The sequence below is a fragment of the Rhineura floridana genome, chromosome 2 (genome assembly GCF_030035675.1).
Source record: "Rhineura floridana isolate rRhiFlo1 chromosome 2, rRhiFlo1.hap2, whole genome shotgun sequence".
Lineage (NCBI taxonomy): Eukaryota > Metazoa > Chordata > Lepidosauria > Squamata > Rhineuridae > Rhineura > Rhineura floridana.
The window spans coordinates 92,551,257-92,688,794 of NC_084481.1; the positions used below are offsets into that span (position 1 = coordinate 92,551,257).

At 45.3% G+C, this 137,538-nt stretch overlaps 1 protein-coding gene across 1 annotated transcript; it reads right to left on the reverse strand.

The window, feature by feature from the left end:
• Window positions 1-18,228: 18,228 nt before the first annotated feature.
• Window positions 18,229-110,469, reverse strand: WNT10A (Wnt family member 10A). Its single transcript, XM_061609339.1, has 4 exons — window positions 109,589-110,469; window positions 82,144-82,406; window positions 53,211-53,587; window positions 18,229-19,412 (listed from the first exon to the last, which is right to left on the reverse strand). The coding sequence occupies exons 1-4, from the start codon at window positions 109,648-109,650 to the stop codon at window positions 18,945-18,947; spliced, it is 1,170 nt and encodes a 389-aa protein (XP_061465323.1). The 5' UTR covers window positions 109,651-110,469; the 3' UTR covers window positions 18,229-18,944.
• Window positions 110,470-137,538: the final 27,069 nt, after the last annotated feature.

Consider the following 137,538-nt stretch of genomic DNA (forward strand, 5'->3'; position numbering starts at 1 on the left):
AAGAGCCCCCAGAAAGTCTGCTCACTCAAGACTTTCCTGACTGAGGATAGATTTTTCATGATCACAATCATCCTACAATTACTTAAGTGATCATTAAGAAAAAACCAGCCTGCATAGTAACATGACCCTTGAAGAGTTAAATATTAGAATGTTGTATTATGGGCTAGAGTTAGACTCCACCCATTTGACTTTTCTTTGCTCCTCTTTTCATTTTCATGTTCAGTTGTATTCTCTACCAAGGCAGCAATAAAGAAGCATGTTTGTTTGCCTGCAGTAGTAAGTAAGATCGTGCTTATTCTGCAGTTATTATAATGAGCAGAGCAGGATTGGGTGCTTATTGCTAAAGAGTGAAATAAATAGATAACTTAAAGTGATATGAGTCAAATGGCTACCCGTAAAGCACTCACTATACCCATAATCATAGTGGCTATTATTTTCTTCTTTTTCTTGATTACTCGATGGCAAAGGATGAAAACAGCTCCAGAGGAACTGAAACATTTCTGTGTATACTACAGATAGCTAGCTGGGTAGCTGGACATCTAATTTAAGTCAGGCCTAATTTCTGATTTTCCCAATATTTGCAGCTCAGCATGAGGCCTTTTGGGGATTTCAGGACAGAAAATTAAACCCAGCAACCAGGAAAAAAAATCCAATAGCTTTCCTCAATTAGTTTCCAATTGCTTAGTTAGTTCTTTATATAGCAGCCATTTAAAAAGCTTTCTCTTGATTGTCCAACAGGAAGGAAAATCTAAAGGCCAGGAAAAAGACTAGAAAGAGGGATTCTCAAGAAGTTAACAAAAATACCCTATAGTATTTATTTTCTCTCTGCCCTTCCCTAACCTTGTAGTATGGACAAGTTTATTTTTCAAGTGGAATCTAAAACTGAGATCATAGAATCATAGAACAGCAAAGTGGAAGGGGCCTATAAGGCCATCGAGTACAACCCCCTGCTCAGTACAGGAATCTAACTTAAAGCATACTCAACAGGTGGCTATCCAGCTGCCTCTTGAATGCTTCCAGTCAGTGTAGACATTGCTGAGATAGACGGATAGACCAAAGCTCTGATTAGTAAAAGGCAGCTTCCTATGTTCTTATGCAAAATAATGCCATTGGAGGTGGGATTATCTGTCTCTAGCCCATGTAAAGAAGATTCTTCAAGAAGATATGAATATACCAACTTTGGTGGGTCTCTCATGAGAAAGATGGAATCCTATATACTATTTACTTGTGAGTAGGCCCCATTCACTTCAGCCAGACTTGACTGCTTCATCTGGGCCATGTGGAAGGAGCATGTCCCAGGTGACCTGCAAACTTCCATATGTATGCAACATCTAACTGCTGTATTGTTTTTGCTGCTGCTGTGGATTTATTTTACCATGCTTCCTCCTAATCAGGAGCTGAAAGTGAGATATTTGGGCCCTGTCTGTCCCTAAACTCTAGCACTCTGTCAGAGAACCCTTGCTACATTAACTTGCCTGCCAAGGAACCCTTTGCCCATTGCAAAGGAGTCTGGGATGTGTGCTTGGTCACAGGCACAGTTCACTCAAAGGTTTAGCCAGGTCTGTTGGACCACACTGTCCCCACCCTATGACATGAGAGTGGTCACCAGAACACACCCGACCAGTGCAGCACAGAGGAAGATGGTTGATGGTGCACAGATGCAGCACTCAGGACTGAGATGTTTGAAAATGGGTCTTGGAGTTCTGCCCTTGATTCTTCCAAAGCTTGCTCTTTAGCTCTTGTTCAGTGAGTGCCCATATCTTGGTACCTCCTAGGTTGCATGGATGCACTGGGATGACATTCCATTTCATTATAGGCAGGCGGTGCTGTAAGGATCTCTGTGCCACGCCAGGCAAGCTGAGAAGCCCCAATTCCAGCCACTATAGAGCACCCCCACCAAATACCCAACCTCGCCTTTGCATACAAGCCAACCCTTGGGCTGTAATTAAGCTGCAGCTGGAAAGCCCCAGCACCCAAGACCTGGGGACAGGGCCGATCGCAGGCAGCTGCAGGCACCCACATGAGAGGGTGGATTAGAGGGTGAGGCCCCACCCAGTCCATTGATCTCCTCCATGGCGATCAGCAAGAGCAGGCAAAGGCGGTAGCTTTTGACACTCTGCCCCTCCTCAGCCCTAATTTCCATGGCAATCAACTACAAACACAGTGGCTTTGCTGCCCAGTCAGGCCCACAGACTTCTAGACAGAACTGTGGATGGGCAAGGCCTGATACAAACCAGCTGCACAGCTGGTTTGCAGCAACAGAACTTCAGCCTGATTCTGAAGCTGGGAGAGTGCATGGCGTGGGGCATTAATGCATCCACATCGGTATCTCCTGCTAAGGACAGGCAATGTCCTGATTCCTGCCAGTGACTTCTTCCAAAATCGCCACTCGTATGTTATACAGATACATGAGAAGAAGAGGAAGTGCACTACAACTCCCATCATCCACAGACATCATGGTCAATGGTCAGGGATGAAGGGAGTTGTAGTGCATCAACATCTGGGGACCTAGGGTTTAAAAAACACTGGGAGAGAGGGTAAGAAGAATACAAATTCATTTGTGTTTTTTTTAAAAAAACTGGTTTTAATTTAAATCAGATTTCTTTAATTAAAAATAACTATAAGTCCCTCCTTCAAACATGACCAGATTAAAAAAGCAACAACTCTGAATTTAATAGGAATATGAATGTTAAAGGCTAGGTATCAGCTCTTAAGGGAGCTGGTGTGGTGTAGTGGTTAAGGTGCTGGACTACGACCTGGGAGACCAGGGTTCGAATCCCCACACAGCCATGAAGCTCACTGGGTAACCTTGGGCCAGTCACTGCCTCTCAGTCTCAGAGGAAGGCAATGGTAAACCCTCTCTGAATACAGCTTACCATGAAAACCCTATTCATAGGGTCGCAATAAGTTGGAATCAACTTGAAGGCAATCCATTTCCTTTTTTCATCAGCTGTTAAAACTGAATCACAACCATATCAGATACTTTTGAGTTTAAAGCTGCTTTTCTCTGTAAAAGAGAGAACCAATTTTTTTTTGGGGGGGGCAACCTGTCTTTGAGGTTAAGCATGTTCAATTCATTTATTTGCCAGAAGAGTGAATCTTAGGAAAAAATCATAAGAGCACTTAAAGTAAAAGGCATTCTCACCTATATCTACTCAAAACTTAATCCGATGAAATTCAGTGGGGCTTACACCCAGGAAAGTGGGCACAGGACTGCAGCTGTAATGCCTCTGAAACTTGGACTTGGGATGTGTTGCATTAACGGTAACCAAATCAAACTCAGTTGCAGTCATAAATTGCAAATATGGAAAATCTCTAAATTATAAAGGGGAAAAAACGTGATGCAAGACTTGGATCAGCAGCTGGACAAGTTTGCATGAGAACCTGGCTAATATGATGAACGTTTTGGGTTAAAAGTTGCAACCTGCAGAAAGACATGAGATTCTGTTTTGAATGCTCCTCCTACTTTAAGCTATTTCCTCCAAGACTTCTGTATTCATTTTCTTTCCATATCTTTTTATTTTCCAGTGCGTCTCTCCTGCCATCTAGAACCTCCTTCGTTATCAAGAGCAGATTAATCATTATGCTAACTATGTTGTAGTGTAAACTGCTAAATTAGGGACCCTGCTATGATATCATCCAATATCTTCCAGTTACACAAAGCACAACTGCTCTACCCTTTTCACGGAGCTCTTTTAAAAATCCCTGATTAGGGTGACCGTTTTAGAGGTCTCTGGAGACAAGCACAGACATGGATTTTATTCACACTGGGCTGTTCTACAGGTACAAGGCCATGTCAATGATCTGAGAGGGAGACCATTCCCACCCCCTTTCCCTCTATATCCTATCCACAACTATATGGTGGACAGATCAAATTTGCTCCCCACTGCCCCTACGCTTTGCAGATTTATGACCTTCAAAATGGAAAGTAGAGTCAAAGACTTGAGATCAGGCTTGCAGGGTAAGAAGCAGAAGCTGAGGGTGGATAAAAATGAGATATTAGGAAGTAGGCGTATGGAACCACATGTTGGGAGGGCTTAGACCTAGAATATTGAAACTTTGTGAAGGGCCGACTCTGCTATTAGGCAGAGTGAGGCAGCCTCAGGCAGCTATTTTGCATGTCTTGGGTGAGCAGAAAATTGCTAGGTTTTCATTTATTGTACTTTTACTGCCTAGGAGACACATTTGTGGGATTTTCTGCCTTAGGTGCCAAAATAACGTGATCAGCCCTAGGTACTATGTAACTTGGCTTGGGACTGGGTTGCCATTTGTGCTCCCCCTTGGACAGCAAAATGTCTTGGGCTAACCCTGGCCTTGTGAAAAATAATGGAAGGTCTTTCTATGAGCTACTAATTTATAGCCGTTATTTTGGAAATGCTGCTTAGGTAGACTGAACAATAGAAAAGAAACTGTGTTTCCTGCATTATGAAAGAATTGGGGAAGAGGGGTCTTCTTCAGTGCTGCCTATAACCTCTGACACTAGGAGCAAAGTTAGCTGAGGTGCTGCTACGATCACTTCCCTTGTGGGCCCACCTTGCGTAGGATTCCTTTCGAGCAAGAATGGAATATGTCTGCAGCTGGGCGTTTCCTATGCATCGCCAGTGCCCCTGGGGGGAATATTTCTCTTCTGATGGGTGTTCTGAGCATGGAATAAATACCAAAAGCCTTACTCAGAGAGAGAGAGTGAGCGCTCGCAATCGCTCACTGCTTCCCTCCAGGAGACACAGCAATCTTCACAAAGGGAAAGTCCCAGTGTGATAAAATATTTGCTGATCAGTGCTGGAACTTTCCAGAAACTGAAAGGAATTTGGAGTTCAGGAAAACCAGACAATAAGAGTTTGGCTTTCAGTTTTGGGAAGCCAGCGCTAAGTTCTAACACTCAAAAAGATACCTGAAAAAAAACACGAACAGGTTAATTGAATAGGTTTACAAATAATGAAACACAGACCAAAAAAAAGTGTTTTTTTAAGTGTTTTTAAATTTGTATATTTGTTTTTAATGTTTTTAATTGTTGTAAACCACCCAGAGAGCTTTGGCTATGGGACGGTATACAAATGTAAATAATAATAATAATACACTGAAGCCCATAAGATCATGAGTTTTCAGCTTCTCCTTTGCGACTTGGAAGTCCACAAGAACATGCCTGCATAAATTAGCATGCCAAGATTTACATATCACATTTGCAGATGATACAAAATTGGGGGGCACAGCTAATACCGTGGAAGACCAAACAAATTTCAGAGGGACCTTGATCGGCAGGAGCATTGGGCTGAAAACAACAGAATGAAATTCAACAGGGATAAATGCAAAGTTCTACACTTAGGAAAAAGAAACCAAATGCACAGTTATAAGATGGGGGACACTCGGCTCAGCAAGACGACATGTGAGAAGGATCTTGGAATTGTCGTTGATCACAAGCTGAATATGAGCCAACAGTGTGATGTGGCTGCAAAAAAGGCAAATGCTGTATTAGGCTGCATTAACAGAAGTATAGTTTCCAAATCACGTGAAGTATTAGTTCCCCTCTATTCAGCACTGGTTAGGCCTCATCTTGAATACTGCGTCCAGTTCTGGTCTCCGCACTTCAAGAAGGATGCAGACAAACTGAAAAGGGTTATAAGGAGGGCAACAAGGATGATCGGGACTGGAAACAAAGCCTTATGAGTAGAGACTGAAAGAACTGGGCATGCTTAGCCTGGAGAAGAGAAGACTGAAGGAAGACACAATAGCCCTCTTCAAGTACATGAAAGGTTGTCACACACAGGAGGGCCAGGATCTCTTCTCGATAGTCCCAGAGTGCAGGACACGGAATAATGGGCTCAAGTTGCAGGAAGCCAGATTTCAACTGGTCATCAGGAAAAACTTCCTAACTGTTAGAGCCATACAACAATGGAACTAATTACCTAGAAAGGTAGTGGGCTCTCTGACACTGGAGGCGTTCAAGAGGCAGCTGGACAGCCATCTGTCAGGAATGCTTTGATTTGGATTCCTGCATTGAGCAGGGGGTTGGACTTGATGGCCTTATAGGCCCCTTCCAATTCTACTATTCTGATTCCCCAGTGGCTCATGAGAAGCTTGTGGTAGACAAGAGCCAATATACAGTACAATGACATTTCAGACAGTTAACAGGCTCACCCGTTGTCTAGTTTTCCAGGCTTTAAACAGAAGCACTGGGTATCTACACACCACTCCATCCCGTTCCTCTCAGGTTACTCTTAGGATGCCGTCTTTTTTTCTGACAAGGTTCAGGGCTTGGCAGAATCTGGTTAGAACAGGGATTGCCAACCTTTTTGGGCTTCTGGGCATACTTACAAACAGGAGAAACTTGTGGGCAACACATACACACCACAAACATTCTGTTGGCTACTTTCAAGCCTAATTTGAGCTAGGGGAGAGGAGGGGACATTGTAGGCACCAGGAAAGGCCTCTGCAGGCACATGTGGTGACCCCTGGGCAAGAGTGTCAGTCTAGATCTGAGGGCATCCAGGTTCAATTAGCCAATCGGCTATGACACTCACTGGGCTACCCCTCATCTTACAGGGCTTTCAGGGCTGTTGTGAAGATAAAAGAGGAGGGAGGAAATGAACCATGCACACCACCCTGAGCAACTTGGAGGAAGGGTGGGATATAAATATAATGTAAATAATAAATAAGGGTTAGATTTCTGCCAGGGCTGAACACTAGAATTTGTGTTCATTACCAGGAACGACGCCTGGGACATGTGAAGGAATAGTAACTAAAGTGTATCCAAGGATGTGAGCGTGCACAGAGTACCTTTCTCTTCATCTACTGGGCAATGACAGGCTGTTTCTACCCATTTAGTATTAAGGAACAGAGTTCCCAATTCAGATGGTACATATCTCACACAAGTGTTAGGGTTTTTTAAAAATAAAGAAATTAAACATTGACATGTTCTTTCAGCAGCTGCATAATGGGACAAATATTGGCAACAGACAGAGGTTTCTCCACCACTTCATGTTTCTGCGACACTGCTATTAAAAAAGGAGGCAGAGGTATGCTGTGCAGGACTGTGGAGTCGGAGTCAGAAGCAATTTTGGGTGGAGTTGGAGTCGGTAGAAATGTACCAACTCCGACTTCAAAATAAATTTTGATTGACAAAATTTTTAAAAATATAAACCATGGAACTAAGGGGGAAGAAAATAAAAATAGCCTATCTTTTTTTTATTGCAAAAAGCTGACATGGAAAATAGCATTATAAAGATTACAACGGATGAGGGGTTTCTGATTGGAAGAGAAAAGAAAAATCTTTTTGATTTATAAGACTTTTGTGTAATATATGTCTGGGACTATTTTTTCTGATCTACTTTTTTTTTTTGACGAATCTGCTCATTCTTTCTGCTACTAGTTATTCGGATGCTGTGAACTAAAGCTGTTTTTGCACTTCTGGGCATATAAGAGATAAGGGCTGTCTAGAGTGTGACGCTAGTTGGTTTGAAAGATTAACTCCTTTGTAACTGGATAAAGAAATAAACTGCTCTTTGCTTGGGACATTGAAAATTGAAGGAGTTTTGTTCCTTTGGCTTTAAGAATGACAATTAAGAAGATCATGGATGTACAAGAAGGGACTTTATCTTTAGACATGTTTCAGAAAATAATGAATGGGATTAAGTCAATAAAACAAGAACTGAGAAATAATAGTCAAGCGTGGAGAATTGAATTTGACGAAATGAGACAGGAGCTGAAAGAAATTCAGGATTCTATGAGAAAGGAGAATAAAGATAGATCTGGAAAACCAAAAAAGGATGAAAGAGAAATTAAAGGCAAGGTTCAAACTATGGAGATTGGATTAAATATGGACATGGAAAAAGATTTGGATTTCCTGGCTGTGATGGATCCTGGAAATAAATATTATGGTTTCGAACTCAGCGCTGTCCCTGAAGGAATTGAAGAGATTGGAGATAAAGATATTATCGGTTCAAAAAAATTCCTGGACTGGAAGTATTTGATGGAACTTGAAATGGAGAAAGTTAACAGAATTAATCCCTGTTTTGTGTCAATGGAAAAATCTTCAAGAGATGTGCTAGTGTATCATGTAAAAAAGAGGAACAGAGATACGGCTTTGCAACAATACTTCAGTGATACGTTCGGAATTGATGGCAAGAAAATATCTGTGATAAAGGAAATTCCTATCAGACTCTTATTATATGACTATGACAGCAAGATTATTGGGTGCGTAAAGATGGAAGATGGAAGATGGAACCAATACGGATAATGGAAGAAGAGCGATTTGAAATTACTGGACTTAGTAGACTTGATGAGTTGGATTAATTGATATGTTTATCTAGAAAAAAAAATGATGGTCATATATCTCAAGGATTGGAAACTTCTCTTTGACTTTTTGTGGAAGAATAAAATGATATGATGTTAATGAGATTTGAAACCAATTAAGATAACCGCTGGAGGAAGGTGATTTTATAATCTATTAGGAGACAGGCTTGTTATATATTATAGACTTATAGCTGAACTATGACAAATCGGAAGTCAATATTTTTATATTTTTTTTCTTTTCTTTTTTTATTGTATTAGTTATTGATTTGTGTTTTTTCTTTTTGTATTGTTTTGGTTTTGAAAATTTGAATAAAAAAATTAATTGGAAAAAAAAATAAATTCAAAATGTCAAAGAAGCTTCCCATGAAGTCAGCTGTAGCTGAGCATTTCACCATAACTCAAGATGGAAAACATTTTGTGTGTCAGTGTATGACACAGGACCCCGATGAAGACAAATGCTGTGATGCCAAGATCAGCGCATATTCAGGCAGCGATAAAAATGCTCCTACGAGAGCTTCCAATTTACAAAGACATTTACAGCCCTTTCCAGGGCTGTGGAGTTGGAAACAATTTTGGGTGGAGTCGGAGTTGGACAGTAGAAAAATAGAGGAGTCAGAGTTGAAGGTTTGGCATACCGACTCCACAGCCCTGATGCTGTGCACCAAACGTACTTCAAAACTACGCTTGGGTCAGCAGAATGAAAGGTTAAGAGGGAACTGAAATGAAGGGACAAGCAAAGGTGCATTTGCTGAATTCCTGCTTGTGTTGTCCTTTGAGACATAATTAGGAGCAGGTTATTAGGCAGCCGCAAAGCATTTTATTTACCTCCTCTTCAGTAAGAAGTTAAAATGTGGCACTAGCTATCTAGCTTGAAAGATTCTACAAAAGGCAGTGTTTTTTTAAGGATCCCATAGGAGAATCTCAGCAAAGTGCAGCTTGTCTCACTGCTGCAGTAGTAGACTGAGAGAACCTGCACCTCCTAAAATTCACCCTTCTAAACACGGCTACCAAAGGCACAGGATCCCTGGCCTGGATTGAATCTGAAATCATTGTTACATCTTACAGACCCTTACAGGTAAGGATGTGAGGGCATGCTGGCCATGGAGCCAGAGAAGAGAGGATGCCGGGATATGGCTATCAGTTGGTGAGCCAGCGTGCCCATCCAAAGCAGCTAAAATGCTAAGAGAAGCCCCAGCTCTTGCAATATCAACTAGAATTTGGTCCAACCATATGCAAGGGATTTACTCTTACCTCCACAGGGCAGCTGTCACACCGTAAGCTCACGTCCATGAAGCATGCATTGCCACTTTGGTGCTATCGGATGCAACCAGATGTGTGTTTGGTGTCCCCACACTGTTACCAATCTGACAGTGAGGCTTTTCTTCCAGGTCCTGGCAAATATTATGGCAAAGAGATCACAGTGTTGTATGCAAGGGCTTTCCATGCCATGCAATTATGCCAGTGTGTTTGGTGCAAGGTAGCTTAACATGATGCTTTGCTGTAAAACCTCTAATTTGCCCTTGCAGGAGAGGCAGAAGCAACATTTGGATTTAGCTTGTGATCAGTTCTGCTCCTAGGGCATGTGCCCACTCGTTTCCACAGATGGGTTTTGTTCATATCTGGGCTGACTGGTAAACAGGATCAAATGGGAAATGGCTTTCCTGGGAATAATGCAGAGTTATTCAAACACTCTCAGAAAGAAGCTGTGTTGTTAAGTTGCAACCTGGAGATGCCGCCTTTATCTTCCTGCGTTCTTTCACTTCCTTTCCTCCCCTTTCTCATTGTGGGACAATATTAGAATGCTACTTGCTTTGGCAAAAGGGAGGAAGAGGAGAAAGAGGTGGTGGCACAGGCCTTGGAAGGAGGTACAGTAGCAGCAACTTCTCCCACTGCATCAGGACTGCTAAAGGTAAAAGGAAGCTCTCCAGCTTACAACCCAGAAACTTTACTGATGACTTTTCTGTTGTACACATACATAGAGAAGCATACAAAGAACAGTGGGAGCTGGTTCATTAGGGAGAATGAGGCACTGCCTCACCAACCTCAGTCTGTCCTCTGCCAGCTCCCACCAGTCTGCAGTCATCGGGTTGCCAGGTCAAAAGCATCCCAAACCCTGTGATTTCAAGGGGTGGGCCCTAGTGATGTCAAAGGGGGCCTAGTGATGTCATTAAGCATGATACATTAAGCATTAATCAGGGCTGGCACCAGGCATGCTGGGGCCCTTAGGCAGCTTGCCCCGGGCCCCGGCATGTGCACACACACACACACACACACACGTGTGCACGCCCCACCTACCTGTCTCTCCTGTCTTTTGCAACTGTGTGCGCTGGACTGCCATAACCAAGATGGTGGCCAAGGTTTCCCTAATGGGCTGAAGCCTCTGCCGCCATCTTGGTTGATGGCACGCATGTGTGCTATCAACCAAGATGGCGGCAGGGGCATCAGCACCTTAGGGAAACCTCGGCCTCCATATTGGTTAATGGCAGCCCTGCACGCACAGCCCATGCAGCTGCAAAAGACAGGAGAGACAGGTAGGTGGAGCCAGTGAACGGGCAGGGAGGGGCTGGGAAATTTTCTCCCTGCAATCCACGGCAGTACTCTGCCACGGATTGTGGAAGGGGAGCACTACTCCTCCCCCCTATTGAGGGGCCCCTCAGCCAGGGCCCAACCTGGCCGCCCTTTAGTGCCTGCCCTGGCATCAACCACAGTTGCTTGAAGCATGCAATTCAAACAAAACCTTTTATCTGATTGGAGATTAAGATAGAAATCTTTGCTAAAAGATGGAGCCTGGGTACGGAACATTTTATCTAGCCTACTTGCTTCTGGCAAGAAGTGTTTAACAACCAGTCGGGGTGGATTTGCCTGCCATCGGTGCTGGCACCACCTGCTGCCTGTCTTCCTGCCTCCCCACCCCCAGTCCCAAGGGGCACCAGCAGCCACCACTGAAAAAGAAGATGTAACCCCAGCTTCTTACATCTTAACGTCTCCTACTCCTCTCCTCCCTTGGTCCTGTTGCCCACACATCATACCCACCTGCTGTAGGGCAAAATGAATGAAACTACCGGCGAGGATTCAGAAGAGGGGAAACCAGGAGGAATATGGGTTAATAAATCAGAGGGTAAAGACAAAAATTGCATCAGGCTTTAATTGTCTCTAGAAAGCTTTCATAAAGAAAAAGAAGATCTGCAGCTTAGAGCACTGAGAGAAGACAGGCAGCAAATTTTAGTCAGTGTGGTGTAGTGGTTAGAGTGTTGCACTGCAAGACTGGGGTTCAAATCCCCACTCAGCCATGAAGCTTGCTGGGTAATCTTGGCCTAGACACTGTCTCTCAGCCTAACCTACCTCACAGGGTTGCTGTGAGGCTAAAATCGGGAGGGGGAGAACCATGTACACCACTTTTAACTCCTTGGGAAAAAGAAGGGATATAAATGTAAAAGTAAATCAATAGAGCCATCTATTTTTTTCCTTCAAATCCCTCTTGCTTTTTACTGTGAAGCTTTTGGCTTAATAGTCCTCAGCCAAAATATTCTATGTGCACCCTTTAGTGAACTCCTTCTCTGAATGCCTATCCTTATGTAGCCAAACAGCATCACCCACGCACAAGAGGAAGGGATCAAAAGGCTCAGGGGAACCCCAAGGTTTGCAAAAATACAAAACTTATTTTGGGGGGACCCTAAAGGAGGGGGAACAAAAAACCACTCAATCAGGATTGAGCATGTTCAGTGGTCATGGAAAGTTGGGTAACTGTTGGAGGGTAAATAATGGAAATCCAGGGAAATGGAATGGAGTTACACAGAAGAGGAGGGCATGGCTGGCTGGAGTTCAGAACAAGCAACACTGCAACAGGTCCCACTGGTTTGCTGGGTGATTTTGGACCAGTCACTGTCTTTCACCCTGACCTACCGCACAGAGCTGTTAGGAGGATAAAATGAAGGGGGAACCCTGTATGCCACCTTGAGCTAATAGGAGGAGAAAGAAAAGTGGGATATAAATGGGAAGGAGAAGGAAGAGAAGAAGAAAAAATCACAATTGCAGTCATACAGATTTTAGTTAGATTGATATTTGGGGAAAGTTACTGACTTCGTTAAATAAGGTTGCAGAACTTACCTTTAAAGAAGAGGCATTTAAAGGACTGGCCTCTAGGAAGACTCCATTATAAAGAATTATTCTAGGCTGGGGTGGTATTGCAGTAGAAGGAGGTAGCCTTCAAGGTGCCTATGAAACTCTGAGGTTCTAGCAGTCCAATATGGCCTCACAAGAGAAGGGGCTTCACTACTGCCTCTCTTCCTAAGTGGGCCAGTTCAGATGCTTCCTGGCCAGGAATAGAATATTCCAATTAGAGTTTGGAATATTATGCTTACGAACTGATGTTACATGCTGTAAAACAGCCTTCTCCAACTTGGTGCCCTCCAGATGGTTTGAACTACAACACCCATTATTCCTTAGCATTGGCAATGCTAGCTGGGTAAGATGGGAGTTGTAGTTCAAAACATCTGGAAGGCACCAAGTTGCCATCAGAGGAGGGGAACAAGGATGAACAAGGGACTGGGAACAAAGCCTTATGAGGAGATACTGAAAGAACTGGGCATGTTTAGCCTTAAGAAGAGAAGACTGAGGGGAGACACGATAGCCCTCTTCAAGGACTTGAAAGGTTGTCACAGAGAAGAGGGCCAGGATCTCTTCTCGATCATCCCAGAATGCAGGACATGGAATAATGGGCTCAGGTAACAGCAAGCCAGATTTCAGCTCAGGAAACACTTTGTAACTGTTAGAGCGGTACAACAATGGACCTAATTACCTAACGAGGTGGTGGGCTCTCCAACACTGGAGGCATTCAAGAGGCAGCTGGACAGCCACCTGTTGGGTATGTTTTAAGTAGGATTCCTGCATTGAGCAGAGGGCTGGACTCGATGGCCCTACAGGCCACTTCCAACTCTACTAATCTATGTTTCTATGAAATACTCAGTCAATAGAGTCTGTTAAATTGTTTGCTTATTGTCATCTGCTTTTTCAATTCTTGAATCAGATCAGATCTAAAGAGCATACAGTACCAACAATGATGTGTTCACTGGCATGCAGAGCTGCTCCCAGAATGAAGTACTAGGAGATAGCTGGTCAGTTCCATGGCTTTTGGGCTGTGGGGTCCGACAAGTGTCCATTCTGTCTCCTGTGCTATTTAGGATCTATATAAAACTGTTGAGAGCTGGCATCTGGGGATTTGGAGCACAGAGTCATCAGTATGTCGATGACATGCTACTCCATCTATTCTGGCAAAATCAGGAGAGGCTGTGAAGGTGTTGGACAGGTGTCTGGAGGCAGTGATGGGCTGGATGGGGGCCAATAAACGGAGAAGGAATCCTCATAAGATGGAAGTGCTGTGGGTGGGCAGTTCCCATGTCTGGGAATTAGGTGACCTGTTCTGGGAAGGGCTTGTACGGTCCCTGAAGGAACAGGTTTGTAGTCTTCTGGTACTTGATTCACTTGTCATTAGATGCTTGTCACTAGATTCCAGCTTGTCCAGTGTAGGCTGATTCTCCAGCTACGGCCATTCCTGGACCGGGATTGCTTGGCTTCAGGTGTCCACACTCTGGTGACTTCCCATCTGGACTACTGTAATGTGTTGTATGTGGGACTACCCTTGAAGTTAGTCTAGAGGCTGCAGCTAGCGATGAACGCGGCTGCTGGACTGGTAAGTGGAGCAGACTGACCTTATGCCACTTGGCCCTTTGAGTGCTGCACTGGCTGCCAGTGAGCTACTGTTCCCCATTCAAGATAGTAGTACTAGCATATAAGGCCCTAAATGGCTTGGGATCCAAACACCTAAAAGAGCACCTTCTCCAGTAGCAAACATATTGAATTCTATGATCAGCAGGCGGGGCCTTGGTGGTGCTGCCACTGGGGGCTGCCTGGCTGGCATCATCCCGTGACAGAGCCTTTTCAATGGTGGCTCGATTGTTGAATGCCATGTGCACACACACACACTGGCGAAGTGCATCTGTCTCCATCATTATTGACTTTTAGGAGGAACTTGGAATCATTCCTGTTTACCCAGGTATTTGATGGCTGAAGGAGACTGTTACTGGCAACCTAGAGATCACTGGATGAAAGATTTTTAACTGTAATTGTGTTTTAGACTGTTTTAACAGTTTTTAGAATATTTTTTTTAGAAAAAAATTCTTCATTGATGTGTTTGCTGCCCTGGGCTCCTTCTGGACATAGGGCGGGATAGTAGTAGTAGTAGTAGTAGTAGTATTCTTTAAAACTAAATTCTTCAGAAGAAAGGGGGGGAAAGGCAGGCAGTTTTTCCAGGTTTGGTGGAAGGGACGGGATGAGATCAAATGGGAGATTTGATCAGTTTTGCAGCATTTATTTATATTTATTTTTCAAAGTGGAGTTCTGATGATTCAATAGATGAGCCTTTGGTCTGACCCAGCAAGACTCTTATGTTCAGCAGTGTTGACGCATGTCTGTGCATGCCTGTGCACGTCTGCTGCTGCCCCTCCTCACAGCTATATCAAGCAGACACTGCGGTGTGTTCCTTGCTGGACAGGTGAGCCCTGTGCAGCTGTTGCAGGGGGTGAGTGCAGCGGGATTAATAGCTAGAGCTAGGGGCAGGGCTGCTTTGGGAATGCGTATTATCATCAGCGGTGGCCCAGTGAGATCACACACTCCCAGCCAAACCCCCTTGCTTTGAGCTTGCCAACAGATGCTGAGTTCAAAGGGCTGAGGTGTGATTGATGTGTGAAGATCATTCTTCCTCCCTTTTCCCCCAGCAATACATACAACATTCCTCCTTTCCCCATCCTGCAAAGGGGTGGCTGGCTGTGGAGAATGCGGATGGAATGGAGGGATCCGACGTGGCTTTGGGAAGAGGCCAGAGCATTAAGGACTGGAACAGGCAGGATGTAATGAGGGTGCTGAGCTTAGACCTTACTATGAGGCAACTGGGCTATTTCAGCACTTCTAAAGAGCGGGGCGGGGATGAGGCAGATTTCGCCTCCCAAGGCCACCTTGGAGCTCACATTTCTGCTGCTCTGATACAGCAAATGAAAAGGACACATGGAAGGGCTGATGCTATAAGGAGGCAGATCCCAGCAATGCTGGGGGTCCAAGAGGCCTAGTCCTGTGAAGAAGGGGTAGGAGCAGGGACCACACACTGAGACCCAGGAGCCAGGACTCAATTTTAAGGACATGTCAAGGAGGGACAGCTGTCTGGCAGGGCCATGGGGAAAAGTTTGGGGTCTGTGTGTGTGCGTGTTGGGGGAGAGAGAGATAAACCAAAGGGCCAACAATGGCAGAGGATCTAGCCAGAGGTGCAAGGAAAACCCAGGAGACCTAGAGGCAGTGGCAGGGAGTGGGAGAGCCATCTTCATAAATTGCATAGAATACAAAATGCTTATAAAATCATTCCTGAACAGGATACTATAGACTCTATCAGATCAGAGGTAGGCCAGCAAAGGAAAGAGAATGAGGCAGAAGTGTTGCATTCCACATCTAACTCACAACCTGAGTGTAACATGGTCCAGGGGTCAGTATCTTCAGAAAGGATCACCATTACAGTTTCAAGCTTCAAAAGGGCATTCTCTGAACCCAGACAGACACCTTTGTGACTAGATTAGCTCTCACCCAGTGGTGGCTGGTCCATTAGGGTGAATGGGGCACTGGCCCACCAATCCCACTCTGCCTCAAGCCAGCCCCCACCTGCCTGCCTTCTTACTTACAACTGGCCCAGCGGGTGACCCTGCCTGTCAACTTCCTCCTCCTTAGTCTCAGTGTTGCCCCTGTAGAACTCCGCAGGGAAGAGGAGAAGGATGGGCACAATACTAGAATCAGTTGGCTCTGCCTGTCAATGGCTCTGGCTCCGCCTACTGTTGGGCTCCCTGCCTTCCACTCTACCAGTCCCTAATGGGCACCAGGCACCACCGTACAGACCCATAAGCAGAAAGCAGAAGGAACTGAAGAGGCACCATACCTGAGATCCTGGAGGCTAAAACAAAGCTCACAGAGCCCAAGCAAGAACTGCATACATAGACTCTGTAGACTAGAGGGGTTGTAGACACTATGCAGACGTGTGTACATGTACACGCAAGTGTGTTTCTTCTGCACAATGCAACAATGAGACCCATGTGAAGGCAAAGCCATTCCTGAGGCTGACCTTTCTTGAAAGAGGCTCTGGGCACTTCTACAAGGCAGTTTATTGTGAATGTGCTGCTCCTCGTGCATGCACGTTTTGTATAGCATCCACATGTTGTTCTCATAAAAATGCCATCCCATATCATTTCCCCATTTAATATGGATTTACTGTTTCTGCAGAAAATCAAATAATGGTAAATCTGGATTAGATGGTCAGGAAGCTCCAGTTCAACAGACACTTCTGCTCTTTGAGTTCCCTGTCTACTTTATTTCTCTACAGCTTCTAATCTAAAGGATGGGTTGGGGGAGGGATCAATTTCAAGAGGTGCCAACATTAGAAATGAGTCATGCAGGCTCCCCTCCCCCCGCCAACCCATCCATCTAGAGGCCCTACAGAAACTCATTTTGTGTGTCCCTTCAGTAATAGACAGGAAGGCCTTCCAGGTTATGAGATTCCTTCCCCAACCTTTGGCTGACTGCAAATCAAAAAGAAGCTGACAGCTCCAGAAAGTGAAACCAAGATACCCCCACCACCAGCAGCCTGCAAAGCCTTATGAAAGAAGGTTGCATGGAGCTCCTCCCTGGCTAGGCCTGTGCACCCTGCCCACTCTTTCCTTCCCTTCCTGTCTGGTGTTCCTTTTGCAGAGCCTCAGGGCCAAAATTATAGGCAGGGTGGGGACTTAACAGACAGCACAAGATACCAATAGGATGACTCATTGCTATCGAGTCCATTAACGGGCAAAGCAGGCAACCAACTCTGTTTAGGATGCAACTGCTTCCTTCTCACCAACACCATACAAATGTAGGCCCTGAATCCCATGCACACTCTGGCTGTGCACACACCATACATTTAAAGACATTCAAAGCACATGCTCGCCAAAGAATTCTGGGAACTGTAGTTTCTTAAGGGTGCTGGGAATTGTGCACCATGCAGGGTAAACTACAGTTCCCGGGATTCTTTGGAGGAAGCCATGTATGGTGAATACACACTTACTCTGTAAGTTGGGACCTAAGGCTGCCCCCCTGCAAGGGTTGTTGGCTATTCTTAACGAGCAGGCAGGAGCACCCAACCTCAAAGTCATTTCCGTTTTGGAAAGAGATAACTTGGGAATAGTTCCAGAGCCTTGCCATTGCTTGATGGATACATGGGAAGTCTTTCCCTTCCATTATAAATGGTTGTTTTGTTCCCCTCATGCTGTTCCTAATACGGGATTGTTAAGGATCTCCCCAGTGCCATCCCTGTTCCCCTTTCCTACATGCAGCAGATTCTTAGACAGGATTAGAGATGGTGCCAAAGTCACGATCCAACAAATATCCAATAAACATATTCTGGCTGCAGCTATAATCCTCAGAATGTGCAGGCATCATGGCAAACTTTGCACACAAATCAGCTCAGCAGTCCATGCACTTTGGGACCAGGAGCATAACGTCCCTGTTGTGAAGGCTGCACAAACCCCTTATGGGCCAACCATCGGAATTCATTTATTTATTTATTATTTGATTTATATCCCGCCCCTCCTCCCAGCAGGAGCCCAGGGCGGCAATGAATGAGTGTCGGTGTTGATCTCTTATGGCTCTAGTGATGGACCTTGACTGCTGAGCTTCAGATGGAGACACTTAGGATGCTTCCATCCACAGGGCCCACATGGAGCCCTCTTCCCCGTGGTTTCATTCTGCAACTTCTGATTAAATCAAAGCACCTACATGTGAGCTGTTGTGAGATGCTGTACAAAGCCAAGGAAACACATCACCCAAAAAATTATATGCCTCTAGCATTACACCTTCACACACACACTGCCATATCTGATTCACTTTTATTCTCACAATAATAAAATAACTTACCAGCCACAGTAACTGCCCTACTAAATGCCTATGGTGCCTGTATGGGACACTAGAGACAGAGACCTCTGTGCCCCCACCCTTCAGTCTCTTGTTAGAAACATTTCTTTGAAACAAACTCTGCATTTTACTTTTTTCTCCCCTGAAAAACAAATGTACTAATGGCAACCAAAAAAGGTCTTGAATTTGTCACAACGTGCAATGCAGCAGTTTCAACCCAGGGTTTTTTTTAAAAAAGCAGGTATTTTGTTTTGCAGGGTTTTCTGCCGCCAGGTGGGATCTGAAAGAAACATCATTGTGGTGGTGGTGCGGGAGGGGGCATGTGGAAGCTGAGTGAGCTTCTGCGTGAGGAACCTGCACAGGTGGCTCATGGACCTTAGAACCACAGCTGAAGATGCTAATGGTTGGAAGCAACTGGAGTTAATGTCAGAAATTCCAGCCAGCCCACCGGTGTGCAACTCTTTGTGCTTCAGAGGTGCAAGGCCCACATATCATGTCTGTACGATTGTACCCCTTGGAACTGATTGCTCATGCACAAGTCAGACAGGAGGAGTGGAAGTGCCAAGGAGATGTGAAACACCAATGTGCTATGCCGCCCAAACAATGCCTCCTGCTTTTGCAGGGCTCCATCCTGCAAAGCCAAAACTGTGGAGTTTCTGAAGTGTCTGGTGGGGTGACAGCTATCATTTGCAGACACTGACCCACTCTGTGAGCCGGCATTCCTCACAAGCCACAAAACAGCACCAGTGGAACTTGCAGTTGCAGCGTTCACTGCGTGTCTGCCGCAGGATGTTGTGTCCCCGTCCACAGCACAGGCTCTCACAGTTGTCCATGCCTGGGCTGGTCTTGTTGCATAAGCGCCCTTGTGTACCCATAGAGTCCAGGGCAGGTTCCTTCTCACAGAAGTCTGGTGATTTCTCAAAGTAGATGAGGTCACCAATGCCAGCCCGGCGCCTCTGGTGGGCATGACCCAGTTCCATTTGCCCCGTGTTCCTGTTGTGGGGCCGGATCAGCATGGCCCCATAGAAGCGCTCTTTCAGCAGTGAGCCAACCAGCCGGAACTCGGGTGTCACTTGCCAGCATGTCTTCAGCTGGCAACTCCCTGAGGTGCCATGGCACTTGCATTTCCTCCGCATGTTGTCCATCACCACCTGCGAGGGGCACAAGCAGACACTGGTTAGTAGAATTCAGCTAACACTTTCTATGGCTCTGCAACTGCAGCGGAGAGCCTAGCATTTCTTTCTAGTTCACCTTGCTTTGCCATCCTTTGGATGCACCTAATGCTACTGGGGCAAATGGCTCTTTGTGCAGTTCTGCCCAGCTGAAGCAAGTGGCTACACAAAGGGTTCTCCAGTGGCTTGTTCCTATTGCTGTGCAAAAAGGAGCCACTGCAGAGTTGAAACTGTCTGTTTTCTCCATGCACATTTTTTGAATGCAAAAGCAGTCCAATTTTCTGGGTTTAGAGAACAAGAGAGTAAGCACTTTCAACTCATGGAAGTACCCATATTCATTCATTCATTCATTCATTCATTCATTCATTCATTCATTCATTCATTCATGTATAAAATTTATAAACCTCTTGGTAAAAAAAAAATCTTCAACTGATGTACAAGTCCAATTATATGTAAAAAAATTAATAAAATGCATAAACCAATAAAAACAAATATACAAAACCAAAACCATAATTAAAGACAAAGATAAAATCAATACAACATTTAAAACAAATGTAATTAAATCATGTGTCTGGATATACTTGCTGAAACAGAAAAAATTTAAGCAGGCATCTAAAACAGCATAGTGAAGGCACCTTTTTAATATCAATAAGGCAAGGAGTCCCAGAGCATAGGCACTGCCATACTTAAGGATCGACTCTTTACATCTGTGGAATAAACATTGTGTGGTACTTGTAAAAGTGCATGGTCCACAGATTGAAACGATCAAATAGGCACATATGGCATAAGGCAATTCCTTAAGACAGGTGTGGGAAACCTTTGGCTCTCCAGATGTTGCTCAACTGCAACTCCCATCACCTCTGACCATTGGCCATGCTGGTTGGGTCCGATGGGAGCTGTACATCAGCAACATCTAGAGGGTCAAAAGTTCCCCACTCCTGCCTTAAGAAAACTGGACTCAAGCCACTACCAATCGAAACACCTGACTCGGTAACTAACTGGCAGCCAGTACAACTTTAAGCACAGGTGTACTACGCTGACATCCACATGTAATTCTAACCTAGCTTGGAACAAACACTAAAGCTGTTCTCAGTGATACTAGTGAACCAAGACAGGAGAATGTTACTGTGTTAATGTATACCTGGATTTCAATAAGAGAATAAAATCATCATCATCACCTATGATGGACAGAGGAGAGGTCATTGGGCCTCTCATGTGGGATATAGGTGTGTTGCACTTGCCCTTCCCAAGATTCCATACAAATAGATCCAAACTGTTCTCAGTTGGTATGGTGTTTATGAAAGGGTGGGATGAGGATAGCTTGTGCAACACTGTATGATTGCAGCAGTTGTACCTGGTTACATGAAGCAACCTGTGGACAGGGATAACATGGCTGCCAGCAGCTTGTCTGTAGGGTGAGGATGAAAGATGAAGCTGATGTTCCAAAAAGCATCAGTGCCTTACATTTAGAGATAATATTCATATCACGAGACCTGTTTGTTTCAAAAATGTTGCCTTTTATACCCCCCCCCCCTCTCCACTTGATCTTGGAGGCTGGCTGCAAAGGTCACAGTGTAGTAAGGTTTCTTTCTGCAACTACAAAGGCAAGAAGTATAAAAGCTGACTTTCATGATTTCTGCAGGAAAAAAACTAAAGCTAAAATACACATTTAAAAAAAAATTAAGCTGCAAATATGAACACCACAATGTGAAATCATTCCTCACCCCCCAAATGGAAAGGGTGTTGTTGTTACTTTTGAGTAGTCAGCAATTGCATTGACAAAGCCCACAGTAGAGGCTTTGGAGTTTGTTTTTAATTTTGGACTCCAGAATGCAAGTTTCCATATCCTGATTTGGTTACCCAAACCTTAACTTTTGCCACTGTGTTTATTCTGAGTTTCACTTGATCTGAAACTCTGTCTGGACTGAATGATTGTTGTTATTAAAACAGGCCCTATCCGCAGTTTATCATCTGCAAAACAAGACACATTAGGAAGGAAAATTAAGGGGGGAGAAAGAGAGAGAGACGTCAGGTGGAAGGGTATTCCAGTGATCAGGAAATGGGATGCATGAAGGGAATGGACAGCAGAAATTTAGGATTAATTAAAAGACTGGCACCTGTAGAAAGAAGAGTCTAGGGAGGTGTATACAGTATAGAGAAAAAAGAGAAGACTGATATAGTGGAGCAAGACCATGGAGCTATTTGAGAGTACATACAAGAGGCCTGAAGTGAGAGAAAACACAGTGAAGAGAATTGTGCAAATTTGAAATAGATAATATGATCTGGATAACCATCAGAAAATATCTCCCTCCAGTGCAAAGGAGCACAGCCTCCTTACTCCTCGAATATAGTCCACCCAGGGTCAGCCTAGCCTCTGCCCCCTCTAGGATCTGGAAGGAGGATCCATTTGCCCACCTGCCTGTTACCTGACCTGAGGCTTCAAAAGGTATTCCCTAAAAAAACCTTTCAGAAGTTGTGATTTATCAGAGGAAAATATCACCAGCTAAAACAGGGAAGGCCATGGTGGCAGGACTGATGAGAGTTGGAGTCCAATAATATATAGAGGATCATAGGCTCCCTATTCCTGAGCTAGAGTGTCTGGCCATAGTGTTGGCATGTCTCTTCCATCTTATGTTATGTATGGGAGCATCTAAGGTGGGTGGTTTGGCACTGGTCTGTAGAAGACTTGGGGCTGATATTATTATTAGTAGTAGTATTTATTGGATGTAATGAGCAACTAATACCCGAAGGTCTCCATGTGACTTACAGCACTTTTAAAAACAAAAACAAAAATATTAAACTATAAAAACAGAACTATCAAACAGCAACATCCCCCACACAGCCACAGGAAGCTTTGGCAGCATACTAATAACAGACATCATAATCTAAGTCTATCAAATTCCTGGGAAAAAAGGTAAGTCTTTACCTGGTGCTGAAAAGATGTCAATGAAGGCGCCAGGTGGACCTCACTGGGGAGTATATTCCACAGCTGGGGAGTGACAACTGATATGGCCCTCTCCTTTGTCACCACCCTCCAAGCCTCCCTCAGAGAGGGGACCTGGAGAGGAAGATCTAAGGGTCCTGGTAGGTTCATATTGGGAGAGGCATTCCAGAAGACATTGTGGTCCTGAGCTGTAAAGAGCTTTATAGGTCAAAACCTGCACTTTGAATCGGATTCAGAAGCATATAGGCAGCTGGTGTAACTAGAACAGGATTAGTATTGGTATTATATTATCTGTGCGCCTTGAACCTGACAGCAATCAGGCAGCCAGATTCTGCACTAATTGAAGCTTCCAAACCATTTTCAAAGGCAGCCCCACTTAAAGCGCATGACAATAATCCAACTTTGAGGTTACCATAGCATTGATTACTGTAGCCAGGTTATCCCTATCTAGATAGGGTTGCAGATAGGATAAGCCTAAGCTGATGGAAGGCACCAGTGCCTCAAGTGACGGCAATAGATCCAAGACAACCCCTAAACTACAAACCCCCTCCTTCAGCAGGAATGTGACCCCATCTAGAGCAGACCACTCATGTGGTCAGAGGAACCACCCACCAACAGCATCTCAGTCCTGTCTGGATTAAGCTTCAGTTTATTGGCCCTCATCCAGTCCACTATCACAACCAAGCACTGATTCACACATTTACTGCCTCACCTGCAGAAGATGGAAAGGAGAAATAGAGCCGTGTGTCATCAGCATACTGATAACAACAGACTCCAAAACTCCGTACAACTTCACTCAATGATTTCATGGAGATGTTAAACAACAGGGGGGACAGAATGGAGCTTCATGAGACCCGTTACTGGAGAACCCACAGAGCTCATCAATGTTCCCGAAGAACTACCTTCTGGAGCTGCCCAGCCAGAGAACTTAGGGTGTTGTGCAACACTTCAGAGGTTTCAGAGATTTGATTGGTATGCAGACTAGGGATGCCAGGCTCAAGGTCTGAAACTGATCCTATATCTTTAGGAGAAGAGAAAGTCAGTCAGGCCCAGCCTCCAAGAGGTCTTCTGTATCTTTAAAAGTTGTGCAGGGGGTAGAGAGAATTCCACCTTGTGGTTTTTCCCATTACAGTGTTGCAAGAACGCCTGCACTTGACTGACTTTCTCTTCTCCTAAAGATACAGGATCAGTCTCTGGCCCTGAACCTGGCAACCCTAATGCAGACTGATGCACTGAAGATTAAGTTAACTTTATTTGACCTTGTGTGTATCCTTGGAAGGTCTAGGTATATTGAAAGGAGAAGGGTTGAAAGAATACAAAGAGGGAAGAGGCTCAACAACAGCTATGGTATAAAGAGAGCCAAGTCAACACTAACCATAAAGATGAACTACTTGGGAACATAAGAACATAAGAAGAGACTGCTGGATCAGGCCAGTGGCCCATGTAGTCCAGCATCCTGTTCTCACAGTGGCCAACCAGGTGCCTGGGGGAAGCCCGCAAGCAGGACCCGAGTGCAAGAACACTCTCCCCTCCTGAGGCTTCCGGCAACTGGTTTTCAGAAGCATGCTGCCTCTAACTAGGGTGGCAGAGCACAGCCATCATGGCTAGTAGCCATTGATAGCCCTGTCCTCCATGAATTTGTCTAATCTTCTTTTAAAGCCGTCCAAGCTGGTGGCCATTACTGCATCTTGTGGGAGCAAATTCCATAGTTTAACTATGCGCTGAGTAAAGAAGTACTTCCTTTTGTCTGTCCTGAATCTTCCAACATTCAGCTTCTTTGAATGTCCACGAGTTCTAGTATTATGAGAGAGGGAGAAGAACTTTTCTCTATCCACTTTCTCAATGCCATGCATAATTTTATACACTTCTATCATGTCTCCTCTGACCCGCCTTTTCTCTAAACTAAAAAGCCCCAAATGCTGCAACCTTTCCTCGTAAGGGAGTCGCTCCATCCCCTTGATCATTCTGGTTGCCCTCTTCTGAACCTTTTCCAACTCTAGAATATCCTTTCTGAGATGAGGCGACCAGAACTGTTCACAGTATTCCAAATGCGGCCGCACCATAGATTTATACAACGGCATGATGATATCGGCTGTTTTATTTTCAATACCTTTCCTAATTATCGCTAGCATGGAATTTGCCTTTTTCACAGCTGCCGCACACTGGGTCGACATTTTCATCGTGCTGTCCACTACAACCCCAAGGTCTCTCTCCTGGTCGGTCACCGCCAGTTCAGACCCCATGAGCGTATATGTGAAATTAAGATTTTTTGCTCCAATATGCATAATTTTACACTTGTTTATATTGAATTGCATTTGCCATTTTTCCGCCCATTCACTCAGTTTGGAGAGGTCTTTTTGGAGCTCTTCGCAATCCCTTTTTGTTTTAACAACCCTGAACAATTTAGTGTCGTCAGCAAACTTGGCCACTTCACTGCTCACTCCTAATTCTAGGTCATTAATGAACAAGTTGAAAAGTACAGGTCCCAATACCGATCCTTGAGGGACTCCACTTTCTACAGCCCTCCATTGGGAGAACTGTCCGTTTATTCCTACTCTCTGCTTTCTGCTTCTTAACCAATTTCTTATCCACAAGAGGACCTCTCCTCTTATTCCATGACTGCTAAGCTTCCTCAGAAGCCTTTGGTGAGGTACCTTGTCAAACGCTTTTTGAAAGTCTAAGTACACTATGTCCACTGGATCACCTCTATCTATATGCTTGTTGACACTCTCAAAGAATTCTAATAGGTTACTGAGACAGGACTTTCCCTTGCAGAAGCCATGCTGGCTCTGCTTCAGCAAGGCTTGTTCTTCTATGTGCTTAGTTAAGCTAGCTTTAATCATACTTTCTACCAGTTTTCCAGGGACAGAAGTTAAGCTAACTGGCCTGTAATTTCCGGGATCCCCTCTGGATCCCTTTTTGAAGATTGGCGTTACATTTGCCACTTTCCAGTCGTCAGGCACGGAGGAGGACCCGAGGGACAAGTTACATATTTTAGTTAGCAGATCAGCAATTTCACCTTTGAGTTCTTTGAGAACTCTCGGGTGGATGCCATCCGGGCCCGGTGATTTGTCAGTTTTTATATTGTCCATTAAGCTTAGAACTTCCTCTCTCGTTACCACTATTTGTCTTAGTTCCTCAGAATCCCTTCCTGCAAATGTTAGTTCAGGTTCAGGGATCTGCCCTATATCTTCCACTGTGAAGACAGATGCAAAGAATTCATTTAGCTTCTCTGCAATCTCCTTACCGTTCTTTAGTACACCTTTGACTCCCTTATCATCCAAGGGTCCAATCGTCTCCCTAGATGGTCTCCTGCTTTGAATGTATTTATAGAATTTTTTGTTGTTGGTTTTTATGTTCTTAGCAATGTGCTCCTCAAATTCTTTTTTAGCATCCCTTATTGTCTTCTTGCATTTCTTTTGCCAGAGTTTGTGTTCATTTTATTTTCTTCATTTGGACAAGACTTCCATTTTCTGAAGGAAGACTTTTTGCCTCTAAGAGCTTCCTTGACTTTGCTCGTTAACCATGCTGGTATCTTCTTGGCCCTGGCAGTACCTTTTCTGATCTGCGGTATGCACTCCAGTTGAGCTTCTAATATAGTGTTTTTAAACAACTTCCAAGCATTTTCGAGTGATGTGACCCTCTGGACTTTGTTTTTCAGCTTTCTTTTTACCAATCCCCTCATTTTTGTGAAGTTTCCTCTTTTGAAGTCAAATGTGACCGTGTTGGATTTTCTTGGCAATTGGCCAGTTACATGTATGTTTAATTTAATAGCACTGTGGTCACTGCTCCCAATCGGTTCAACAACACTTACATCTCGCACCAGGTCCCGGTCCCCACTGAGGATTAAGTCCAGGGTTGCCGTCCCTCTGGTCGGTTCCATGACCAACTGATCTAGGGAATAGTCATTTAGAATATCTAGAAACTTTGCTTCTTTGTCATGACTGGAACACATATGCAGCCAGTCTATGTCCGGGTAGTTGGTCACCCATTACTACCACATTTCCTAGTTTGGATGCTTCCTCAATTTCATATCTCATCTCCAGGTCTCCCTGAGCATTTTGATCAGGGGGACGATAGATCGTTCCCAGTATTAAGTCCCTCCTGGGGCACGGTATCACCACCCACAACGATTCTGTGGAGGAGTCTGCCTCTTTTGGGGTTTCGAGCTTGCTGGATTCAATGCCTTCTTTCACGTATAGAGCGACTCCGCCACCAATACGTCCTTCCCTGTCCTTCCGATATAGTTTATATCCAGGGATAACCGTATCCCACTGGTTTTCTCCATTCCACCAGGTCTCCGTTATGCTCACTATATCAATGCTCTTCTCTAAGACCAAGCACTCCAGTTCTCCCATCTTGGTTCAGAGGCTCCTAGTATTAGCGTACAGGCACTTGTAAGCAGTGTCTCTCTTCAAGTGTCTTTAGCACTTGTGGTTAGGCCTGTGGTAATTTTGCTCTTCTGAATTTATATCCTGTGCCCCTGCTCTCACAATGCCTACTTCTAGGCCTACCCCTTTTAAAATTTCATCATTTCTTTGGTTTTTATCCCAGGCGGGAGGTTTATTCCAAACCGGACCTTTCTCAGCTCCTGTCGGGTTTCCCCCCTCAGTCAGTTTAAAAGCTGCTCTGCTACCTTTTTAATTTTAAGTGCCAGCAGTCTGGTTCCATTCTGGTTCAAGTGGAGCCCGTCCCTTTTGTACAGGCCCGGCTTGTCCCAAAATGTTCCCCAGTGCCTAATAAATCCGAACCCTTCCACCCGACACCATCGTCTCATCCACGCATTGAGACTGCGAAGCTGGGCCTGTCTGGCTGGTCCTGCGCGTGGAACTGGTAGCATTTCAGAGAAAGCCACCTTGGAGGTCCTGGCTTTCAGCATCCTACCTAGCAACCTAAATTTTGCTTCCAGGAACTCACGGCTGCATTTCCCCATGTTGTTGGTGCCAACGTGCACCACGACCACTGACTCCTTCCCAGCACTGTCTACCAAACTATCTAAACGACGGGCGATATCCGCAACCTTCGCACCAGGCAGGCAAAACACCTTGCGGTCTACACGCCCATCACACACCCCACTGTCTATGTTCCTAATGATCGAATCACCCACTACAAGGATCCCTCCACCCCCTGGAGATATATCCTCGGCACGAGAGGATGGCTGCTCATCCCCCAAGGAATGGGTCCCTTCTAAGGGATCGTTTCCCTCTTCCTCAGCTGGATGCTCTCCTTCCCCGAGACCATCGTTCTCCATGATAGCAGGAGAGCTATCATCCTTGGAGTGGGACACAGCTATAACGTCCCTGAAGGCCTCCTCCACACACCTCTCTGCCTCTCTCAGCTTTTCCAGGTCCGCCACCTTGGCCTCAAGGAAATGAAGTCGTTCCCGGAGAGCCAGGAGCTCATTGCACCGAGAGCACACCCACGACTTCTGTCCAACAGGCAGATAGTCGTACATGCTGCAGGCGGTGCAAAACACTGGAAAGCCCCCACACCCCTGCTGGCTTCTTACCTGCATAGTTTTGTTTAAGGTTTATTACGTCAGTGGGTTGGAGACTGCGGTTTAGTTGAGGTCAGGGAACAGACGGGGAGAGTGGGGGGCCCTGGCCTCCTCGCCCTGCTGCCGAACTCGCTCTGCTGCTTAACTCGCCTTGACGCTTCGTCAGCTGGGGCTCCCTCTAGCTCGTGGAGCAGCAATAAGCAATAAGCAATAAGGGAATAAGCACTCAAAGTGTGATTCCCTGCATGAGAACTGGTGAAGTACCGGATGACTGGAGGAGAGCTAATGTTGTCCCTATCTTCAAAAAGGGCAAGGAGGAGGAACCGGGGAACTACAGACCAGTCAGCCTAACATCAATCCCTGGAAAAACTCTGGAGCAGATTATAAAGCAGTCAATCTGTAAGCACCTTCAAAGCAATGCAGTGATTACTAGGAGCCAACATGGATTTATGAGGAACAAATCCTGCCAAACTAATCTTATCTCATTTTTTGATCAGGTAACCTCCCTTATAGACTGTGGGAATGCTGTGGACATAATATATCTCGACTTCAGCAAAAGCTTTTGACAAAGTGCCCCATGATATTCTCATTAGTAAGGTAGCTAAATGTGAGCTGGATGGAACAACTATCAGGTAGATCCACAGTTGGCTCCAGAATCGTACTCAAAGAGTGCTTATCAATGGTTCCTTCTTAAACTGGGCAGAAGTAACGAGTGGGGTACCGCGGGGCTCAGTCCTGGGCCCAGTGCTCTTCAACATTTTTATTAACGACTTGGATGAGGAGGTACAGAGCATGCTTATCAAATTTGCAGATGATACAAAATTGGGGGGCATAGCTACTGTGGAAGACAGAAACAAAATTCAATGGGACCTTGATAGGCTGGAACACTGGGCTGAAAACAACAGAATGAAATTCAATAGGGATAAATGCAAAGTTCTACACTTAGGAAAAAGAAACCAAATGCACAGTTATAAGATGGGGGATACTTGGCTCAGCAAGACGACATGTGAGAAAGATCTTGGAATTGTCGTTGATCATGAGCTGAATATGAGCCAACAGTGTGATGTGGCTGCAAAACAGGCAAATGCTATATTAAGCTGCATTAACAGAAGTATAGTTTCCAAATCGTGTGAAGTACTAGTTCCCCTCTATTCAGCACTGGTTAGGCCTCGTCTTCAATACTGCATCCAGTTCTGGTCTCTGCACTTCAAGAAGGATGCAGACAAACTGGAACAAGTTCAGAGGAGGGCAACAAGGATGATCAGGGGACTGGAAACAAAGCCCTATGAGGAGAGACAGAAAGAACTGGGCATATTTAGCCTGGAGAAGAGAAGACTGAGGGCACTCTTCAAGTACATGAAAGGTTGTCACATAGAGGAGGGCCGGGATCTCTTCTCGATCATCCCAGAGTGCAGGACACGGAATAATGGGCTCAATTTACAGGAAGCCGGATTTTGACTGGATATCAGGAAAAACTTCCTAACTGTTAGAGCCGTACGACAATGGAACCAATTACCTAGAGAGGTAGTGGGCTCTCCGACACTGGAGGCATTCAAGAGGCAGCTGGACAGCCATCTGTCGGGAATACTTTGATTTGGATTCCTGCATTGAGCAGGGGGTTGGACTTGATGGCCTTATAGGCCCCTTCCAACTCTAAGTGCTCTTGCATTGTTTCTGCCCGTGAAAAAGCCAGTGTGTGAACATGGTGGTTGGTGCTATGTGGAGACAGGAACAGTCCAATTTGGCATTCCCTTCTGGTATCCATGCACACACAACTACCTTCAACGCTAGAGAGAGAAACCCAATCATTGTTTGAATGTAGCTAGCCCAGAGCATGCCACCTCCCTCTAAGTTCTGGAGGGAGCATGATTTTGACCACCTGACCATTACTTGTACTGAGGCCTTTTAGCAGCAGTGAGTGTGCTTGTACCCTCCGAACCATCAGGCAAGCATGTTCCAACCAGGGGAGAGGTGACTGCCTCTAGTCTGGGAAACCCCATCTTCCTAATTGGTGGCCACAGGGTGGTAGTGTGGGAGAGCTGGGTCTAACTAAGTAAACTGATGCCACCTAGCCCAGACACCACCCTATGGTGGCCAGATGCAGAAGAGAACAAAATACCCTCTTCTACATAACTATTAAATGGGCAAGAGCCCTGCCCTCTCCGGCATCTGGAATATAGTCTTTGGGCCAGTTCCTAGAAATGGTGAGTCTACATCAGCTTTTTTGCCCTTAACTGGCGCATGATGACATGCAAAAACTCAGCTGCTCCTGATGAATTTATGTCCGCCTTGCAGCTGTTCCAAGCACAATGCCAGGAAAAACAGCGGCAATCCTACCTGTGTTTGTTCTTGAAATAATAGATGAGGGTGGATAAGATCCTGCATTTGGGAAGCCCAGCTGCAAACCTCTGCCCAGCTATGAAACCTACTTGGATGGGTGCTTGACAAGACACCATCTCTCAGCATGCCATACCTCAATGGGTGGCATAAGGGCATATAGAACAGCTCTTTTGCTACTGGCCTGTACTTATGGCCGCCTTTTCTGCTCTATTTGCAAGCAAAAAAGTGTTAATATCAGGGAGTGTGGGATGCATTTTAATGGGTTTCAGATTCTGCCATAACAGAAGTAGTATTAGAAAACTGTCAGGGTCTTTCCAACTTTATACCGTGCCTTGCAAAGTTCTCAGACCCCTCACCAACGCTCTCATATTACTGAATTACAAATGGTACATTGTAATTCTGTTCTGTATGTTATTTTATTTTGAAACACAAAATCAATTATTGTAAGGTGACATTGGTTTTATGTTGAGAAATGTTTGTAAGAAACATAAAAAACTGAAACATGTTGCTTGCGTAAGTATTCAACCCCACACATTAATATTTGGTAAAGCCACCTTTCACTGCAATAACAGCTTTAAGCCTTTTGGGGTAGGTATGTACTAACTTTGCACACAGTGTCAGAGGGATTTGGCCCATTCTTCTTTGCAGGTTTGCTCCAGGTTGTTCAGGTTGGTTGGATGTCGCTTACGGACCACAATTTTCAAAGAGAGCCACAGATTCTCAATGGGACTGAGATCAGGACTTTGACTGGGCCACTATAGGACATTCACCTTTTTGTTCTTGAGCTACTCCAGTTTTGGGATCGCTGTCCTGCTAGAAAGTGAATTTCCTCTCACGTTTCAGTTTTTTAGTGGACTGAAGCAGGTTCTCTTGCAGTATTTCCCTGTATTTTGCTCCATCCATTCTTCCTTCAATTTTAGTAAGATGCCCAGTCCCTGCTGATGAGAAGCATCCCCACAGTATGATGCTGCCACCACCATACTTCACAGTAGGGATGTGTATCTTGAGGCATGGGCAGTGTTAGGTTTGTGCCACACATAGCACTTTGCGTTTTGGCCAAAAAACTCTATCTTGGTCTCAGCTGGTGACAAAACCTTTTCCCATATCACAGCTGGGGCACTCTCATGCTGTCTGGCAAACTCCAGACATGCTTTCAGATGGTACTTCTTGAGTCACAGCTTCTTTCTTGCCACCCTCCCATACAGGCCAGTGTTATGCAGAGTTCTTGATATGGTTGACTGGTGCACGATTACTCCACTCCCAGCCACTGAACTCTGTAGCTCCTTCCAAGTGATTGTTGGCCTCTCTGTGGCTTCTCTCACAAGTCTCCTTGTTTGACCGTGAGTTTGGGGGGAAGGCCTTTTCTTGGCAGTGGCTGGGTTGTGTGATGCAGTTTCCACATCCTGATTATTGATCCAACTGTGCTCACTGGGATATCCAAACACTTGGATATTAACTTGTACCCTTTTCCTAATCTATGCATTTGTATTACATTATCTCTCACTTCTGTAGAATGCTCTGTGGTCTTCATTTTCCTTCAGATCCACAGCATGACTAATGAGCCTTCAACAGTGGGGTTCTTATCCTAACAATGTGACAGCAACTTTAATGGTTCATAGGTGGAGACAATGGTAAAGTAACTGTGTCCCAGATAGGGCAATTTCTTTCATCTGTGTAAACTGGGAGCTTCCATAGCACAGGAGTTGGAATACATATGCAAGCAACATGTTTCAGTTTTTTGTATTTCTTACAAACCTTTCCCAACATAAAATCAATATCACCTTACAATAATTGATTTTGAATTTCAGTCTTTCAAAATAAAATATCATACAGAACGAAATTACAATCTACCATTTGTAATTCAGTAATATGAGAGCATTGGTGAGGGGTCTGATTACTTTTGCAAGGCACTGTATATAAGGTTGGAACAATTTGGGACTCACCAAGCCAAACTCAGTCTACCTGCCAGTTACCTACCAGGTGTTTTGATAGCCACCCAGTTCTTGCAGGCAGGTGGCAAAAACAACTGTTATCAAGCTCCTAGCAGGCCATAGTACAGCTTTGATGGATTGTGTTGGGCTTGGCAGGTCACAAGTTGTGCAGTCCTGCTCCATGTATGTATATGCAGGCTGCTCTTGTGTGTAGGATATTATTACAGTACATTGTCAGGCAAGTACATGTACAGAGGGGGGAAAATGAGCCTTTGCTTATTCTGTATATTATTAGCCAATGTGCAGCTGTGCTTTTGGTACTAAAAGTCCTGTTTCCATTGGATACAACTTTCAGCAAATCAAACTGAGCTATCCTGACTTCTGTTCACACAAACAGCACAGAATCTACATTCATTCTCTTCTACTCCTAGACCAGACAACCAGCCATTTGCTGATTAGTGCTTTACTTCTTGTTTACTGTGAGTTGTTCCTAATATCCAGAACCAGCATTAAGTGCAGCCTGTAAAGTTTTCAGGCAATTGTCACTTTATATTACAGAAGGAGGAATCACACATTTACTTGAATGTTCTCCCATGTAAAAGCAAAAACAAAAAGCTTCCTGCAAACTGAAAGTTAGCATGTCAGGGAAAAGGGTTTCAGCCAATCCTACTCCATTCTGGTAGCTTAGTTTTCCATGTGTGGGGAGTAGTCGTGTGGTTTGGTTTTACTTTATTTACACAGGGGAACATTTAAACACACATCTCTCTTTTCCTCTCTCTCTCTCTGTCACACACATACAACATGACTACAGGGTCACCAGTGATTGCTGAATTGAGATTTCTCATTATTGCCCTGAACAAATCAGTGTCTTCAGTGTGTGTTCCAACACCACAACACTGATGTAGTGGTGCCTTTAAGGCAGTAGTCTAGGACCCCATTCAGCAGAATGAGCTGCAGGCCCCCAAAGTAGGGGTGGCTTGCCCTCAGAGTGGATTGATATAAATCAGAAAGAAAAAGATCCATTAAACCATTGATTTAAATCAAGCTTCCCACTGATATTTCTTCACATGTTCCTAAACAATGGTCCAACTAAGCCATGCTGATTTACAACTAAATAGGACTTTAAAAAATATTTACACTGTTTCTTCATCCTTACAACCAAGCCTTACATCTTTTAATCACACTTTATACATTTTACATGATTTCCCTATTTTACCTATACAGGAATATCTTTACACTCTTCCCATACAGGGTCTTTCTTATGACCAGCATCCATGACAGTCTGCAAGGTTAACAGCGCAATCCCTATTTACTCAGAAGTCTCCTTGCTTTCAGTGGCGATCTTTCTCAAGTGAGTGTAGGACCACTATGGTAATGTAGGAACCTAACCACTGCACCACCTTGTCTTCCACTTTTCTTTCCAGTGTTGCTCCTTTCTGCTTTACTGGGCCCACCCTTACCCTTACCCATACCCACACACACACACACACACACACAAGCAAGCAAAGAAAAACAAAGCACCTTTGATAGGTCAAAGCAGGGCTGACTGTTATTGCGGGAGGGAGACAACAGCATTTGATTTTCATCAGGTGAAGATGAAACATCTTTGATAGGTGGAGTGCAAATATTCATATCTGAGAAATTATCAGACTGGTTCTTCCTTTACACAGAAAAGCCTCCTTTATCTCAGGTTATCTGATCTCAGTAGAAGGCATTGATTCAATTTAGAGATTAACTGTAGGGCTAACACAGACTTACAAATAACTCCCCAAAGGCTACTGGCCTGTAAAATTAATGGCCCACTTGGTATTGGCAAAAGGAGGGACTGACAGCTGCATTTCTATGCTGGATACCAGCCCACTCAGTCATCTGCATGGAAATCCTGGTCTCCAATAGCTACCAGGCTACTTCTTAAATACAAGGGTGGACTAATATGCTTATATCCACATTACTTAATATTTAACCTGTTTATTATTTGAGATAAATTAAGGCTACGTACACATGGCATTTTATTCTACAATCAATGGAGACTGAGTACTTTTTTTCTATATAGTTCATACACAATCTAGATCTATTGCTTATTTTTGTCCCTGAAAAGGCTTCTTGAGAAACTGGTTTCATTCCAAAAATAAAAGCTCACTGCAGATTGATTCTGTGTTATCCCACAGTGTATCCATTTGAAAACAGATGTAGGTTGCCCCAGCAATGGGGTGTATCCACACCTGCCCAATGACATTGTGGGTGGGCGTATACCAAGATTGCAATCACCACTTCCTTCTCCATTCATCTGGAGCATGCACAGGGCAGAAAAAGTGTGCACAACCTATAATCAAGGGGAGGGTTTTCAAACATGTATCAAGTAATCACACCCACCCTTGTGGATAGGATGGAGAATCAGTCTAGATTGAAAGCAGCATGTTGAGAAGGAACATGAACAATTCCAGAGTGAGAAAAAGTACATTTATCTGCTGTAAGTGGGTTAGTGTGTACACAGCATTAGTACATAGTTTTTAAAAAACAAACACTGATTTAAATTTTAAAAATTGATTTAAAAAAAATAAATAACAGCCTATTATTATGCACTCTGTTTACCACATTTTGAAATAAGTGAAGTTATAGCACAGATTACCACCTAAAAGAGCCCCCTTTTAGTGTGATATTATTACGGCCAAAGTCTGAAATTATCTAACTGCACTAGTGCACAGATCCTTTGTTTTAAGTTTGCATAGTCTTCAGGGCTTTTGTCCACCCATCCTGACCTTGTTGCTGCTGGCTAATCATAGCAAACAGTTATTAGGGGAGGGCACAAGTCTGATGGGGGAAAGTGTGGGGCTGTACAATAGGTCACCTTCACTTATACCTAACAACCTGAGAAATCAGTGCTTTCAAAAATAGATTAACCAGAAGCTCCATGTTTAAGGGCAGTATGGCCCTGATGATCAGATGCTGGGAGCAAAGAACATGGGATGGCTTGGACCTTCAGAAGCTTTCCAGGGAGAACCTGGCTGGTGACAAAGGACTGGTCTAGATGGACCTTTGATCTTATCCAGCAAGGCAAGTTATGCCCTTAATGGGTGTTGCTCTAAACCTGGCAGCTGTGAGTTCTCCCAGTGCCACTGCCAGGTCAGCTGCCCCAAATCCATCCCTTGACCAAGCACAGCTGCAGCATGAGTTTCCTTTGCCAAGCAAGCTCCCTTGTGCCTCTTGTAGAAGCAAAAGGGGCCCAGCAGGCACATGGGTACCAGCCTGCAGAGTAAGCTGGTGCCACTTCGCTGACTGCTAGCCCTCCTGCTTGCACAGATTCAATGGCAAGATCAGCCACACACACCCCACACATACTGCAAGCACAAAGCACCATCCCCTGCAGTGTGGGAACACTGTAATAAAGGAAATTAGCACCAAATTACAGAGCACTAATAGGCTGGAGCCATTATCCCTTTGCAACCCACCTAGTGGTTTTGAAACCATTTCCTGTGTGCTCCAAGGGGGCTGGCTGCTGGGGAATGGTGCTGGGGAACAAAGGTCCCATCCTGTCCAAGGCAGAGCCTCCCAGGCAGGAGCTTCCCTAAGAAGCGGGTAGCAGGTCAGTGCTGTCACCCCTTGGAGAAGTCCTCCAGAACTGTTTCCCAAATCAGAGCTCCTGCAATGAACATAAGCTATTATGGTGTGGAGGGAATAACAAAAGGTCATTCACAGCAACCAGGCAGGGGCACGTCTTCCTCTCCCCCACCTCCTCTCACTCTCCAGCCCATTACACTGAGCTTGAAAGTACAACTGTTCAAAGGACACCTAATCTCAAAGAACAGCTGCACAGTACAACCCTATCGCATGCCTACTTGCATGACAATCCCACCAAGTTCAATGAAACTTACTTCCAAGTAAGCGTATATATAGGACTGCAGCTGTAGTGAATTTTTGTTTTTAAAGACCATGAAGAGTCTTTTCTCTGGCAAGGCATCTATCACAATTCTGTCAGCAAGGGATAGCTTCAGCAAGTGGGTGCAATCCCCACAGCGTGTTCCAGGAAAGACTTCACAGATGAAGCCAGAATGGAGGGCCTCCTTGAATGGAGCTGGTGGGAGCCAAAGCTTCCTTTCATCACTCTCTATATTCAGCCCTTCAAGTCCCATAGGGAGCATCCTGTGAAAAAATTGGCCCTGGGAGGGAGGGAGAGGGAGGAGGTCAAAATACTTTTAAGGGAGAAAAATACTCAGCATAGTAAGAAAGTGGGGACACTTCTCCTACTGTTACAATTGTTTCCAGACCAGTTCTAAGAAATCCTATTACGGCTGCTTTACCATATGCCTAGTTTGTTAATATTCAGGAGAATTACTGCTTTGTTAAATTAATTTGCATTTGATAGATATCCCAGGCTTCCCCCCATCCTCCCTCTCAGATCTCCAGTCCAAAACCTGCAACAGGAACAAACCTCTACCACTACCTTAAAAGACAGGCCACAGGTTTGAGGAGGCTCTCTGCAGAATGCCCTCTTGCCACTGAACCCCAGTAGGGTTACCTGCCAGTAGTGTGCTGGTAGAGACAGGCAGCAGAAACATTGATCAGATCTATGGGAGTGAATAGGCCTTGGTCGCCCTGATGAATGAACTCTGTTATTCTTACTTGATCTAAGTGGCTTTTGATATCCTTCTGGGCAGACATGATGAGATGGGTATAGGCAGCACTATTTTACAGTGGTTCTGATCCTATTTCCAGGGCAGTTTTCAGAAAACAGCATTGAGTGATTGTCTTTCTGCCCCGTGGCACTGTGGTGTTGCAGGGTACCACCTTGTGCCCAATGCTGTTTAACATTTATATGAAGCCCTTGAGAGTGCTCATCAGGAGATTTGGGGCAAGGTGTCAGCAGCAAGCTGATGACACCCAGCTCTATTTCACTGTAACATCTGAATTGAGAGAGGCTGTGCAACCCTTTGACCAGTGCCTGCACTTGGTGGTGGACTGGATGAGGGCCAATAAACTGAGTCTGAATCCTAGCAAGATGGAGGTGCGGCGGGTTGGTGGTTCCCAAGTTCAGATAATTGGTCAATTGCCTGCTTTGGATGAAACAGCAGGTTCATAGTCTGGGGGTGCTACTGGATCCATCCTTGTCGCTAGAGGCCCAGGCGACCTTGGTGGCTAGGAGTGTCTTTTACCAGCTTCGGCTGGTAAGACAGCTGTGGTCATTTCTGGACTGGAATAGCCTGACCACTGTGGTCTATGCACTGGTAACCTCCAGGCTGGATAACTTTAATGCGCTCTATGTGGGGCTGTCCTTGAGGTTGGTCCGGAAGCTGCAGCTGATGCAAAATGTGGCAGTGTAACTGCTCATGGGCAGGGTATCGCCAACATATCACCCAGCTGCCAAAAGAACTGCACTGGCTACCCATTAGCTACCGGGTCAAGTTCAAGGTTCTGGTTTTGGTGTACAAAGCCCTATACAGCTTGGGACCAGGATACCTAAAACATTCTCTTACCCCTTATATACCCAGTCGATCACTGCGCTCTGCAGGGGAGCTCCTCCTGCAGATACCATCTTATCAGGAGGTCTGTTCCACAGAACATACGAAGAGGATCTTTAGTGTTGTAGCACCTACACTTTGGAATTCCCTCCCCTTAAATATTAGACAGCCATCATCTGTGTTATCTTTTCAGTGTCTATTAAAGACCTTCCTCTTTCAACAAGCCTTTTAAGTAGAGACCTTATCCCAGTCTGCATCTGTGTTGGAATTGCTTTTTAAGATGTTTTTTAAGATATTTTGGTTTAAGATGTTTTGTTTTAAGATGTTTTAGAGTGCTTTTGGAGTGTTTGTTTGCCACTCTGGGCTCCTTCTGGGAGGAAGTGCAGGCTATAAAATAAATAAATAAGTGCCAGGCAGCTAGGTCTGAGACACCATTTTAATACCCTGTAATAATACTGCATCTAGGGCACTAGAGGAAATTTAAATGGCAGCTCAGTCCCAGCCACCAAGCGTGTGCATGTGGAGGGGAAGCAGGGTAGGTGTTAGTATAGTGATGGACTCAGCTGGGATCCCATCAGTTGCTGCCAGACCTGATCACCATTGTTAGATCCCTCTTTGACAGGGATTTTCATGGTGATGCTCCTGTGAAATATAGATCTTATTACGCTAACCCTGGCCAGTGGCCATGGCGTCATTACACACATATCAAACACGTTAAAATTATGCATACACAAACACACAGTTCTCCCCCCCCCGTTCCCTGCTTCAAAGCAGCTTTGAGGCTACATATATACTATACAAGCACAGGATTTCCCCAAAAGAATCCTGGGAACTGTAGTCTCTGTTATCTTTTTGGCACCTCTTGAAGACTTTCCTCTTTCAACAAGCCTTTTAAGTTAAGACCTATCCCAGTCTGTGTCTGTGTTGGAATTGCTTTAATATTTTTTTAAAAACCTCCCCTCCCAAACAATATGTTTCCTTTAACCCTTTTTATCTAAGATGTTTTAAAAGCTTTTTTAAAGAATGTTTTTAAAGTTGTTTTATTTTAATGTATTTCAAGGACTGTTTTTATTATGTTTTAAAGTGTTTTTACTGCTTTTGTTTGCCACCCTGGGCTCCTACTGGGAGGAAGGGCAGGATATCAATTAAATTATAAATAAATATATAAATAATAATAAATAAATAGTCTACACCTCACAAAGCTAGAAATTTCAGCATCCTTGAAAAAATACAGCTCCCAGGATTCTTTGGGGGAAATAATATGGTTTAAATGTGAAAGAGAGCCACACATTTTGGCTGGATAGAGCAGTCAACCATTGTTCTAGCAGCAAACAAGGTGAAATTTCCTGCTCCACAGAGTAAATAAGTGTGTTATATATACACATAACATGTGTGTGTTATGTGCCTTCAAGTCAATTACGACTTATGGTGACCCTATGAATCAGTGACTCCAATAGCATCTGTTGTAAACCACCCTGTTCAGATATTGTAAGTTCAAGTCTGTGACTTCCTTTATGGAATCAATCCATCTTTTGTTTGGCCTTCCTCTTTTTCTACTGCCTTTTGTTTTTCCCAGCATTTCTCCCAGTCTTTTTCCAAGTCTTTTCTAGTGAATCATGTCTTCTCATTATATGTCCAAAGTATGATAACCTCAATTTCATCATTTTAGCTTCTAGTGATAGTTCTGGTTTAGTTTGTTCTTGTTATTTGTCTTTTTCACAGTACATGGTATGGGCAAAGCTCTTCTCCAACACCACATTTCAAATGAGTGGATTCTTATCCACTTTTTTCACTGTCCAACTTTCACATCCGTACACAGAGATCGGGAATGCCATGGTCTGAATGATCCTGACTTTGGTGTTCAGTGATACATCTTTGCATTTGAGGACCTTTTCTAGTTCTTTCATAGCTGCCCTTCCTAGGCCTAGCCTTCTTCTGATTTCTTGACTATTGTCTCCAGTTTGGTTAATGACTGTGCCAAGGTATAATCCTTGACACGTTCAGTGTCCTCATTGTCAACATTAAAGTTACATAAATATTCTATTGTCATTACTTTAGTCTTCTTGATGTTCAGTTGTAGTTCTGCTTTTGCACTTTCCTCTTTAACTTTCATCAGCATTTGTTTCAGATAATTACCAGTTTCTGCTAGTAGTATAGTATCGTCTGCATATCTTAAATTATTGATATTCCTCCAGTTTTCACACCTCCTTCATCTTGATCCAAACCCGCTTTCCGTATGATATGTTCTGCGTATAGATTAAACAAATAGGGTGATAAAATACATCCCTGTCTCACACCCTTTTCTATTGGGAACCAATCAGTTTCTCCATATTCTGTCCTTACAGTAGCCTCTTGTCCAGAGTATAGGTTGCGTATCAGGACAATCAGATGCTGTGGCACCCCCATTTCTTTTAAAGCATTCCATAGTTTTTCGTGATCTACACGATCAAAGGCTTTGCTGTAATCTATAAAGCACAGGGTGATTTTCTTCTGAAATTCCTTGGTCCGTTCCACTATCCAACGTATGTTTGCGATATGATCTCTGGTACCTCTTCCCTTTCTAAATCCAGCTTGGACATCTAGCATTTCTCACTCCGTATATGGTAAGAGCCTTTGTTGTAGAATCTTGAGCATTACTTTATTTGCATGGGATATTAAGGCAATAGTTCATTAATTACTGCATTCCCTGGGATCCCCTTTCTTTGGAACTGGGATGTATATTGAACGCTTCCAGTCTGTGGGCCATTGTTTTCTTTTCCATATTTGTTGACAAATTTTCATCAAAATTTGGATAGATTCTGTCTCAGTAACTTGTAGCAACTCCATTGGTTTGCCATCTATTCCTGGTTATTTGTTTGTTCCAAGTATTTTAAGAGCAGCTTTGACCTCACATTCTAAAATTTCTGGTTCTTCTTCACTCAGTTTCTCCATGAATGAATCTGTCATCCTTGCACTCTCTTTTATATAATTCATATAATTCTTCAGTGTATTGCTTCCATCTTCTTTTTATTTTATCTCGGTCAGTCAGTGTGTTCCCCTGTTGATTATTTAACATCCCTACTCTTGGTTTAAATTTCCCTTTGATTTCTATCATCTTTTGGAATAGGGTTCTTGTTCTACCTTTTTTATTATCCTCTTCTATTCCTGTACAATAATTATTGTAGTAGTTCTCTTTGTCCCTATGTACTAGTTGCTGTATTGTTGCATTTAGGGTTCTAACTGTGTTTCTATCTTTTGCTTTTGCTTTCCTTCTCTCTTTAACCATTTTAAGAGTTTCTTCAGTCATCCACTGTGGTCTTTCTCTCTTTTTAACTAGAGGTATTGTCTTTTTGCATTCTTCCCTGATAATGTCTCTGACTTCATGGTTATTCTGGTTCTCTGTCAACTAAGTTTAAAGCCTCAAATTTGTTCCTTATTTGATCTTTACATTCTTCTGAGATGTTATTTAGATTGTATTTTGGCATTATGATTGCTTTGTTCTTCTTTTTTAGCTTTACTCTGATTTTTGATATGACCAGTTCATTATCTGTACCGCAATCAGCTCCTGGTCTTGTTTTCACAGAAAGTATGGAACTTCTCCATCTTCTGCTACCAATTATATAATCAATTTGATTCCTATATTGACCATTTGATGATGTCCACGTGTACAGTCGTCTTTTCGGTTGCTCAAAAAATGTGTTTGCAAGAAACAAATTATTGCCTTCACAGAATTCAATAAGTCTCTCTCCTGCTTCATTTCTATCTCCTAAGCCCCATTTTCCCACAATTTCTAGTTCTTCTCTGTTCTCTACTTTTGCATTCCAGTCTCCCACGATTATCAGAGCATTCTGTTTAATATAAATAGTAAACCAAGTACTTTGCTTTTTATCTGGTGCCTGTCAAAAAAGCTTCACAAAGTTAATAGCAATGGGCAAGGTGTATCTGTAGCAATCCCTCTCTTTCAACTCCTGACACTGATGTTGCATCCTAGTACAAGCCTCAGCCTGGCGTCATTTCGAAAGAGGCATTCTTTGACTCCTTGTGCAGCTAATGGTGTTTTGAAAAATTGTTACTTTCCCTGCTGGTCATTAGAATTGAACTTCTGGCTGCCACTAGCAATCTTGTGGATCCAGTGGAACATCTCCCTCAACCCCTTTCTTCACCGAGGCAGAACATCCTATATGTCAAGTATCCCACCCCCCACGCAATAGTTGTCCATTGTTTTGGAAGGCAATTTCATTATCATCCTGGACAGATTGTTCCATGTATCCAATACTTAAATATAATATCTGTCTCCCTACATTTCAAAAGCACTGATTCTTGTACTAACCTTGGTGGATTAGGTAGAACAATGGTTCCCCTGAAGAGCCACTGCACAGATACAAAGCACTGCCAGACTGGTCTGATGGATTAGGCAGACAGTACAGGGCTGCTTCTCCTTGTCAATGAGCCAGAAGGTCAGGCCTAGGGCAGGCTTGTTTAGAGGAGGAAGGCTTAACCTGTATTAGCAGTCATTAACCTGGATTAGATCCCCTGCATCAACAGTGCGAGGATCTTTCAAGTACTAATTTTACCATTCCATCTCAAAGGAATGATGGAAAGGAAAGGAAACACTTTAGGTCTATACATCACTATTGTAGGTGTGAATGAATTAATGAGTAGGGAAGGTCGACCTCAAAAGACCTTCTCTCTATCCCACCAGTCAAACAGCTAGACTGGTGAGGACTAGAGAAAGGGCTTTTTCAATTGTGGCCCCCACCCTATGGAACTCCCTTCCACATGATCTCCGCCAGGCTCCCTCTACAATAGGGTTGCCAGGTCTCCGGTTTTCTGCCAGAGTCTCCAGCAAAAGTGGGCCGTCTCCGGCCTCCGGCCATATTTGGTGTGAAGAGGCTGATCTCCGGCTTTTGGACGTCCCCCTCAGGCACGCATGCGTGATTGACACGCATGGCTGCTGGGTGGGAGGAGCGGCCGCGATGGGCATTTCTGGCTGCGGTTTGCATCGTGGCCGATAGAGCAGTTTGGAATCTCGTTTGGAAGCAGAAGGCTGCTGGGTTGCAGGAGCTGGAGCAGGTTGGACTGCGGCTGATTGCAGAGAGAGAGAGAGAGAGAGAGAGAGAGGCCTGAGAGAGGGGGGGGAGGCCTGAGAGAGAGAGAGAGAGAGGCCTGAGAGAGAGAGAGAGAGAGAGAGAGGCCTGAGAGAGAGAGAGAGGCCTGAGAGAAGAGAGGCCTGAGAGAGAGAGAGAGGCTTGAGAGGCCAGAGAGAGAGAGAGAGAGAGAGGCCTGAGAAGCCAGAGAGAGAGAGAGAGAGAGAGAGAGAGAGAGAGGCCTGAGAAGCCAGAGAGAGAGAGAGAGAGAGGCCTGAGAGGCCAGAGAGAGAGAGAGGCCAGAGAGAGAGAGAGAGGCCTGAGAGGCCAGAGAGAGAGAGAGAGGCCTGAGAGGCCAGAGAGAGAGAGAGAGAGAGAGAGGCCTGAGAGAAGAGAGCCCTGAGAGAGAGAGAGAGAGAGGCTTGAGAGGCCAGAGAGAGAGGCCAGAGAGAGAGAGAGAGAGAGAGGCCTGAGAGAAGAGAGCCCTGAGAGAGAGAGAGAGAGAGAGAGAGGCTTGAGAGGCCAGAGAGAGAGGCCAGAGAGAGAGAGAGAGGCCAGAGAGAGAGAGAGAGAGAGGCCTGAGAGAGAGAGCCCTGAGAGAAGAGAGCCCTGAGAGAGAGAGAGAGAGGCTTGAGAGGCCAGAGAGAGAGGCCAGAGAGAGAGAGAGAGAGAGAGAGAGAGGCCTGAGAGAGAGAGAGAGAGAGAGAGAGGCCTGAGAGAAGAGAGGCCAGAGAGAGAGAGAGGCTTGAGAGGCCAGAGAGAGAGAGAGGCTTGAGAGGCCTGAGAGAGAGGCCTGAGAGAGAGAGAGGCCTGAGAGAGAGAGAGAGAGAGGCCTGAGAGAGAGAGAGAGGCCTGAGAGAAGAGAGGCTTGAGAGGCCAGAGAGAGAGGCCTGAGAGAGAGAGAGAGAGGCCTGAGAGAGAGAGAGAGGCCTGAGAGAGAGAGAGAGGCTTGAGAGGCCAGAGAGAGAGGCCTGAGAGGCTTGAGAGGCCAGAGAGAGAGAGAGGCCTGAGAGGCCAGAGAGAGAGAGAGGCCTGAGAGAGAGAGAGAGGCCTGAGAGAGAGAGAGAGAGAGAGAGAGAGGCCTGAGAGAGAGAGAGAGAGAGGCCTGAGAGAGAGAGAGAGAGAGAGGCCTGAGATACAGAGAGAGAGAGAGGCCTGAGAGACAGGGAGAGAGAGAGGCCTGAGAGACAGAGGCTTGAGAGGCCAGAGAGAGAGGCCTGAGAGAGAGAGAGAGGCCTGAGAGAGAGAGAGAGAGAGAGGCTTGAGAGGCCAGAGAGAGAGGCCTGAGAGAGAGACAGAGAGGCCTGAGAGAGAGAGAGAGAGAGAGAGGCTTGAGAGGCCAGAGAGAGAGAGAGAGGCCAGAGAGAGAGAGAGAGGCCTGACAGATGGGGCTCAGCAGTCTCTGGCCATCACCACACCTTGGGGGAGGAAATTCCATCACACACACTCTCACACCCTGGGCCCCCCCTCTTCCTTTTCTGATTGTGGAAAGCTGGTGGTTTCATGTCTGCCACTGCTCCTTGGATTGTTGAAAACCAAATGTTTAAATAAGCAAAATGTATAGCAGGATGAGGTTGCCATGTGATTTTTCCAGCTGGGTTTGTGTGTGTATGGAACTTCAGCAGGTGAACAGGCCCGTCCCCTCATCTCTGTGACAATGAAAGTTCTACGTCTTGAATTTCTGGCTGCCACCCAAAGAAAGCTGGCAGCCCTGGGAACAGGTGGGTGCAGAGTGGGTCTTAAAATAAAGAAAGAATCTTGCAGATGGAAGGTAGGGAAAACCAGGCCAGGTTCCCCAGGAACAATGTCTGTTTCCTAATCCCTGTCCCTATAAATCACAGTTTCCATTTTAAGCATCACTTGTGTTGGAATTGTGGAAATGCAACTCGATTTGGGTGTTTCCACGTCTGCAGGGAGACAGAGAGGAGACCTCCAGGTTGCTAGGCTGTGCCTTTCCTTTGGTCATATGCTCATCTTCCTTCCTGAAAACTGATACCTCTTAGGAATGCTGACCACACCTTCCAACTCTCTCCTTCCTGCTTCTTCTCTGTCTCTTGAAGAGATGTCTTTGCTTTGTCTCTCTCACCTGCAGCATGAGGGCAAAGGCCATGTCAGGTCCATGAACCTCCAATGCAGGTAGTTTACTAGAACTAGAATCCCTTTCCTATCTATTGTGTATTTCCTTCAATGAAGCAAGCTGTTCCTTATTTTACTAAGTCTGAATCCTCAGTTATTGCTGCAGCGTAAACGTCTGCTACTTCACAGGAAAAGTCTCTCTCTCTCTCTCTCTCACACACACACACACACATCAGCGCTGGGTCTGCTCTTGATCCCAAACCTAACTCTGCTAACAAGTTTCTAGTCTTTTTTCAGCATTGAGTTGCCTCCACTCAAGACTCTGGAAGTTAAACCTCTCAGTGTGCGTGCAAAGCCCCCCGCAGCAGAGTAGGAAGCCTCTTTTTGTCTGTCAAGAGCCATTGACCACCAGCAGCCAAATCAACCTGAGGCCCCAGCTGGCTTTGTCTGTGGGTCAGTGGCCTGAGGAGATGCCTTGGGTCAGCTGCCAGCCTGCCCAATGTGCACTTTCAAAATTCTCCTCAAGCAGAGACTGCCCAGTGCTGAACACCCTCCCGCCTGAGAAGAGCCTGTGGAGCAGGTGATATTGGGGGACCTGCAGGCCAGAGCCCGTCCCCCCCTTTTAAATCAAGGGAAGATGGCCATAACTCAGTGGTAGAGAACATGGACAGTCGCTGCCAGTCGCTGTAGACAGTGCTGATGCTGAACCAGATGGACCAATGGCCTAACTCAGTATAAAGCAGCTCCCTGTTTAAATCACCCTTCATTCAGAACCATAAGGACTAGAAACTTTATTTTTAGGGAAACTGTTGCGCATGCAGAAGGGCCCAGGTTCAGTCCTCAGTGGCATCTCCAGGTAGGGCTGAGAGACACCCCTGCCTGAAGCCCTGAGAGCCGCTGCCAGTGCAGACAGCACTGGGCTAGAGAGCACCCATGGGTCTGCATCCAACATTCCTGGGTAAATGAAGCGGATCCTCGCATCTGGTCCAATCCTGCCTCAGGCCAGGGCTCGGAGTCTTAGTTTGCCTTGGCCACCCTGCTTCATCCGCCCGTGCTGGGAGCTGCACAGCAGGAGTTGGGCCCATCTATTCTCCTGGTACCTTTCAGTAGTTTTCAGGTTCCCTTAAGGACATAAGAACATCTAGTTCCTCACCCCAACCGTAATAGGAAGCCTGCAAACAGGACCCTTCTGGGAGGAAGGGCGGGATATCAGTTTAATAGATAAATAAAATAAATAAGCGCAACTGGCCTTCAGAGGCATATTGCCTCCAAATGTTAATGCAGCTTCAAATAGCATTTGCCTTTTTTGCAGCCACATCACACTGTTGGCTCATATTCAGTTTGTGATCAACAACAATCCCAAGATCCTTCTTGCATGTAGTATTGCTGAGCCAAGTATCCCCCATCTTAATAACTGCATTTGGTTTCTTTTTCCTAGGTGTAGAACTTTACACTTATCCCTGTTAAATTTCATTCTGCTGTTTTTAGCCCAATGCTCCAGCCTATTAAGATCCCTTTGAATTTTGTTTCTGTCTTCCAGGGAATTAGGTATTCCTCCCAATTTTGCATCATCTACAAGTTTGATAAGCATTCCCTGCCCCTCCTCATCCAAGTCATTAATAAAAATGTTGAAGAGCACTGGGTCTAAGACCAAGCCCTATAGTAGCCCGCTAGTTACCCCCCCCCCCCAGGTTGAGAAGAAACCATTGATTGGCACTCTGAATATGATTGTGTAGCCAACTGTGGATCCACCCAATAGCTGTTCCATCCAGTCCACATTCAGCTAGCTTGCTAATCAGAATATCATGTGGCATTTTGTCAAAAGCTTTGCTAAAGTTGAAATATATTGTGTCCACAGCATTCCCACAGTCTATCAGGGAGGTTTGTTGTTGTTGTTATGTGCCTTCAAGTTGATTATAACTTATAGCGACCCTATGAATCAGTGACCTCCAAGAGCATCTGTCATGAACCACCCTGTTCACATCATGTAAGTTCAGGTGTGTGGCTTCCTGTATGGAATCAATCCATCTCTTGTTTGGCCTTCCTCTTTTTCTATTTCCTTCTGTTTTTCGCAGCATTATTGTCTTTTCTAGTGAATCATGTCTTCTCATGATGTGTCCAAAGTATGATAACCTCAGTTTCATCATTTTAGCTTCTAGTGATAGTTCTGGTTTAATTTGTTCTGACACCCAATTATTTGTCTGTTTTGCCTAGAATGCCCTCCCTTGTCCTTAACATGGCTGCAACCATATCTACTCAGAAGTAAGTCCTATTGAGTTCTATGGGGCTTAGTTCCTTAATAAGCATGCTTACAGTTGCTGCCTTCAGGGGCATCTATCTGTGCTCCCATCTAACGTCTCTGCAACACTAAGCTCCTTTCTTCCAATAATGGCCTGGCCTGAGGGCACGTAAACCCTTCTTGCCAGAAGCAAGTAAACTAGATTAAATGTTCCCTAAAGGCATTGAACTGTGACCTGGCAGACCAGGGTTTGAATCCCCACACAGCCATGAAGCTCCCTGGGTGACCTTGGGCCAGTCACTGCCTCTCAGACTCAGAGGAAGGCAATAGTAAACCACCTCTGTCTGAGTACTGCTTACCATGAAGACCCTATCTGGGATCAACTTGAAGGCAGTCCATTTCCATTTTGCATCACCCTAAGCTTGTGAGAAAGAATGACCTTGTCACTTCAGATGGACCTAGGAACACCCTATTTTAGGTAAGATTTCTATTTTAATCTCCAGAGAATTTTTTTTGAATGGTATGCTCCAAGCAACTGTGGTTGATACAATGTATCATGTTTAATGATATCACTAGGGACCGCCCTGTGATGTCACTAGGGCCCACCCCCTGACATCACTAGGGACCGCCCCCATTTTCTCAGGTTTTTGGATGGTTCCGACCTGGCAACCCTACTCTACAATGAGTTTCCGTCGGGCTGTGAAGACCTGGCTCTTCAGGCAGGCCTTTGGGGTGGGCTATATTTTAACATCATTGCTTTTAGATTTTAATGTTATTGTACTGATGTGTCATTTTATGCTATTTTGCTTATTTTGTACGTCGCCCAGAGTGACTGGTTAGCCAGCCAGATGGGCGACTAAGAAATCCAATAAATAAATAAAACAAATGAAGGTGGAGGGAATATAAGCTTCCACAATTTAGAAAGCCTGGTCTGTATCCAGCCACTACTTTGAGTCAAGAGCGGGGAAAAGCCTCTGCCACAGTATCTAGATTCCCTGCCCACCCCGCTAGGCTACCAGCTAAACTTCTTCCCTTAACTCACGCATACACCAAGAATGCCTTATTATTGCCCTCACACACCAGAGGGCCTTTGTTGCACAGCTAATGGGTGGTTCAGGGTCCCCTTTCATCTTTGAATCATTCCTCTGATCAGGCAACAGCAAGGACTGCCCTTAAAGCCACATAAAGTACAACCCCTGCATATACACAATGAGAGAAATCAGGGGATTGGATGTTTGCCTTGAGGCCCACTTAGGCCTCAAGACTACAATAAGTGTTTTCTGCCCAAGCAAAGATCATCAGAGAAGTTAGGGGGCCACCACCACCTAATGTGCTGAGGGAACAGCAAAAACTATCTGTGACACTACTCTGCTTAGCTAGGAACTCATTTCTTTACTATCAAAGTCTCTGGATGATGCAGGGCAAAAATTTAGATTGGTATAATACAACAACCTACCTCATGGGATTGTTGTGAGGAGAAAATGGGGAAGGGGGAGAACCATGTATGCCACCTGGAGGGAGCTCCTTGGAGGAAAGATGGAATATAAATGTAGTAAAATCAAATAAAAAGTGTAAATTAAAACTGAGGCATCTCCCTTCGGATGTCGCCTCTTTCAGACCTGCTGCAGCTGTCGTTTTCAGTGGTGCTTCTGCTATGCTTGACACCACCATCCCACTGCCAGTCTTTCGCCTCTTCCTGCATCTCCGCTTTATGCAATTCTTACGTAGTTGCAGTTTCTAGGGATCATATCATGTCTACGTTGAGCACATAAGCCCACTGTTGATACTTAAGTGGCAGCAACCACAGAAGGAAAAAATAGCAACAGCAGCATCTGCTTTGATGTTGTTGGCCATTTCATTTTAAACCAAGAGAGGCTGCTGAATCGGCTTCCTAAGTCATTACAACACCATAACACTCTCTGTTACAATGAGCTTTATTTGTGGTTCATGCTGTATCTATCTTAATAGACTATATAAATAATTTTAAATGTCTGAGATAAGCCTCTCTAAGAAAACAGATATCGGAGGATGCCCCCACCCCACCCAAGGACTGGGCCACACATGCTCACAGAGAAACTTATGCATGCACACACAGAGCCAGCCCAAGACATTTTGCTACCAGAGGCAAAGGACAAAATGGTGCCACCACCATCCTCCCGAATATTCTGCTTGGAGAGAATCCACTCACAAAGAAGCACCACATCACCTGCCTACTCTGCAGGGGGGGGATAAATCCATTAAATTAAAATAGGCTTTTAGAAAACCATAGCCCTGCCCCCAAATGGCTTGGGGGACGGATCCGGGATGGAGAGGGTGGTCCCCTGGTCAGGACAGGGCAGATCAGCCCTCCTCTGGGCCCACAGATAGGGCTCATGTGGTAGATCAAGAGAGCTGTGCACAACCCTAATACAAACCTCTGTCCTCCAACAGAAGGGCATGATCAGCAGGCTCAGAAAGAACAGCTGAAGGACTGCCCCTGTTGCCCCTCCCCATTTGGTGCCTGAAGTAGTTGCTTCAGTTTGCCTAACAGTAGGGCTGGCCCTGTGTGTACGTGCATGTGCACACGCACACACACACCTTCCACACACCCCGCCTGAGTTAATGGTAGAAATCAGTGAGGCAATCTTCTGTTTTTACAGATGATTGTGAAAACAGTCCAATTGGACAACATCCCACTTCACTGGGGACCTGCTTCTTTCCTTATCATGTGAGAAGACTCCTGTACCTTTAAGATTTACACAAAAGGCAAAGATTCACCATATATGGCTTTTTACATCAAAGTCCTGCACATGATCCCTTCTAGGCAAATATTTAAGGAGCCTTGTAAGGATCTGGGCCTGCCAACCCTTGCTCCTTATAATCTGTGAACACACAGAAACAGAAGTTGGTTCTATAGGACTGGACATCACTTATCCTCTCTTGTAACCACTTTTTTGAGATTACCTGTAAGTAACACAACCCAGTCCTTGGGCCTCCTTGTATCCTAATGTGATGTATTGCAAATACTGATGTTTCACTGGAGCTGACTTTATAGTTATAGTGGTGTGGCTAAAATGAAGTTCAATTCACCACACACTTTGGCCACTTCAGATATTGCCACTTCAAACGCATATAATAAAATAAACTGATCAGTAAAAGGCTGCAGGTTGTTATTGTATCCAACAACACAGGATCACTGCAAACTGTCTTATGAATTCAACAATGTTATGATTTCTAATTTTTAGGAATGTCTTTTAAAAGCATTTATTTAAGGATGCACACTGAGAGGTCATAGAGAAAGCATCATATTGGGTGAAAAAGTAAAAAACCTTTTTTGTCTGTAGTCATGCTTCAATATGATTTAATCTGCAGTTAAATACTGCTCAGTTTTCACTTGCACATGCTACCCTAACCCTAACACTACACAGTAATTAAAACACTATTTCCGTTAAATTACTAAAAATATTTTCATTGTCAAGTAATCTTCCTCTCTAAATTAGGGAGCACATTATATCAGTGCTTCAACATTTGCACTGGCTTCCTGCTGTCTTCCAGACACAATTCAAGGTGCTGGTTTTGAATTTTGACCTATAAATTAAAGTTAAGATGAAGTTGGATGTGTCCAATGCCTATTTCAATACTTGCACAGAGCGATCACATTTTTTACCAAGTGCGGAAGTTCTAGCAAAAGCTATTTTTTGCTGAAGAATGTTGTCCTTTCTTATTCAGTGGTGGATATCTTTGGTTATATGGTTGGCAATGACAGTAGCCTTACGAGGTCCTCCAGTCAATCACTCTGTTCAGAATTTAAAGCCACATAAATCAATCTAACCAAATGGTTGCCTAACTGCAGGCACTTCCTGACTGCCACTATTTTCGGGTGGAACTCAATCACATGCCAAAAAATTAAGGTTGTGCCATTACAGTTGGTTTGCGAAGTCCTGTGTAACAAACCCACTGTGTCAAAGACTGGACTTGCTGTAATAAGGAAAGTGATGGGAAAATGCACTAGAAAGTGTGGGACAACACTTGCTTTGATGCAACATCATCTAACTTCCCCACAAACAAATCAGAATGAATCTGCAATAAATACATCATCTGGAGGTAGTCAGCAAGTCCATGCACATATCCCCCTTTTTTTCTTTTTGCATGTTATTAGAAATAGATGTACCTTTACAACACAAGTGACCAACCTGAGACTCTTGCCCTAATTTCATGTGGGTGGCAAAGAGCGAAAAAGGGATACCAGAGAGAGAGAGAGAGGGTGGCAAAAAGAGAGAGAAAGGGGGTTGCCCTACCCACTTTTGCTTCAACCCTTCTCACTTTTGACTGGTCCTCCCTACACTGCCTCACAGATTACCCTCAAAGGAATGTGACCCTCAAATGGGAAAAAGATTGCCCAACTCTGCTATACAAGTAAGAGGTGAATGAGCAATTTTTGCCAGACTTACTTTCACTGAAAATGTTTGTTCCCATTTTCTTTCCTTAGCATTTAACTTCTCATCCATCTTTTGTTATTATAAAACCACTTTTTAATTGCAGGTAATGAATTAGTATTAGTAACTCTCATTGGATTTTCTTGTAGAACTATTAATTGTGGGAGAATAAAGAGGCTTGAACCTAGCCAGTTCATGGGTGGCCACCCACCTAAACTATTATTCAATATTTTAGCATTCAAACCTAAATCAGTAGAATGATGTGCTTGACTGAAGATGAGGGTTACTGTACTGACTGATCTACATCTCAGTACGCACCATGTAGGGGGAAAAAGAGTCTCATAGCACCTTAACAAAAATATATTATAGCTTAAGTTTTTAAGGGCCAGAATCCACTCTGTCAGATGCATGTATAGAAAGTATCTCTAGTATCTGCAGTTTGATGGTTCCTCAATGTATTTAACATGTATTCCAAATACAGAGAAATTCCCAAGATATGTACGCAGATAAATGGATCAGTAGCTTTAATCATGAGCTACTTTTGTGCAAGGAGACGGTGTTTGTGCATTCACAGGGACAGAATTTTAAGTGCATGTAACCAAGTTCAACTGTGGCAACACAAGGCAGTTTATACCAGGAAAATATAGTGCTAGAGCTGGTCACTGTACAGTTTCTGCAGGTGAGGGATGCATACATTTTAGCTGGCAGAAGTGCAAACATAGCCTTCTATATTTGCTTTATGAATTTGTTTCCTTGTGCCACTCAGAAAGGTACAGCATGGTAAGATTTCAAGGTCTCAAAACTACTGTCTATGCTGGGCAGGATGCTGCTGCATTTCTGGACATTTTTGGATTTCTGTGGAAAGCAGAAATCCACCAAGCAGCATAAGAGAACAGACATGGGGTCCATCTAATCCAGTGTTCTCTCACGCATACTGTCCAGCCAAATGCCATGTCAATCTCACAGACAAGGCATAACAGAATAGTCATTCCATTTTGGGGAACACTGGGATTCAAATTCAACCAATAAATAAACAGAGTAAAGACCCTGTTTGCCTCCAGCATCCAGCAATTAGAAGTAAATTGCTTCTAATAATGGAAGCTCTATGTACTTTCCAGTGAGCCTGAAATCAGGTTGAATGGAATCCTGATTATGAGATATTACTATTTGGTGTCTTGAATATTCTGGTAAAAAAGCAAGACATAAGTATTTGAAATAAATACAGACATACCCATCCACAGACACATATACCTACTAACCAAATGTCCTCCCCCAAAAGTTGTTTGGGACTGGCTGTGCATCTGGACAAGCATTTGCCTGCACTTTCCACACTTCTGCTTCGCCTGAAGTGCATGCATCAGGGAAGCAGAGATGTGGTGGCTCAGGAGAATCCTCACCATGACATCAATTCTGCTGACAAACAAACTGCACTCAATGCTTTTGGCCCCCAGATTGCTTCCAGTAGGGACTCAGCACTGGCAGAAGACAAGCACAGTACACTATGTGACTCAAGTCTCTGCATGAGGAGCTGGTGTGCTGCCTGCCCTCATACCACCTTTGTGCAAATCTGCAGAAGTCACAACCAAGCAACCCTCAGCGATGCCAGCTTCTACTCCAGCCCAGTACAAACCATTCTGAGGCAACCAGCTAGATGAGCGGCTGAGCTGGAACGAGCAGCCTCTTTGCTTCTATCGATCAGGAACTGACTAGGTTCTTTACTCCCTCCCAGAAACTTTAGGGTTTTTTTCAAGCTCAAAGTCTTGACTCCTACCACCACCACCCTGCCTGCCCCATTGCTGTGCCTTCAACTCACCTGCCGGCCAACTCGGTTGTTGTGCAGCCTCATGCGGGAGTGGATGTCTCGGTAGGTCTCCCGGGAATCTAGGAAATCTTTGGAAAATTTCTCCCCATAGTCCACATCGGGGCTACAGCCTCCCCATTCCCAGGAGTCTTGTAGGCCGGGGGCCTCAGCTGGCATGTGTTCCAAATGCACTCCATGCATCATTCCTTTGCCTCGGTTCATGGCCTCCAGCTGGAGACGGTGCAGCTTGAGGCGGAAAGCCTCCTCATCCCCACGGCGTTTCTGGTCACAGCCACATGACTGCAGCTTGCCCAAAGAGCATGCATTGGAGACAGCATGCACCACCCCTGCAGCTGCAATGGCATAGGCAAAAGCACTTTCCCGGAAACCTGCAAGAAAGAACATATTTCACTCAATCTCCGTTGCAAAGCTCATCAGTGATCTGCCACAGATATACCATGAGAACCTTCATTACGCTGGCACAGTACAGTAGGCTATGTGCTTGTTTGTTGTGTGAAGGTTTAATTGCTCAAACATGTAGTTAAATCAGGGATGGAGAACCTATGGCCCTTCAGATGATGTTAGACTACAACTCCCATCATCCCTGACCATTGGCAATGGTGGCCGGGGTTGATGGGAGTTGGGGTCTAACAACATCTGGAATGCCACAGGTTCCCCAACCCCAGTTTAAATCAATAACTGAGTCCTCACCGTTCCTCCCTGCTATTAGACATATGGTCCAGGAGAAACAGGGCCTTTTCAAGCCACAGGAGCTAGGAATGCCCTCCCAAAAGAGGTTAACCTTACACCTTTGACAATGGCTTTTAGACAACTGCAAAACTCTTATTTCAGCAGGCATTTGGTGCTGCATCAGCTGTCACTGTTTTAAATTTGTCATTTTGTATTTCTGTTCTGACACTTGCTTCTCTTTTATTGTAACCTTTCTAGGGAGTCCGCGAACCAAAAGGCAGCATAAAAATACCTTTAAAATATAAATAGATTAATAAAAGTGTTGAGGGCCCAATGAAGAATGACAAGTTTGGCTAAATTTACACAAGAGTCTGAACATCGGATACTTAACCAGTAACATACGTATAGGAGGAAGGTGCAGCATTCAACAATGGCCAAAACAGTTGAGAACAGCAAGGAATTTCTACAAATTTGGGCTGTGAAAGGTATGGAGCTGCAGGTTGTGTTCAGAGCTGGCTCACCCAATCCTTTGGTCCTCTCCTTCTCCTGAAAGCTCAGACAGGAACGTCAGGAAGAAGCCAAGAACACCCAGGCTGGTTCCTGGTTTGTGTTTCCCCTGTATTCCTCCCCACCCCCACCCTTGAGTCCTCTCCTGATGTCTCATGATACCTGCTACAGACTGTACATATAAAGTCACCAGTCCATTCCCAGCCAGGTCAATTCTTAAAAGCCCACTTGGCCACACACATCACTTTATAGCACAGCAATGGCTTGTAAGGAGCAAGGGGGAGAGAGAACCACATCTTTTCCAATGTACCAACTCATTCTTGCTTCATCATCTGGAGGTGATCTCTATTCACCAAAAGTGACCGATTTCACAAGCCTGGCCTCGTCTGATGCTAGACAGGTGGAGAACAAGAGCCACAGCATTCACCTCCCAACATGCACAAGTATAGAGGTCTAGGAGCTAATCCCCCACAGGGACAACAGAGACTGTTTGAAAAGATAGCATCCATAGGCCTTAGGCCACCAGACAGGGGAATGGACAATCAAGCAATGCATAAGCTTTGAAGCTGAGCAGCTGTCTGAAATAAAATGACACTAGTCCTTTATCTGTCCTCCTGAGGGGCTGGGATCAGAACACTACTTCCTCCTTATCAAGGCAACATACTTTGTTGTTTTCCTAAGGGTCAAACAACAATGTGATATAGAAGATCTGTGATCCAATCTCCCAGTGTCTTTTTCTTTGGTTGAAAGTAGCTGCTGGTGGATGGGGTTGGACTGAGGGCTGGGCTGGGGCACTGAGGAAGGAAAGTTTAACCCTTCACCTATTCCCCAAACCCCTAACTCATGCCCCAAACCTCTATCACCTGGAGGGGGTGGGAGACAAATACTTGTATTATACCTATCTTCCTGGGGGGGGGCATGGCTAATAGACTTTCGGGGAAGGGATTAAGTTGGGGAAAAGGCAACTGGCTTCCCCCAGATTTGTGGTCCCAATCCACATACTTCATCCAAAGAAAAAGGCATTGAGATACCCAATCATTGATCCTCCACATCTAGTTTGGCCCTGAAAGAGGAAGCTGGATTTAGGGCTGGTTCTTTTGCAAAGAACACCAGTCAGCCCTCTTCTCATGCAGCAGCATTCTTTACTCCTGGGACCTATGCTCTGTCATACAGCAGTGGTTTTCAAAACCTTCAAGGAACACATTTTATACCACTGTCTCTCATGACCGAACCCTACATAGGAAGCTGTCTTACATAGAGCCAGACCATTGGTCCATCCGGCTTAGTACTGTCCACACTGACTGGCAGCAGCTCTCTAGGGTTTCAGACAAGGGGTTTCTCCCAGCCCTATCTGGAAATGCTGGGGATTGAACCTGGGACCTTTGGCATGCAAAGCAGATGCTCTACCACTGAGCTATAGCATCTTCCCCAAGAGACATAGCAGAGATACTGGAATGTTTACGGTGCACACTTAGCTGAACCCAGGGCACTGGCCTGGCTTCTTCTCCTTAGCCTTCAAAATCAGCTTGTATGAAATAAAAGCATGCACTGAAACACACCCAACACTCTGCAGCTGCACATTGTAAAGGAAGACCAGAAGTGTTGAGCCAGCTGACTTTCAGGAAAGTGTGCCTGGTATTAGTATTTTTCTCAATAAAGAATCCCTAACACACTTCAGAGACACCCCACGCTTCTCTGGAGCAAACTGAAAAACATTTTGCAAAATTACACCAAGCCACAAGGTAAAAATTACAGAGATGGGGAAATCTAGTCCCCCTTTGCTCATGTCCCTAAAATGACAAATTAAGTGCTTGGGGCACAAAGATGATGCATGGGCATAGAGACAATAAGCTACATTCCCTGAGAAAACAAGAGCCATCAGGTCAGGTGCTATTGGGCAGAGCACCAGCATTAGTGGAGCACCAACACCAAGAAGCAAAGTGGCTTGAAAATCATGTCCCCAAGGGGAATACTCGGCATAGCTGCAGTTTAGAGCCTCGACCTGATATTCCAGCTCGGGCAATATATGAAGCTCCATGGCACAGTAAAAATAGGCCTGCAGCCAGTGCAAAGTTGCTACATCTCCTGGTGCAAAAGGATAAACACTGGCGATTGGTTTGTGCCAATTCATTTTATGGCTTGCAAATGTACATTTTCCACAGAAAATTCCTCCCACAGAGCCTCCACTGGAAGAGGGTGAGGGACACCTCCCTCCCTCTGTGTGATTTAAAAATAGCCAGGTACAATTCTATGTGTATCCAGTAGCAACCTTCTTGTCAGGCCCAGGATGTGACTCAGGAACCAGATCAACGGCTGTAGTTAATTTGTGTTTTATTAGGGTAATGTCCAAACAAAGACTGCGTTTTCTCATGAAGCAATACAGGGATACAGGTCCTGCGGCATTGGGAGAAAGTTGACAGAGCAAGGGACTTCTTCCCGCCTGTTCTTTAAGAAGGGGCCAAACGGGCGCGCAATCTTTCGCTCCTCCTTAACTGCCCCTCAGGTACTGCCCACCTTCCCCCCCTTCTCTCCTGTCTTTTCAGCTGTCTGCGTGTGCGCGGTGAGGGGGGAAGCATCACCCCCTCCTCTTCTGAAGTTTCCGATTCCAGGATGGGGGATAGGGGAGGGGCTGATGGTAAACTGCCTCCCCGCTTTTTGGCTGTGAGCAGCCCTCCCTCTTTCCCCTCTTGCTCTGAGCCTGAAAGAGGGGGAGGCGTGAGAATGTCCAGGGAGGGCTCAGGCTCCCCGTTGCTAAGCGACCTTATCACTGGCAGTTCCTCTGTTTCGTCTTCGCTCCAAAGGGGGGAAGTTCCTCCCCCTTCCCTCTGCCATCCATCCGAATACTCTTCTCCCAACTCTCCGGGATCCAGCTCCCCGGGATTGGGACCCCAGCTCTGCCTTCCGACACCATCCCCCCTCCCAGGCTGTGCCCCCCTCCCCTTGTCTGGCTTGGGATGGTGGGGAAAACGTTGATGGAAAAGTTTTACCAATTCTGGAGCATGCACATCAGCTGCATCTTCCCATGATCTGTCAGCCACCCCATAGCCTTTCCAGTGAATCAAGTACTGCAGCTTGTGGCGTCTGATCCTGGAATCTAAGATCTCCTCAACTTCAAACTCAAGCTGCTCATTTACCAGGAGTGGAGCTCCGGGAGGTTCCTCCGGCCGTAACTCACTGGGAGGGGTGGCTTTCGTTAAGAGGGATCGATAGAACACAGGATGTATTTTAAACGTGTCAGGCAGCTTCAGTCGGTACGCCACGGGATTGATTTGAGTTTCTATTTCGAAAGGACCCACCCTCTTGTCTTGTAATTTTCTACATTTGCCCGGCATCTGGTGGAAGCAGGTGGACAGCCATACCTGGTCTCCCAGTTGAAGGGGGGGGCCCTCCTTCCTGTGCAGGTCAGCAACTCGCTTGTACTCTGTTTTGGCTTCGTTTAACTGCTGGTTCAGTGTCTGTTGCGCCGCTTGCAATTCCTTAAGGAAGTTCTCAGCTGCCGGTACCAGCATTCCTTCTGAGCTGCTTGGAAAGACTTTAGGATGGAATCCATAACTAGCGAAGAACGGGGTTTGTTGAGTGCTGGAGTGCAGAGAATTGTTGTAGGCGAACTCTGCAAAATGCAAATATGATACCCAGTCAGTCTGTTGATAGGACACATAACTTCGTAAATATCTTTCCAAAACGGCGTTCAAGCGTTCCGTCTGCCCATCTGTCTGGGGGTGATGGGCGGAGGAGAGTTTTAATTCCGTCTGCAACTGTTTCCACATTGCTCTCCAAAATTTGGCTGTGAACTGAGTTCCTCGGTCTGAGACTACGCTGTTTGGCAATCCATGCAGCCGGTAGACTTCTTTTATGAATAACTTGGCCGTTTCTTTAGCCTCTAAGGCCCCTGCACAAGGAAGAAAGTGTGCCATTTTGGTAAGTAGATCCACCACTACTAAGATGGCTGTCATTCCTTGGGACTTGGGTAGATCAGTTATAAAATCCATGGAGAGGTCCTTCCAGGGTTCGTGTGGGACAGGCAACGGTTGTAACAGTCCTGCTGGTGTCCCTGTTTGTGTTTTTGTCCGCAGACAGACAGAGCAGGACTTTACATAACTCTCAATATCCCGACGCATTTTAGGCCACCAGAAGTCCTTGGCCACGTTCTGAATGGTCTTGTAAATCCCAAAGTGTCCCGCTGTGATGGAATCATGACACTGGCGTAGGATTCTGAGCCTTAATTCCCCTTCTGGCACATATCTGGCGGTTTTGAACCATAACAGTCCATTTCTCCAGTGAAAGGTTACTTCTGAGTCTTGACCTTGTCCCGTCTCCTGCTGATATTTTAGCATGTCTGCATCTTCTTGTTGTGCCTTTTTGAGTTCCTCTTCCCATGAAGGCTGGCATACTCCCAACGTTAATTTCTCTGGCGGGATTACGTACTGAGGCTGGTCCTCGGATTCACTTTCTTTGTATTGTGGCTGTCTGGATAAGGCATCCGCTCTCTGGTTTTTGGCTTGGGCATGGTAAGTAATCTGGAAGTTAAACCTAGTGAAGAACTGGGACCATCTTATCTGTCTCTGGTTCAGCTTTCTGGCGGTTTGGAGGCTTTCAAGATTCTTGTGGTCGGAGCGCACTTCAATTCGATGAGAGGTCCCCTCTAGGTATTGTCTCCAGTTTTCAAAAGAGTCCTTGATGGCCAGCAACTCCTTCTCCCAAACTGTGTAGTTCTTCTCTGCAGGCTTTAACTTCCGAGAGAAGTACGCACAGGGGTGCAGCTCCTTCCCTTCTTGGTCTAATTGTAGCAGGACCCCCCCGATGGCAAAATCTGAAGCATCTGCTTCCACTACGAAAGGGCGGTTCGGATCAGCAAAGCGCAGAATGGGCTCAGTAGCAAACCTTCTCTTCAGCTCCTCAAAGGCCTCGGTGGCGTTCTCTGTCCATTGAAACTTCTTCTTCCCCCTTAAACAGTCAGTCAGAGGAGCTGTTAATTTGGAAAACCCTGGAATGAACTTTCTGTAATAATTGGCAAACCCCAAAAACCGTTGTACATCCTTTTTGGTGACAGGTTGGCCCCAGTCCAATATGCAGCTTACTTTCCCTGGGTCCATCTCCACGCCTTCCGCTGAGATGCGATATCCAAGGAAGTCTAGAGACTTGAGGTCAAATCCACATTTCTCTAATTTAGCATACAGGTGATTTTCTCTCAGTCTCTTCAACACCGTCTTCACATGCTGGTCGTGGTCTTCCTGGTTCTTTGAGAACACCAGGATATCATCTAAGTAACAGATTACATACGTGTCCAACAAGTCTCTAAACACGTCGTTCATGAATTTTTGAAAAATTCCTGGACTTCCACAAAGCCCGAACGGCATGACCAGGTATTCATACTGTCCGTAAGCGGTCAAGAATCCTGTTTTCCATTCATCTCCCTCCTTCATTCTGATCAGATTGTACGCTCCTCTCAAATCCAACTTCGTGAAGATTTTTGCAGAGCGCAGTCGGTCCAGCAACTCTGAGATCAGGGGCAGCGGGTAGCTGTTGGGGATGGTGATCTGGTTCAATGCGCGATAGTCGTTACAGGGTCTGAGTCCCCCCCCTTCTTTTTCACAAACAATAGTGGCGCTCCAGCAGGGGATTGTGAGGGGCGTATGAATCCTCGCCTCAGGTTTTTATCCAGGAATTCCTTCAGGGCCTCCCTCTCATTCTCTGTGAGAGAGTAGATTCTCCCTGATGGGATGCTGGCTCCTGGCACTAGGTCAATCGCACAGTCATAAGGGCGGTGGGGGGGTAAAGTCTCTGCCTCTTTTTCATCAAACACATCTTTGAATTCATACTTTGGCGGCAGGGTCACTTGCTCGATCTCTTGCACTGCCCCCGCTAAGGTGTTCTTGATTCCTTCAGGTTGACAGTTCTCCTGGCAATACTGTGAGGTGAACCACACCACCGCCTCCTTCCAACTTATTTTGGGTTCATGCTTTGCTAGCCAGGGCATTCCCAGAATCACCTCAAAGTTCGAGAGATCTGACACGTAGAGCAAAATGAACTCTTCGTGCCCAGGGATTTGAAGTTTCACTTCCTCCGTGGCTTGTGTCACCCCTCCTGACTTCAGGGGTCTCCCATCGATAGTCTCCACAGCTAGGGGAGCGTCCAGTTTCCACCGGGAAATTCCATGACACTTGACTAACTTTGCATCAATAAAATTTGTGGAGGCTCCACTGTCAATTAAGGCAGTGGAATTAAACACCACTCCTCTGGAAGTTGTAATCCGAATAGGCAAGACCAACACCCCCTTTGAGGGAGGTTGGATCGTTGGGGGGCCTTTATACAACGCTGCCCCCAGTCCACCGGCCTGCACGTGGACTGGGTGTTCTAGTTTCCCGACGGCTCGGCTTTCCCCCCTTTCAGTCCACAGTCTCTGGCCACATGGCCCGGCTTTGAACAATAAAAGCATAAACGTTCCCGGCGTCGTCTTTCCTTTTCTTCTTCCGACAGTCTTGGCCTAGCCCCTCCCTGTCCCTCAGTTGCATTACCTGCCATCCCTGCAGTGGGAAGGGTCTTGTTGCAGGATGCCGAGGCTGAGTATCTCGGGACCTCCTGCTTCCTTTCCAGGCGCCTTCGTTCCATCCGGTGATCTATCTGTAGGCATAGCCGGATGAGCCCTGGTAGGTCAGCGGGGGGGGAGGTCCTGGCCAACTCATCCAGGATTTCAGCATTTAATCCACTCCGGTACAAAAACACCAGGGCGGCGTCATTGTAACCAGTTTCCTGGGACAGAATTTTAAAAGCGTTAGTGTACTCGGAAACAGTCCCTTTAGCTTGCTTCAGAGCGCCTAGTTGCCGCGCTACTGTTTCAGCCCTTTGCGGGTCTTGAAACATCTCGGTCATCTCCTGTATAAATCCTCTGTACCTTCCTAAGACAGTATCCTTTCTCACGAGATACGGAGTCACCCATTTTGCAGCTTCTCCCTCCAGGAGGCTAATCACGAAAGCTACTTTAGCCCCATCGTCTGGAAATTCTGTGTGCCTGACATCCAGATATAACTCACATTGAGCCACAAAGGTTGCCAACTGATCACTTTGTCCCGCATATTTTGGGGGCAATCCAATGGGAACCTTTACTACAGCAGCTGGAGGGGCTGTTCGCATCTGGTCTATCGTGGCCTTCAAGGTTTGATTATCCGTCTTCAGCGCCTTGACTGCTGCTAGCAGGGCTTGAACATCCGTCTGCAAATCAGCTACCTTAGTCCTCAAGAGTTCCACTTCTTCCGTCTCAGAAGTGGGGTTCGTCCCCCCCGCTGCTCCCTTTGACATCTTGTCCCAGTCAAGGGAAGAGAGCGTTGAGGGTGATTTAGGTGGCTCTGTCAAGCTGTCAGGCCCAGGATGTGACTCAGGAACCAGATCAACGGCTGTAGTTAATTCGTGTTTTATTAGGGTAATGTCCAAACAAAGACTGCGTTTTCTCATGAAGCAATACAGGGATACAGGTCCTGCGGCATTGGGAGAAAGTTGACAGAGCAAGGGACTTCTTCCCGCCTGTTCTTTAAGAAGGGGCCAAACGGGCGCGCAATCTTTCGCTCCTCCTTAACTGCCCCTCAGGTACTGCCCGCCTTCCCCCCTTCTCTCCTGTCTTTTCAGCTGTCTGCGTGTGCGCGGTGAGGGGGGAAGCATCACCCCCTCCTCTTCTGAAGTTTCCGATTCCAGGATGGGGGATAGGGGAGGAGCTGATGGTAAACTGCCTCCCCGCTTTTCGGCTGTGAGCAGCCCTCCCTCTTTCCCCTCTTGCTCTGAGCCTGAAAGAGGGGGAGGCGTGAGAATGTCCAGGGAGGGCTCAGGCTCCCCATTGCTAAGCGACCTTATCACTGGCAGTTCCTCTGTTTCGTCTTCGCTCCAAAGGGGGGAAGTTCCTCCCCCTTCCCTCTGCCATCCATCCGAATACTCTTCTCCCAACTCTCCGGGATCCAGCTCCCCGGGATTGGGACCCCAGCTCTGCCTTCCGACACCTCTACTCTATATTAACATCCTCTAGTTTATCCTCCCCCACCCAGTTCAAAGAAAATATGTCTCTGGGGGCAGCCCTATGACACACAAAACAGATGGGTCTTTACCCTGTCCTTTCACAACACATTTAGCTGCAGAGTCCTCCTAAGCCCTCAACCATCTGTACGGCAGAGTTTGGAAGATTACTTTTTAAAAGTAATAAATTATAGTTACAATTACATGGCCCAAAAAGTAGTAATTATCATTATAGTTACAAGTGCTCTGAAAGTAACTGATTACTTTTTCTCAAAAGTAATCACTACAATTACATTTTAGTTACTTTGTGTGCCAAGTGCAAACACAGTATTCTCTCTCTCTCTCTCTCACACACACACACACACACACACACACACACACACACACACACACACACACACACACACACACACACACACACACACACACACACACACACACACACACACACACACACACACACACACACACACACACACACACACACACACACACACACACACACACACACACACACGTTGTCATGTTTCACTTCCACAGTTCTTTATCTCCATTCTGCTGCTGTCTCCTTCTCCTCCTTTATCCATGTTCTTGCCCTCTGGCTCCTTTCCCCCTCTACTCCATTCTTTACCACCACCATCCATTTTGTTAAACAATTGTTTTCTCCACTCCACTCCGTCTCACTCTCCACCTCCTCGTTGCCTCCTAAACACTCACAGAGCAAGAGGGAAGAGCGACGCTGCGCAGAAGCCCAGCTTGAGGCACATGACTTTCAACCCTGCTACCCCCCCGGTAATGCCCCCAAGTAATGCTGGAAACATTACAATTACTCCTCAAAAGTAATAAAATTACTCCTAGTTCTATTACAATCAAAATGTAAAGGAATTACCCACTCGTTCCTCAAAAAAGTAATGAATTACTTCCAAGCTCTGCTGTATGGAGCTGTGGTTATGCAGCCTACCTTTCAGCACAGGCTTCACTTTATCTCAGAAAGTGCCTCCAACCTCATCTCTCAGGTGGGCAAACCCAGGATTTCTCCCCTCCACGTTGTCTCCCTTGGCTCCTCTTGTCTTCTTGAGATACTTCTTATTCTGGCAGGGTTAGGTCAGTTCTAACTGAACCTTCCCTCTCTCTCTCTCTCTCACACACACACACACACCATTTCCCCCCTCCTTGGTTGGATCTAGAATCAAGTCTCTTATGGTGAATAGCTATTTTCCAATAATATTATTGAACTATTCTCAGTTTGTCCTGTACTTTCATGTCTGCAATGTTTATGCCTCCCACACAAATGTTATTTTAGGCCAGAGAAGTCACTAATTTTTATGGCTCGTTTGGGTAGAAGAGGATAAAAACTGAATGAATGAATGAATGAAATGAATGAAGCAATGGCTCCTCTTTACCACCCTATAGTTATTACTCTGAATTATAGTGGATCTGATAAATCACATCAAATTTGAATAACCACACAAACTTTGAATAACCATTAAAGCACAATAGATAGCAGCATGCACTGAAATGCTGGCTTTTCTAGTACAGTAGCTACCCTGCCCACCTCTCGCAATGGGCTCTACTCAATGAAGTTTGTAAAGCACCACTTATGAGTGAATGGGAGAAAAGAGAAAACAATGTGGCTCTCTTCAGCACACATCCAAATTACCAGGAGTGAGATAGTTTAGAGTTGTTCACAAGATTTCACAGTGAACAGCCACCTGCAGTTGGACCCATGGCTGTTCATCACTATGCATGCAAGTTTCTTTACAGTGGTTCATTGTTACTAGCTGAGCAACCATGCCTGTTGAACAAGTCCAGCAATGGAGCCAATTGCCTAGAGCAGGACTTCCCCAAACGTTTTTTGCCCAAAGACCACTTGAAAAGTGCTGAGCGTCTTGGTGGACCCACTTAATCATTTTTCTGCCTATTGTAACAATTGTAATGTGGTATGCTAGATGCTCTATGATTTTTAATTGTAATTTAATTGCTTCTTTTATTTTGTATATTGTTTTTTATATATTACAATTGGAATTCCATAGAATCCAATTAAAAATCAGTATGAATATTTAATGTGGACATGCTACAGATCATCTGAATGAAATTCACAGACCATTGGTGGTCCACAGATCACAGTTTGGGAACTGCTGGCTTAGGGGGGCTCTCCATTGTTGAAAGCCTTCAAGCAGAGCTTGCAGAGTCATCTCTTGAGGATGCTCTAGCTCTGAAATCCCTTTATCAATCAGAGGGCTAGACTAGATGATCTGCAAACTGCTTATCAAATGTACAGATGATTCAAAATTAGAAGGGATAGCTAATACCCTGGAGGGTAGAAACAAAATTCAAGGTGATCTTTAGGCTGGAACACTGGAATGAAAACAACAGAATGAAATTTAACAAGGATAAGTGCAAAGTTCTATACCCTAAGATGGGGGATACTTGGCTCAGCAATACCACATGCGAGAAGGATCTTGGAATTGTTGTTGATCACAAGCTGAATATGAGCCAACAGTGCAATATGGCTACAAAAAAGGTAAATGTTATTTTAGGCGGCATTAACAGAAGTAGTTTCCAAATCGCATGAATTACTAGTTTCCCTCTATTCAGCACTGGTCATCTTGAGTACTGCATCCAGTTCTGGATGCTGCATTTTTAAAAGGATGCAGACAAACTGAAAAGGGTTATAAGGAGGGCAACAAGGATGATCACGGGACTGGAAACAAAGCCCTGTGAGGAGAGACTTAAAGAACTGGCCATGATAGGATTTGAGAAGAGAAGACTGAGGGGAGATATGATAGCACTCTTCAAATACTTGAAAGAATGTCACACAGAGGAGGGCCAGGATCTCTTCTCAGTCATTGCAGAGTGCAGGACGCGGAATAATGGACTCAAGTTACAGGAAACCAATGACAATGGAAGCAATTACCTAGGGAGGTGGTGGGCTCTCCAACACTCAAGGGATTGAAGAGGCAGCTGGACAGCCACCTGTCAGGTATGCTTGAAGTTGGATTCCTGCACTGAGCAGGGGGTTGGACTCAATGGCCGTATAGGGCCCTTCCAACTCTACTATTATATGATTCTATGCAAGGACCCCTGCAACTTATTTATTGATTTATTAAATTTATATTCCGCTCTTCCTCCCAAAAGGAGCCCAGGGGAGCAACTTAGTGACTCACATTCATATGTGTGCAAGTGCACAAACATGTGAGCACACACAGGCACACAAATGAGCCACTGTGATTTATGAGCAGGAGAGGAGGTGCTTTTTCGAATGTTGCAGCTTAAGTCTTGCTGGCTATTCTGTATTTCAATTTTTAAAATGTGCATGGATTCAGATAACTCCAGTTTATCCCCAATAATGCTGGATATTTATCTTCTGCAGAGGAACACTAGATGTGGCTCAGAAAAAGAAATGAGCAAAGTTCAAAGATCGTTCTAGTCCCATTGTTAGAGATGTTCAGATACCACAAGAGCTGATGATAATTTATTTCAGAAAGGGTTGCAATAAAGTGCTTCAAAACTAGACAGTTTGTTGATACCTAAAGCTAAAGTGATGATTTCTAAGAAAAGAGATATTTGAGTTCAGGCCTGTTTGGAAGTCTTGCCTCCTGATCCCAGATGTGCAGAGCATAACTATTGTTAATCAGTGAGGGAAATTCACTTTGTACAAGCTCAGAAGTACTCCTGAGAACATAAGAAGAGCCCTGCTACATCAGACCAAAGTTCTATATAGTCCAGCATTCTTTTCCAACAATTGCCAGCCAGATGCCTACGGGAAGCTTACAAGCAGGCCATGAGCACAACAGCCCTCTCTTTTAGTATAACATTATATATCATTCTCATTATACAACAATCTGCATCCCACTTTTTGCATTTGCTCAAAATGGCTTATAACAAAAGGCTCACATGCCTACAAAGTCATCATTCCAGATATCAAATAAGGGCTTCTTCTCTAACACATTATCTTGTCCAGGGGAAGGGTCATAACTCAGTGGCAGAGTACATGTATGCCGAAGAATCTGAGTTCAGCTCCTGGCATATCCAGCTAAAGAGTGCTGTGGAAGGACGTCCTCTGCTCCTAACCTTGGACAGCCACTTCCCAAGTAGGTAAGGCTGGGTTAGAAGGACCCAACTCAGTACAAGGCAGACATGTATGTTGTGCTTCCGCCATCCTCCTCTCCATCTGACATCCATGTATGTAATCTCTCTCTTCTCACAGGAAGCTCCCGGACAATAAAAGTCGCATCACAGTTATACTGTAGGCTCCCCTCTACTATAAACACAACAGTTTAAAGTGGATTCGATGCATCCCATGGGTGCATATTTTTCACATCGCTCATATGACATTGTCCTCATCCAATTGGCGGCCTGCACTTTCCCCCCATTTAATTTGGATTTTTCCAGTCCACAGATAATGCAGTAAGGAAAAACAACAACATAAAATTGCATGTTATCCAAATGTGGACACATTGAAGCCATTGTGTAAGCAGCTTTTTGTGTGTGTGGTGACATTTTACTGGGTGCCATCTATCATGACAACCCCCTACTTCCATTGGCAAAATGCACCTCAGTGGGGGGGGGAGGTGCAACACATACGTGCTCCGGTGCACAGGTAAACAAATCCCACAATGGCCCTCAGGTCTTCTTGAACTCAAGGAAGATGGACTACTAGTGGGGCCAGGCACGACACATATGTATTATTTTTTTTAAAAAATCACCTGCTTTTTGTGAAAGTCTGGTGTATCAGAAAACATGTGTCACAAAAACAAATTAAAAAATTGGCTGTGTGCACAGGGAACTACTAATTGAGGGGAGGGGATAACAGCAGCAACACACAATGTGAATACATTCTATCAAGCATCGCTCACTATCGTGGATAGGAAACACTGATACGATGGTCAACTGAAAGTGCTCATGTGTAGACAAACATGCGCAAAAGTGTACATGAGAAAAGTTGGATCTGTGCAACCCACATGCTCCTTAATGCAGTGGTATGTACAAAGCCTCAGTCACCCTCTCCCAAACATGTTCAGCTTTCTTCTGTTAGGAGAAGTCCCTCACTGGCCACTTGGCACACCAAGACAGAAACAAAATTATACAGCTTCGCTCTCTTTTGCTAGGCTTCAAGGAGACAGAAAGCAGGACCGTGCAGCTAAAGCTTCTTCGGCAGCAGTGGTAGTTGCTGCTTTACACCTTCCAGAATGGAGTTCCAGCATTCTGGTTTTCAGCCTGAAAAGCCCTAGAGACCACCAGACTAGGTTGAGGAGATTATCCCACTGATGCCCGTTGTAGCCATAGACAAGATACTGACATAGGCAGATTGATCTTTCACATGTTTACTTATCATTTTCACTGTATTCAATGGGCCTTACTCCCAAGTCAAAAGAGTGTTTCAGGGGTACATTAAGGCAGTCAATCCTTTAGCCCCTTCTAATTTGGTGTCACATTATTGGTTTGACCTCAGGCTGCTGTAACAGGCCAAACTTTGGGAACAACTTAGACATCACAATTTCCACTCTGGGGGAAGGGGTTATACTAGGTGACCTTGGAGATCCATTCAGACACTCCATTTACAAGCAGTTTGAATGCAGAGTTGATGATGGGAACTCTTAGGCACCTTAGAATCTCTCACCATTGCAAAGCTTGCCAGCTATAATTAGAGCACATTTCTGGTTTTCTCTTTGTTTATACTCTCCAAGATGCACTAGAGTCACGCAAGCTCTCGTAAGAGAAGCTGCAGGCTGCAATCACCATAGCTCAGCATTGTTTCACTGCACAGATGGGAATTTCCAGAACTGAGTTTATCAATGAGAGAAGACAACCCCTGTTCAAAACTCTGCTGCCAGGGAAGGTTTCAAGTTACAAGTATAAGACACATTCAAGCACACACCCCATGACAAAATATCCTATGCAGACAGGATAAAATACATCTGTTTATGAAATATGCAAGTTCACATCAGATAGATAAAATTTGTGATTAAAGGCATGTGTGTGTTTACGATGGGTTGGTGGCTTTTATTGATAACACTAGAACTAGACAACAAACCGAACACTATTTCACCAGGCAAATCAGGCTGACCAGCTTTCTAACTATCCAGTATTTTGTTTTGGTTTAGCCAAGCATTAATGCAAGGTTAATTTAATTAACATACGCAAGTAAGCAATGACAACACCTCATCTTCCAGGAGAGGCAGCAATCCTATAAAATGCCGGTTTTCTAAGCAAGACTCAGTGGAAGCAGTATATAGCTTTGTTACCCGCCGAAAGGATTACACAAACCCAAAGTATACCTGTTTGTGTAATGCAGGGTCCCCAACCTTTTGGGGGCTGGAAACACGTTTGGAAATCTAGGAAACCATAATAGACATCACAAAATACCCATTTCACAGAAGAAAAACGGACAATGCTTGGAAGCTACACACACACCAACAACAACAACAGACAAAACACTTACACCCCACAAACAAAAGCAGGCAACATCCTGCCAACCAATGGCAAGCAAGCACCCTATCACCAAATCCCCCAAAGCAAAAAAATCCACAAATAAAAATAAAAGTAAAAATGAGGAGGGCCAGAGGGCCATGGCGGGTGCCAAGAGGGGTGTCTGAGGGTGCTGCGGTGTCCACAGGTGCCACATTGGGGACTCCAGGTTTAATGGGTCAAAGGAGATTTTCTGCTTGCAGCCTCATCTCTCAGATGCTTTTCTCCCAGCTGGGCAACTGTATCTTCACCACTGCTAGACTCTGGGATGATGGCAGCGTCAGAGACTCAGGGACCCATGGTGCCAATGGAGGAAGCATTGAGCCCAAGGACCACCACTGAACTGGGGCACCCTAAATGAAGATCCAAAGACTTCAGGAACAAGAAGCCAGAGAACCTTTAGCTGGAGACTCCTGAGCCTAACCTAGAGACTGCAGCTCCAGCCAAGGGTCTCATGGTGCATACAGCTGGGGCAGGATGACAGACAGCATGTCTGGCATGAACACCTGCAGAAAGAAAAAAGTGCAAGGCTCCAGGCCAGAAGCCTGTCCTTTAAGGCCATTCATTTCTCAAGGTGGGGGTGGAGCCTGAGAGGGAGTTCCAAATGTCAAGACATAAAAGGCTTCAGTCTGGTCCCAGACAATGATGGAGCATGTTGTGCACTAGGAGCTCTCCTTGGTGCTGTTTTGCCAGCTTTACCACAGGCTCCTCCTCAGGACCCAAACAGGACATCAGTGAAGAAACAACTCGGAGGTCATTATCTAGGTTGTTTCCACATTAAAACATTTAGTGTGGAATTGCCATGCATTATTCACTCACATTTTACGTGTGTGTGTGTGTCTATGCCATGGTCATCCATCTGAAATCCTCTCTTGCTTTTCTCAGTGCTTCTTATGTCTTTTTTTCTTACTGCAAAAAGTCTGACTTTTATTATTATTATATTATTATTATATTATTATTATTATTATATTTGTTTATAGACCACTTACTATCTAAAAGATCTCAAAGCGGTTTACAATAGAATACACAAGGTACAATAAAAAAATCAAATTAATTTACAAAGCAAAACACTTAAACAATATCCATATCCATAAACATATACATAAACACAGTATAAAAATCAGAATTCACCAAGGGAAGCCCGTAAGCCGCCCTACCCACTCTATGAGAGTGTCAGACAACTGATATTATGTTGATCATGGAGGAGGCGACAAGCAGGTAAAAGGTTATCGCTCCCCTGGTGCGGCTTGCCACCATTTCTCTTGCCTCTCCTTCCTCCCGGGGGGGCGGTGGGAGCGCCCGCCGGCTGCGAGGCTCCAGAACTCAAGCCTCGGTGGGCCTGTGTGTCCATTGCTCTGAAGGCGGAACATCTCTCTGGGAGGCAGGTTGTGATCAGAGAGCAGGACGGGCTTTAGCAGGGGGCTAAAGAGGGTGGCTGTCGTGTTGATGTTGATGGGGGACTGCATGTGACCCCCACAATAGGGAAAATCAGAGGCCCACTCTGCCTTGTCTGCATAGCTCCAATGACTAGTCCCGTGGCCAGGAGGACCTCCTCCAAGGGAGCCCCCTCCGAATCTTCCTCGCATCATTTTGTGTTGTGTCTCGAGCAGCTGAATAATTTGACCTGTTAAGAAAAAATCTCAACGCCTGCCTCCATTTTCATTTTATCCAAGATGAATGTACTGATCAGTAGCAGAAGAGGGAGAGACAAGGCAGGAGGGAGGGCACTGTAGCTCTAACACACCAGCAGGAACACCAGATTTGGCTTTTTAAAGACAGAAGTGTAGGTGCAGTCTCTACAGATGTAGAAAGCTCTTCACGCTACTCTTCTGCCTGTTTTATAACCACCTATCATGGCTCCGCACACATTCACTACAACCTTTGCAGTGGGTCCCATTTTATAACCCACTTTAAAAGAAAACCAGCCTTTCAACTAGTGCTAAAACAACTTTCTGATAATATGTTAAAAAAAACCTCGTGAAACACAGCTTAAACTTGGTGTGGGCAACCTTCTTTCTACTGAAGGTTGCCTTCCCTTTGGGGTCTACTGAGTTGCCAGATTTTGGCATCAAGACATACACTGTGTTCTGTTAAGCTGAAATATATTGAAACAAGGAGGCAATCCCTCAAAATACAAGCCTTCTGGCAGCTGTACCATTTCCAAATCCAAATCCAATGCCACCCAAATATTCTCCACCTCTTTTACCAACTACAGCTTCTTAAGTTTCTGGGGTCCAGTTCATCTCCAAATATTTTCAAAAAACACATTCTAGCATTCATTATCCTGTCTATTCCACAGCCCTTGAGACCTGGACTGTTTTTCTTTTCCTTTCATTGAATTATCCGAACCAACAGACATAGCTCTCTTCTGAAGCTAAGCAGGTCTGGTCCTGTAAGCTGCCTATATAGGAATCTTTCTGGGAACCATATGTAAGTCTTTCCCGAGCAAGGGTGGAATAAATAAATATTTAGCGCCAACAGTATGCTAGGACCCCTCAATCCCAGAAGCCCAAATAACATTATTATTTACCTATTTAACCAGGATTTTCATACTGTCCAAAAAGAAAAAGAAAATGTCAAGAGTAAGTGCTGTAGTTGTAGGATGATAGATGTCCAACATATTATTCAGAGGCTGCCTCAGACAATATTGCACAACTGATAATCGAAGAGGACATGGGGGGGGGAGGAGCAGAAAACAAAAGCCAAAGGGAAGATCAAAATAAGTGTGTGGGCATTCTCTCAGTGAAGGCGGGGAGGATGGGCGGGGACCATTTATGTTGAAACCCTGGAGAAGTTAACTGAAGGACAGTGATCTTTATTGGCTTCTTGAGGAATATTTATTGTGACGCAAACAGGATTGCTGTTGTTTTTGATGCGCAACACATCCTGCTATCATTACTACTGACCACTGATACAGCAACAATTATTTGTTACTAAAAAACCTCTATAAAAGTTATCTCAGGGCCAAAGAAAATTATACACTGGGAGATCTGTGATCAGATCACAGTAGTTTTGGGTGTTATTCAATGCCCGTCTTACTCAGAGCAAACCCATTGACATTAATAGGCATGACTAACTTAGGTCAGTTAATTTTAATGGGTCTACTCTGAGTAGGATTTAGCTGAATACAACCCTCTGTTTTATCCTAGAAGTGACCACAGGGAGGAGGGGTGATTTGTTTCAGGGCAGAAGAGGGTGGTTAAACTTTAATCCTTTACTATGTGCTGTTTTACTATTCTAAAGGGCAGAGAGGGAGAGGGAGAACAGGACATTCAGAGTTTTAAAAACGTTTTTAAAAACACCACACAGACTTCCAGTTCAAATCTCATCATGGATCTCACAAAATCTCATCTACTTTGGTCCTCAGCTACCCAAACCTGCAGAGAAAGAATGCTATTTAATTAGCTATTTAAGAATGCTGTTTAATAATCATCCAGTCTGTCCCATTCCTATATTCTCCTGCCACATTGTGCTTCTTATTGATCATTCAATGAGATAAAACCTCTGACTGAAAAGATGTCTTCAAAACATACCAGGGTCTCGAACAGTTGTGCCCATTCTGATATGGCATCAAATGTGTGTCTCATGACAAGCCCTAAGGTTGCTCCAATGCATTCTCTTAATAACAGCCACTGAACACAAAGGGGCCTTCCATATTGTCACTGTTTTCAGGTGGGATTCAGTCACATACCTGCAAATTCAGGTTGCACAATTATAATTGATTGGGAGGTCTTGCACATCAAATCCATTTCCCCAAAAGACTGGAGTTTTTGCAATAAGGAAAGTGATAGGAGAATGCAGTTGAAAGTGTGGGATAAAACTTCGTTTGACAAAATGTCATCTAACCACCCTACAAACAAATTCAGAATGAATGTTCATTAAATAGCCAAAGTTGTCTAATCTCCTTGCAAACCTCTATGGACAGGAAAATAGGGCCAGGAAGGGAAGGATGGCGAGCCATGCCAATCACAACAGCCACCCTAAACCACAGGAAGACTGCATGGAGCACCCATAGGTGAACAGGTCCTCTAGGATAAGAGGTCAAGTCCCACAGTAGTGCCAAAGGTTACACATATAGTATGCATATATCAGCATGCAGCATGCTTCAAATGGTTTCAGTGTGAAAGAAACAAGGGGCCACAAAGACAGGGAAGAATGAAAAGCAAGATCGCAGTAGATAGACGGCACCATGAACATGCTGGTAACTCAATGAGAAAGGCAATGCCGTGGAAACCGATTGGGTGAGTTTGAGTTCCACTGCTGTAAAATACCTTGGCCTTTGACACTTGAGATGTGTGTGTTCAGGAGTTACCCTGTTTCAATAACTGTAATTTGTTTTAACTGTTTTTAATATTGAATTTTAAATTGTTGTAACCAGCCCCGGGATGTGGTGGTGAAGGGCAGGTAATTAATGATGTACCCACTATAAGCCAACAAAGCCCATCTTTGGGCAACCTGCTGGCAACAGTAACTTTAGATGGGAAATGGAACAAAATGCTCTGGTGGAATATTGTGGTAGACAATACATTGTCTCCTCTCACTGTATGTGTCCCATCCTGAAGACGACTGAAATATAAAACTGCTGAGTGGGCAGCTTACATATCAGCTAAACATCAGGAAAACAGAGAGTGAGAGTTGAAATAGTCATCACTTTTATTGAACAACATCAGTGGTGGAGTTGAGTTTTGACAATGTCTCATAAACATGGATTTGCCAATCTTTATTATTTATGCAGGACCTCTCTGCCTCTTGAGAGCTACATGGCAGACATCACAGCAGCAGGGTGCAGCCTATCCCATTATTAAATCTCTGTACTGGATACTGCCACCTGTTACAGTCCTGTCTATAGCGGACTTCCAAGAGACAGGAGATCCAGGGAGGAAAAAATGTGGCAACCCTACATTGGAACAGCTGGTTCCCCACAGCTCACTGCTGCTGTAGGCATTGCTTGCAGTCTACATGACATGCTGGGTGTTGGTGGTAGAGAGATCTTTGCCTCTGCAGGTGTTGAATGGCTGTCCTCTTGCATGTGGAGAGACATGAGAGAGTTGGGGGACAGTAACTAAGAATGAGTAGCAGTCACAACAGATGATTCCTATGACTTGGTGTTTGTGTGTAGTTGGCAAGTGCATGTTTGCAGAAGGGTGTTGCCACCTATGTGTACGATCCAGCCCTGCTCCCCACTTTCACATCAGTAGTCCTTCTGATGTCAATATCTGGCAATTCATCTCTTGGGAAAGATGATGTAATTATTGAGACAATAGCCATCTGTCCTATGTAGGAAGCTGCAGTGGAGCACTGTCTCTGGTTACGGTATGTTCTGCTTCACGAACCCCTAAGTCTGCTCCTGTAAGACAAAAATGAGTCATTAGAGTTTGGGCAGTGAGTGGAGTACTAGCGTGTGTGTGCAGGGGAAGATCAGTGTTTGCCAACAGTGGTGATGTTCTCTATAGCCGTCCTCACTACATACTGGGCACTGACCTACATTAGGGAGGGGGATTGTGGCCCACAGAAACTCCCCTGGCTGTACGACACATTCTTACTCTATGTGGGAGACACTGCTACAACCTACTGAAAGAGGGTGGGTTGTTATGCCAGCACACAGTTGTGCCATATTGCAAAAGGGAAGGCTTTGTGCTCAAGGGCATTTTTGAGTGCTCTTGATGTCTTGGCCTGCTTAAGGGAGAGGGATGTAGGATATTCAGGAATCATACTGAAGCACAGTCTCCCCTTGCCTGATAAAGCTCTCCCTTGGCTTACCTTGTTTTGTTCCTGCAGCCCCAGTTTCAGCAGGGGCGTAGTGGTTCCTGGTACATGATAGGTTTGTCTCTGCAGCTGGAGTACCTGCAATGCTTCTGAGAGAAGACAAGTGTTATTCACCTGCCCTTCTTCATTGGTTGCTGCCCTGAATGTTTGTACAGAAGCGCTCCCCTCCACCAAGTTCTCACTTGTGTGACTTATAATCCTACAGGCATGGGGGCAGAATAATATAGCCCCATCTACATCATCTTACACATCATTATAGACATGCTGTGCAACTTAATATACTAGCTGTTTTCCTGTACATGATGTATGCGCCTGTGCATGTTTTGCACACAAGTTAATCACAACCCTATCTTCCAATACTTGGGGGGGGTATAAAGGGCATAAGCTGAAGTGATGTTCAGGGTGATTATCTTGATCTCCCTCTTGATATGCTTATGCTACTTCTTTTGTTGGAGCAATGCTCCATCATTACTACATGATGGAACCAACTTTGGAGGGAGCACAGAATCCGGTCTGAGCTCTACGTCTCCCTTGCCATGTCTACTCCACCCCATTGTACTGCAAGTGCAATGGTAATACTCTGTCAGCAGACATTCACTACACAAGGCATAACACTGAATTCTGCCAGCACAGCAGAATTTATCCCTGCCCAGTGGAAGTAACTTGAGCATAGATCACAATGCATATGTCTCTCACAGGATATGGCAATCTGTGTCTGCCACATTCCCATTTCTGACAGATCCACACTTTGCAATGGATTTCAAAAGAGCTTCTCCAACATGAACTGGAGCAGGCTGCTGGGAGAGGGTAGGCAACAGAAGCACATCTGTTTTATCAGGAAAATATGTAGACAGGAAAATTCAGACTAGGAATCTCTTGTTTACTTAACACAAATGCACCTATGTTCCTCTGTCAAATACCAGAGAATATGATACTGCTAGAGGATCCGATAGACCTACAAAAATATAGAGGAAACATTACACACCCATTGTTGCAGAAATCCTGCAAAATAGCCAGTTTTTATTATATGATAACATTTTAAGCACACAAAGGGGAGTCTCTTTTTCTATTCTTCCATGACTAATTGTTAAAACATCTCTCCAATCGGAGTTCCTCTGGGTATCTGAACTGGCTGCAGTGTGCCCCACTAGCAGAGGGCTCCCCAGTTAGTTCAAGGGTCCCTCTCGCAATCTCAGAAAAGGGGTGAACTCCCTCCCGGGATGCAGCGATTGCCTGCCTTGTCCCATATGCTGTTGCCTACTGCTTCACCTTCCCAAATCCTCCAAGGGCTGTACAGCCAGCCAGTTGAAACATGTCTCCCATTCCCTCTCCTCTGCCCCTCCTCCCTCTTTCTCTAATTAAACTGCAGGTGAACCCGCCAGGGACTGGCAACATGCCAGACTTTCAGCTCTTTGCTGCGGATCAAAACTTGCCTCCCTTCATCTCCCAAAGAAGCCCCTGAGACCTTGCTCACTCTAGCTGCAGGGGGCTGCACTATAGAGGCAAGAGATAGCCTCCTCTGTGTATGATTTCCCACCCAAGGAACATTGTTAATTATATATGCCTAAACACTGGTAGTGGGCAATTCCCTCCTCCCCGTCACAACAAACTTGGGATATATGGCACTATCGCCCCATTTTACAGATAAGGGACTGAGGCTCAGAAACAGTGACTTCTGGATCCAAGGCTAGGCAGAGGTTTTAACATTGCAGGACTACAAAAGAGCTTGAGGTGGGGGACAGAATAGCCTGACAGCAAGAATCAAAGTCTGATTAAGGGATGGGCTCTGTGCTGAAACATATTCAGAAGCCCCTCTCACCCAACTGTATTAACAAAGATAGGAACAAACAAATACCAACACACAAAGGTGGCTTTATATGTGACAATGAAATGGCAACAGGATATGCACAAGTGAGTTGTGGCTGCTTCCACTCTCTTGTGTGAAGAGAAATTTGTGCATCATTGCTCCTGCCAGTGAGCTTTACCACAATGAGCGTGCATGGTTCTTTCTAGATGAAAGATGCTCCCATTCTCTTTTTGCACAAGCCACTAGGTGTGTAGAATAAGAAAACATGACTCACTCACACATTTGCTTCCACATCAGATGGGAAGGCTCTCATAAGCACACACAAAGCTCTTGAATTTCACTGTATCTTATCCTTGAAGTCTTATGTGGTACAGAAAGTACTGTGGTCTCCAGTATACTGGCTTTATTACCAATTTCCTCGGTTTTAATGCTCCTGGAAAGAGAGCCACAGCTCCTAACTAGAGTTCTGATTTTCAGGAAGTTCTGAGGTGGCCCAATCCCATGTGCAGACAGCTGATGGGCACGTTGGGAATGGGAAGATTCGTAACAAATGAAAGCCTTGTTTGGCTAGGATCCTGCTCTGCAGAGTAACTAACCTAATATTTAAACTGGCACTGGCAAGAGCCCAAGGAATCAATAACCATTAAACAGATGCTCTGGACAGGATTTGATGATGGTAATGTTTTAAGCACCTTAATCAGATATAAGTATGAAAACAAGCACCAGCGGCTGGGAGATGGAAAATATGAGTTCCTTATGTGAAAAGGTGGAAATATTATGAGAAGGAGAATTCATCATTAGTATAAGCTCCCCCAGAGTAGGGGAAAGGAAGAAAGCAGAAGAAGGACTATTCATCTCTTCGCAACTTTCCTAAAGATGAAGGTTACACAGTTGAATAACTGGAGACAAATCTAATGTGTACAGGGAGAAGGAGAGTAGATTACTTCAGCTGATATTCCCATCATCTATACCTACATATTAGGAAATCCATTATTCCAGCCAAGCTTGTGTCACACTCCTATCCTGTCAATGCCCCTCAGCATTTCACTGCAGAAAAATGCCAAGAGATGACTATTAAAAGACATAGAAGACACCCACCCAGACTGGCATTTTTTTGAGGATGTATTCTGCAACATATTGGCACAATAATAGTGCATTAGTGGTGGATTTATACTGAACTGTTCACAAAACATTCTGCTTTATTCGTTGTTCTGCAATGCTTCCACAATGGGCTCTAATGCAACAAAAGTAGGACAATAAAACCAAAACAATGAAACATTTGTGGTATGAAGAGAGGAAGGATTTCAGCAAGCAGCTGAGGAACATGCACATATTGAAATGAAATAGTATGTACGACTGCCTCAAAACGTTTGTAGGTGCAAATCGTATTGAAAGTATGATCACGTATAACTGCCCCAAAATCATGACCCTAAATCATGACCCATGCTCAATAAAAAGGACATCTGGACAGCCCCCCCCTTACTTAGCATTATAGTCTCTAGAGCTGCCAAAGCCCTCCAAGCTATGACTCTCCTGGCTGGGAGAATCTGGCCACATTTCTTTTTTCTTTTTAAAAATTAAAAATGTTATTAACATTTTCAAAAACATACAAACAGGTACAAATGGTGGTATTATAAAGGAGAGACCCCAGGAGACAGAAAGAAACACAATCCAAAACAAAAGGAGGAAGATCAAAGGTCTGTAGATGTAAAGAGATGTCCAGAAGTAGCATGCAGAAGCACGGGTTGAATCAGGGAAATGATTCAGCTTTTTGCCCAAACATAAGGGGGGGAAACCAGGAAGCAATGCACTAAAAACAGCAAAAATCCTCCCATCTTTTCATGATATGCAGTATGCAATGCATCAAGCTCCTGTCATGATTTTCTGCAGCAGTTTACCAGGGGGAAATGATCTAGATGCACCTTTATTTTCTTGGATCCAGCAAGACACAAATATTTATACCAAGCATTCAATATTCTCTTCATCCCCACATTACAAAATTGCTTCACGTCTACTTTCTCCACCTTCTTCTGATCTTACTATCAAAACTTTGGTGTTCATCCAATTCAGTCTGCCTAGCTGAGCCAGCAGGATCGGAAGGAGACGGTTTTTCTATAGCCAGCTCTTGAGCCTCGAGAGACTGGTGGGTTTTCTTCTACCTCTCATGTGGTTGGAAAAAGGGATGATGAGGCATAAAAGATCAGGGACTGGTGGGGGGGGTAAACGGAGTGATCTACAAATTACTTAAAGTGAGAAGCCCTCATGGCTGAGCTGATGGCGGCAGATGTGGGAACAGACATAAAAGATTCCAGGGATCTGTCACTTTAGGTTACTAAGAACCATCCTTGTAAGCAACATAAATTCCCAGGTGAGACATAGCAAGACACAATTCACCCCCATCCCTAGAACAGGCCTTAATGCAGGTGACATTATCTCTGCCCCTTACCATCACTCTGCACATGCACACCCATGTCAAGGTCCAGGCCCTGTTATGGAAGCGCTAACAGGATCTATTTTGATTAAGGAGACAACACTCTTGTTCCACTATTCAGGCAAAAGCAACAGAAAAATTCAAGAGTTTGTAGCTTTGCTCACCAGAAAGAACGGCTTCAGAAATTTTCTAGAGGGCAGTGATGCTGGACAATAGGGGTGGCAACAGGGATGGCTAGAGGCAGAATAGAGGGCATTGCCCTGCTTTAACATAAGACTGGGGCAGCCCTGCACAATGGATTATAGATTTTATAGTACAATCCTATGCATATGTACTTAGAAGTAAGTCCCACTTTGTTCAACATGGCTTACTCTCAGGTAAATGCACATAGGATCACAGTCTTAACTTGACAGTACTTCCCCCTCCTGAGGGAAAGCTGGGAACTGAAGGGTTGCAGGAATAGGGATATCTAAGAGAAGAGTATCAGAACCCTCAGCATTGTACCATTCCCGGGGTTCGTTGGGGGAAGTCATGACAGTTTAGAAGCAATTCACTAATGGGCAAAAAAAACCTTGTGGTTTAAGAATATATCTATAGCTAGCAGAAGTGTAGTTTGTGAAGGGTGCTGAGAGTTGTTAGGAGACATCCTATTCCCCTCACAGAGCTACAATCCCCAGAAGAGGGGCTGACTGTTAAACCATTCTGTCCACTGGAGCTCTGTCAGGGGACTAGGAGTCTCCTAACAACTCTCAGCACCCTTCACAAACTACACTTTCCGGGATTCTCTGGGGGAAGTTATGACTGTTTACAGTGGAATAGATGTCTGGTGTAGGTGTGGCCCCCTGGTTAGTCAAGCCAAACAGCTGTGAGTCTGGCTTTTAGAACACTCACTGTTGGTTCTTACTGAGCATGCCTGCGCTATCATAGACTACAATGTTAAATTTCTTAAATTAATTAAAAATCAGCCATGCATTTTTTTTGAACTTTTAAACTGTAGAAGATGAAGGTCAGCATATGGAGCAAAGTCAGTGATAGGATTATAGGTATTCTGTGAACATGGCTGATTTTTAATTAATTTCGACAAATTATGAGACCACTCACAGAAAAAAGTCCAGCAGGATTCTGGATTTTTTTCCATCTTGTTTTACACTTGAACTCTCAATTCTCTTTTGAGTGTTTTGTGTATCACCATGCAAACTTAGAGGTTTGTTAAAACAAGCATTTCTGAGTTCAGGACTATAGGTTTTGTAAGATTTTGTTTTGAAATGATCTTATCCATGCTGGCTGTATAATATAGAATAGCCCAGTTCCCTTTGGTTTACTTTCAACATGCATCACCAGGCAGGGATGTACATGTACATTAGGAGCCTAACCCAAAACATATTTACCTGGAAGTAAACCCCAATTATTTTAATGGCATATACTTCCACTAGAATAGGATAACAGAAAAATCTATCCAAGTTACAAGTTGGATAGATTTTTATTTTATTGGATTATTAATACTGAGAAAGTGTCTTTGGTCAGAGCTTGCAAACTAGGGCCTACACCCATTCCACATTGTTTCTGCATGTGGCTCTCTGGGCATGGGGGGAGGGGAAATGTCCCTTTGATACAATAATTAAGATGTGAGAACAGCGCCCTAAGTTAATAAGGGAGACAACAAAACTAGATTAGATCATATGTCTTCCTCCTGAAACAGAGCAAGGATTCTGCAGTTATGAAAAGTGCACGGATTTCTCATGACTTCATCTGTTTCTTTTATATCAGGCTGGGATTATGGATTGAAGCAGACCAACTATTGGACTGTTGCCCAGATGTCCTGTTGGCCATCACTAAGAAAAAATGGATTCTGGAGTGTAAGTCGAACATAATAACAGATCAATCAATGCATTTTTTTATTCACCCTTCAACGTGTTTCAAAACCATGTCATATTTGAGTACTAGAAATATTATAGTAGGCAGTTAGCTGATTTCTGAAGTGCAACACATCTGTGCTAAGAGAAAGACTTAATCAATTTAAAACTGGAATACCAGGATCCAGTACCTTTAGAGGCAATGAAGAGGAGAGCAGTGTCACAGGTATGTGCCCTCCTGCCCCTAATATCAGAGACTGGCAGATACAAGGGTAAACACACACACACACAGGAGATGTAACAGTAACCTCCCACTCTCACTCTCTCTCTCACTCTCTCTCTCACACACACATATATACATCAAAGAGATAACCACAGCCATTTGTGAAAAGACAGAAACTAAGAACCAGCTCTCCCTACTGAGATCTAAGCAGGGAATCTGCAAGGAGGCACAGCTGTGCTGTAGGTTCAGTAAGTACTTCTGAGACTAAAGCTACAGGCAACAGAAGTGAGGAAAAAATAGCTCTAAAATTGTCTGTATTTTATCATCTGCAGAGATAACCAATTCCTTTTAATTTTAAGTTGTCAGGCTATCCACTATATCCTGGAGCAGTGAGTTCCACCCATTAGTGAAAGCCTGTGTGTGAAAATTGTTTCATTCAGTTAGTAGCAAAATATTTCCTTGGGGTTTTCCATTTGATAACCATCCGAAGGTCCTGTCTTATTACATCTATTCTCTACTAAGCAATATTCCCAACCCAGCTCTCATACTGCTTTGTGGCAGAGAATGGATTTGGTATGTCTGGAGGCTAGAGAAAGAGTGACAGTACTGTACACCTCTAGGCTCATGTAATGTGTCTCATCCCCCTCCACACAGCTCTACTAATCAGCTAGAGTCAGACAGGACCAGTGATCTTCAAAATTCTCAAAAGCAGACTGACACTTGCTCTGGGATAACAGGATTCTGGTTTACTGGTGGATCACCAAGCGCCTTCTAGCTACTGAGATTCTTGCAAAGAATGCTGGACCCCGATCAAATCAAACAAGGCACTTCTTAGGCTCTTAAGCAGAACAACATACTCAAGACCAAGGCCGCATACACTCCATACATTTAAAGTACATGTCCTCACCCAAAGAATCTTGGGAACTATAGTTCCCAGCATCCTTATCAAACCACAGTTCCCAGGATTTTTTTTTTGAGGTAAGAATGTGCTTTAAATGGATGCTGTGTATGCAGCCCAATACAGATTAGTTTTATTTCTAAGTGTTAGGAGATCCTTCCTAAGTATACACTCTTGAACTGCAAATCTGACCACTGGATCCTAGTAAAATGAATAAATAGGAGAACACACAGGACTGATGTCAGCCCACCTCCCAGAGGTTTCACAGAGTCTACAGTAGGAAGAGAAGTGGAATTCTAACCTCTGCTGAAGATGATACTCTCATAAGGGATCTTGTTTTTCGTCTCCAGGCTAGAGCAATTCCAGCGCTGATCACGGAATTGATGCTGGCACTCATGGATGGCAATCTGGATGCCTTGAATGGCAGAAGCCGTCACATCAGGATTCCGCACACACACCTCCAGTTGTCGCCGCGTCAGACCAGGCAAGGTTAGGCACACTGTGTTGGCATTAAGTACAGGCTCCAATGGCAACTTCAGGCCCAGGATCTCATTAGATAAGGTGCTGGGAAGGAAATAAACAGACAAACCAATGAAGCCATTACTATGTCCCTAAGAGTACCTTAATTCTAAGCATACCCCATAAGAAAGATGAAGAAAAGCTAACAAGCATAGAAAGAAAATGTCAAGATCTAGTGATGGACAACACCCTCTTCTGCAACTATTGTCAGAGCTAACCCTGCAAACTACAGAGGAAAAAGAAGAATTTTAAGTAAGAGAAACTTTACAATCCCCTCTGGAAACTACTTCCAGTTCTTGACTGTACTTAGAGCTAGAACATTTCAGATTGAAGCTAGGTAAATATGTCAATTTGTATTTCACAAGCCAAATTACATCCATACTAGATGTAAAGTTTCCACAGCGTCTGCTACTTTTTTAGACTAAGTAATAGGAAAATGCCATATTCAACTACCACGCTTTGTATTTGTTTTCCATGAATAAACTTCCCCTTGTTTAGGGATATTCTTAGTTTTATCTTAAGTATTTAGAAATGAATCCATACAAGTCCCTATGCTGAGACAACATTTATTAAGAGGGACAAGAGTTCAGAAGGTCCCTTGATTATAACAGAGAGAGATGCAAAGACTTGGGCTAACAAGGTACCTTTAACCTGTGCAGTTAAACACATAATTTAAACTCATTACATATTTCTTAACTTCCATAAGTAAAGTCAGTAAGTCCACCATCTTCTCTGGAAGCCTTGCACGGCCCCACGCTTTTGAAGTTTTATTACTGTAAAAGCTAGGCAACTAGTATTATCAAGATTCCAGATTCTGCAGGGCTTGTTGTATGCACAAGACTGAGTTATCTCATCTCTAATATTTAACCACATTCTGCCTTCTTGGAACATAAACGCCTTCCCTTCTTTCTTTCTTTATTTATTATTTAACTTGTATCCCGCCCTTCCTCCCAGCAGGACCCTAGGGCGGCAAACAAAGTGCTAAAAAAACTTTAAAACATCATAAAAACAGATCTTAAAATACATTAAAACAAAACAGCATTAAAAACATTTTTAAAAAAACTTTAAAAAAAGGGTTAAAACATTATTAAAAAACATATTAAGCAATTCTAACACAGACGCAGACTGGGATAGGTCTTAACCTAAAAGGCTTGTTGAAAGAGGAAAGTCTTCAAAAGGCGCCAAAAAGATAGCAGAGATGGCGCCTGCCTAATATTCAAAGGGAGGGAATTCCGCAGGGTAGGTGCTGCCACACTATATCATTTCCTATATTGTGCAGAACGAACCTCCTGATGGTATCTGCAGGAGGCCCTCACCTGCAGAGCACATTGATCGACTGGGTATATAAGGAGTAAGACGGTCTTTCAGGTATCCTGGTCCCAAGCTGTATAGGGCTTTGTACACCAAAACTAGAACCTTGAACTTGGCCCGATAGCAAATGTGGTCCTTGAAGCAGCATTCACCATCCTCATTTCCTTCTTGCTTCATAAATGTTTTTATTTGAAAACTGTTCACATATTCCTTCATCTCTTCTTTGATCTAGTAGGGACCTTCAAGTGTTTTCAACATATCCTCCTATATTCATAGCTCTCATCTAGAGTCATGGCTCTTGGAATGGGACAATTATGAACTGCGTCCCACAGCTACCACTACCCCACCATGGACCAGACAGTGACTGCTATGTCCTGCCTTAAATACCACACTGTACTCCTGATGATGCACCCAAAACGTGACTTTTGACTTCTTTTTAAAAAGCAGCATCACAGAGATGTTCTCTGTTCATTTTTTTTTATTCACCTAACCCCAGAATATCCTTGTGCTGTAGCTCCTAGCCCCCGGCCCAGAGAGCTGCCTTATAATGGCTCAGACTGATGGTTCATCTAGCTTACTGACTGACAGAAGCTCTCCAGGCTTTCTAACAGAGTTCTCTCCCAGCCCTACCTGGAGATGCCAAGGATTGAACCTGAGACCTTTTGCATGCAAAGCAAATGCTCTGCCACTGAGCTCCAGTTTTTCCCCTAATGCTTTTGGGCAGCAGAAGATTGCTGCAAAGGTCTATTGTATCTCTGCACCAAAATGATTATTGGCGCAATCAAAGTTGACAGCACAGATGATCAGTTCACAGTTACACATGCAGTGAAAGAGCACTGTGTAACTCTGCAGCACCCTATTGCATACTGGCAGAGCTTGGAAAAGTTACTTTTTTGAACTACAACTCTCATCAGCCCCAGCCAGCATGGCGCTTGCTGGGGCTGATGGGAGTTGTAGTTCAAAAAAGTAACTTTTCCAAGCTCTGCGAGATCCAGAAGAGTGTCATGAATAAAAACCTATTCCTGCACACAGATCACCTGTATTAAATAAGGGCTCCTATCTCCATCTAATTCATGGTCTCCTAATTTTAAGGGCCATGAGACTGGGCCTTTTCAAAATCTGGAAGGGTTATGAAGGTCATTGGAGCTCAACCTCCAGCACTAGAGCAACCCAAATGCCCAGATTATGCACAACATCTAGATTACAATATACCACAAGAGTCATGTAAGGCACAATCTAGACAGTGGGCTACATTGGATGAAGCAGAGCAGCCCCCTTCCATCTCTTGCACCTGACCTTCTCAGAGCTCAGGGGTTGCTTTGTCCACGACCCATATTGGTAGCATCACCTCATCCATTTCTTATCTTCCCCAAGAGCTGAGTACGAAATGACAACTATTAACAGCAGAAACAGCATATACATCCAGCCTTTCATAGTCTGCAAGGCCAATACACTACAAAAAAAAAAAGTCTTATATGTCCAATGGTCAGTCATACAAAAATGAGCAAGGTTTGCCCTGAAATAATCAAAACCAGAGAGCATAAGCACAAAAATGCCACACCATCTTCTTCCCTGGTTATTCCATCTTAGCCTGAAGAATTATAAAAAAGCAAACTCTTGCCTGGAATTGTTTTCATTAGTGTTTTCACCAATACAATGAACAAATTAAAGATTATAATCTCAACCTTGTTGTTGTTATGTGCCCTCAAATCGATTACGATTTATGGCAACCCTATGAATCAGTGACCTCCAAGAGCATCTGTCATGAACCACCCTGTCCAGATCTTGTAAGTTCAGGTCTGTGGCTTCCTTTATGGCATCAATCCACCTCTGGTTTTGCCTTCCTCTTTTTCCACTCCCTTCTGTTTTTCCCAGCATTATTGTCTTTTCTAGTGAGTCATGTCTTCTCATTATGTGTCCAAAGTATGATAACCTTAGTTTCGTCATTTTAGCTTCTAGTGACAGTTCTGGTTTAATTTGTTCTAACACCCAATTATTTGCCAACAATAGCCTTTGTATAAGACTTTTTACAAGGGAGCATTTAAATTATGTCTCTTTACATGGGAACACTCAGTCATAGGACAGTTCATCCTGGAATAACTACACATTACATGAAAACTGGTGTAAAGGTAGGACAGCAGCTCATGTAGATAAGGAAAAGCTGCTTTGGGCAAAGGATGATCAGGAACAGAGAAACAGAAGAAGGGAAGTGGGCAATTAATCCTTTCCCCACCTGCCATTTCTCCACAACAAATTGCCTCTCAGCAGTTGTTTTCCCCCATGGTGTTTTAAATGTGGATTCTCCCACATTTCAAGTCTTGTAAGGGGAAAAAACAGGGGTTTGGGGGGGAATGGAGATTTGGAGTTGGAAAATGGCAAGCAGAAAAATGGGCACGAGCCCTTATCCCCTCTATACTCCCAGCTACTCTCTCCCTAAGGCAGCTTCTCCCCATCTAAGTTGGCTGTCTGGCCACCATTACATATTTCCGCATCTGTTGTGTACTTTGGGCTGAAGTCCCTCTTCGTGGGTGGCCTACATAACTAAAAATACTCTAAACCAGGGGGTTTTAACCTGTGGCCCCCCAGATGTTGCTGGATGACAATTCCCATCCTCTCTATTGGCTACAGTAGCTAGTGCAATTGGGAGTTCAACAACATCCTGCACAAAACTACTTTGGAAGAGATCACAATTAGCCTACTAAACATAAAATTAATAACATGAGAGGGAAGAAAACCATATGACAGTGTTCTTTGCGAATCCCACCTAAAGGAAAGTTCCTTCCTGGTTTCCAGTATGGTGTCAAATTTGAGTGTAAAGGGAACAAAGTTTTGCTCAGTCCCACCACCTGAGAAATTTTTCTTACACTGCTACTCAAAGATAAGTCCCACTGACTTCTATGGGCCTTATTTTCAGGTAAGTGTATATAGAATTTCAGCCCTAGTCCTCTGTTGTTGTTATGTGCCTTCAAGTCGATTACGACTTATGGCGACCCTATGAATCAGTGACCTCCAAGAGCATCTGTCATGAACCACCCTGTTCAGATCTTGTAAGTTCAGGTCTGTGGCTTCCTTTATGGAATCAATCCATCTCTGGTTTGGTCTTCCTCTTTTTCTACTCCCTTCTGTTTTTCCCAGCATTATTGTCTTTTCTAGTTAGTCATGTCTTCTCATGATGTGTCCAAAGTATGATAACCTCAGTTTCATCATTTTAGCTTCTAGTGACAGTTCTGGTTTAATTTGTTATAACACCCAATCATTTGTCTTTTTCGCAGTCCATGGTATGCACAAAGCTCTCCTCCAACACCACATTTCAAATGAGATGATTTTTCTCTTATCGGCTTTTTTCACTGTCCAACTTTCACATCCATACATCGAGATCAGGAATACCATGGTCTGAATGATCCTGACTTTGGTGTTCAGTGATACATCTTTGCATTTGAGGACCTTTTCTAGTTCTCTCATAGCTGCCCTCCTCAGTCCTAACCTTCTTCTGATTTCTTGACTACGGTCTCCATTTTGGTTAATGACTGTGCCGAGGTACTGATAATCCTTGACAAGTTCAATGTCCTCACTGTCAACTTTAAAGTTACATAAATCTTCTGTTGTCATTACTTTAGTTTTTTTGTCGTTGAGCTGTAGTCCTGCTTTTGTGCTTTCCTCTTTAACTTTCATCAGCATTCATTTCAAATCACTGCTGGTTTCTGCTAATAGTATGGTATCGTCTGCATATCTTAAATTATTGATATTTCTCCCTCCAGTTTTCGCACCATCTTGGTCCCATCCCACTTTCCATATGATATGTTCTGTGTATAGATTAAACAAAAGGGTGATAAAATATACCGCTGTCTCACATCCTTTCTGATTGGGAACCACTTGGTTTCTCTATGCCTCTTGTCCAGAGTATAGGTTGCACATCAGGACAATCAGATGCTGTGGCACCCCCATTTCCTTTAAAGCATTCCATTGTTTTTCATGATCTACACAATCAAAGGCTTTGCTGTAATCTATAAATCATAGGGTGATTTTCTTCTGAAATTCCTTGCTCCATTCCATTATCTAACGTATGTTTGCAATATGATCTCTGGTGCCTCTTCCCTTTCTAAATCCAGCTTGGACATCTGGCATTTTTCGCTCCATATATGGTAAGAGCCTTTGTTGTAATTCAATACACATCAACAATTCAAAAACAATTTAATATACCATAAAAACAAACCAAATAAGCAACATTACAGTGCCCAGAATCACTCAACTGGTATCAGAGCCCAGGGAAAATGTAAGTAAATAGATACGTTTTTAACATCTGGCAGTAGTTCACTACAGTAAGTGCCTGCTGTATCTTGGTGGGGAGCTCATTCCACAGACTGGGGGCCATCACAGAGAAGGCCCTCCTTCAATTTGCTGGGAGATGAACCTCTGCAGGCTGCAGTATAATTAATAAGGCCTCATCCGAAGATCACAGTGAATTAATTGGCAGGTCAACATGGGAGAAAGTGTTCTTTCATATTACCTGGCTGGTCCTAAATTGTTTAGGACTTTATAAGTTAATACCTATCCTAAACAATTTACTGTAACACAAACATTTGTACTTGCGCCCAACTCCTTTATTATAAGTATCTCTCTCCATTTTGCTGGCAACCTGCCACACAGCAATCAGCTTTGTAGTTTGATTTGGATCCTCATCTATGATTTGAAAAAGGAAGAGACCCAGCCAATGTTTCTGTGTCTAAACATCCCCAGCCCTCCCACAAAAACCCCGATCCATAAACAGCCTTGCGAGTAACCAGTCCAGGTGAACACAGAGAGCAAGAGAGACACGGGTTAATAGATATGAAGGCTTTAATTACACAGCAAAGTGCTCCCTTTGGCGGTTTTAAAAACAGGGACTCCTGACTCGAGCCTCTAATGACTCAATTTGAGGGGAGATGCAAAGGTGGTTATAACTCACTAATGATAGTGCTTGATCAAAGTTGGAGGACTGAGGTACTGTCTTCTCTACACCAGCTGAGTCATCAGTTTCACATCTGCTGATAGAACCTGGCCTGTTCCCCCAGCCATTCTCTCTCGCTCATATCATGGCCCTCACTCATATGGGCAGGACGACACAATTTGTGTTCAACCAAGGCGAATGTAGCTTGGTAAATCACAAGCTGGGTGAGTCTGATTTAGAGGGTATGTTCATATCATCAAAACTACCAGCCACCCAGGCTCTGCACATGGCAGCTTCCAGCGGGATTCTGTGTCACTTTTCTAACCACGTAGCAAATGCGTCGCAAGATGGTGAGCATGTAGTTGTGTAAGGAAGACTGACAATTCCAGATTCCTGTGGAGAGTTTTCCCACACCATTCTATTAGGGCCGAAGCCAGAATTCCCAGCTTCAATAGAAGACCAGATAGCTGTGTGGTTGTGGAGGAGGGAGGTTCCCACCAATGTAAGGGACTTTTCCTTACATCATAGTATGTATCTTCTCTCTACAGATCAGGACCCTAACCCTTTTACTGAATCTGGCAACTGTACCAACACCTGACCTCAAAAGGCTCACTGTGCTTTCCAATAGCTGGTCAGAGGTTCAGCAGCTGCAGCTCACATCACCATAACACCTTAATGCCTACCATGAAGCTCCCTACATGCAAACGTCAGAGGAACCTACAGAGAAATATTTCACACTGGGTTCATTTAAAGTCAACTCAAGTCTAGCATCAAGGGTAGGTATCATTGGGCATCTGCTGAGGTCCTCCTCCTCTTGTCACTGTTACCGCCTGTTCACCTGCATGAGCATGCAAGCAGTGACAAGAGTGAGATCAATCAGTGTCCTCCACTTGCCTTGTCTGAGGGTGTGGTCTGAAAGTGCATGAGTCCACCACCTTGCTGAAGCTAAGCATGTCTGGGTCTGGTCAGGGCTCGGATAGGAAACCTTCTGGGAACCACTTGTACATCACTTTGGATCCCACAATGGAAGAAAGGTTGAATACAAAATACATAAAAATAAAGAACGTTCTTCCTCTGGGGGATGTATAGATAATAATCCTACTTGTTCATTTCCCCACACATAACAAATCCATGCTTACACAGCAATCATATACCAGCTATACTGGAGCAGGAGATATGCAGTCACTAGAATGGCCACTCTATCCTACACCCTTTCAGGCCAGGGAAAACACACAAACACTGAAAACTCCATAATGGCATAAAAACAGCAGCCATGTCCCCAGCATCCCTGGAAACACCACCAAACCCTACCTATCAGGGACTGTGGCAGCAACAATATCCACTTGTCACCCACACATAGAGGGCAACCAATGAAATCCTGACAATGAGAACATGCCCAGCACACCCCCTTCATCACAGCACACAACACCACAGCGCCTCCATTCCACCAGCCCCAGCAGCATAGCCATCAACAACTACAAATCCTCAGCCATCCCTTCCATATAGGGTTTGAATCTCCTTCTAAGAACATAAGAACATAAGAAGAGCCTGCTGGATCAGGCCAGTGGCCCATGTAGTCCAGCATCCTGTTCTCACAGTGGCCAACCAGGTGCCTGCGGGAAGCCCACAAGCAGGACCCGAGTGCAAGAACACTCTCCCCTCCTGAGGCTTCCGGCAACTGGTTTTCAGAAGCATGCTGCCTCTAACTAGGGTGGCAGAGCACAGCCATCATGGCTAGTAGCCATTGATAGCCCTGTCCTCCATGAATTGGTCTAATCTTCTTTTAAAGCCGTCCAAGCTGGTGGCCATTACTGCATCTTGTGGGAGCAAATTCCATAGTTTAACTATGCGCTGAGTAAAGAAGTACTTCCTTTTGTCTGTCCTGAATCTTCCAACATTCAGCTTCTTTGAATGTCCACGAGTTCTAGTATTATGAGAGAGGGAGAAGAACTTTTCTCTATCCACTTTCTCAATGCCATGCATAATTTATACACTTCTATCATGTCTCCTCTGACCCGCCTTTTCTCTAAACTAAAAAGCCCCAAATGCTGCAACCTTTCCTCGTAAGGGAGTCGCTCCATCCCCTTGATCATTCTGGTTGCCCTCTTCTGAACCTTTTCCAACTCTATAATATCCTTTTTGAGATGAGGCGACCAGAACTGTACACAGTATTCCAAATGCGGCCGCACCATAGATTTATACAACGGCATTATGATATTGGCTGTTTTATTTTCAATACCTTTCCTAATTATTGCTAGCATGGAATTTGCCTTTTTCACAGCTGCCGCACACTGGGTCGACATTTTCATCGTGCTGTCCACTACAACCCCGAGGTCTCTCTCCTGGTCGGTCACCGCCAGTTCAGACCCCATGAGCGTATATGTGAAATTAAGATTTTTTGCTCCAATATGCATAATTTTACACTTGTTTATATTGAATTGCATTTGCCATTTTTCTGCCCATTCACTCAGTTTGGAGAGGTCTTTTTGGAGCTCTTCGCAATCCCTTTTTGTTTTAACAACCCTGAACAATTTAGTGTCGTCAGCAAACTTGGCCACTTCACTGCTCACTCCTAATTCTAGGTCATTAATGAACAAGTTGAAAAGTACAGGTCCCAATACCGATCCTTGAGGGACTCCACTTTCTACAGCCCTCCATTGGGAGAACTGTCCGTTTATTCCTACTCTCTGCTTTCTGCTTCTTAACCAATTTCTTATCCACAAGAGGACCTCTCCTCTTATTCCATGACTGCTAAGCTTCCTCAGAAGCCTTTGGTGAGGTACCTTGTCAAACGCTTTTTGAAAGTCTAAGTACACTATGTCCACTGGATCACCTCTATCTATATGCTTGTTGACACTCTCAAAGAATTCTAATAGGTTACTGAGACAGGACTTTCCCTTGCAGAAGCCATGCTGGCTCTGCTTCAGCAAGGCTTGTTCTTCTATGTGCTTAGTTAAGCTAGCTTTAATAATACTTTCTACCAGTTTTCCAGGGACAGAAGTTGAGCTAACTGGCCTGTAATTTCCGGGATCCCCTCTGGATCCCTTTTTGAAGATTGGCGTTACATTTGCCACTTTCCAGTCCTCAGGCACGGAGGAGGACCCAAGGGACAAGTTACATATTTTAGTTAGCAGATCAGCAATTTCACATTTGAGTTCTTTGAGAACTCTCGGGTGGATGCCATCCGGGCCCGGTGATTTGTCAGTTTTTATATTGTCCATTAAGCTTAGAACTTCCTCTCTCGTTACCACTATTTGTCTCAGTTCCTCAGAATCCCTTCCTGCAAATGTTAGTTCAGGTTCAGGGATCTGCCCTATATCTTCCACTGTGAAGACAGATGCAAAGAATTCATTTAGCTTCTCTGCAATCTCCTTACCGTTCTTTAGTACACCTTTGACTCCCTTATCATCCAAGGGTCCAATCGTCTCCCTAGATGGTCTCCTGCTTTGAATGTATTTATAGAATTTTTTGTTGTTGGTTTTTATGTTCTTAGCAATGTGCTCCTCAAATTCTTTTTTAGCATCCCTTATTGTCTTCTTGCATTTCTTTTGCCAGAGTTTGTGTTCTTTTTTATTTTCTTCATTCGGACAAGACTTCCATTTTTTGAAGGAAGACTTTTTGCCTCTAAGAGCTTCCTTGACTTTGCTCGTTAACCATGCTGGCATCTTCTTGGCCCTGGTGGTACCTTTTCTGATCTGCGGTATGCACTCCAGTTGAGCTTCTAATATAGTGTTTTTCAACAACTTCCAAGCATTTTCGAGTGATGTGACCCTCTGGACTTTGTTTTTCAGCTTTCTTTTTACCAATCCCCTCATTTTTGTGAAGTTTCCTCTTTTGAAGTCAAATGTGACCGTGTTGGATTTTCTTGGCAATTGGCCAGTTACATGTATGTTTAATTTAATAGCACTGCGGTCACTGCTCCCAATCGGTTCAACAACACTTACATCTCGCACCAGGTCCCGGTCCCCACTGAGGATTAAGTCCAGGGTTGCCGTCCCTCTGGTCGGTTCCATGACCAACTGGTCTAGGGAATAGTCATTTAGAATATCTAGAAACTTTGCTTCTTTGTCATGACTGGAACACATATGCAGCCAGTCTATGTCCGGGTAGTTGAAGTCACCATTACTACCACATTTCCTAGTTTGGATGCTTCCTCAATTTCATATCTCATCTCCAGGTCTCCCTGAGCATTTTGATCAGGGGGACGATAGATCGTTCCCAGTATTAAGTCCCTCCTGGGGCACGGTATCACCACCCACAACGATTCTGTGGAGGAGTCTGCCTCTTTTGGGGTTTCGAGCTTGCTGGATTCAATGCCTTCTTTCACGTATAGAGCGACTCCGCCACCAATACGTCCTTCCCTGTCCTTCCGATATAGTTTATATCCAGGGATAACCGTATCCCACTGGTTTTCTCCATTCCACCAGGTCTCCGTTATGCTCACTATATCAATGCTCTCCTCTAAGACCAAGCACTCCAGTTCTCCCATCTTGGTTCGCAGGCTCCTAGCATTAGCGTACAGGCACTTGTAAGCAGTGTCTCTCTTCAAGTGTCTTTGGCACTTGTGGTTAGGCCTGTGGTAATTTTGCTCTTCTGAATTTATATCCTGTGCCCCTGCTCTCACAATGCCTACTTCTAGGCCTACCCCTTTTAAAATTTCATCATTTCTTTGGTTTTTATCCCAGGGGGAGGTTTATTCCGAACCGGACCTTTCTCAGCTCCTGTCGGGTTTCCCCCCTCAGTCAGTTTAAAAGCTGCTCTGCTACCTTTTTAATTTTAAGTGCCAGCAGTCTGGTTCCATTCTGGTTCAAGTGGAGCCCGTCCCTTTTGTACAGGCCCGGCTTGTCCCAAAATGTTCCCCAGTGCCTAACAAATCCAAACCCTTCCACCCGACACCATCGTCTCATCCACGCATTGAGACTGCGAAGCTGGGCCTGTCTGGCTGGTCCTGCGCGTGGAACCGGTAGCATTTCAGAGAAAGCCACCTTGGAGGTCCTGGCTTTCAGCATCCTACCTAGCAACCTAAATTTTGCTTCCAGGACCTCACGGCTGCATTTCCCCATGTCGTTGGTGCCAACGTGTACCACGACCACTGACTCCTTCCCAGCACTGTCTACCAAACTATCTAAACGACGGGCGATATCCGCAACCTTCGCACCAGGCAGGCAAAACACCTTGCGGTCTACACGCCCATCACACACCCCACTGTCTATGTTCCTAATGATCGAATCACCCACTACAAGGATCCTTCCACCCCCTGGAAATATATCCTCGGCACGAGAGGATAGCTGCTCATCCCCCAAGGAATGGGTCCCTTCTAAGGGATCGTTTCCCTCTTCCTCAGCTGGATGCTCTCCTTCCCTGAGACCATCGTTCTCCATGATAGCAGGAGAGCTATCATCCTTGGAGTGGGACACAGCTATAACGTCCCTGAAGGCCTCCTCCACACACACCTCTGCCTCTCTCAGCTTTTCCAGGTCAGCCACCTTGGCCTCAAGGAAATGAAGTCGTTCCCGGAGAGCCAGGAGCTCATTGCACCGAGAGCATACCCACGACTTCTGTCCAACAGGCAGATAGTCGTACATGCTGCAGGCAGTGCAAAACACTGGAAAGCCCCCACACCCCTGCTGGCTTCTTACCTGCATAGTTTTGTTTAAGGTTTATTACGTCAATGGGTTGGAGACTGCGGTTTAGTTGAGGTCAGGGAACAGACGGGCAGAGTGGGGGGCCCTGGCCTCCTCGCCCTGCTGCCGAACTCGCTCTGCTGCTTAACTCGCCTTGACGCTTCGTCAGCTGGGGCTCCCTCTAGCTCGTGGAGCAGGCTCCCTCGCTAGGGTGCTCTGACTTTATATGTGTGGCTGGTTCCTCCCAGCTACTGCTGCCAGCCAATGATGTGTTACTTGAGGCTGATGGCTATCAGCTGGGGCTTAACTCTTTAGTATTCTCTCAGACTTCCTTCCTGAGTGAGGGGCGGGGCTGTTTAAGCTTTTGGCTGCTTTTAATCTCAGCAAGGGGCTGCGCCTTCCAGGCAAGTCTTTTGTGTTTGTTGTTTTCCCACCTAGAACAGCCTGACCTTTCTTTAACCTAGGGAAACAGAGCTTGTGACTGTGTTTCAGGAAGGCTGAAGCTGCCCTTTTTAGCAAGGACTGAGCTGACTCTCTCCCTGTATGTATTGGTGGAGTTTCCTTTTCCCCCTTCTCTCCGACTGGAATTTAGCCTTGTTTACAGTGTCCCCTGAAGCTTTCCTGCTAGGGTGGTGTTGAAAACTAGCTTTCTATACGCTTCCTTCTCCTAGGATCTGTCTCCTAAAATATAGGTTCTTTCAGGATTTGGCTCCTAGCTCAGGGTGACCTTGGGCTGCCCTTATTAGTTATTGCTCTGAGCTGTTTTACTTCAATTAAATAATGGAATAAATGGGAGCTACTTACCCTCTTTTCACTCTGCTGCTTAACTCGCCTTGACGCTTCGTCAGCTGGGGCCTTGACGCTTCGTCAGCTGGGGCTCCCTCTAGCTCGTGGAGCAGGCTCCCTCGCTAGGGTGCTCTGACTTTATATGTGTGGCTGGTTCCTCCCAGCTACTGCTGCCAGCCAATGATGTGTTACTTGAGGCTGATGGCTATCAGCTGGGGCTTAACTCTTTAGTATTCTCTCAGGCTTCCTTCCTGAGCGAGGGGCAGGGCTGTTTAAGCTTTTGGCTGCTTTTAATCTCAGCAAGGGGCTGCGCCTTCTAGGCAAGTCTTTTGTGTTCTGCTGTTCACAAGCACCATTTTGGAATACAAAACAATGGAAGACACAGGGTAGAGACACACTTAGCTGTTCTGCTGATTCCAGTGCATCTCCACCTCTCCTAAAAACAGAGGGGGGGACGTGACTATTATTATTATTATTGTTATTATTATTATTATTATTATTATTAATTGCATTTATATACTGCCCCATAGCCGAAGCTCTTTGGGTGGTTTATAACATTAAACACTAAAAACATTAAAAACAAATATACATTTAAAAAAAAAATTTAAAAAGCAATTTAAAAACACATGCTAAAATGCCTGGGAGAAGAGGAAAGTCTTGGCCTGGCGCCAAAAAGATAAGTGTTGGCGACAGGCACACCTTGTCAGGGAGATCATTCCATAATTTGGGGCCACCACTGAGAAGGCCCTCTCCCTTGTTGCCATCTTTCAAGTTTCCCTCCGAGTAGGCACCCGAAGGAGGGCCTTTGATGTTGAGCACAGTGTACAGGTGCGTTCGTGTCAGGAGAGGTGTTCCATCAGGTATTGTGGCCCCAAGCTGTGTAAAGCTTTATAGGTTAAAACCAGCACCTTGAATTGCGCTTGGAAACATAAAGGCAGCCAATGCAAGCGGGTCAGAATAGGTTTTATATGTTCGAACCGTCTGGTCCCTGTTACCAATCTGGCTGCTGCATTTTGCACAAGCTGCAGTTTCCAAACCATCTTCAAAGGCAGCCCCATGTAGAGTGCATTGCAGTAATCTAACTTGGCGGTTACTGGAGCATGGACAACTGAAGCCAGGTTATCTCTGTCCAGATAGGGGCCGGGCCACCAACCGAAGTTGGTAGAAGGCACTCCATGCCACTGAGGTTACCTGAGCCTCAAGTGACAGAGATGGTTCTAGGAGAACCCCCAAGCTATGAACCTGTTCCTTCAGGGCGAGTGCAACCCCATCCAGAACAGGTTGGACATCCACCATCTGGTCAGAAGAACCACCCACTAACAGCATCTCAGTCTTGTCTGGATTGGGTCTCAGTTTATTAGCCCTCATCCAGTCCATTGTCGCAGCCAGGCACCGGTTCAGCACACTGACAGCCTCCCCTGAAGGAGATGAAAAGAAGAAATAGTGAAACCCCACCCCTTTTTACTGTAAAACCTGGTGGGAGCAGCTTGAGTGCATTTTTTAAAATCAGCTTCAAGCAGATTTTGCAACCAATCAGCACGTTAATCCATTGCCCCTCCAGGTGTGGCTAATGGAAATGCTTTGCTGTAGGCGACTAGTGTGCTCACAGCCATAGACACCGCGCCTACATAGCTCGCTGGGCAGGAGGCTTGCAGATAGCACACACAGCCTTCTGGGAACAAGGGTTCAAAACCTACCTAGGGAGGAAAAGACTCTTTTGCCAAGCAGTCAAAGGAAGCGGCCAGGGCATACCACAAGGGGAGCCACAGACACACACTGGCAGTGGCGGCAACTTCCAGCGGCTCGCTGCATAGGAAAGGGGATTGGGATGCAGGAGCTGGGAGTCTGAACCCCACTAGAGGAAAGGAACAACATAGCCCTGCTCATCTTTTGCATGCCTGGCTAAAAAACGGTCATGGCGGTGTCAAAAAAGAGGGGCTTGAACCTACAGTACAAGCCCCACAGAGTAGCTCTCTAACCACTTAGGCACAGGAGCAGACAGGAGTAAGACACATCATGGGGCATTGACTTCCCCCCACTGCAACACCGAGTCACAGGAGCTGCAGGAGGAAGCACTCCAGTCTGGTGGAAGAGACTGTGTTTTACCCGCAAGATAGATTCCAAGGTACAGCCCTACATTACAAAAGGATGAGGAAGGACCCCCACACTCCCAAGCACACCTGAGCCAATCAGGAGGTAGTGCTGTATGGACCAATAGCCTGACTCTTTCATGGGCCAGCCGGCGCTTTGGGCCCACCCCATCTCCATGGCACCTCACAAGAAGACTCCATGCACCCTGCTATTTTGCCTAATAGGCTAGCCCTGCTGGGCAGCATCCCCACAGCCTCACTGCTCCTCCCTCCCCATCATACCTGCCCCTCTCTCCACTGCCAACTAATTGGAAGCCAACTAACCTATCCCACCTGTGGCCCCCAAGAGCCCTGCCCCCTCCCAGGCCAGGGAAACTGAGTTAGCAAGAGAAGAGCCCCACTGACCCTGAGCCTATCAAGCTCCCATGCTGCCCCCTCAGGCCAGCTCCAGCCAGCTCTGCTTAGCGTGTGGGAAAGAAATCCCTATCTACCACTCCCTAACAATAAAGAAACAACACATGCGGCAAGGTCATCCCTTTTATTGATCACCATTAACTGGTTTGGAGGAGATCCTGAAAGGGTGAAAATATGCGTGGGGGTTGCCAACCAGCCACCCCAGCAGTGCTTCTGTGCCTTTGATAGTGGCAAGTACAGTCTCCCTTGGGGCACAGCTCTCTATTAGGAACCCCATCATCTACTACGTAACTACAGAAGCCTGCACAGTAAGTAGGTTAGCAAAACTCCAATGCGTGAACAGCCAGAAGCATCCTGGTCACTACTGCTGGTCATAGGGTGGGCCTCCCTTGTGGCCACAGTGGAACAAAGTGTGGGACGGATCCTGTACCTATGGAAGAGTGACCTGTGGAAAGCAGGAAGAGGCACAGACAGAGAAAAGAGCAACAGGCAGCAGCTGGAGCATACGGCCCCTTGACCTGGATGCACAGTTAAGTGTTTGTGAGTGACAGTGGTGCCCCCTGAGTGCTCAGCCAATGCTCATGCCACAGCCTGCCCTTACCCCCCCCCGTGAGGAGGAGGAGGAGGAGACTGCAGTGACTTTGAATACACACATTGCAATGGGATGGGGGTTGGGGAGAGGAACGCCTCGTTCTACTCCATGTACCTGGGGTGCAATCGGGCAAGAGGGAAGTGCTCACGAAAGTTTGGCAATGGCTGGAGTAGAGTGCACAGCTTTTGCCAGCAGGGGCTTTACCTGCATGTGGGGATCGGTGTCTTCCCTCGGTGTGGGAAACACTGCTCCTCGCTGTTGGGGAGGATAAGCAATATAGTGTAGATAAGGCACAGTGTTCACATGTGGCAGAGGGGGAGATTTGGGAGGCAGTTGCAGAAATCCTCAATTAAACCCTGGGGTCCACTTTCCTGTGCTTACCTGTGTGGAGTGCTCTGTCTCCCCCCCTCCGCAATTGCAGGAACTGATGCTGGATGTTTTCTGTCTGGTGTCCCAAGCTGAGGCACCACATGTTCCCAATGTGCTCAAGTTGACCATGTGTGTCCTGGAGAGAGGCTGTTTTGTGCAAAAGACTCCCTTTGTATGCAAAGTGCCCTTTCTCCATAATTTCCCCTCCCCAGAGTTCCCCCTCATGAGGTCTAAGTGTTTACCACATAGGGACAGAGAGAGAGACAGCCTCATGTCGCACATCCTATTACCAGAGTTGTGAACTCTCCGTGTGGGGCTTATATACTGGCAGTGGTGTGCTGTGATTAAGTGTGTTGACCAACACCATAACCATACCCTTTGTTGTGGCAATGTGGGTGGAATGGGCATGAACATGGGGAGAGCTATTTTCTTTAATCCCTTCCCATTAAAGTTGGTAAGGAAATGTCTAATGCCATACCTGTAAAGTTGCACTACTGACAGCAATGTGATCATGGTCTGGAGTGGAGTATAAGATATGGTATAAGTGTGTAAACCCTATTCTTCTTGCAACTCCACTCTGTTTCAGTAGTTCCACCAGCATAACTTCACTGACAGAACAGACTGATCAGCATATTGTTTTGCCAGTGTATCTCACGTTCAGCCAAGTATAGGATTGCTTTGTTGTTCATCAGCATATGACTCTGGTGCCTACAGTGTTACTAAACAACTTCACCGTTCCCCTCCCTACATCCTTGATTTTCCACACAGTTTTGCATATGTGGGTAAGGCATCCTCCTTACTGTTGGCCTACTGGGTGGCGTAGCTGCATTGGCCTCACAGAACCGAAGGCGCAAAATAGAAAAGCGGATGCCTTTGGGTTGTTTAAAACTTTTAACAACATCCCTACAAGGTTTTTCTTTTGACATAGACTAGTTCTGACTATGGCAACGATCAAGACTCAACATATATCAAACCAGTGCACTGCAACTTAAGGAGACCTGAGGCTAAGCTGCCAAGAAAGAAAGAAAGAAAATGGTTGGCTCCATACTTTACCAGGGACCACACACAAAACAAGCTGCACCCTCATGTCTTATAAAAATGAAACGCAGCAGCAAATCTGCAATATGCCACCCCAACACACCCAGATAAAGTGTTGAAATCTCATTACCAGGCATCAGACACCATGTACACAAGATCACACTCTTGTTTAACTAATTGGGGAAAGCTACCATCCCCTGCTTCTGTACTCAGACAATCACTAATGCAGACTACAATCCATACTTCAGCCATGTACAGCCCAGGCGCCATGCTTCATACATGCTACCTTGTTCAGCAACACATTAGGGAAGCTTACACCTCTTCAAGCTACTTCTCCTGGCTGCCTGCAGCTTCCCATAGAATGAATTACTCAATGAAAACGAAGCTTCCTGATTCCCCACCCTCCCCCTCACTGATGGTAAAATGCTCATCTAGTAGGTCTAGCAGGTAGAAATTTGAACTTAGATCTAGAGGACCTGAGTTCAAGTCTTATCCCTGTCAACAATTCACTGTATGGTCTGGGCATCACTAGACTCTCCACCCCTTTAACCCTTTAATCTGTAAAGTTGGAATAATAAATACTGTAAGGGCAAACACAAGATCAGAAAGTAATTACATTTCCAAAGTTCTATGACCTTGGTGTCCAACATGGTGCCAATTCGCCACATATGACAAAATGGCTACTGACCTCTGGCAAATTGGTGCTTTACTTCTACCACCTTTTTTTAAAGTAACATTTTTAATACAATTATTTTATACATGCACCAGCTCAGAAGAGTGTCCACCCTCCACCCTTTACAATCACAGATTCATCCTTGGGTCCTATATGCTTTTCCAGTTTTGAAAAGTACAGAATTGTTTTTTAAATTCATGCAAGATCCATTTCACCTTGCCATCTACAATTCTCAACTATCTCAAGAGCTTGTGAGACTTCTTTCTTTGGAGAGGCACCTTTTCAAGATGGATATGATTTTACCTTCAAAGCGCTCATCATCTGAAAGATGATTCGATTGTTACGACGTGAACTTAAATTTTAAATCAACATGAGTTCACAGTTCTAAGTACAGTTATTCCAAAACTGTATTGGTTCAATGTAGCTCTGCGAATCAACTGTTTCTGTGGTAAAAATGGTAAAATCAAATATAGGTTGCAGATATTGGACAAAAATTGGGAGGTGGAGTTGAGATGTAGTTTGATTTTTTTGCCTGATTTCCATGTACTACTTAATGAAAAGATATGTCACATTCCTAATTAATTCTATCAATAAATAATTCAAAACATTATTGTGTATTTCTCTACTGTCAAAAACATGGGAGGGGGTTGTCCTGTGGCAAAAATGTTAACACATTCGCCACAATTTTAGCAAATACAAAGAAACTGTTGTATCCCACTGTTCTATGAGAACAGTAAGCTCATAGCTCATCACTCACTATATTATTATTATTATTATTATTATTATTATTATATTTATATCCTGCCCTTCCTCCCAGCAGGAGCCCAGGGAGGAAAACAGAAATGCCAAAAAAAAATTTTAAACATCATAAAAAGACCTTAAAATACATTAAAACAAAATGTTAACATTTTTAAAAAGCTTTAAAAACATCTTTAAAAACAATCAAAAAAAGGGTTAAAAACATATTATTAAAGAAAACATATTAAAAGCAATTCTAACACAGATGCAGACTGGGATAGGTCTCAACTTAAAAGGCTTGTTGAAAGAGGAAAGTCTTCAAAAGGCACCGAAAAGAGAGCAGAGATGGCGCCTGCCTGATATTTAAGGGAAGGGAATTCCACAGGGTAGGTGCTGCCACACTAAAGGTCCGTTTCCTATATTGTGCAGAATGAACCTCGTGATAACATGGTGTCTGCAGAAGGCCCTCACCTGCAGAGCGCAGTGATGGACTGGGTATATAAAGGGTAAGACGGTCTTTCAGGTATCCTGGTCCCAAGCTGCATAGGGCTTTGTACACCAAAACTGGAACCTTGAACTTGGACCAGTAACAAATGGGCAGCCAGTGCAATTCTTTCAGCAGCAGGGTGACATGTTGGCAATACCCTGCCCCAGTGAGCAGTCTCGCCACTGCATTTTGCACCAGCTGCAGCTTCCGGACCAACCTCAAGGGCAGCCCCACATAGAGCACATTACAGTAATGCAGCCTGGAGGTTACCACTGCATGGACAACAGTGGTCAGGCTATCCCGGTCCAGAAATGGCCGCAGCTGTCTTACCAGCCAAAGCTGGTAAAAGGCACTCCTAGCCACAGAGGTCATCTGGGCCTCTAGCGACAAAGTTGGATCCAGGAGCACGCCCAGACTATGGATCTGCTCTTTCAGAGGGAATATGACCCCATCCAAAGCACGCAACTGACCAATTATCCAAACTTGGGAACCACCAACCCACAGCACCTCCATCTTGCTATGATTCAGACTCAGTTTATTGGCCCTCATCCAGCCCACCACCGAGTCCAGGCAGCGGTCCAGGGCTTGCACGGCCTCTCCCGATTCAGATGTTACGGAGAAATAGAGCTGGGTATCGTCAGCATACTGCTGACACCTCACCCCAAAGCTCCTGATGACTGCTCCCAAGGGCTTCATATAGATGTTAAACAGCATGGGGGACAAGATGGTACCCTGCAGCATCCCACAGCACAACTGCCAGGGAGCCTAAAGACAGTCACCCAATGCTATTCTCTGAGAGCAACCTTGGAGATAGGATTGGAACCACTGTAAAACAGTGCCTCCAATACCCAGCTCACCAAGTCGGCCCAGAAGGATACCATGGTTAATGGTATCAAAAGCTGCTGAGAGATCAAGTAAGAATAACAGGGTCGCACTCCCCCTGTCCTTCTCCCAATAAAGGTCATCCATCAGGGCAACCAAGGCCGATTCAGTCCCATAACCAGGCCTGAACCCAGACTGGGATGGATCAAGATAATCTGTTTCATCCAAGAGTACTTGCAATTGCTGTGCCACAACCCTCTCATTCACCTTCCTTAAAAAGGGGGTATTTGCAAGCAGTCAGTAGTTGTCACAAACCAATGGGTCCAGGGTGGGCTTTGACAGGAGTGGTTGGATCACCACCTCTTTCAAGGCACCTGGAACCACTCCCTCCCGCAATAATGCATTGACCACACTCTGGATCCACTCAGCCAACCCCCCTCAGCAAGCTTTAATAAGCTAAGAAGGGCAAGGGTTGCGAGGACACATTGCTGGCCGCATCATCGCAAGCACCTTGTCTACGTCATCAGGCCGCATCAACTGAAACCGTTCCCAAGTAGTTGCAGCAGATGTTGCACTGGACACCTCATTGGGGACTACAGTAGATGTAGAGGGGGATGCGATGGAGGCAGAGAAGTGGGCCTTCTTTGCTGCCCTCACCGCCACACAGTAGGCATGGTTATAATGTTTTACTCGTGCCCAATCAGCCTCACAGCATGTCTTTCGCCACTTGCGCTCTAGCTGTCGTCCAGCTTGTTTCATTGCCCTTAGCTCACTGGTGTACCAAGGTGCAGACCGGGCTCCACAATGCTGGAGAGGGCACTTGGGGGCAATCGTGTGGAGAGCCCGACACGCCTCACTGTTCTACAGCATGACAAGGGCTTCAACAGGGTCACCTGCTCTATCTACTGGGAACTCCCCCAGGGCATTCAGAAATCCAGTGGATTCCATTAGGCTCCGGGGGCAGACCATCTTAATCTGTCCACCACCCCTGCAGGGAAGGATCGGAGCCATAAGTCTAAACTTCACCAGGAAGTGGTCTGACCATGACAATGGGGTGACATCCACCCCTCCTATCTCCAGACCACCCCTTCCTCCATCTGGAGCAAAAACCAAGTCGAGGGTGTGCCCTGCCCTATGCGTCAAGCCAGTGACGACTTGAGACAACCCCATGGTTGTCATGGAGGCCATGAAGTCACAAGCCAGAACACTAGAGGCAGCCTCAGCATGGACATTGAAATCACCCAGCACTATCGTTCTGGGCTCCTCCAACACCACAGCCAAGATGGCCTCCGCCAGCTCAGTCAGAGAAGCTGCTGGCAGCAGGGTGGATGGTACACCAACAGCACCCCCAGTTTACTGTCTCCTTGGCCCAACACCAGGTGCAGGCCCTCACAGCCAGCTCCAAGACAGAGTGGTTTCCTGGTGACAGAGATGGAAGTTCTGTAGACCACAGCAACTCCTCCCCCTCCCCCGTCCCTGCAGCCTGTGCTGGTGTTTCACCGAGTATCCAGGTGGGCAAAGCTGGGTTAGATCAACTCCTCCCAGCTCACCTACCCAGGTCTCAGTAATGCACACCAAATTGGCACCTTCATCCACAATCAAATCATGGATGAGAGTGGTCTTATTGTGTACTGATCTGGCATTAAACAACACACACAGGCCAGTGGGCACAGCAGATGAGCAATGAGGAACCCATCCATGCGAGGAGTGGCAGCAAGGAACAAGGCGCAGATAGCCTTGCCTACGCCTTTTGTGGTAATTCACCACATCCCCATGGCTATATTTCCCTCCAGCCATGATCACTGAAATTGGGGTGGCATTACCCATGTTCCTCTGTACTAAGACTCCTCCTAAACACCTGATATGGACCGAACATGAGCCCACCAACAAATCCTGCCGGAGCCAATTATCCCAGAAGGCCTCTGCGAGAATTGGAAACAGTCATACCCATTCAAACTTTTTCACACAGGGCCCATCTACTCCCCCTCCTGTCTCACACCCAGGGAGGGCCAACCTTCTGCCAGTTACAGACTCTCACTCTGAAGGCATCTGGTGACTTTCTCCTACCATTCAGTTCACTGCACAGGCTCTCACCCTTTGCAGGAACTACAGATGCACCACAAGCCCTCCCCACCACCAATCTCCTCTAGATTGGTTTAACAGAAAATCAAAACAAACAAAAAAGGAAGGTAATAGAAGGGGGTAGTGCCCTCGCCCTCAGGACTCCCTAAGGGGCTCCCCAAGGGCAGCTGGGCTTTTATGCCTCCTGACCCAGCCAGCAGCTGATGCAAGAGGCTGCAAGATTAACTGCAGCCTCTCTCTGGAGCCAGGGTCAGGCAGGGGGTCCCAGTCCTTGCAGCACTTACCAGGGACTTCAGCTGCCTTGAGAGACAGCACCCCAAAGGAGCAAGCAGCAAGCACCGAGATACTCAGCTACTCACTCCCAGGGCAGGTCTCCTTCAGTCCCCTAGTGCTGCAGCTGTTCCCAAGGGCAGTTGGGCTTTTATGCCTCCTGACTATACTGTGCATTACATCCATGCAACGACACAGTCCAGCACTTTGCATGCACACATGCATCTCATACGCACATAAAATGAACACACAAATATATACTGTTTCACGTACTACATTGTCTGTTCTATACCTTACAACTGCATAAGCAGATACTAAGCAGAAACACACACACAAGCTGCAGACACAAATCCATGTATGTATATAACCCATTATCCCTTACAAACACATTGTGGTATCCCTTATCATTGAGTCTCGATTCAATTCTATATATTTCTTGGGATGTATCTCAAACACATATCTCCAAGCCTTCATATGGGACACTTGCAAATTCATCTCAGATTAAATGTGCCAGGCCTTCTCCCTTTACTGCTAGAACATGGCACAGAGTCAAGCAGACAGTTCTGTTGTGGTCCTTGAATAAAACCTGTTCCACCCACTTGGGATGGGTAATAATGGCCAAGGGATAGTTGGGTTGAATTATGAGAAACAGCCCACTACCCCTGCCTCCCACCTACCCATGCCTTAAGCACCCTTCTACATTTTAGTGTTGGGAAGCAAGTGTGTGTCAGCCTTAGGAAATGACTTGAGGCTTTTTCGGTTATACCATTGTGCAGGCAGGTTTCCTGTGTTATCGCAGCCTAACCAGGATTGCTGTTCTTCTCTCCCCCTCACATCCTGCCATCCCAATAACCAACATTCAATGACATTCCTGCCACTCCCCTGGGGAGATCATCCTTCCTTAATCCCCTTTCTTCCTCTCCCCCCCATCCCAACACACATGACACATGACCTCCCACATGCGCATGTTCCTGTCAGACCCTAAAAGAGCAAGGACTGGGGCTGGAGGGTCCCAGCAAAAAGACCCATAGAGTTTTGAGAGAGGAAAGATGAAGTGTCAAGGAGGGCCATTTACCATGTTTGTTCTTTGAATCTGATTGACCTGCACTGCCGCCCCGCTCCACTCTATAGCACTAAATGAGTTGAAACGTGATTTCATGGTGAAAGGCCCAAAGGTCACAGGCTGTGGTAGCTGCTGCTTTAATTAATACAAATTCCAATGGTAATAAATTATGGGGGGGGGGAAGAGAACTAACCCAGAAACAACTACTAAAAACAAAATAAGGCAAAATGGGGAGGGGGGAGCAAAATATATATATATTATTTACTTTTCCCTGAGCTCAGTAAATAAGTTTTGTGGTAGGGGAAAATTCAATCAAGAGCCAGACGGTAGCACAAGATGATGAGATATAAGAAGGGGAGTCTGAATCTCCCATTTCCTACGGTGACCTCGGTTCAAACTAGTATCCCAGCTTCCCTCCAATTCTGGATAAATGGGAAGTGTTCCTGCATCATCACAAAACAAAACCAGACATTTGAGACCATCTAATTTGACCACCTGTACACACCCAAGACAGTCACTTTCCTCAAGCTGTCTAAGCTGTAAGTCCTCTTCCCCCACCTCTACCCCAGCCTTTAGCAATCTGTAAGCTCCCAAGCCTGATCATTGCCTCTGGGCTGCAGACTTATGTGGCTGGCTGGCAGAGATTCTTTGTCTGCCTTCAACACCTGCGTGGCAAAAGCAGAAATACAACAGGTGAATCCCATCACAGCACAATCTTTGCCATCTCAAGCAAAGCTTCTCCTGATGAATTGCTCCTCATCATAGTTGGTAAGGCAGAGGAGTCCCATCAGGAAAAAGAAAAGCTGGCAATGTGAATGACTGGACAGTCCACCCTATTCCCAAGACCTTGGGTCAAATGTTAGCAAAAAAGATGCCCATTTTTAACCTGGATTGGGCAGTTTGACCATAGAAAATCTCTTGGTATCATTCTGAGGCACCCAGACTGGATATGCTCTGAGCCAGCCTTCCCCAACTTGGTATCCTCCAGTTGGACTCCATCAGCCGCAGCCAGCGTTCAGGGATGATGGGAACTGTAGTCCAAAACACAAAACTGGGGAAAACTGCTTTAAGACAGCCATTGTCTCCTACCTATCGGTTGCACTTCTTATGTGCCTTCCCCCATGTGGTATGGTCATCTGGTAGCTAAGGATGGACAGCAGGACTCAGGTTAAAAGAAAATGAGTGATGCACTTATTCTTACCAATTCACACTTTCAAGAAGGAAGTGATTGTGTCCTAGGCATTCCCACCAGTTTTAAATTGGTATGGAAGTCAGCTAGTTAGAAGGCCATGTTTCTAACTTGAATCTGTGGTCCTCCTAACCATAGCCTCTTGATGAGCCCAGAAAAAGCAGTTTTTCCTCTTGAAAGGCCTCAGATCTACCATCACAGCCAATTTTTTAGAAATCTAGGATACGCTGCCTGACTCTCCGTTGGTAGCAAAATTTGCAAGATCTTGCACTTCTCAAAGTGCAGAGGGATGTGTAGCTCAGGGTGTTAGGAAGCACTCGCTTCCCCTGAAGCCCATTCCAAGAGGTGACTCATTCCTTGCACTCACATACAGGAGCTGGAGAGACAGTTTACATATTTACCAAAAGGAAAAGGGCTGGCCCTATGGATCCCAGGAATAGCCATTGTCATGAGTCCATGCCAAACACAAGACTCACTTTGAGCCCCAAAGAAACTAGGCCCCACTCGGTGGGGGGAGGCGTGTCTGCTCTTTGGCACTGATCAGGCTATAGCCCTCAAGGAAGGGACTTGCCCTTCGAAGAAAATGATTAAGACATTGTGCGTCTTTCATAACAAGGCAGCTCAGAACAGCGCATCCTTTCTTCCTAATGAGCAGCAGCACTCTGCATGCCTTGGCGCATGCCTTTCATCCAAGCATCCCCAAGCCTTTTCCAAACATGATGCTGATTGATTAATTAATTAAGTCATCATCTCCCCCCACCCAAATAAATAAATAAATATAACCAAAAAAATGCTTCCAGTCCCACTGGGTCTTTGAGGAACATAATGTAAACATGTTTCTCTGCTTTGTAAAATAATGAGTCACAAAGAAGGAAGAAAGTGACTGCTAATCTCGGAATGATACAACAACAACTAGGACTCAAAAAGCAAACACAGGAATCCAATTTCTCTGCTAGGCCCAAAATTCTCTCCCTAAACTGGAAAGACAATTATCACCCACGTGTTCTAAATCCCTCTTCCCTTTTATTGCTGGAGTAGATATTGGCGATTGTATTCTCAAGTCAAAATTTCCTTTTTTTCTGTGAATGGATGTTTATTTTCTGCTGACTTCATCACTAAATCCATTTTGGGTTAACACATTTTCAGTCCTAATGCCACAAGCCCTGGGCCTTTTGTTGATTTATTTATTCACTTTTTCTCTGCACCCTTCCTCACACCTTCCCAAAGACTCAAGACAGGTAACAATATCTTATCTCATTTGGTCATCAATATAAATCTATAATGAAGGTTAAAGAGACAGCCGAAAGCCAGTGTGGTGTAGTGGTTAAGGTGTTAAACTACAACCTGGGAGACCAGGGTTTGAATCCCCACACAGCCATGAAGCTCATTGGATGACCTTGGGCCAGTCACTGCCTCTCAGCCTCAGAGGAAGGCAATGGTAAACCACCTCTGAATACCGCTTACCATGAAAACCCTATTCATAGGGTTGCCATAAGTCAGAATCAACTTGAAGGCAGTCCACTTCCACTTCCAAAGAGACAGCAACTTGGGATAGTGACTCAAAGCCACTCAGTGACTGAGCAGGGGATTTGAACTTAAGTCTCCTATGCCCAAGCTTAGCACTTCAACCATGTGTCTAAACTCCACTCGATAATTGGAGGGGGTGGGTGGGTTGTACAGCACCTTCACACAGAATTGCTAGACTGGGTGGTTGCAATGAAACCAAAAGCCATCCAATTGGACTCTTGGGACTGCAGAGGACGCCACACACACAAACTGATTACCAAATCAAGGGGAAAAAGCAAGGCTCCTGTCATTGTAACAAAATACAGCCTATGACAACACAGAGCAGCACAAAATACCTAGCCAAGGCATAACAGAGTTTTCTGTATAGGATATAGACTACGTTTAGTACATCTGACATTTGGGAACACAGAGATTTTAATCTGCTCTTGCACACCAGAAGAATCCTGAGCTGGGGAAAGAGCAAGACCTTATCTGGGAGACACCGGCAGGTCTCTGACCCTCTCAAATGAACGAGTTCCGTGTGGACTAAAAGAGCTACCCATCCCTCAAGCAAATTGGCTTTTTGTTTTAGCTATAGATGACAATCTTACCCAAAGGATAAGACCATTGGACCTCAGTCTATACATGGGACTGTCCCCAGTTCTGGAGAGAGAATTATGACTGGTAAATTAGAGCAGTCACGGAGGAGCCTGATCTCCTAGTCTGTCTAACCTACTTCTAGGAGAAGAGACCCAAACCCCCAACCATGAACTTAGAAACTGACACTGAGGAATGGAGCCTCTTTCCCAAGCGTTTTCATGTCAAAGCAAATGCCTGTTGGCGAGAATTTCACCATTAAGGATAGGGCAAAAATATGTCTGTAGAGGGAGATGACAGCAGGGATTATAACATGCTGCGGGGGGGGGGGGGATAATCCTGACGACTACAACCATTCCTAAAAGAGACAAATCTGCTTCGACACTGCATTCCTGGGAGAGTTGTAATTATAGAAAGGCTCCCAAGCGACATCCCCTCCAAGCCCTTGGGGGCTTGGAGGTGCAGCATTAGGAGCAGGATATGTAATTAATCTCCCCTTAGTATGGTGCATATGCTGGGGGCATGGAAGGGGAAGGCTGTCAATTCTGGGCTGCGTGGTAAAGGCCTCGCCAACCGTAGACAGTCAAAGAGAAGAATGGGTTTGTTAAGGGGGGGAAAGCTGGAGAAAGCCAAAAGGAAAGGCTCTTACCTTTGGCCCCAGAGACTGAGGAGCAGCAGGGGGCAGAGCCAGAGAAGCAGGGTTTGCCCCATCCTGGCTGCTGGAAGTTTAGTCTCTACCGGCTGGTTCTTCTCGTTTAAGGGCTGGTTGGATGGGGATGGGGTAGGTCGTCTCTTCGCTGCCGCTGCCGCTGCTGCCGCCGTCGCCGTCGGCTTTGCTCCCTCTGCTCCTGTCACTTTCCTTTGCTCTTTTAGGACCTCATTGATCGCCTTGGATTGGAGCGGGAGGCGTTTTTGTTTTTTGACAGCTCTTGGCAAAGATTTGCAAGCCCAAACTACAGCGAGCACCTCGGGCCTGCCCTCTCTCTCCTCCCCACCCTTCTCCCTCCTTCACCAGGGCAGCTGGTTTTCGAAGAGGCGTTGTGGGTTAGTTGTCGGTGAAGGCAACAAGGGGCTCCACGGCTCTCCACGCGGACAGGTCCTTTTTCTCCTCCTCCACCACCACCGCCCCCCCATCCGAGAGCGCCGGGCGCGGAGGGTAGAAAAGGAAAGAGGCTGGCAACGATGTCTCTCCCCCCTCTGTCTATGTACACACCCTTTTCCCTTTGCAACTTTTGAACCCCCACCTCACTGGGCTTGCTGAAGTTATAGCAGGGTTGCAGCGGCTCTATCTGGGCAAAGCAACCTTTCTCCGGGGGAAGCCGGGGGAGTCAAGGGTGGGGTCCGGCTGCGCGGAGCAGGCACGTGCGGCCCCCGCAGCCCGCCCCTCCACTCATCGCGGCTGCTCTAGCCCGGGCAGCTGGCGATCGATCCCGGGGCACGAGGGGGAGCGCACGAGGCTGCTTGCAGCGACTGGCGACCACAGCGGCGGCTTTTCGGCTGGGACGGCACTGGAGAGAAGCAAAAAGCTCTCCACGCGCAGCGAGCAACCGCCGAGCCAGCGCCCCAAGCCCGAGTCCCGACACGCCCGTGCAGGAGCCCTCGGGCAGGCAGGCGAGGAAAGGACGGGCCGGGAAGCGTGTGCCAACCGCACACCCAGATACATGCACCGTCTCACGCATATACACACGCCACGCACAGCCATCCCATATAACGCAATCCAGTCGTCGACCCATGCGCCCACCTCCTTTGCAGAGAAGTACCGGATCCAACTCTGCAAGCATCCCCACACGTGCGGGGCACGACGCTCCGAATTCGCGCACAGCCACACATCACCATGCACACAGCCGCGCGCACGGACACACTCCTGCGAACGTCCCGAGAAAGAAACAAACGCAGCCCGTTCACGCAAAACTTGTACAATAACCGGCAGTCACGAACATTATTGCATATATTATTTATATGCTGCAGACTCCTTTTGCCACACTTTTCATTTTATGCATGCAGCTGCACAACCCTGAAACACAGGCCACTCACGCAACTATAATACCCGTCAACATTCACACTTGAAAATGCACACGGTTCCAATAATGCGCGCGCGCACGCACACACACACACCAACTTCATCATACAGTCATTTAGTAAAGAATCTTGCATGCAGGGTCCGTGGATCCTTCAATGTAGACGTGCATATACAGCCTAGCCTTTCCATATTTCCACACGCAGACAGGTACATGGTTCTAGGATTGTTTTACTGTTGTATCCTGCTCTGAGATCAACCCACACAGGGCAGATTAGAAATCTTTTAATTAATAAACAAATGGAGATGCACATGTTGCCATTCCATAACACAACCCTGTTATGTGATCCTTGTGACAGCTAGGTCTTGTCTGTCTATGCTAGGTCAGGAGTTCCCAAATTGGTCTGTGACACTCCAGGAGCCCAGGAGCTTCATTCAGGTGGTCCGAGGCATGTCCACATTAAACATTCATACTGATTTCTAATTGCATTTGAATTCCTTCTTTTTTTTCTTATATATTGTATTTTACTGTATTTCAGTTTGAATTCCATGGAATCCAAACTGTAATACCATACGATATAAGACATTATTCAAATACAATTAAAAACCATACAGCATCTAGCACAGTGCATTGCAATCGCTACGACAGGCAGCAAAATCATTAAGTGGTCCGCCAAGGCCCTCAGCAATTTTCAAGTGGTTGGGGGGGGGAAGTTTGGGAATTCGGGTCTAGGCTGATGGATGGAGTGGAGGAAGGGGCTTGCTGGAGAATGGCTACTTCTGCTGCCTCATTGGGAGGGCGCTGAAATATAGATGATCTGAGTGGTGTTCATTATGAGGCCTTGACTATTCAGTATGTGCTATACTAAAGCAACCATTTGAAATAACTATCAGTTCCTATCTTGCTAATGAGATATCCTGACAAATACATTTGATAGGATTGTTCCTACAGCCAGAGGCTTATTTAACACAGGTTTTTTATTTGTACCTCCCTGTCCCCAGTTAGGACACTCAAGTACCTTCCTCCTTTCATGTATGTACTTCAAATCCCAGTTGAGGATGTGAGAAGTGAGTATAACAAGCCTTCATGTCTGCTACATGTGAAGCCTAAGAAATGAGGTTATTGGCCTAAAAGACCTGTGGAAACTTAAAGTCAATGGTCAGAATGTACAAACCTTTCATTTCACACTTCCCTTTGGTCCAGGGGTGGGGAACCTTTTTCAGCCAGAGGGCCGCATTCCATTCTGGGCAACCTCCTCAGGGTCACGTGCCAGTGGTGGATGTGGCAAGAGGCAAAAGTGGGTGGAGCAAAAATATAATTTTCCCCTTTATACAGTAGGCTAGTTTCTACACACATGCAGACAGCCCTCTCTGTCCTCCATCGAGGTAAACGTGAAGCATTATCACAGTAATAATTGTAGTCATCCCCTCCTGGATCATCATGACCAGCACATGGACTGTGGATACGAACCCACTGTTAAAGCCTTTATTTTTGAAGACAATCTTACTCGGTCATGAGTGATCACCAATGCATGAATTAATTGTAGTAGTTGTTGTTATTACTTTATTTATCATTCGTCTTGCACCCAAAGACCTCAAGGCGACTTACACATTAAACAAGTAAATATTAAAGACATACAACAACAACTGAAAGTGATCACACTAAACATCTCCCCAAGTACGCATTTCCCATCATAAAATTATCACAAGCCATCACCACAAAACAGCAAGCAGCTAAAAACATTCAATAAGCAAGTGAGAGACAAGCTGTCAACTACGTTCAAATGCTTTGGTGTAAAAAAAAAAAAAAGTCCTGACCTGGCATCAGAAAGATGCTGGGACTTGGGGGCCAGGTGCACCTTTCTGGGGAGAGTATTCCAAAGAGGGAGAGTTGCTGTAGAAAAGAGTTGCAGAGAGGGGAATTACAGCTGTTTAATAATGTCTTTTCCTTATTCATTATCCACATTTCCTTTTCAGACCAACTATAGCCCAACGCAGACTTTACAGTTGGAGTAACATAAACACTTGAAGGGGGGTTAGCAGGGACAAGTGCGCCAGCTCTCCTCCCCTCCATCTCTGTTTCAGTTGCCTTCCAACTTGGGAAGGTGGCTGAGGAAGGAAGCCGAGGAAGGAAGCCCCATACAAAAGGCTCCCCACCAGACACTTGGAAGGCATGATGGGGCAGTGCTGCGGAGCCACCTTCCCGACAGTGGTGTTGCTGCCACTTGGGCAGCCCCATGCCACCACACCATACAGGTAAGTGGCAACAACGCCACTGTTAGGAGGGCAACTTCACGGCAGCACTCCACCACCATGCTGGCGGCTCCTGCCAGCATGTCCCCTTTCCATTGGCTCTGATTTTCACTCCTGCATAGGAATGATCTCTTAGCCTAGTCTACTTGACAGGGTTGTTGGGAGGATAAAATGGGGAAGGGAACACATACACGACCCTGAGCTCCTTGAAGGAAGGGCAGGAGTTTAAATATATAATAAATAATTTACCTGATGGATTAATAAATGAAAATAAAATAAGTACATTTCTTTTAAAAATCAGCTAACAGCCCTGGTAGAAGTGAATACATGTTTTTATGTTAATTTTTCTGTATGCTAGTACGTGCTTGTGTAGTCTTCTGTATCTTAATAAACAGCTTTTGATACTTGTGGTTTTACTTGAGATTTCAAGGGGTTTGGCACTAGCATTGCTCACTTTCAGACTTCATGAGCTGAATCCACATGATTTGGAAGTTGGACAGATGTGCATCCAGTGTACCTATGTCCCCCTGTCTTAGCTTCTGCTGTGACTAGATGGATTTGCTGCTCAGTGGCTGCACACATAGATGGAGTAAAAGGAATACTTGGGAAACTGTAAATTATTTTTCCATCTAATGTGAATTATGTAAACAATCATCATCATCATCATCATCATCATACAAAGCAGCTGCAGCATTAGTTAACATAGAAGAAATTCAGAGTGTTCAAAGTGCTTTGCATACATTATCCTAGTACAGTAGGGCCCCACCCATACGGCGGGTTACGTTCCAGACCCCCGCCTAAAAGCGAAACCTGCCAAAAAGCGGAACTCCGTCAATAAAATGGTGCCCAATGCCCGAAAAATGCCGTAAAAGCAGAACAGGTGTTGTATGAGTGAAGCTTTACTCTAATTAAAAGCCGCCATATTTGCGGGCCGTAAAAAGCGGATCCCTACTGTAATCTTTACAATAACCCTGAAAGATAGATCAGATATATCCACATTGAAGGTGGGGTATAGTCTTGATATGGGCCATCCCGAGACATTTTTTCTGATTGAGATGAACAACAAGACAGTGCCTCCTGCCCATTACATGCACAAAAAAGCTGACTAGAGTGCCAGTTGAATCTTACTTCAACACTGGTGACAGAATAACATCCTCCACTACATCTGAGGCAACAGACTAATTTAGGGTGGCCAGGATAGGCAGGTTAACATACATAATTCTGTCCTCCATCAGAGGAAAGTAGTCTCTGACAGGTTTCCGCCGGGCCTTAAAGACCTGGCTATTCAGGCAGGCCTATGGGGTCTCTGGGGATGGGTCAGTTTCTAATGTTGTTTAACGCTGTTTAATTTTAATTATTATATTTTTGGTTATATTGTATTTTATCATTATATTGTACGTCGCCTAGAGTGGCCGTTTATTCAGCCAGATAGGCGACTCAAAAATAAAATTTTATTATTATTATTATTATTATAAGAGGACTTAGGAGGAACTCTATTCCCCCCCCCAGTACCTAACACCTGAGGTGGGCGTCGCACTTTGCTTAATGGTGAGGTCAAAACTAGTATTTGATAATGGCTTGCCAAAGGCCACCTAGTAGGTTCATGGCTAGGGTTACCAACTGTACTCTTTTAAGAGTACATGTACTCTTTTTGAGATGGTGCAACAGCATACTCTTACTTTTCACTTATCGAAGCCAAATGTACTCTTTTTGAAATGACAAAATGATGGTAACCCTATTCATGGCTGAATCAGCATTTGAACCAAGGGCCTGGCAGTGAAGTCCACAACTGAAACTGCTAGCCAGTACAATGCACTAATTCTCATGTGGGTTCTGCAGATACCTGCCTGGTTGGCTCTAGCATTGTTAACTGTTTTCCTTAGATTAACACAGTTTCAGGAATTGAGTCAGCCCTAACTCCACTCCACAAAAGTCTTTGGCATAATAAATGTGTTCATTTTTAAGGTGCCACACAACACTCTGTTGTTTTTGTTACAATGCAGACCAACATGGCTACCCCTTTTGAAATTGTTACAAAGCTATGGGGCACTGGAAACATTTGAGAGGATTCAGTTAAAAGTGAATGAGTTAAAACTGAAGATTTTGATAAAACTTTTTAAGGATTAACATATTAAGATAAACTTTTGCAAAGACAAATCAGGTACTTAACTACAAAAGGAGAGAAACCTAGCTAGGGAGTAGCACAAAGTTTCTGTTAACCACAATCTGAACATGAGCCAGCAACTGTTAGACTCTTGCATAAGATGAAGTGAAACAAAAAGACAGATAGGATTGCTTTACAGAAGGGTGACACTTCAGGTATGAAGTAATTGCTCTACTTTACTCAGTTCTGCTTATACCTCTGACTCTGACACAGAGTTTATTTACATTTATGCATTTCTCTTGCATAGAAACATGGGCTCAACAGACAGTAGTGTGGGAGATGGATTAGAACATAGAGATAGAAGAGGCATTATGGATATCCATATGGACCAAATTCCCATATCTTTCAGTATCTGTGGCTATAAAGGAATTGATGTTGAAGGTTGTGCAGAAATGGTATCCCACCCTTGTTAAGGTATCATATATGAGTAAAACTGTCTCCCCTTTGTGTTGGAGGGGATGTTCAAAGAAGGGCTCTTTTCCCCACATGTGGTAGACGTGCGTTAAGGTTGCCAAATTCTGGAACTCTGTGTTTATAGAAACAGGAAAAAAACACAAACAGGTGGTTTATAAAACACCAGAATTGGCTTTATGCTATAGCCAGCATGGATTTTTCACATTCCACAATGTTAAATTGAAAATACCCCCCATGCCATTCTGCTGCTCTTCTTAACCTCATTTCAAAATAAAACCTTACAAAGCATATGGTCCTGAACTCAGAAACGCTTACTTAACAACCTTCTACGTTTTCATGATGATACACAAAACACTCAGAGAGAATTGAAAGTTCAAACTGTAAACCAAGAGAAAAAAAATCAGACCCTTGTTGGACTTTGACTCCAATGTTAAATTTCTTAAATTAATTAAAAATCAACCAGGCAATTTTTGAACTTTTAAACTGCAGAAGATGAAGGTCAGTATGGGGCGTCAGTAATAGGATTACAGGTACTCTCTGAACATGGGTGATTTTTAATTAATTTCAACAAATCATGAGACCACTGACAGGTGTTGCTACCACTCACCATATGCTCAGAGGCATGGATTGTGAAAGATCAACCCAAATTGTTTTTGCATTTTTACAAATTTATAGGGCAGTACAATATCTCAGAGAGGAGGTCAGGTCTCCTGCTCCCCTCATGCATTCACTATAGCTGCCCAATTTCCCTGCTTTTTAATGTTTGATAGAAATATTGGCTATAGGTACATTCTTAAACCACAAGGGTTTTTTTTTGCCTATTAGTGAATTAAATTTATATTTTATGAAAATCAGGCTCACAAAGATAAACAATTAATTGGCTTCTTATTGATAGCAGCTTGGGCATTAATTGCAAGGTTCTGGAAAGATCTGAAAAGTACATCTCTTTGTAGTAAAGTTTGGCAAATTGCACTAACAGAAAAATTCACACAGAAGTTGAAGTATGCAAAGGGCCAAAAATGTAAAAAATACATTCACTGAAGAATGGTGGAGTTTTATCACATGTGCTAATGAAGTGGACAATAAAAATATCTTGGGCTAGACACTGTATCTCAGTTGTGATGATAAAATGTGGAGGGGCAGAACCATATTTGAACATTGAACTCTTTAGGGGGAAAAGGGATATAAATGTAAAAATAAATAAATGGAACCACCTGTTTTTCTTCCTTCAGATCCCTCTTCACTTTTACTGTGAAGCCTTTGGCTTAATAGTCCTCACTCCTAACCATAATATTCTATGTGCACCCTTTAGTGAACTCCTTCTCTGAGTGCCTATCCTTTTGTAGCCAAAACAGCACCACCCATGCACCAGAGGAAGGGATCAAAAGGCTCAGGGGAACCCCAAGGTTTGTAGAAATACAAAACATATATGGGGGGACCCCTAAAGGAGGGGGAACCAAAAACAGCCCAATGAGGGCTGAGCATGTTCAGTGGCCATGGAAAGTTGGCTGTTGGAGGGTGAATAATGGAAATCCAGGAGAAATGTAATGGAAGAGGGCATGGCTGGCTGGCTGGAATTCAGAACAAGAGCACTCCACACTGCAACAGGTCCCACTGGTTTGCTCAGCTTTGTTCTTTGTTACCTTCCCCTCTTTGCCCTTTGTTGTCTCCCTTACTGTCCAGATGTAGATTAGAAACTCCTCAGGGCTGCGGCTTGACATTTTTGCTTATCTTACTCTGTAAAGTGCCATAAATAGTGCCACATACAACTATTACTACTAAATAGTTAATTGCAGTTTCTACCACCCACTGACAAGACAACCTACTGCTGAGCATGGCCAGCAGCTGCCATAGAAACTTTGAAGAAAGGGGCCAGCTCTCCCATGCATACACATTGCTTTGCTGAATCATGGCCAGAAAGATTCTGCAGCTGCATTTCAGTTTGGGGTCCTTCTTTAAGCTAGAGCCAGACCCTCCATGCCACAAGATGAAGCGACCTGCTTCAGGCAGAAGAATGAGGGAAGGGGATAGATGAAGGCAGGAAGTGGTATCTGAATGGTGCAGTAAGGAGACTTTTTAAATGCTGGTTTTAGAGGGGGATGAAAATCATTTGCACTTTGTCCCATGGCAGCAAAATGTCTTGGGCTGCCTTTCTTCAGGTTTCCTTCCATATGATGTCTGTAAGGTTAGAAAGTATGCTTCCAGAGGACCTGTTTATTGAGAATACATTCTGATTTGTTTGCAGAGAGGTTAGATGATGTTGGCTATTTAATGAGCATTCATTCTGATTTGTTTGTGGGGAAGTGGGATGATGTTGCATCAAAGCAAGTGTTATCCCACACTTTCCAGTGCATTTCCCCATCACTTTCCTTGTCATAAACAGTCCAGTCTTTTGGAAGTGAGGGTTTGTTATGCAAGACCTCCCAATCAACTATCATTGTGCAACCTGAATTTGCTGGTATGTGATTAATCCCACACTAAATTAGTGACAGTCTGAAAGCATTCAGATATGATGGTCTGCAAAGAACATGCCAAAATAGTAGTCTTTGTTGCAACAAAGGTTAAGAGTCACTTCTCTAGTCATTAGGAGATTTGGAGCAAGGTGTCACAAGTATGCTGATGACACCCAGCTTTATTTCTGTGTAACATCTGAATTGGGAGAGGTTGTGCATCTCTTAAACCAGTGCCTGGATGCAGTCACAACTGGATGAGAGCGAATAAACTGTCACTGAATTCTGACAAGACAGACACCCTAATGGATTGTCAGGCCCAGGATGTGACTCAGGAACCAGACCAGCGGTTGTAGTTAATTCGTGTTTTATTAGGGTAATGTCCAAACAAAGACTGCGTTTTCTCATGAAGCAATACAGGGATACAGGTCCTGCGGCATTGGGAGAAAGTTGACAGAGCAAGGGACTTCTTCCCGCCTGTTCTTTAAGAAGGGGCCAAACGGGCGCGCAATCTTTCGCTCCTCCTTAACTGCCCCTCAGGTACTGCCCACCTTCCCCCCCTTCTCTCCTGTCTTTTCAGCTGTCTGCGTGTGCGCGGTGAGGGGGGAAGCATCACCCCCTCCTCTTCTGAAGTTTCCGATTCCAGGATGGGGGATAGGGGAGGAGCTGATGGTAAACTGCCTCCCCGCTTTTCTGCTGTGAGCAGCCCTCCCTCTTCCCCCTCTTGCTCTGAGCCTGAAAGAGGGGGAGGCGTGAGAATGTCCAGGGAGGGCTCAGGCTCCCCGTTGCTAAGCGACCTTATCACTGGCAGTTCCTCTGTTTCGTCTTCGCTCCAAAGGGGGGAAGTTCCTCCCCCTTCCCTCTGCCATCCATGCGAATACTCTTCTCCCAACTCTCCGGGATCCAGCTCCCCGGGATTGGGACCCCAGCTCTGCCTTCCGACACCATCCCCCCTCCCAGGCTGTGCCCCCCTCCCCTTGTCTGGCTTGGGATGGTGGGGAAAATGTTGATGGAAAAGTTTTACCAATTCTGGAGCATGCACATCAGCTGCATCTTCCCATGATCTGTCAGCCACCCCATAGCCTTTCCAGTGAATCAAGTACTGCAGCTTGTGGCGTCTGATCCTGGAATCTAAGATCTCCTCAACTTCAAACTCAAGCTGCTCATTTACCAGGAGTGGAGCTCCGGGAGGTTCCTCCGGCCGTAACTCACTGGGAGGGGCAGCTTTCGTTAAGAGGGATCGATGGAACACAGGATGTATTTTAAATGTGTCAGGCAGCTTCAGTCGATACGCCACGGGATTAATTTGAGTTTCTATTTCGAAAGGACCCACCCTCTTGTCTTGTAATTTTCTACATTTGCCCAGCATCTGGAGGAAGCGGGTAGACAGCCATACCTGGTCTCCCGGTTGAAGGGGGGGGGGCTCCTTCCTGTGCAGGTCAGCAACTCGCTTGTACTCCGTTTTGGCTTTGTTTAACTGCTGGTTCAGTGTCTGTTGCGCCGCTTGCAATTCCTTAAGGAAGGTTTCAGCTGCCGGTACCAGCATTCCTTCTGAGCTGCTTGGAAAGACTTTAGGATGGAATCCAAAATTAGCGAAGAACGGGGTTTGTTGAGTGCTGGAGTGCAGAGAATTGTTGTAGGCGAACTCTGCAAAATGCAAATATGATACCCAGTCAGTCTGTTGATAGGACACATAACTTCGTAAATATCTTTCCAAAACGGTGTTCAAGCGTTCCGTCTGCCCATCTGTCTGGGGGTGATGGGCGGAGGAGAGTTTTAATTCCGTCTGCAACTGTTTCCACATTGCTCTCCAAAATTTGGCTGTGAACTGAGTTCCTCGGTCTAAGACTACGCTGTTTGGCAATCCATGCAGCCGGTAGACTTCTTTTATGAATAACTTGGCCATTTCTTTAGCCTCTAAGGCCCCTGCACAAGGAAAAAAGTGTGCCATTTTGGTAAGTAGATCCACCACTACTAAGATGGCTGTCATTCCTTGGGACTTGGGTAGATCAGTTATAAAATCCATGGAGAGGTCCTTCCAGGGTTCGTGTGGGACAGGCAACGGTTGTAACAGTCCTGCTGGTGTCCCTGTTTGTGTTTTTGTCCGCAGACAGACAGAGCAGGACTTTACATAACTCTCAATATCCCGACGCATTTTAGGCCACCAGAAGTCCTTGGCCACGTTCTGAATGGTCTTGTAAATCCCAGAGTGTCCCGCTGTGATGGAATCATGACACTGGCGTAGGATTCTGAGCCTTAATTCCCCTTCTGGCACATATCTGGCGGTTTTGAACCATAACAGTCCATTTCTCCAGTGAAAGGTTACTTCTGAGTCTTGACCTTGTCCCGTCTCCTGCTGATATTTTAGCATGTCTGCATCTTCTTGTTGTGCCTTTTTGAGTTCCTCTTCCCATGAAGGCTGGCATACTCCCAACGTTAATTTCTCTGGCGGGATTACGTACTGAGGCTGGTCCTTGGATTCACTTTCTTTGTATTGTGGCTGTCTGGATAAGGCATCCGCTCTCTGGTTTTTGGCTTGGGCATGGTAAGTAATCTGGAAGTTAAACCTAGTGAAGAACTGGGACCATCTTATCTGTCTCTGGTTCAGCTTTCTGGCGGTTTGGAGGCTTTCAAGATTCTTGTGGTCGGAGCGCACTTCAATTCGATGAGAGGCCCCCTCTAGGTATTGTCTCCAGTTTTCAAAAGAGTCCTTGATGGCCAGCAGCTCCTTCTCCCAAACTGTGTAGTTCTTCTCTGCAGGCTTTAACTTCCAAGAGAAGTACGCACAGGGGTGCAGCTCCTTCCCTTCTTGGTCTAATTGTAGCAGGACCCCCCTGATGGCAAAATCTGAAGCATCTGCTTCCACTACGAAAGGGCGGTTCGGATCAGCAAAGCGCAGAATGGGCTCAGTAGCAAACCTTCTCTTCAGCTCCTCAAAGGCCTCGGTGGCGTTCTCTGTCCATTGAAACTTCTTCTTCCCCCTTAAACAGTCAGTCAGAGGAGCTGTTAATTTGGAAAACCCTGGAATGAACTTTCTGTAATAATTGGCAAACCCCAAAAACCGTTGTACATCCTTTTTGGTGACAGGTTGGCCCCAGTCCAATATGCAGCTTACATTCCCTGGGTCCATCTCCACGCCTTCCGCTGAGATTCGATATCCAAGGAAGTCGAGAGACTTGAGGTCAAATCCACATTTCTCTAATTTAGCATACAGGTGATTTTCTCTCAGTCTCTTCAACACCGTCTTCACATGCTAGTCGTGGTCTTCCTGGTTCTTTGAGAACACCAGGATATCATCTAAGTAACAGATTACATACGTGTCCAACAAGTCTCTAAACACGTCGTTCATGAATTTTTGAAAAATTCCTGGACTTCCACAAAGCCCGAACGGCATGACCAGGTATTCATACTGTCCGTAAGCGGTCAAGAATCCTGTTTTCCATTCATCTCCCTCCTTCATTCTGATCAGATTGTACACTCCTCTCAAATCCAACTTCGTGAAGATTTTTGCAGAGCGCAGTCGGTCCAGCAACTCTGAGATCAGGGGCAGCGGGTAGCTGTTGGGGATGGTGATCTGGTTCAATGCGCGATAGTCGTTACAGGGTCTGAGTTCCCCCCCTTCTTTTTCACAAACAATAGTGGCGCTCCAGCAGGGGATTGTGAGGGGCGTATGAATCCTCGCCTCAGGTTTTTATCCAGGAATTCCTTCAGGGCCTCCCTCTCATTCGCTGTGAGAGAGTAGATTCTCCCTGATGGGATGCTGGCTCCTGGCACTAGATCAATCGCACAGTCGTAAGGGCGGTGGGGGGATAAAGTCTCTGCCTCTTTTTCATCAAACACATCTTTGAATTCTTCATACTTTGGCGGCAGGGTCACTTGCTCGATCTCTTGCACTGCCCCCGCTAAGGTGTTCTTGATTCCTTCAGGTTGACAGTTCTCCTGGCAATACTGTGAGGTGAACCACACCACCGCCTCCTTCCAACTTATTTTGGGTTCATGCTTTGCTAGCCAGGGCATTCCCAGAATCACCTCAAAGTTCAAGAGATCTGACACGTATAGTGAAATGAACTCTTCGTGCCCAGGGATTTGAAGTTTCACTTCCTCCGTGGCTTGTGTCACCCCTCCTGACTTCAGGGGTCTCCCATCGATAGTCTCCACAGCTAGGGGAGCGTCCAGTTTCCACCAGGAAATTCCATGACGCTTGACTAACTTTGCATCAATAAAATTTGTGGAGGCTCCACTGTCAATTAAGGCAGTGGAATTAAACACCACTCCTCTGGAAGTTGTAATCCGAATAGGCAAGACCAACACCCCCTTTGAGGGAGGTTGGATCGTTGGGGGGCCTTTATACAACGCTGCCCCCAGTCCACCGGCCTGCACGTGGACTGGGTGTTCTAGTTTCCCGACGGCTCGGCTTTCCCCCCTTTCAGTCCACAGTCTCTGGCCACATGGCCCAGCTTTGAACAATAAAAGCATAAACGTTCCCGGCGTCGTCTTTCCTTTTCTTCTTCCGACAGTCTTGGCCTAGCCCCTCCCTGTCCCTCAGTTGCATTACCTGCCATCCCTGTAGTGGGAAGGGTCTTGTTGCAGGATGCCGAGGCTGAGTATCTCGGGACCTCCTGCTTCCTTTCCAGGTGCCTTCCTTCCATCCGGTGATCTATCTGTAGGCATAGCCGGATGAGCCCTGGTAGGTCAGCGGGGGGGGAGGTCCTGGCCAACGCATCCAGGATTTCAGCATTTAATCCACTCCGGTACATAAACATCAGGGCGGCGTCATTGTAACCAGTTTCCTGGGACAGAATTTTAAAAGCGTTAGTGTACTCAGAAACAGTCCCTTTAGCTTGCTTCAGAGCGCCTAGTTGCCGCGCTACTGTTTCAGCTCTTTGCGGGTCTTGGAACATCTCGGTCATCTCCTGTATAAATCCTCTGTACCTTCCTAAGACAGTATCCTTTCTCACGAGATACGGAGTCACCCATTTTGCAGCTTCTCCCTCCAGGAGGCTAATCACGAAGGCCACTTTAGCCCCATCGTCTGGAAATTCTGTGTGCCTGACATCCAGATATAACTCACATTGAGCCACGAAAGTTGCCAACTGATCACTTTGTCCCGCGTATTTTGGGGGCAATCCAATGGGAACCTTTACTACGGCAGCTGGAGGGGCTGTTTGCATCTGGTCTATCGTGGCCTTCAAGGTTTGATTATCCGTCTTCAGCGCCTTGACTGCTGCTAGCAGGGCTTGAACATCCATCTGCAAATCAGCTACCTTAGTCCTCAAGAGTTTCACTTCTTCCGTCTCAGAAGTGGGGTTCGTCCCCCCCGCTGCTCCCTTTGACATCTTGTCCCAGTCAAGTGAAGAGAGCGTTGACGGTGATTTAGGTGGCTCTGTCAAGCTGTCAGGCCCAGGATGTGACTCAGGAACCAGACCAGCGGTTGTAGTTAATTCGTGTTTTATTAGGGTAATGTCCAAACAAAGACTGCGTTTTCTCATGAAGCAATACAGGGATACAGGTCCTGCGGCATTGGGAGAAAGTTGACAGAGCAAGGGACTTCTTCCCGCCTGTTCTTTAAGAAGGGGCCAAACGGGCGCGCAATCTTTCGCTCCTCCTTAACTGCCCCTCAGGTACTGCCCACCTTCCCCCCCTTCTCTCCTGTCTTTTCAGCTGTCTGCGTGTGCGCGGTGAGGGTGGAAGCATCACCCCCTCCTCTTCTGAAGTTTCCGATTCCAGGATGGGGGATAGGGGAGGGGCTGATGGTAAACTGCCTCCCCGCTTTTCGGCTGTGAGCAGCCCTCCCTCTTCCCCCTCTTGCTCTGAGCCTGAAAGAGGGGGAGGCGTGAGAATGTCCAGGGCGGGCTCAGGCTCCCCGTTGCTAAGCGACCTTATCACTGGCAGTTCCTCTGTTTCGTCTTCGCTCCAAAGGGGGGAAGTTCCTCCCCCTTCCCTCTGCCATCCATCCGAATACTCTTCTCCCAACTCTCCGGGATCCAGCTCCCCGGGATTGGGACCCCAGCTCTGCCTTCCGACATGGATGGACAGTTCTGACATCCGGGAATGGGGTTGCATACTTGCCCTGGATATTTATTTTATTTATTTATTTAAAATATTTCTATTCCACCCTTCTACCCTATAATAGGGCACTCAGGGAGGCTTACAAAAATAAAATCAAACACGTACATAATAAAATTGTAAACAATAAAATCACAAAAACATTAAAATAAATTAAAATACATAAAATACATAAAGTACTATATATATATATACACATACACATACACACATACACACATACACACATATATGGAGTGGTACTAACGGGGACTACAAGAGTAAAATTTAACACAGAAGGCATAAAATTAGTGTCAGGCTCTACCTTCAGTCCCTCCCAAAGGCTCTCCGGAACAAGATCGTTTTCAGAAGTCTCTGGAAAACCATCAGGGAGGGAGCAGAGCGGACTTCTTGGGGTAGGGTTTTCCAAAGCTTGGGGGCCACAGCTGATAAAGTTCTCTCCCATGTTTCTGTCAGTCTAACATCTTTCACTCCAGGCACGCAGAGACCAGAGGCAGGTGATCTTAAATCCCGGGCAGGTACATATGGGAGTAAGCGGTCCCTCAGGTACATTGGTCCAAGGCCGTTCAGGGCTTTAAAGGTCAGAACCAGCACTTTGAATTGGGCCCGGAAACAAATTGGGAGCCAGTGGAGTTGGTAAAGCACAGGGATGATATGCTCCCTGCGCTGTGCTCCAATTTGGATTACACTCTCTCTGAAGAAGCAGTTTGGGAGCTACCTATATCCGTCACTGCACTAAAGGCCCAGGTGACCTCAGTGGTTCAGAGTGCCCATTACCAACTGTTAGAATAAGCAAACTTGCATGTTCCCTTTAAGGGAGTGAGGGGAGGAGATTGTGTGGGTGGGAAAGCCCCTTTCCTTTCCAAAAGGAAAACATTGTGAACAGTATCATTGTTTTTCCGGGTTTTCCCCACCTTTTTATTCTACAGCAGGCACATGTAGTCTCCAACCCAAATTTAAATCAAAGCTGTCCATGGTCACATCCACACCAGACCTTTATTTCACTTTAGACAGTCATGGCTTCCCTCAAAGAATCCTGGGAAATGTAGCTTGTGAAGGGTGCTGAAAGTTGCTAGAAGATGCCCTGTTCCCCTCACAAAGCTACAATCCCTAGAAGAGGGGCTGACTGTTAAACCACTCTGGCCATGGAGCTCTGTCAGGGGAATAGGAGTCTCCTAACAACTTTCAGCTGAAATGCAGTTGCAGAATATTTGTGGCCATGATTCAACAAAGCAATGTGTATGCATGGGAGAGCTGGCCCCTTTCTTCAAAGTTTCTTCATAAATTTCAACAAAGTATCAGACCACTGACAGAAAAAACTTCAACAGGGGGTCTGGGTTTTTTTCTTTTCTTTTACACTTTGAACTCTCAATTCTCTCTGAGTGTTTTGTGTTATCACTATGAAAACTTAGCGGGTTGTTAAGCAAGTGTTTCTGAGTTCAGGACTATACATTTTGTAAGGTTTTGTTTTGAAATGAGTTTATGGGAAGCAGCAGAATGGCATGGGGGTATTTTCAATTTAACATTGAAGAATGCAAAAAATCCATGCTGGCTATAGTATACAACAACCACTCTCATGGCTGTATAATTTACAGTAACAGTGCCATGTACGCAATGCAGAGTACCATATGTTATTTGTTGTTGTATACTTTCTTATGACTGAAATTGAATAAGTATATTTTTTAAAAAACTAGTTGGTGGCAGTGATACTAAAGAAAAAAAGAATCATTGAAACTGAGCCCACTTGCTGAGCCCACTCTTGGAAACCAGATTAGCCAAAGAACAATTATTCAGTTGAATCCAGTCCCGCAATCTTTAATACTGTAAGAGTTTTTCTGTTGTTATTTTACACAAACACACACGCATGCATGCACACACACACACACATATGGTTTAAAAGGCTAGGGTGCATTTGCATTTGAGTAAAACATCTAGGGTGACATAACGCTAAACATATCTTTGAATCTCATTTGGGATTCTCTTCCTAAAAGCAGGGAGAGTGGAGTTTAATCCAGCCTTGAATTTCACATCTTGTCTGACAGCCACAGGTAACAAGGAATTCCATGCAGGTGAGCTTGCCAGTCTGTTTGGTAGAAGGATTTATTTATTTATTTATCCTGAATTCCTATGGCCAGCATGGAAATTCAAGCTACTAACCTCTTGGGGGGGGGAATTGCAGGCTAGTAACTTTTGTGGGGTTATTTGCAAGGCTGGTTTAATCTCTTTCCCTCACACTGTTTACTGGCTGAAGATCTGCCCCCATCCCCATCTGTGAAGCTCCTATATTCAAATAAGCACTGGCACATTTGGATTTTTGAGGTTATGCCATAGGTGCTGCTGTCTCCAATTACTTTTCACTCCCTTCCTCCAGATCAACTCTCTACCCACCCACACACACACACACACACACACCAATATAGAAAATGCACACATACTTCACATGTTCAAGAGACTGTGAAAAAGTCTGATACAGTAGAATTAAACTAGGCTTTGCCTTGAAAAACATATAGAACTGAAAAAGGAAGTGGAAAAAGGTCACTCTTCCAACTTGCTCTATATACTTTTCAAGGGATGGACAGGAAGGTAACTACCCTCACTGTCTCATGACTAAGGGGGCAATGGGGGGGGCAGAGGCTTTGTGAGTGTCAGGGAAAAACTTCAGTGGTTCATCATGTCCACTAGTACAATTTCTTAGGCCAGTGTCTTTTCTGTGATGGTAATCACTGGTACAGAGTACTGTCACCTCTTTTTTTGCAGTCCATGGCAATCAAATTGTGCTGGCACTCATAGCACTTATCAAGATATGAGTACCAGCACCTCATTTTTTTTTACCAAGAATGTGTGAACTAGGCCTGAGTAAATATGTTGAAGTGGGGAGAGAAAGTGATGGGACAAATGGGCATTTCTGTTCTCCAGTTAATGTTAGCAGTAGAAAGAAACAGCCTGCTTTTAGTTTAGCAGTGGGATTCTGCTTTTGCTTCACTAGGAGTCTAGTGATCCAAGCAAGCAAATTCTGTGAGATTGGGGAGTTCCCTGAAGTGGAGGATCCCTGAGCATTTTGGACCACTGTGGACATGAGATCATGGAGTTTATCCGTAATCAGCTAGAATGGCAGTGGGGTTTTGCTCTGCTATTTACAGGTGTCTAAATCATCCCTTTCCCCTCTGTAATCACAACCTTTGTATAAATGGGCTGTGCTGGGTGTTTAAATGTGGTGCACCATGACAGTAGCTGGCTCTGCATTTTTCTACCTAGGCAAAGATCCATGTTTTTCTATAGCTAGGACGGGAACTGTTATTACCTGAGGCTATGACTAGGCTGTAACCTTATAACTCTACACTTGACCTTCATGCAGGCAGTTGCTCTTCCGCTAAGGGTGTTCTCATTCCAGGGAATAACCACAAGCCTGCAATTCTGCCCAGTTGATATTTTAAACAATCCATCAACTTGCCTACTCCAGTACTGAGAGACTTCAGAAGGCTTTGGGAAGCAGCTTAATCTCTCTAGGTGGGACCTTTATGAAATAATCATTTGTCCAAGGAAGTTGTAGAATCTCTTTCTCTGCAGGTTTTCAAGATAAAATGGATGATTGGCTGCTGGGTGCCATTTCAATCTAAGGAATTTAATCTAGGGAACTCCTCCAGATCTGTGTTTCTATGAATCTGTGAAAACAGAGCATTATACAGACTCCAAGAGGCATCACTGTGGTGACTGAAGCCCCTTGTGCTGAAAGCAAAGTCAAGCCGTTACTTCCTCAAAGCACCTCATAATGTGCGAAGTGAGCATGACTTTGGGGTAAGTACACTGCTAAATGCTTCTACCCACCACCTCCAACAAAATTTCAATGTTTTTATTAGATTGATACATCTTCAAATATCCAGCCCATCAAGCAAAAACACTGACATCGTTCTGTTCCTAACACATTGAGGCTCAATGACTATACTAAGTGAAAACTTGAGGCATAAAAAAAGGTTGTTCATGTTTATGCAGCCACTTTCCTGGAATCAACACTCAGCAGTGTCTACTTAATTTAGCTAGCAGGATCTCAACCTTTTTCAGTCTCTTGTTACTGGGTAATGAAAGCAGACTCTGCTAGGGTGGTGTCAGGCCCAGGATGTGACTCAGGAACCAGACCAACAGCTGTAGTTAATTCGTGTTTTATTAGGGTAATGTCTAAACAAAGACTGCGTTTTCTCATGAAGCAATACAGGGATACAGGTCCTGCGGCATTGGGAGAAAGTTGACAGAGCAAGGGACTTCTTCCCGCCTGTTCTTTAAGAAGGGGCCAAACGGGCGCGCAATCTTTCGCTCCTCCTTAACTGCCCCTCAGGTACTGCCCACCTTCCCCCCCTTCTCTCCTGTCTTTTCAGCTGTCTGCGTGTGCGCGGTGAGGGGGGAAGCATCACCCCCTCCTCTTCTGAAGTTTCCAATTCCAGGATGGGGGATAGGGGAGGGGCTGATGGTAAACTGCCTCCCCGCTTTTCGGCTGTGAGCAGCCCTCCCTCTTTCCCCTCTTGCTCTGAGCCTGAAAGAGGGGGAGGCGTGAGAATGTCCAGGGAGGGCTCAGGCTCCCCGTTGCTAAGCAACCTTATCACTGGCAGTTCCTCTGTTTCGTCTTCGCTCCAAAGGGGGGAAGTTCCTCCCCCTTCCCTCTGCCATCCATCCGAATACTCTTCTCCCAACTCTCCAGGATCCAGCTCCCCGGGATTGGGACCCCAGCTCTGCCTTCCGACACCATCCCCCCTCCCAGGCTGTGCCCCCCTCCCCTTGTCTGGCTTGGGACGGTGGGGAAAACGTTGATGGAAAAGTTTTACCAATTCTGGAGCATGCACATCAGCTGCATCTTCCCATGATCTGTCAGCCACCCCATAGCCTTTCCAGTGAATCAAGTACTGCAGCTTGTGGCGTCTGATCCTGGAATCTAAGATCTCCTCAACTTCAAACTCAAGCTGCTCATTTACCAGGAGTGGAGCTCCGGGAGGTTCCTCCGGCCGTAACTCACTGGGAGGCGCGGCTTTCGTTAAGAGGGATCGATGGAACACAGGATGTATTTTAAATGTGTCAGGCAGCTTCAGTCGGTACGCCACGGGATTGATTTGAGTTTCTATTTCGAAAGGACCCACCCTCTTGTCTTGTAATTTTCTACATTTGCCCGGCATCTGGAGGAAGCAGGTGGACAGCCATACCTGGTCTCCCGGTTGAAGGGGGGGGGCTCCTTCCTGTGCAGGTCAGCAACTCGCTTGTACTCCGTTTTGGCTTTGTTTAACTGCTGGTTCAGTGTCTGTTGCGCCGCTTGCAATTCCTTAAGGAAGTTCTCAGCTGCCGGTACCAGCATTCCTTCTGAGCTGCTTGGAAAGACTTTAGGATGGAATCCATAATTAGCGAAGAACGGGGTTTGTTGAGTGCTGGAGTGCAGAGAATTGTTGTAGGCGAACTCTGCAAAATGCAAATATGATACCCAGTCAGTCTGTTGATAGGACACATAACTTCGTAAATATCTTTCCAAAACGGCGTTCAAGCGTTCCGTCTGCCCATCTGTCTGGGGGTGATGGGCGGAGGAGAGTTTTAATTCCGTCTGCAACTGTTTCCACATTGCTCTCCAAAATTTGGCTGTGAACTGAGTTCCTCGGTCTAAGACTACGCTGTTTGGCAATCCATGCAGCCGGTAGACTTCTTTTATGAATAACTTGGCCGTTTCTTTCGCCTCTAAGGCCCTGCACAAGGAAGAAAGTGTGCCATTTTGGTAAGTAGATCCACCACTACTAAGATGGCTGTCATTCCTTGGGACTTGGGTAGATCAGTTATACAATCCATGGAGAGGTCCTTCCAGGGTTCGTGTGGACAGGCAACGGTTGTAACAGTCCTGCTGGTGTCCCTGTTTGTGTTTTTGTCCGCAGACAGACAGAGCAGGACTTTACATAACTCTCAATATCCCGACGCATTTTAGGCCACCAGAAGTCCTTGGCCACGTTCTGAATGGTCTTGTAAATCCCAAAGTGTCCCGCTGTGATGGAATCATGACACTGGTGTAGGATTCTGAGCCTTAATTCCCCTTCTGGCACATATCTGGCGGTTTTGAACCATAACAGTCCATTTCTCCAGTGAAAGGTTACTTCTGAGTCTTGACCTTGTCCCGTCTCCTGCTGATATTTTAGCATGTCTGCATCTTCTTGTTGTGCCTTTTTGAGTTCCTCTTCCCATGAAGGCTGGCATACTCCCAACGTTAATTTCTCTGGCGGGATTACGTACTGAGGCTGGTCCTCGGATTCACTTTCTTTGTATTGTGGCTGTCTGGATAAGGCATCCGCTCTCTGGTTTTTGGCTTGGGCATGGTAAGTAATCTGGAAGTTAAACCTAGTGAAGAACTGGGACCATCTTATCTGTCTCTGGTTCAGCTTTCTGGCGGTTTGGAGGCTTTCAAGATTCTTGTGGTCGGAGCGCAATTCAATTCGATGAGAGGTCCCCTCTAGGTATTGTCTCCAGTTTTCAAAAGAGTCCTTGATGGCCAGCAGCTCCTTCTCCCAAACTGTGTAGTTCTTCTCTGCAGGCTTTAACTTCCGAGAGAAGTACGCACAGGGGTGCAGCTCCTTCCCTTCTTGGTCTAATTGTAGCAGGACCCCCCTGATGGCAAAATCTGAAGCATCTGCTTCCACTACGAAAGGGCGGTTCGGATCAGCAAAGCGCAGAATGGGCTCAGTAGCAAACCTTCTCTTCAGCTCCTCAAAGGCCTCGGTGGCGTTCTCTGTCCATTGAAACTTCTTCTTCCCCCTTAAACAGTCAGTCAGAGGAGCTGTTAATTTGAAAACCCTGGAATGAACTTTCTGTAATAATTGGCAAACCCCAAAAACCGTTGTACATCCTTTTTGGTGACAGGTTGGCCCCAGTCCAATATGCAGCTTACATTCCCTGGGTCCATCTCCACGCCTTCCGCTGAGATTCGATATCCAAGGAAGTCTAGAGACTTGAGGTCAAATCCACATTTCTCTAATTTAGCATACAGGTGATTTTCTCTCAGTCTCTTCAACACCGTCTTCACATGCTAGTCGTGGTCTTCCTGGTTCTTTGAGAACACCAGGATATCATCTAAGTAACAGATTACATACGTGTCCAACAAGTCTCTAAACACGTCGTTCATGAATTTTTGAAAAATTCCTGGACTTCCACAAAGCCCGAACGGCATGACCAGGTATTCATACTGTCCGTAAGCGGTCAAGAATCCTGTTTTCCATTCATCTCCCTCCTTCATTCTGATCAGATTGTACGCTCCTCTCAAATCCAACTTCGTGAAGATTTTTGCAGAGCGCAGTCGGTCCAGCAACTCTGAGATCAGGAGCAGCGGGTAGCTGTTGGGGATGGTGATCTGGTTCAATGCGCGATAGTCGTTACAGGGTCTGAGTTCCCCCCCTTCTTTTTCACAAACAATAGTGGCGCTCCAGCAGGGGATTGTGAGGGGCGTATGAATCCTCGCCTCAGGTTTTTATCCAGGAATTCCTTCAGGGCCTCCCTCTCATTCGCTGTGAGAGAGTAGATTCTTCCTGATGGGATGCTGGCTCCTGGCACTAGATCAATCGCACAGTCGTAAGGGCGGTGGGGGGGTAAAGTCTCTGCCTCTTTTTCATCAAACACATCTTTGAATTCTTCATACTTTGGCGGCAGGGTCACTTGCTCGATCTCTTGCACTGCCCCCGCTAAGGTGTTCTTGATTCCTTCAGGTTGACAGTTCTCCTGGCAATACTGTGAGGTGAACCACACCACCGCCTCCTTCCAACTTATTTTGGGTTCATGCTTTGCTAGCCAGGGCATTCCCAGAATCACCTCAAAGATCGAGAGATCTGACACGTAGAGCGAAATGAACTCTTCGTGCCCAGGGATTTGAAGTTTCACTTCCTCCGTGGCTTGTGTCACCCCTCCTGACTTCAGGGGTCTCCCATCGATAGTCTCCACAGCTAGGGGAGCGTCCAGTTTCCACCAGGAAATTCCATGACGCTTGACTAACTTTGCATCAATAAAATTTGTGGAGGCTCCACTGTCAATTAAGGCAGTGGAATTAAACACCACTCCTCTGGAAGTTGTAATCCGAATAGGCAAGACCAACACCCCCTTTGAGGGAGGTTGGATCGTTGGGGGGCCTTTATACAATGCTGCCCCCAGTCCACCGGCCTGCACGTGGACTGGGTGTTCTAGTTTCCCGACGGCTCGGCTTTCCCCCCTTTCAGTCCACAGTCTCTGGCCACATGGCGCGGCTTTGAACAATAAAAGCATAAACGTTCCCGGCGTCGTCTTTCCTTTTCTTCTTCCGACAGTCTTGGCCTAGCCCCTCCCTGTCCCTCAGTTGCATTACCTGCCATCCCTGCAGTGGGAAGGGTCTTGTTGCAGGATGCCGAGGCTGAGTATCTCGGGACCTCCTGCTTCCTTTCCAGGTGCCTTCCTTCCATCCGGTGATCTATCTATAGGCATAGCCGGATGAGCCCTGGTAGGTCAGCGGGGGGGGAGGTCCTGGCCAACGCATCCAGGATTTCAGCATTTAATCCACTCCGGTACATAAACATCAGGGCGGCGTCATTGTAACCAGTTTCCTGGGACAGAATTTTAAAAGCGTTAGTGTACTCGGAAACAGTCCCTTTAGCTTGCTTCAGAGCGCCTAGTTGCCGCGCTACTGTTTCAGCCCTTTGCGAGTCTTGAAACATCTCGGTCATCTCCTGTATAAATCCTCTGTACCTTCCTAAGACAGTATCCTTTCTCACGAGATACGGAGTCACCCATTTTGCAGCTTCTCCCTCCAGGAGGCTAATCACGAAAGCTACTTTAGCCCCATCGTCTGGAAATTCCGTGTGCCTGACATCCAGATATAACTCACATTGAGCCACGAAGGTTGCCAACTGATCACTTTGTCCCGCGTATTTTGGGGGTAATCCAATGGGAACCTTTACTACGGCAGCTGGAGGGGCTGTTCGCATCTGGTCTATCGTGGCCTTCAAGGTTTGATTATCCGTCTTCAGCGCCTTGACTGCTGCTAGCAGGGCTTGAACATCCGTCTGCAAATCAGCTACCTTAGTCCTCAAGAGTTCCACTTCTTCCGTCTCAGAAGTGGGGTTCATCCCTCCCGCTGCTCCCTTTGACATCTTGTCCCAGTCAAGTGAAGAGAGCATTGAGGGTGATTTAGGTGGCTCTGTCAAGCTGTCAGGCCCAGGATGTGACTCAGGAACCAGACCAATGGCTGTAGTTAATTCGTGTTTTATTAGGGTAATGTCCAAACAAAGACTGCGTTTTCTCATGAAGCAATACAGGGATGCAGGTCCTGCGGCATTGGGAGAAAGTTGACAGAGCAAGGGACTTCTTCCCGCCTGTTCTTTAAGAAGGGGCCAAACGGGCGCGCAATCTTTCGCTCCTCCTTAACTGCCCCTCAGGTACTGCCCACCTTCCCCCCCTTCTCTCCTGTCTTTTCAGCTGTCTGCGTGTGCGCGGTGAGGGGGGAAGCATCACCCCCTCCTCTTCTGAAGTTTCCGATTCCAGGATGGGGGATAGGGGAGGGGCTGATGGTAAACTGCCCGCTTTTCGGCTGTGAGCAACCCTCCCTCTTTCCCCTCTTGCTCTGAGCCTGAAAGAGGGGGAGGCGTGAGAATGTCCAGGGAGGGCTCAGGCTCCCCGTTGCTAAGTGACCTTATCACTGGCAGTTCCTCTGTTTCGTCTTCGCTCCAAAGGGGGGAAGTTCCTCCCCCTTCCCTCTGCCATCCATGCGAATACTCTTCTCCCAACTCTCCGGGATCCAGCTCCCCGGGATTGGGACCCCAGCTCTGCCTTCTGACAGGTGGTCAATGAACATAGAAGAGTTCCTACATCCCTGCCATTCATTTCTCAAAGTTTCAGCATAATCAGGAAGCCCACTCCATAACATTCAAACTGTAGCTTGGTGGGGTACATGCACAACAAAAAAGTGGGGGATGGCAAAAGAAAGATTGGTGTATGTTTTGAGGGGCAAGCACTGTCTTGTATGTATGTGCTATTTGCAGGGAAATCCAGAAAAAAACTTTAGTTCCAAAAACAGACTACTACTGAAACGAAATAGGACTGGCGTGTAAACTGTCTGGATAGGACATCGCCTAAAAACCATACATAAGCTGCACTAGGGTCCCTGAAATAAGAGTTAATTATAACTGTAATAAATTAATTATTTAGCTGCAGCTCCAGCCACAGGTATTCAGCAGTATCATCAATGTGCTCTATACACATACAAATATATCTTCACCTTGCTGTGCTGACTACATTTCCAATCAATCCGAGTCAGCATAGCCAATGATCAGGGACAATGGGTGTTGTGGTCCAACAACACCTGGATGGCACCACATTAGTCTAGGCTGACTGGTTGCAGCTCCCCAGTGTTTGATACGATTCTTTTCCAGCCTTGCCTGGAGACGCCGGGAATTGAACCTCGGACCATTTGCCTGAAAAGCATGTGCTCTACAACTGAGCACAGCTCCTTTCACTGAGGTTTTGCAATGTGTAGATGTCCTGAAATGTAATTAATTGATTAATAATCTAAAAGTCAGACTAATCAATGAAATCTTAAATTAGTGGCCAGCTTTTAGGATGGCACTGAGCCCCTCTACCAGCAACTAAAGCCATCCTCATTTGAGCATTCGGTAATGGGGAACCCTGTTGCCCTCCAGGTGGTGTTCATGGTCTACAGCTCCTATAATCCCTGACCATTGGCCATGCTGGCTGAGACTGATGAGAACTGCAAGTCCAATAATAATTAGACAGCTACAAATTCCCCATCCTCGATTTACATATACAGTTTCATTGACGTAATGATTAAGGTGAACCAGGAGCTACGGATGGAACTAGATCTATCAATTTTGGTTCTCTCTGTTTCTCAGTTTTCCAATCTTAAATTCAGTTCTCCACATTTCTGCAGCAATTTGCAATTTTTTAAAATAGAAAATCCTCATAATTCGCCAGCATTTTAGTGGATTTTCTATATAAACACATTTTGTAGGCAGTTTTGATTAATATACACATTTTTGCAAGCAATTTCTTGACATAATGCATCTTTGCATGATATTTTCAATCACATATACATTTTTATGCATACTTTCCCCAATATATGCATTTTTGTAAACATTAGTTGGTTGGCGAACTGCATTGCACAATTCAAGTAAGTGCAAATTTTGAAGGATGGTTTGGATATTGTTTTGGAAAGTGCGAATTTTATAGATTTGGCTTTAAATGTGAACTGAATCAAAATTCTCACCCACCCCTAGCCAGGAGCCACTATTCAGTAGCTTCTTACTATCTACAGGGCAACAGTTTAGGGCAACAGGGATCTGTGTATAAAGCCTTTAATCTCTTTCAAGGATCTCATGATCCCTGATAAAACACTCACAATAAAGGGCCTAACCCAACAGCACTGGCAGCTGATTTCACAGAAAGTGCTGGATTTGTCTTCCCAGACTCACCAGAGACTTTCTAATCTGAGCTCCTCACATAATGATGGGGATGGGCAAGATAAACAATCTACTATGGAATTAAGAGGAAAGTTTTGAGTTCATTCCATTGAAAACATCATCCCTTTAAGCGCTAATCTGCAGTGCCCCAGATAAAGTATCAGTCTTTTGTCTCCTCAGAAACAATGAAAGCTGGAAATTTGGCCTCACCCTCTGCAATCCTTCTCAGTCTCCCAGTAGGAAGCTTCTTGCATGGTGGCAAGAATCCAGGATGGATGTAGACAGGAGGGGACAGGAGATGGAAATTTATTTCTGAATTGCTCCCTGTCCAGCTATAGAGGGCTTAAGGGACCCCAGTTGGGTGTGTATCACAGGTAGGCCTCTGCCCCTCTCCTCACAGCTCCCATTCCGATTGGGTATTTTCCTCAACCCAAGTCCTCTTCCTCCTCCCCACTCTAAAGCACACCATTTTCTTTCTCCCATTTTCTATAAGGTCTCCCCAGGAGCAAAATGCAGTTTCCAGAAGAACATGGATTTGCATACAGGATTCCCTTTGATTCAAATATTTGAATATTTCAATGTATTTGAATAGATGGCATGCAACATTGTCCCATATTAAAGTATGACTATAGCTGGTTTGCTGCTGGGTTTTACATTTGACTGACATCCCAATTAAACTAACATTTCAAATTGTGAGCTGACATTTTGTTCTGAAATTTGAATTTGAGGTTTTGTGGTCAGATTCCAACTCTTAACATCCAAATATTGGAATTTCATTGGGCTTTAATATTTTTCAAGCCCAGAAGTGCTTGTCTTCAAGAATATACCAATTAGGACACCATAAGACTATTATCTGAGGCATTATTAGAGGGAGGCAATGGTAAGCCCCCTCTGAATACCACTTACCATGAAAACCCTATTCATAGGGTCACCATAAGTCGTAATCGACTTGAAGGCAGTCCATTTCCATTTTATGTGTTTGTAGCTACATAATCCACAACAGGTAACCTGGACATTCCTCTGAGTTTATTGCTTGAACTATGTGTGGCATAGTGGGGTCCCATCATTTCTAGCAAAGAATGTCTGGATGAAAGAGATCTTTCCAGCTATGAAATTGGGTTTTTCCCCCCAAGAATATGTGTGGGTGACATTTTCAGTACATCACAAATGCACACAAACAATTGGACACTCCCAAACTGAACACCTGAAGCAGAACTTGGTTTTTAAAATTTAGAGATGATTCATAAAAAGCTTGTTATTGATTAAAAACTGATTCAAATTTGAATCAAATGTTTCCCCCCCTTCTATTAACCAAAAAAAGGTCACAATTTGGGGAGCTGTAAATTTCTGTAAAGTCTTTCCACCACCCCCATTGTCAGTAACCTCCTTGCTGGATAACAGCTTCCACCCAAGGACCACACTACCTGCTCAGGCCCACAACTCTCTGTGGCGGTGGATGACCACAACAGCTGCTTTGAGAAGTACAGATGTTTGTGGGGATCCTGAATACACACATCAATTTCCAGTCAAATATTAAGGGAAGTGCTTTGATCAGTCTCCAAGCCTTAATGACATAATTGGTTCCAAGTGAAGATATCCCCTTCCTGCTGCTGTTTTACTAGAGACAAAGAGTTGATTTCACTCCAGCAGCAGGAGTCCACCACCCCCACACTCCATCACAATATATTCCCTAAAAAATAGCAAATGTATGAAAGACTGATGTGCATAAGTAACTTAGCAACTTTTCATGGCACAGCAATGGTGGACATGCCTCCCACCCCAGAGCCCAGC

Excerpts from the sequence above, each read along its gene's own strand:
- WNT10A (XM_061609339.1), bottom strand. The coding sequence starts at position 109,650 with ATGGGGCAAACCCTGCTTCTCTGGCTCTGCCCCCTGCTGCTCCTCAGT. Across the intron at positions 82,407-109,588 it reads CTCAGTCTCTGGGGCCAAAG|CACCTTATCTAATGAGATCC; the intron begins GTAAGAGCCTTT and ends TTTCCTTCCCAG. Across the intron at positions 19,413-53,210 it reads ACAACCGAGTTGGCCGGCAG|GTGGTGATGGACAACATGCG; the intron begins GTGAGTTGAAGG and ends TGCCCCTCGCAG.